Raw genomic sequence first — 121,896 nt, 5'->3', positions numbered from 1 at the left:
GCCTGACAAATCGGTGCCAATGGATGCCCTGATGTTACATATGGAGAAGCCATGGACTGTCACCAGTTCAACTTTGGACTGATTAAACAAACAAAACTGGGATTAATCTGGGTGGCTCATGAGATTATGGATTGTAATTTCCTATGTGCGTTATAACACACCCTTTAACTGCTATTTTGCGATATAAATTGGCATGTTTAATATATTTATCCAGAATTGTAAACTTGGACGTGCATGGAAAATAAACATGACTACTGTAACCAATTTATTTTGGACAATGTCCAGAGTACAATTAGCTTCCTGTAAACATTAACACGTGTAATATTAACAAATAGGTATAAAACCATATGCATGTTCGGTTTCATTTTTTTTTTATATAACACAGCTATGTAATAGTGGAATCAATCTGACAATTGTTAAATAGACATGTGCTCTTTATTATTACAAGTGGAGATGGCACGTTTACTCAATGCAAATGCACACCACCGTGGAAAACACCATATGAATAGAAAAGATGAAAAAATAACTTCAATCATTGAATCTCTGAAACACTGAATAATATGTACACAGCTCAAGATCACCCCTATTTAACAGATTTACAGTCGACACAGTAGACGCCTCCAATTGTCAGAATGGCTGGGATGCAGGATTTTTGTTTTCTTCCATTCAGCCGAGTGTGTTGGCCCTGTTGTAGAAAAATAAAAATAAACACAATTAAATAAGATATGAGTATAAAGTGAAATAAAAAAAGTTGCAGTTAAGAGCATCAGCAAAAAAAACTTGCTCCTAAATGAATTTACTTAAAATATGTCCAGCTTTAACTCAGGTATCAGTCCATTTTAAATCATCCGACTAGAAAAAAACACCAAGCATGTACCAATTAACTGATTATAACCAACTCTCATGTTTGCAAGACAATTGTATTAGACAATGCAATACATACTTATGCGTGTATAAAGATCAACATTTTTTTAGTTTATGCAATTGTGTATGTACAGATAATGTGTTTCTAGTTAATGCATACTGTATGCGATTTATTCTTGAAAACCTACAGGTTCAAGGCAATATTTCCAGTGGAATAGACTTAAAGCACACCAAAAATTATTGTTTCTCAATTGGAATTTTAAGCCAGAATTGTCGAAGGAGTAACTTGCGGCATGCCGCTTAGCAAGGAACCTATTTTTGACTTGAAATTTAAACATACATATGTTATGCATTACATACTTAATCGACTGATTTCAGTGGGTACCTCTACCCACTGAATAGAAAGAAAGACCCTTTGCAGTGGCAAGAGCACCATGTGAAAAGCTCACAAACGTTCTCACAGTTGCCACTGACTAATCTGTTTTTAGGGTTTGATGTTCCTTGACTCAAACAGCTCATATCTTAAGGATACACACACAGGTTGTGTGTGCTGGGTTATCTAAAACAAGTCTGAAAGTCCACCAATGAATAAAATCACTCAAAGTGACACGACAGTAATACTACACTCCAGTATTGCACTGATATATGAAAATGTACAAGACCATATCAGTCTCATAAATGGCGTTAATAATTATACATTACATATTCGTTTTTCATACATTAATTTGTTACCAGGATGAGACCATCAACTCACGAGACTTGACAATGCAATTTAATCATAGTTGGCTGAAACGTTGACTCCGGGACCTTAGCGGTGCTAATTTAGCGTTCTGAACTAGAGCCGGCACAATTGGTTGATTAAGCAACTAAAAATTGCGATCAACTACCTTATTGTGGAAATTACTCAGGCCAAATGACACCCGTGCACTGGCAGGAAAACCCCTTGAAGCCCTGCCCACCACATCATATCTAACAGTGCACGTGGGAACAGACTTTTGTCCCAAATTATTTTATGTCATATAATAAGTCAAGTAATTGAACCGACAATCGAGTAATTGATTACCTTATTAATTGGACATCCCAGCTCTATGCTGAACCCCGAGCCCTCTGGGTGAACTCCCTTCCTCGTACTCCACAATTTAAAAACCAGTATAAGCTTGTTTTTACCAGGTAAGGCCCACTGAGCTCTCTAGCTTTTTTTCAGAAGTGACATGGCCACAAATGATAGCTGACTGAAGTAGCTTATCATGTAGCAATTGATAATAGCCAAATACTCTAAATGGAGAAAAAAATCTACGCAGGGAGAAATATACAGGTGTCAGGGTGGGGATGGAACCCACATCCTCCTGTATACCAAGCGAGGTAGCTAACGTCTCCCGGCTAGCGAGTATCGACTCCGCACGGGACCCAACCTTGCAAATGTGCCGATGGCGACGATGCTCAGGATGAGCTCTGCACCGTGCAGCGCGAGGAGGATTCCGTTGATGATGACCTCGACGCGCAGAACGTACGTCTGCAACAGCAGCAGGTAGACGGAGAGCACCACGGCCGGCACTGTGAGCCCCACGCCCACGCTCAGAGGAACCTTCCGCTCCGTCAAGTTCCCCTTGCTGCCTACCAGGTACGACATACAAGACAAACGCGTTTCGTTCGCCAATACGATGTTGTTGCTGCGCTCGCACGCCCCCATGTCTACGAGGCAGCCCACCTTAACCAACTCGTACTGACCAGCATTAAGTACGGTCAGATAATCCCAATGACACGCACAGCCTGGGGAGGCCCTCATCTAGCAATGGAATTGAAAGGGCTGTACGTGCACATTATGTGCAAGAACTATATAATGTTTATACCAACATTTTATATGTATATGTAACACAAATATGCCACTTAAGGTATATTATTATGTTGTAACATTAGCCTGCTGAGCTCAAAGGGAGGGTTTAAAGGGAAGGATTTGCTCACAGAAGAAGATGCGGAAAATCTCGATAAGTGTGAGCACAAAGAGCAGGATGATGTCGAGCGCCAGGTTGGAAGAGGGGTAGGGCAGCACTTGACCTGCAGATGACAGCACATGACTAGACTCCGGTTCTTGCAACTCGAAACAGACCTCAGGTTGCCAGTTTCACAGCATAGTACACTAAATGTTACTACTCTCCATACCTACATACATACTCATATAGAGTACATACACCGATGAGAATGTAGGCATCAAAACGGAAAATGTCAATTAATGGGATTCAAGCAACATGCCCAGCAAACACCTGATTAGTGACCTCACCACCACACTGCCTGGCTTTCATCTTCCATGGAAACAATAGGCAATGCTTAACCAGATTCTCCAAAACCAGACAATGCAGATACCTAATGCACAAGTGGAAACATAAGAGTCTCCTGTTTGTAAGTGCAAATAAAAAAACCATGGATCATAGAACTTCACACTGCCCGAAATATAATTTTAAAGGCGGTGTAGGTGCAATACACCAACTCTCAAATCAAATGAACGGCTCGTTCAATTTGAACTGAATCTTGAATAGTTACTCATTGGCCACGTAAAATCAAAGTACAGTATGGTGTACTCATAAACACATCTTATACACAGCTCCAAGGAAAAACTACATTGACGATTTGATGCAATATATATTATTCTATGTTATAAATTATATGAAGAAAAGTGACAAGCCTTACCTTTGTAAATAAAAATCAATGCCTCTGCGATGAAAAAAAAGCCAAGATACCAGCCATTCAAAAAGAGTAAAAATTGCAAGGGTACTGAAGAAAGCTGGAGTGTTTCAATTAAGGAAATATACAATTCATATTAAAAGAAAACAAAGTCACAGGCCCAATCGGAAGTTAGAACTAACGTTACAAATTCTGAAAAAAAATCACCACGTTAATCATTAACACTGCCATATAACAGTAAAATACTCAATGATGCCTTGAGAAAATAACTGCCCTCTTGTCATTACTTTACATGCAATCGCTTGTATTTCTTTAAAAAAAGGAACCAACGTATTAATAGAAAATATATCGCAACAAATTACGAGTACTAAATAGGATCTTATTAGACACAACATTCATATATAATTAATTTGCAACATTTTATATTTTACTGTAGAATATTCTTAAAATTTCTAATCACTGTCACGTGTATATTGTGTTTAGCGTGCTCATCATCTGACATCAAAGGATACGATCATATTCACTCTCCCTGAAAGAAAAAGACGAAATTGTATTGGTTACTCATTCACCATATCCATAGCTATTAAAGCAAAGAAATCAGATATTTGCGAGCAGTCTTCATACCAATTTATGTTATTGGTTAGACATTCACCATATCCATAGTTATTAAAGCAAAGGAATGAGATATTTGCAAACAGTCTTTGACTTTAACATAGCTATTTGTGACCAGTCACAAGCTAATCCCTCTGCTATTTCAATGATAAATTCTCCTGTTTGATATGTAAACCCCTTTGTCAAGGTGCCTCACTTCTCTCAACCAGCTTAAAAGACGCTACGAATCTTAGCAGCATTCATTAAAGCTCTGTCGTCCCGACAGTTGTGTTCCTTCACCTGAAGGCTACTTGTGTTGTGGCCGAAACGTCGTGAGAATTTTATTGTTTTATTTTATTATTTTATTCTCATTCTACGTGACTTTACCGAAAGAACCAAAGAAGATGAATCCTTGCAGTCACGAAAGCTTTAAATCGATATTGGACAGTTAATAGAGCAAATACAGATAAGTCTGCGAGACATTGGGCTCATGATCACAACATTAGGGACAAAACATCCTGCTTACTGTAAACTGAGCACACCATCACCGCCACAATTTTAATCACCAGCGGACAGACTGCGCCACGCAGTGGACAGACGAGTTTAAATGTTTTAGCGTTTCGTCACTGACAACCAAACAAGGACTATCAACCATTGTTGGTTCAAGTGAACGGTTATTAGTATGGGTATACCCGCCCCTGCCATAATACCGTGGAATTCCCATCACCGACGAATGATTTTATCGAGATGAGTATCGCCTAGCCCCCATTAGAGGAGCATTATCAGCCATGATCAATCCACTGCTGAGTGTACTGACCGCACAGATGCATCGTCTTAAGTTTCAATCTTTCTTTTAACAGTTCATACTTTTGAACACGTTCATTACATTTAGTAACAGTTTCATCATCGGCAGCCGTGGTAAATCCACTGCTGGATGAAGGCCCTCCCTAAGCCGCCGCTACCTCTCACAATCCTGAAATGTTATTAAGCCACCTAGCACCCCAACATTAACCCATTTCAAACCTTTTAAAACAGTCTGCCTCAGCAGCATGACGGACGCTTGTGTTGCGCCCGAAACGTCGTGATTTATTTTATTTGAACCCTACGTGACTTTACCGAAAGAACCAAAGAGTATGGATTCCTGCAGTCACGAAAGCTTCAAATGAAGGTTCCAGATTCAGTCGTAAATCCCAGATTCAGCTATAAATCCCAGTTTCAGTTATAAATCCCAGATTCAGTTATAAATCCCAGATTCAGTAATAAATCCCAAATTCAGTTATAAATCCCAGATTCAGTTATAAATCCCAAATTACGCTATACATCCCAGAACCACAAGTCTTAATCGAGAGGCCATACACAGTAACACAAGGCACACAAAAACTGCTTTAGAGGCAACCATGCATTGAATTCAGACAGCTTAACTACGCCATCAAGTTCTTACTCGTTTGGCTAACTCGATTGATTCATAACAAAACGTTTAATATTTTCTAACATTCTCTTTGGGTCTTTCGGTAAAGTCACGTAGATAGAAAAAATAAAAAAAATTATTTAAAAATAATAAGAATTCACAACGTTTGGATCGCAACACAAGCAATCGTCTTCGGGTGGAAAAAAACAGCAGGCGGACTGCTGCGGCAGGAATAAATATGAAATGTTCTAACATTGTCGCGTTATTAATTATAATCGAGACAGCGCCGCGTTGCCATGGCGACGGAGAAGCTGCTCACCCCTCGCGGCCATGTTGCTCTTCCCAGAGTTCCTCGTGGCAGCAACCGCATCACGTGACCGCGACTAACTTCCGCCCCTGGGCAATTTTGGGGGGGGGGAAATCGTATAATCGATTACTGACAACACGATTCCCTTGCGCCGTGGATCGATTGCAGTACAGTAACTTAAGTTTTAAGTTCATTTTATTTAGCCCAAAAGTGAGAACTCAAGAGGTCAGATTAGTTACCTGGGGCACCAAATTTAGAAGAATAAAACAATTAGCGCAATCGCGTTTCAGAAATAAATTCGAAAAGAGGATAAGCTAAATTATTTATTAAAATATATTCCAGTAAATAAAAGTTGCTTCAGACAAATTACTCAATTCATAATAAAGGTTTTTGGGTTAGATCGCGTTTATTTATAAATGTGTCGTAACCCTCCACCACCCGACACGGCCAATCAGCAAAAAAAGTGTCACGTTGACAAAAGACAAATAATTCACCACTTCAGCCCACCGGTGTGCTGAAGAGCTAATCCACATTTACAGTTTGAGTACGACGTTTCGCTGGTAAATACTTCCAGCATCATCAGGCGAAAGCCTACGTGTTAAAATTACTCAATGTTAGACCACAGCAATTTCTCATCAATATAAGTCCAATAGTCCCCCCTCGCTCAATTACGGTAGTCTCCATAATAAAAGACGAACCCCGAAATTTTGCGGCGGTGACAAGAACGTAAACTCGTTGGACATCTCTGACAAAGCGCTTTACGGCTCATCGGATTTTGATTATACACATCCGATTTGATAATTGATACTCGCTTATCGGATTATGAGACGCACCACTTGACGTTTGTTTTAGTGTGGGGGAAAAAAAAGTAACGTAAACCCCATCATCACGGTCGACTCGTTGATTAAATTCGGGTTACATTGTACAAGAAATCGACGATCAGAACCGTTGAATCCAGATCGGTTCGATTCCCCTTCCAAAGGGAAAATGGAGGAATCGATTCGTCTTTCTCTTGTCTTACACGTGGAATCGATCAAATTTTAATCGATTTGCTTCCAAGCCGAATCGATTCTTCTGCCCCGTCCGTCAGTCTCGGGTCATATTGGCGTTAACGTCGCCCGAGCATTTGTTCTCTTATAGTTGTCATCTTTTAAGTTGTAAGGACGTTAGCGGTGCCAAAATCTCTCTCGCCATGGCCCTGAGACAGACTCCCTTGACCTGCAGCGGCCACACGAGGCCGGTCGTGGACCTGGCGTTCAGTACCATCACCCCTTACGGCTACTTCATGATCAGCGCCTGCAAAGGTGCGAGGCCGTCCGCGGGACGCGCTAGGACAGACCGTAGGCTCTTGTCGTGGAGCTAGGCCGCGGCGTGGCCATGTGTCGAAGTGGGGGAAATGAATGGTGGTGGATACTCGTGTAATAAGGTTAGAATGGTGTGGTTGTATAGATGACAGTGGTGTTACTTTGTTAAATCTACAGTGGTTTGAATGTAGACGGTTTTATGGTAAGATAGTATAGAATACATATTGGTGTTAAACTATAAAATGTACAGTATACAGCCTATTAATGGTAAGATTGTATGACATTTACAGTGGTGCAAATTTAGAATATACATTGGTGTGATATCGTCTGTAGTGTTCATTTATAGGGGATGTATTGATGTTATTGTATAGAATCTATTAGTATGAATATAACATCTTAAGTGGGGTGGCTGTGTGACTTTAGAAATTGTTTAGTGAGAATATCAACAATTTACAGTGATGTGAATGTATTAAATTAGTGATGTGTGTAGAATCTATGGAACAGTGGTGTGAATTATAGACTAGTGGTGTGAATCTTTATCGTGGTGTGAATCTGTAGAGTACAATGGGATGCGACTGGAGTAGTGTTCATTTATAGTACTGATGTTAATGTGTAGAAGTAGGGATCTGTTGACTATTTGGTGTGACACCACTTATATGCTATGTTAAGCCACGTACTATAACGCCAACATTTAAAATCCATTATAACGACTGTGCCGAATTCAGATCTATGAATATCACATTACAGATCATTATTTGTAAATGAAGCAAGTATTTTCAAGTCTATTTTGCAGTACAGACAAAACCTCTGGTGCTTTTCGTGAATGTGTGTTCTTGACTCTTCCAGCAAGGAACCGAGCCAGGAAGATGAATATGTCGCTGAACCTGTAACATTAACTACCTTCGTGATTTTACTGACTTTGGACGTAGACGGGAAACCAATGCTGAGGCAAGGAGACACGGGAGACTGGGTCGGCACCTTCCTGGGCCACAAAGGAGCGGTGTGGGGTGCCACGCTCAACCGCGATGCCACCAAGGCCGCCACCGCCGCTGCAGATTTCACCGCGTAAGGGTCTTGTAACGTCATTGTTGTCGCCCCAGTGGCTGACATGTGTTGCAGTAGCTAGCACGCGACCGATGGATTTAGTTTGTTGAACTCGGCAAACGTTTGGCTCCCTTGAGCGAATCAGTGTTCGTAGGACGTGTGACAAAAAGAGCTCGCCTTGCCTTGCCTCTCGGCCGTCATGAAAAGTAAAGTGGCGTGTTCTTTGGCTTTGAACACCTCCGTTGGCACCGTCTAATTGTATTTTAAAGTGCAATATGCATCTTAATGCCTCTATCAATTATTCCTTACAGTGATGAGTTACAAGGCCAGAATGCAGTTCATGTTTAAGAACACATAGTTTGGCCAAATTACAAAAAAATGTGATTTAAATACCTTCTTTAAAAGTTTTGACAATTGGAATACGGTATTAGAAGTTAGGCTATTTTATACATAACTTCCCGTGGGAAAACTGAACGTAATAATGAAAAGCCACATACCATTTGCCTGAAGAAGCAAATATTTAATCGTTTCATATTACCCACTGGATATGTACAAAGCCCATATTAATACTGCATGGATGGTGTCAGATACAAATGGTAAATACCACGTTGATAAACACTTTTAACAGACACATTGAGACTCCAGTGTGAAATCTCAACTTCTCCACCTTTTTTTCTTGTGCACAGTAAAGTGTGGGACGCCGTATCCGGTGACGAGGTTGTCAGCTTCACACACAAGCACATCGTTAAAACTGTCGACTTCACCGAGGTAATGGAGTAATTTTCACTGCAGCATATTTAACGTCTCTACAGCTTGTTGTTCGATTAATTATTAAATTAATGTTTTCTATTCTTAGCTCTTTCGGTAAAGTCACGTTGAATGGAAAGAGCTAAGAATATGAATTACTGCAGTCACGAAAGCTTTAAATCAAAATTTTATGTTTTCTACTTTGGTGTGTTGCAGTGCCTGTAGTTGCTACAGCGGTCACGCAAACTAATGACAGCATGCAGGAATATAAAAATGTGTTACGCACACAATTCTATGCATTAATCGTGTGCATTTTATTCAATGCATCATTATACTTTTATTGAGGAACAGATCGTAAGCATGTGCTTTAGTAAATCATATAAAAAGTAACGCAGCAAATTTTAAACAATGCGAATGTGATGGTAAAATCAAGCAGTGGAGTGACAGGACTAGTAATAGTGGAGTAAAGTCCAGAGGCTGTGGTTTGATTGAAGGTGCAGGCACGCACACTGGTGCTGAACCTGATGGGGTGTTTCTTTGCAGGACAGTGTCCACTTGCTCACAGGAGGACAGGACAAGGTGCTGAGGATCTATGATTTGGAGAAAACAGACGCAGGTGGGATTACACACTCAGTTGTGTTGGAAAGCATTGATTTTACATGCAATGAGGTTACGATGTATTAAACACATTTAATTCTTAAACCAATATGCCTTCTCACCACCTGACATGGTCTGCACATTTTTCAGCTGGGGGTTTAAGATAAAAATATAAAACGTTCCAAAATCCCTGGTGTAGACACTACACAGCTCATGCACTAGAAGTGGTCAATATACCAAACTACTTTGGAGTGCAGCAAAATAAATTTTCTGTACTTCTAAGCTCCCACGTCTATGCCCCCTTCACTTTCAAATAACATCTAGGACCCACCACGCTGCATGGGGATTGACAAAAGAGCTGTACATAGTAACATGTTTTCACGCGAGCTTGAATAAGTAGTCAATTATTATGACCATTACAGCACCATTGTGAGCTTAAGTTCGACTGAGACTGAGATTGCACTTGATTGAAAGTGGCACAATTTACAGGTATCATTGACCATAGGTGTGACGAGAATTTGTCTTGTGTTGGTTCAGAGCCCCAGCTGCTGAGCGGTCACACGTCAGGCGTGAGGCGCACCGCGTGGTGCACGGGGGAGAAGCTCATCATCTCTGTCGCTGACGACAAAACCATCCGGTGAGAACGAAACCTCCGGTGAAGTGCCAATGCATTTCCTACATGACGTGCAGTTCACCACTGCATGCAACTCCAGGTTCCAAGATAACACCTGGCAATGATGTCTTTGGTTCACTAAACCGAGGGGAGGGTTTGAATAGTTGTATGCATAATGTAGATGTCTTTTTTTGGAAAAGAAAGAAACAGGATACTTTACAGTGGCACGCACCATCGATACAACATCCACATCGCACGACTGATGCATATTCACCCAAAACTACATTCGACTAATAATTATACAAATGTTTATAAAATGGGCTTAAAGTCAATAAATCACAGCTCTGTGGACAGTCACTGCTGAATGAAGTCCTCTTCATACCATGTTACTCTATGCTGGTCAGTGTGGGTTGGTGAAGTCTCCCCCAGAAGCAGTTGAGGTATAACTTACCATTCTTGTCTGGGTATCGAACACGGTTTGCAGGGTTCATAGTGCAGTGCATGAACCATTTTGCAGGGTCATATTCATGTTTAAAAGCACTTAAAAACATATCTTTGAAGCCTGACTTAAAACCACACTTAGCTCGACTGAACCAAAGAGTGTGTATAACGTATCCTCGTGGATTTTTCTGTTTACAATGACAGGCTGAAAGGTAATCGGCGTGTGAACCTCTTTCCAGACTGTGGGACCGAGCCACGGGCACGGAGGTGAAGTCTGTGACGTTGCCCATGTCGGCAAGCAGCATGGAGTACCTCCCAAACGATGAGATTGTGGTGATAACGTACTCGCGGACCATCGCCTTCTACAATGCGCTCACGTAAGGGTTCCACATCCCGCCAACGTCTGCGTGTTGTTTCTGGCTTGTTTGCATACACTTTCATGCTTTGACTTTTGCTCAACAGCAAGCAGTTTGTAAAAAAATATATATCGTCATTTGATTTTTCCAGCTTGGAACTGATCAAGCAATTCGAGGCTTCGGCGTCAATAAATTCAGCTTCGCTTCATCCGGAAAAGGAGTGCTTCATCGCCGGAGGAGAAGATTTCAAGTTGTACAAGTTTGATTACACCACTGGAGAGGAACTCGGTAGGTGATTGTCAGTTCAGTTGCATCAGTTGAGTTGATTCAGCATCATATAGCCCTCCTGTATACATCGCAATTGGCCTAATAATATGGATAGGCGTGGTCTTAAGGGGTATGCGGTCAGGGGCAGCTACCCAGGGTACAAAGCTGTTGGGGGCACAGGGAATGACATTTGTAGTTATGGGAAGAGATGCAGAGAAAGAGCATATACAGGAGGAAGCCACGACCCCAACACTTTGCTGACAACCCCTCAAAGCATGATAATTTCTAGTCACTCTAGGTGCCATGCCAAGGCCTGTCCACATTTGTTTTATTTACAAGGGATGTTCAGATTGTCAAGTGACAATGTACTTTGAGTCACAGAGCAAGATGTAAAAAAATAACTGGTTTACCTCCTGTATGAGCTTCACTGTGGTAGTGTAGGTGACTTGATGTTGGTGGTTAAGTACCTCACTATGAACATAAGCAACCCCAGTTTGATTCCCGACCATGGCTAAAATTAATACCAAGTGATATCTGAACCAGTCCAGGGCCTACCCTAGTTCACCTGCAGGCTTAAATTATTACCTGCTGCTGTGTATAAATAACCACTTGGGTCATAAATGCAGCCGGGTGTGCCGCTGGTTAAACCACCCCCTCCTGCATCATTATGGCCTGAACAGATGCTCCCTAACGGCACTTGCCTTCACAGTCCGAATGGCTATACGGGGGATATTCGTGTTTTGTACACACGTATAAGTGAATCTGCGGGGGGAAAAAGTCATTGGGAGGGTCGTAAACCATGACATTTCAGACATTTTATAGTAAGTACCAAAGTAAATACCTTTTAAATGGCAGCAAATCAGCTTTTTTGCAAGTACACCTGCTGCACAGAATAAGGTCATTCTGACAGTTGTGTTGCTGTTTATATCGGTGTTTCTCAACTTGTCTTTTTGTGGCCGTCTCGCCTTGTGAATGTGCGCGCAGAGTCGTACAAGGGCCACTTTGGACCAGTGCACTGCGTGCGGTTTAGCCCCGACGGCGAACTGTATGCCAGCGGCTCGGAGGACGGGACGCTGCGACTGTGGCAAACGGCCGTGGGGAAGACGTACGGCCTGTGGAAGTGTTTGCTGCCCGGTGAGCAGACAGGTGTTATATACACTCACGTCAACACGAACTCTACGAAACGACCACTAAACATGTTGCGAAAATTTGCCTTTTTATCCACTGTTTGTTGAAAATGTGCCGATGTTTCCTACATCAATGGTGAGGCACAGCAGGCAGACACTGAACACTTGCCCATGTTATATCAGTTGTAATAGATTGATGAGCTAATATAATATTTCTGGGCTTTACCTGGTAAAATAACAGTTAATTTGGTTCAACTCACTGCACTTGATCGAGGACACGTTATAATCACGGGTGGCTAAAACACAGATTCAAACCCAGCATCTCAACAATGCCAGCTCAGCGCCCTGCCCTGTGAGCCACCAGATCACCTCCACCTCACACTCATTACACACAAAGCGCTTGCCACAAATGAACCACAATACTTGATTTCGTCAAGGAGCATAAACCATAATGCAAACTCAGGTCACCCTCGCAGCGGATTTTGGCTAGCCATCGAACAAAGACGGTCACTGCATAGCGCCCTTTTAGATGTGCTTTTGCAGCCGTCTGGAACCCTCTTCCATGGGCAATGACGTTTAATTCAATTCGTAAAGATGCAACTCTGTGTTCACCAGATGCCTATTGGCCTCTGGTGGAAACACATGTAGTACAATACAATTTACCATAATGTGTATTCATAACATCTCATGCTGCATTTCACCTACAAGAATGGTCCCATAGCAGCTGCTGTCTGCAGTTAATAATCACTTGTAAAAGGAGGGATATTAAAACACTAAGCTAATTTTTGTTGGTCTAGTTAAAGGAAAATTGTACATCACAACCATTTTATTTGCCAATGCTTTTATAGGCGTAACTGTATATGCACCTTTTGAACATTAAAGTGCAATGTTAGCGCCTGTATAATTATTTTTTAGAACTTATACACCAACTTGATGACATTGCATATGCTTTTCCGTCTACACTGTGTGTGTTATCCATCGCCCAGCAAAGCCGGTTTTCTGCTCCTCTGCACTCTTACCGCCCCATGTTCCCACAGAGGAGCTCACTGCAGATAACGGTGAGACGGTGATTGGTGGCACCGATGGCACTCCAGAAATGAAAGCCTGAGCGACACAAGCTGGTGTAAACCTGCATCTCAGTACACAGCTGCTCACTACTGGAGCAACAGCAGCGGCGGAGGCGGCAGCAAAGAACAAGGGTGCAAGAAGATAAAAAAATAACATCTTGCAAAATCAGGGGCACTAAACATTCGCCTGTTTGCTATCGGTTGTAAACGAGTGCGATGAGAGACTGTGCAATACTGGAGCAGTCTACAAAAAGGAAAAAATAAAGAAACCGCAGGCGCTCGCTGTGCAAAATATTGGTCCGGAAGGCCGACTGGTGTGCATTGGTAGAGCAGCATTTAAGAACGTTAATTTGATTTCAATATTTCTTATGTAAGTGTTGGACATCGATTTGAAGTCCAGTGGTGTAAAGCAAGAATAGGTCACATTTGTTTCCTGTATTGATAAGTATTGTCAATATGCAGTGACCTTTTATAAATGAGAGCAACATGTTGCCCACGCACATATTTTGCTAAGTGCAACTGTCACTGGACAGAAAAAAATGGCACTTTTCTGTTCACAATATCATGGTGTACACCGTGCACAAGTCTGCCTTTGTAAGCCATCTGGAATTTATGTACAACAACATCAATAAATCACTTACGGCATCTCTGAAACCGTTTGCATCAAATGAATACAATGTGCAGCCGTTTTATCAATCCACTACTGGGTGCAGGCCTCACCACAGCAGACAGCATGAAGTCATCAAATAACCTTCACGATCTGATCAATAGAATAATACAAATCACATTTATTCAGCAATATGCAAAATACAAAAATTAAGGATATTTGGCAAATATGTAAAAAAATTAACTAGCACTTCTAACATTAAATTATTGACACTATACACTATGTAACTTTCAAAAATGTTAAAGAAAATACATTTAGTGGTTGAAATGGAAAATTAGTGTTTAAATACAGAATCGTATTACCAACAGTTCAGATGTCAATTACACTTAAAATCCATGACCAATAACCCTGGAACATAAATCAACGTGATTTTTTTAAAAAGCCTACATTTGAGAATATAATTACACTTTATAAAAATGTCTCCACATACCTTCTGAAAAGTTATTCAAAATCTGTCGGCTCGCAACTGTTAATGAAAAAACGCCATGCGAGCTTTTGTTCTTTTTCATGGTGGGAAGAATGTGTTCAGTGACGGTGGGGTGGCTTTAGTTGGTCCTTGAGAAGGCCTTGCGGAGCCAGAGGGAATCCTCGTAGAGCCGGGGATCGCCCAGTCTGAGTGCTGTCCGCTTGTAAAAGTAGTAATAAAATACCGCTGCTGCACGTGCAAAGGGATACAGATGGTTGTTTTACCCAGTGTTTTAATGGTCATTAACGAGGCCGCAGCAGACCGGCAAGGGATAAAATATAAAAGTGTTCATCTTGAACTATACGGAATCTCATTTTGCGCTTACTGAAAGTTATCTAGCTCGACTCACCAAGTCTTTGAAAGACGAAGAGTGCTAGCAGTCCATCAGTCCACTGGAAAACACTTGATGTAGGCCAACGCACATGCTTGAGGTGAGAACAAAATGCCATTCAAGTTTGATTCACATGGCATACAAATACAATTGCATCTCAAGATGCTGCACAGAAACAGCATATGCAGTCATTTTTGTTATTTAAGGTTCCGTGACTTAATTCTAAAACTTAAAAAAATACTTTTTACAAGCTAAATAAAATGGAAGGGTATTCCGGGGTTAAGTATAATCCTCTCAGGTGATGTGGAAAGGGCAATAACATGAGGTTTAGGAGTCAAAAAGGCATGGGAGAGGTGATGGCACCAATGGCATTCGTGTCCAAATCCTGAACAAGTAACTTATGCCCACTAAATAAAAATGCATGGTAGTCCTCCCCCCTAAAATCGGAAGTAGGCAACAGTCCATTATATTATCAGCAGAGCAGTGCTTCAATTTGTATGCGTGTGTCTCCATGTGTATCGGTATATTTGGCTTCTTGTATCCTTGTCTGTCTTCTATCCACGTCTGTATCTGCAACTGTCTCCTTGTTTTACGACAACTCCCAGCCTCCTTCACTTGCCCCGCATACTTCTTCCTCAACCACTTTCATTGGTCTACCCCATAAACTATTTTCTTCTACAAGTCACAGGGAAATATTGCATGGCATCTCATCAGAGAGATTGTTTTACCATTGTATAATACATCAATAAGCAATTGAAAGTACACACCACGAGAATGGCTAAATGTCTTTAAAGGCATATAACGATCTATAGACTCGTAACATCAATTCTTACGGCCATGATACATGCATCCAAATATAAATGCAAAAATCTTCATTTTAATGCACATAATTGTTTCAAATAAATCATCCGCATGAGGCTCTTTAAAGACCGTCTTGTATTCACATGCATTGTGGGTCTTAAAATAGTTGTTTTTAACGAATTCGAAGAACATGGCTCTTGTTACATTAGTTGCCTAACCCTGTGCTACACTCACCACAATGGCAAAAGAGAATCGGTTCATGAATTGTGACCCCTGAATCGTAAATTCGTTAAATCGTGAGGTGGGAGAATCATTACAAGACTAATGACCACAGCTGCCGCATGCATCATCAAGTGTCTAGGCAAGAATAATTTGCAATGTTTTTTTTCCCAACCGGAGAACTGTGGTACGGGCTACTCACGTGGATATTACTCCACATGTGGATATTACTCCACATGTGGATTAATATCTCAATACAATATAATTTACACCATTACAAAAATCTGATAAAGCCCAGTGGAGGTTTGACGATTCACTCTCGGTGATTTGATGAACTTTTGTTATTCGGTTGAATATTTCTTTTGACAATGTCATTCACAATTTAGAGGTGGCTAGTGGCTATGTGAACCCTTTAAAACACACAAGTAAAAGGCTAGTGGCTATGTGAACCCTTTAAAACACACAAGTAAAAAACACATTGATTCTTAAGCAAATTAAAACACATTTATCGATGCATTGTCACTACTCAGCACGTGGGGTGTTTGTGGGGCTCAGTCCCGAATGGTCCCCAGCCACCCCGAGGATGCCCTGGAATGTGATGATGCCCTTGCTGTCCAAATGTTAGTGCTGGGCCCCAGTTGCTTTGTTCCACGCTGTGACTCAGTGTTGTTCTCTCCTCTCTCCTCTCTCCATGGTCCTGGCCCTGACCGCATCCCTCCGCACTTTCCGTTTACCATCATATGTTTTGTCTGGTGATACGAGTGCATTTATAAATTACAGCATAGCCATTGCATTTGTTGTTGTTGCTTGTAAAATCAATCACGAGCTTCAACGCACCATCACCCAGACGTGGAAGGCAATGCTGAGGGTTAAGTACAGGGCCGACGCGAGGATGGTGGCCTTGAACTTGTGTATGAGCACGCTCACGAGCCCGGCTTGAAACACGAACGTGTTGAAGAACATCAGGAAGATGATGATGACGTTAAAGAGGATTCCAACATCCTGAATACTGCAATGTAGAACACAAACATAACGATGTTACATTAACATTGACAGCACAATTTTCATACATTACAAAACAGAAAACATTTAAAACAGCTAATATTACATTAATTATTAGTTTAAAGGAAACTTAGTATACTTTTTTTGTTCATTTATGCTTGTTTTTTTGCACTGAAATATGTTGCACAATTATGTTTAAGTTTTTATCCCAGGTCCCTATTCCATAACATTTTTTGTCTTTATGACCACTCAATATATGTGTACAGTCATTTTGTAAATCCACCGATGGATAAGGACCTGCCCACTCCGTGCAGGTCTTTGGAGGATTTTTTAAATCTTCACCATGTTGGTCAGCGTGGATGGTGAAGACGGGGACAACATATAGGAACATACAAAGTACTCTACAGTACAGCTATGTATTTTGCTACACTGTCCTCTCCAGACAAGGTAGCTCCCTAGCAGCAGACACCTATTTCATGCATGGTCTCCCATACAATCACAATCCAGACTCAAATCTGCTTATGTTGTGGGTGACTTGGTCATAAGCCCTTCATACTTAGTGAGAACACAGATGAAATATACTATGTTCACAGCATGAGATACTTTCATCATATTTGCATCGATTAAACACAGTGTCGTCTTTTAAGTCAACGTTTAACAAACACTTTTAAATCGTTTTGCACATCACCATTTGGCATCAAACAACGAAATTGTAGCAAACAATAAAACGCGGCCGAACTATTGCACCGTGCGGCACTCACATGAAGAGCACGAGCTGAATGACTTTCTCTTTGTAGAGCAACTCCGAGAAGGAATTCACCACCAGGTCGTAAATGATCAGAAGGAACTGCACGGTCAGCACCAGGCTATAGTTCGTAACCTGCAGCATTGTCCCTGCCGCTCTACGCGGGCGGACGGTTGTCTTACGTTAAGACCCCACCGCTCGATCTAATCGTTCTTCGCGCGAGTCCTGTGCTCCGCAGCACGGCTCGATCGGCCACAGTTCATCCCTCTTGATATCGAAAATCTGCAACGACAGTGGGCAGGTGGCACTCTCTTGACTTTCTTCAAATAACACCATTAATAACGCCACCTCCAAGCAGCGCGCCACGAGCGCTCAAAACGAGTGCGAGCTTGTAGAACTTTCCGATCACAACCCGCCTACCCGCGCGCATCCATTCATTCGTGTACTCATATGGCGAGATAACATTAGTGGCTAAGGCTAAGCTGGCGCACACCGCATTAACTAAACACTTAACTAAGTGAAGCCAGGTTCGTGCATGCAACAGTAACGCGCTCCGCTGACACGGGCTAAATATAGGCTAAGTCCCCTTAATTCTCTTGCACAATCCTAAGTCCCATACCAGTGGCGAGGCACACTCAGCTTAATGACAGCGCCGGCTCGTGGTCATTTGACAAGATCACCTATTGTTGCACACGCAAGTGACACGGCAATTGACCATTCAGTGAATGCTATTACTGCGACGGTAATTATTTTGGTCGCCGTATGATTTGGCTTTTTTTGCGGAATACATTTATCTCTGTTGGCAACCCTGCGTAAGTAGTGTAAAAAACAAAACTCCTCTGACAGGATGTTATATTTAAATATACATAATATTTCAACATTACAAAACAATATTTCGTGATATAGTACTGCGTTGCCAGTGGTGTACAAGCAACGATAACAAAAAAAACTCAACACATTCGCCAATAACACTGCCTTAAAAAGAACATACAGTAATAATAGGCGACGTTTTGTTCATAATACATAGAGAGACCAGTAAAAGATAGTATTTTTGTAACTTGCTGACCCGCTCCTCCAGGACATCTGTGAAAAAGAGCTTCATAGCTCATCGGATTCCTCCTGTCGTCTAAATAAAGATTATGATAGTGAATGACAAAAATGAAACCGTTACACTAAGACTGCATGCGGAAACTAACCAAATAAACATTAGAAGTGGAGTCGGATAAGGTCACACGCTTACGAAAAAGTTATAGTCACAGCGGCAAAATAATGTTTTCCGAAAAATTGGATTTGGAGGAATGAAGGCATTACGATATAAAGTGTATCAAAGCTATAGAGTACTGGATATCTATATACTACTACCTGGAACTAAACGTAGTATATATAAAAAATGCACGTTAATTAATGTTCATTAGTTTTATTGAAGTCCGCTACGCAGAAGCAAAACTAAAACACCTATTCATTAAACAGTTTCGCAGAATACCGACACTCGTAGGCCGAAGCCTCCCGCTTTTCCTAAGCGCCTTGCCGGGGAACTCGCCTCGGAGCTCGCGGAGCGGCGGTACCTCAAGGATCTTGTTCTCTAGAGGCTCATAAAGCTATCAAAGCTTACAATTACGTTAACGCAAGCACACAACACTGCATCATTACACCCGCAGCGTTATCCGTATTCATACCCAATATCATAAATATAAAACCTCAAAGCATCACCAAATACCTCAGCGTAAATCCCACGTTGGATACTTTACACTTTGTAGTCAACACAAATCACGCTTAAAAAATATAACCAATGGGATCCCCGACTGGCACCGTCACGTGAAGAGCTTGGACCAATCAAACGGCGCCGTACACGAGGTTTGCGCCTATACGCTTTACGAAATCTCGCGTCGCCCGGCTAAGCAGTTTACGTGACGTCACCGCCGTTGCCGTGGTTGCCGTGGCTGCCGCGCATGCGCAGAGACGTGGACTCAGATCCACGCCCCCCCTCCCACCCCCTTCATACCGCAACGCGATTGGTTGTCACTTTCTCTGCCGTCTGTTTTTTTTCCCTGTGGCTACCGGTTCTGGAAGCAGGGGAAGCGATCGCCATCGCTTCTTGTGCATGGAAGGTATCTTCTGGAAGACACCGGGTAGAAGTCTTCCTTTACCGGTAGACCTCTTCCAGATTGCTCAATCTTGATTTTAAGCTTTCGTGACTGCAGGGATCAATACTATTTGGTTCTTTCGGTAAAGTCACGTAGGTGTAAAATAAAATAAATCACGACGTTTCGATTGCAAAAATATGATCCAGCAGTGGAACTGCTGAACCAGCGAGAGAGCAGCTACAACAATGTTGTATATGTGGCGATGGGCTGGAAAGGAACTGCATCCACGTACGCAAGCACGTCAGTTGTGTTAATGGGGGAGATTAGGGAGAGGGGGATTAGGGAGGGAGATTAGCATGAATGAGCTTCCGTCGCCGCATAAGAGCATCATGCCCGCATATGCGCACAACAGCAGTGTTAATGAGAGATTAGTACCATGATAGTGAAATTCAAAGGACGTGAACATGAGAGTGCAATCCAAAGGACATGTGAGCATGAGAGTGCAGTCCAAAGGACGTGAACATGAGAGTGTAATCCAAAGGTCATGTGAGCATGGGAGTGCAATCCAAAGGACGTGAGCATGAGAGTGCAATCCAAAGGTCATGTGAGCATGAGAGTGCAATCCAAAGGACACGTGAGCATGAGAGTGCAATCCAAAGGACATGTGAGCATGAGAGTGCAATCCAAAGGACACGTGAGCATGAGAGTGCAATCCAAAGGTCATGTGAGCATGAGAGTGCAATCCAAAGGACATGTGAGCATGAGAGTGCAATCCAAAGGACATGTGATAGATCTAAGAGAGAGGCATAGAGAGAGAGAGAGAGAGACACACAGAGAGTCGGAAATAACAGTTGACAGGCAGGTAGGATGGAAACGTCACAGTCAGTTAAGACTCTATATGGTCAATAACGTCCTTCCAATGATTGCTCAGTTTGTATGCATCTCTGTTGAAGTTGTGTCTGTTTATATATCTGGATGGCTTCATGAACAAATCTCTGAAGGTAGCCGGTAGGTTTGCAGAGTACCTCCGTCTTGGAAAAATCAATTTCGTGTGAGCCCACAGTGTTAAAACAATTATCAGCAACGGCAGAAGTATTGGTCCTACCATGTTTCAGATCTGCCTTGTGTTCACAAACGCGGTCTGTGACATGTGATTTCGTTTCCCCAATGTAACTGCTGCCACAACCACAACGCAGTTTGTAGACACCAGGGTATTGGATGTCAGGAATCACATCCTTTACAGATGGGATTAAATCACGGATATTGTGTGCTGTGTTGAAACGAACCTGGATCTTTTGTTTGTTTAAGATTTTGGAAATCTTTGGTAACCCCTGCTATGTATGGTAAAGTGATGGTTTTGGTTGGATCCTTAGGTTTTCTCCCCATGGTTGGGGAGGCAGATTTGCAGATTGTACGGTCCGCGTATCCGTTCATCCTGAGGGCTTGGTGTATGTGCTCCAACTCACTAGCTAGGTGGTGCTGGTCGGAGATGCAACGGGCCCTATGGTGTAGTGTTTTGATGAGGGAGTTCTTCTGGGCTGGATGGTGGTGGGAGTCAGGCTTTAGATAGGCATCCGTGTGGGTGGCTTTCCTGTAGACAGAGTGTCCCAACGAGCCATCAGGTCTCTTCTCGATCAAAACATCCAGGAACGGTAGCTTGCCATCCTTTCCACTCCATGGTGAATTTGATAGACGGGTGTATGGAATTGATGTGGTTGTTAAATTGGTTCAGTGCTGGCAGGCCATGTGACCAGATGATGAACGTGTCATCTACGTATCTCTTCCACAAGGAAGGACATAAGGTGGATGGCTGGATGGCATCTGTCTCAAATTTCTCCATGAAAACATTCGCTACCACTGGCGATAAGGGAGAACCAATTGGGGTACCCTCATTTTGTTTGTAGACTGCAGCATTCCAGGTGAAGTATGTGTTGGTAAGACAGTGCCTTACCAAAGTTGGTACATCTGGATTCAGTCCTTGTTGGACCAAGTCTTGAATGATTGAAATGGTGTCAAGCACAGGTACATTGGTGAACAGAGAGACTACATCGAAACTGACATGCAAATCATCTGAAGACAGTGAGATATCCTTGATTAGTGAAACCAAGTGAGCTGAGTTAAGTACAGCTGAGATGGGCTTGCCCGTGAAAGGAAGCAGGGTCTCAGACAGAAATCGGGCCAGTTTGTAGGTGGGTGAGTTAATGGTGGAGACAATAGGACGGAGAGGGGTATCTACTTTGTGGATTTTTGGAAGGCCATACAATCTGGGTGGTCTAGCAGCAGAAGGTTTTGTGGCGAGGCGGTTGGTGGGATCTCTGTTGATTTTGGTAAAGCTGCCATCCCTAATCCCTCTCTCCCTAATCTCTAATCTCGCCCATTAACACAACTGACGTGCTTGGGTCCGTGGATGGAGTTCCTTTCCAGCTCAGACCCCGCTTGCTTGCCCATCGCCACATATATAACCTTTTTGGAACTGCTCTCTCACTCGTTCAGCAGTTCCACTGCTGGATTATATATTTTTTTCCACCTGAGGACGGATTCTATTTTTGTGATTGAAACGTCGTGATTTGATTTATTTTATACCTACACCATAAAGGTGTCAGTTTTGGTGCCAGATCAAAGGGTAAAACCTATTACTATTCTAGATTTGAAGCTTTCGTGACTGCATGGATCCATACTCTTTGGTTCTATTCGGTAAAGTCACGTAGGTAAAAAATAAAACAACAAAAAATCACAACGTCTCGGCCACAACACAAGTGGCCTTCATCAGGTGAAGGGACCGGACTGTCCAGAGGACAGCGTTGGAGTGAAAACAGCCCAGCCCGGGTGGCGTCCTATTACTCTATCAAGATCTCTCTCTACCTGTTCCGGTAGATATCTTCCGGTAAAGTCCATCCCTGCCGGTAGATGTATTCTGGAGGAGCCCTACCTCTACCGGTAGCTGGCTTCTGAATACACTACCTCTAGCGGTAGATATCTTCTGGAAGACCCTGTTCTCTACCGCTAGATGACTTCTGGTATGTTACTGGCCCCACGGTAGACGTCTGCCGCTTCTGGAAGAGGCGCCGGAGTAAGGCGGCAGTGTCGAGTCGCGAGCGGTCGAGGCAATGGCAACGCGCAACGTGGGACTGGAACTCGGTAGGAACTTCGCTTTCTCCTCGCTATAAATCGGTACAATCAATCGTCTGCCTTTGTCTCGGCGCGCATTGACGCTCCACCAACAGCTGCTGCTGCTGCACATCTGAGCGTTATTCGCTCCCGAGACGGTTTTTGTTCGTTCTGATTCTTGCCAGACTTACAACTTTCATGGTGCTGTTTCGTTGCTGGCCGCCTGGCGTTTTTGGCAATTTCGGCCTTTGCTTGACAACTGCGATTTAAGCAACGAACAGTAGTTCGTAATAATAATGATCATGCAATAGCCTTTGATCCACTGCTGGATAAAGGCCTCCCCACATCGTGTCGGTCGTGGGGCTTGTTTTACCACGATGGTCAGCGCCGGTTAGTGAATAATATTTGGAGGGTGGGACGAGTTCATGTACTTAGAAAAAAATCCGCAGTCTACCTGCTGGATCTCCTCTCTGTTTCGAAGAACAAATGTGACCTAAGGTCTTCGCTCAGTTACCAGCTTCACATTCCTTATTGTCGTACAAATACTGGAGGAAGGGCCTTTGCTATTGATGCCCCAGGTTCTGGAATGCTATTGCCAATAAACTGCAACTTGAATCACTACCTATGAGATCTTCACTCAAAACTGATCTAGAGGAGTTGTACACCCCTAGCTGCCACTGCTATTCAGTGGCCTAAAATAAAAAAATTCGCTCCGGATGACCGCTGCAAAGTATGATCTTGTGTTTTGATTTCGTGTGCTGATCTTTAAAGGTGCATTGAAAAATGTTGATACTCCTACTGATGCTCCTGTTGTTGTGGAGTGACTCATGCAGCCAGCTATGGCTACAGGGTTTGGTGGTACATGTTATTTATGTCGTTTATTGTGAAATTTCGGTCACAGTTCCTATGATCACCGTTACATTGCTTTTATGGCTTAATTTTGGTGATTTCGAAAAGTTTTTTGGTTTGGTCATGTTTGTTGTAGTACGGAGTTAGACTGATGGCTTTAATCTAAGTTGTCTTGTGGTTGTTGTTGTTTGACTTGCATCGCACTGGGATTTTTGCACACAGCTTTGGTGTACGGTGCTTTTTCTGGAAGATTTGCTGTTTTTCCTGGATAGTTCTGTTTTCGCATAGTCACTTTAATATGTTTTCTTGTTCATGTTTTTGTTTTTTGTTGCGGTTGCACCCGATTCAAGAGCCGAATGGCTCACAGGGCTATACCAAATAAATGAAACTGAAAGTTCAGATTGTCATGCGGCCACCGATATTAGCCGTGGCCCGGAATCAAACTGGGGCCGCCGGTTGTCGTAGCATAATGCGCTAACTGCTGCGCCACCGCTCCACCACTGTTGGGTTGCATGTGGTTACGATATCTGGCAGAAGGAAGGGAGCGATGGCGAGGTGGGCGCAGTGGCCATGCGCGGCATTGTGGCGGGTTTAACGACGGATTCATATTTGCGCGAACTAATGCAAACAGACCTCTATTATGGATAATATTAGTCGCGAAAGCCTGCTACGTGTTCAACTGGGTCATAGGCGTTTTGAGGTAGGAGACTTTTGAACCAGGTGAGAGTCCGTTGAGATTAAACATATCTCTTTCAAGAGAGACCTCGGTGATTCGTCAATGGCAATCAATTATAACATGCATGACATGTGCAGAGGAGTTGTTCTTTCAAGAACTGTATTGTTAACTGTGCATGCGTGCGTTTAAAAAAAAATCTGAAGCAGTGGCAGAGTGCTAAGCGCATTTTGCAACGAGCCCAGCAACCTGGGTTTGATTCCCGGCCATAGATAACATCTTCACTGAGTGATAACCCCCTTTCAACGACCTTCCGAGCATCTGTCTCATTTCACAACAACCAATGTACCAAATGGGAAATTTGTATATAATTAATCAACCATTGAGATGTTGCATCATTCGCTAGTTTTGGCTTGGTGGGTAGATCCCTCTCTGTTCTGTAGAAGGGCCATTGCTTGAAACGTCAGCCTGTTATATATTCACCCTGTTGTAATGCATTGTTCATGATGAATGTGGTGAGCTACGGTGTGCTTGTTCATCTTTGAAAAAGGCGGTCCCTCTGATCAACAAACATTTATTCAGCACTTGAATGCCAGGGCATGTCAAAGTGGCTTACAAAATAAATGAAGAAAACGTAGCATCGCTAAGGGGAAAGAGGTGGGAAATAAGAACAAGAGGTAAATGGCATCACTGTAATACCCCTGGTTTACGTCTCCCCCGCTTTACGTCGTTTCGCAAATACGTCGTCACTTTATTAACACCGCTACCTGATTTGCGTCCACTAAACCTACACTTGCATCGCTTACAGCATCGTCCGTCCTTTCTCGTATCCGTCGCCTCTCAGCCTTCGCCTCCACCTACCCCTTACACAAACTACTTTGCGTCGCGTATAAAGAAATGTACTGTTCTGCAGAAGACAATATATAATTTACGTGCAGTATTTTGGTGATTGGGAAAAATTGCTTTGATTTACGTCGTTTCGATATCCGTCGCAGTTTTCAGGAACGCATCCCGGACGTAAACTAGGTTTTTACTGTACAAGCACAGAGATAAACTCCAACCGGTCGATGCACAGTACGGTTAACAGATGGCCACTGAGAAGCATCGGCAGAGTCCACAAGTGAAAGTCCAGCAACATGATCGCAACAAAAACACGGCCCCAATTCCAGAACACCCCCTTCACCACCACCAATCCCCAGCAAACCCACACCGCACGTAGCCAACCGTAATAATCGGAGGTGCGGCGGGAAGGACAACAAACAACCACCAACCCACACTACACACGATCACCACCACCAATCCCCACCAAACTGCACTGCCACACTTAAGGCAGTGACAAGGTACCATGAGCGATAATTGTCATTGCATGGCCGTTGCTTTATTGCGCTTATTTTACTCCACATCTCTATAAACTTTTGCTGTTGAGCACGTTGAGATATTTTTGCATTTCAATGTTAGATAAATATAGTGTAACCTGAGCATAAAGAGATTTCAGAAGTAGTTCTGTGATGTTCGCCTCCACTCGAGATCTGAATGGATTCTTCATCTCATCACATGACACCGACAGCTCAGTTGGAATACAATTCGTGGAAACACACATTCATGAAAAGAGCATAAAGTATAATTTGCAAACATCACTGGCTAAACGAACGAAACTGATGTAATGGGAAGGATTTGTGTGTGCTCACTGCCTGCAGACCTGGACTGGGTGTCCCGCGTGCAGGTCAACCTGCCGGCCGTGAAGCTGCGCGCCGAGCAGCTACAAGCCCGACGTACCGTCAAGAAGCAGTGGCAGGTGAGGTGTGCAGCGGTGAGGTGTGCAAGGGGGTTCAGGATGGCCATATCAGTGCCCCTGAGCCAGCGCCACTGAGAACTTGGGTTTAGCTAACCTTCGCCAAGACGTGTTCTACTTAAGGTGCTTAAGTGGCTCAGTTCAGTGGAGTGCTGATCTGGCACAACTGAGAGCCTGAGTTTGAATCCAGGCAGCTGCCTGTGATTAAATCAGGTTCTCAAGTGTAAGTAAGTTGATGGTCTCAGCCCGGTCACCAATGACTGCATATAAAATTAGTTTCTGCGCTCAATTTGGCTAAATTCCAGGTTGAGAAGCACTTTGATTCTCGAGTTAACCCCCCCCGCCCCCTTCACGGTGAATAACCCCTCGTCATGTGAAGTTGGTTGGCGAAGTTGCTGACCCGAGCATTTGGTGACCTCCCAGGCAGCGTGGCTGCTGAAGGCCGTCACCTGCATCGACCTGACGACCCTCTCTGGCGACGACACGGCGGCCAACGTGCACAGGCTGTGCTTCAAGGCCAAGTGGCCGATCCGCGAGGACCTCCTTAAGGCCGTTGGCATGCAGGATAAAGGTGGGCCTGTGGTGGGTTGTGTGTGTGGCTCTGGATTTCAAGGCGAATATTTTAGCTTAAACGTGTGCGTGCTTTTTTGTACATGTTTACTACTGGGCAGTTCATGAGTCACTGCCCCCACGATTACATTTTTATAATTTGTGGTTTTGATTCGATCAAAAAGCGTATTTTTCATTTTGTTTTCTTAACTTATTATAACATCCGCATACCATTTGCATACATACTAAAATACTCCATTCACATATGCATGAATCTATGCATATCAATTTTAGCCAATGGATCAATGAATGCATCATTATGTCTAACATGTTTAATCAATCTAATCACTTTTGAATGATGTCATTATCATCATCAATGATGTAAGTGATATCCATCATAATGATGCAATCTGAGTCATATAATAAGCGTTATGTATATAAATCATGATGGTGAGTTAAACGATGATGATGATTATCATCTAAGAATATAGTGGGGTGAATAAGATCAAATAAGGGGATTTTTTTTCCATCTTTGGCGACCTTTTTCTATTACTGCAAGCTGAGTGAGAACTATGGAGTCATTATTCACAAATGTGTTGGTCCATTTGTTGTAAGAATTGGATTCTTTAATCAGCCCGACGTCGCAATAAGATCAATAAAATGAGTACCGTTGTGCCATAATTTAAGTAGTGGCTTCCTAAGGAAAAACTGGTCCCTGTAATATTAATGTGGAGTTTTCACTAATTAGCGCTGCCAGTGGACATAACCACTGCCCACATTTTCACATTAACGTTGGGACATTGACCCCATTGAAGAAATGTGTCAGGGAATACTTGTCTTTAAAGGTGGGCGGCAGTATGGGTCACATGACCTCGGTGAGCTGTGTAAACCGTAGTTTCCATGTGCCCAAGTTGTACGTGTTTGTCTTGGATTTCAGAATAGGTTTTCCCCTTTTTTCTGGCAACAAACAGGTTGTGTTAAGGTGTTAAAACACCAAACTGAAACCTTTTACAAGGAATCACGTCTGCATTAACCACAATACTTGTGGTCAGAATGCAAACAAAAAAACGTACTCCCCGCGTCTGTGCTCCCCACCTTCAACCTGTACTGGCCAGCGTGGCGGAGTTTGGTCAAGCAACCCTCATGACCCACACGGCGTGTGGATTCACAAAGAGGGCTGTACGTGTGCATGTGATGATGTCGTGCGTGCGTGGGGTTTGCATCTGCCCACTTTGTATTCCCGCAGGGATCACGGTGGGGGCCGTGTGTGTTTATCCGTCTCGCGTGACCGACGCTGTCAAAGCTCTCAAGTCCGCCGGGTGCGACATCCCAGTGGCATCCGGTATTTATATTACTCGCCAGCCATCGCGCTCATCGCACACTCACCATGCACTCACCAGTCTGCCACAAACCACACCCACCACGCTCGCACCACGCACACGCACTCTCGCTGTGCTCACCACACTCACTACGCGCTCGCTGTTCTGTCACAAACTCAGCCACGCTCACCACACTCGCCATGTTCGCCACACTCTCACAGCACGCTCGCCGTTGTCACAAACTCAGCCACGCTCACCACACTTGCCACGCTGACCACACTCTCACCGCGCTGTCTCACTCTCGCCATGCACGATCGCCTCACTTGTACTCGCCAGCTTCCCACTCCACTCACTGTACAGTCCCTAGCCCTGTCTGACCTTCATATGCGTGCTGTTCGGCCTTCCAGGAAGAAATCTGCCGCGGGGATAATTGGCCTTCTGCCGGCGTTCACACTTTTATGCGATTCAAACGCGTTGTTGGTTTCGGCACATTTTCCCTTATTATTCCCGCAGACAGCTTTCACGTTACACGACACTCAACAAGCACTGCGCACAAAGCGAATTGCCGCACCGTGATGAACTCCCCTCCAGCGGTTATGTTCATGCTTAGTGAGAATGTATACATTCTGTTGCAATCGAACACGCGTGCGGGTGCGACCTTGTGTTGCTGCGCGCAAGTGTTCATTTCGGTTCTTACCGGTGTGAAACGGCTCGCAAACGATATTTCTTCGTCATTGCGAACATCTTATCTTAGCAGCACTAATTGGGTAATGGAGGGGAACATTTCCAACATGGTAAAACTCTCTTACTCATTTTAACACGCCCAGTAATTGGTTGGGAGCTCCTAATTATTTTTCCCATTATAATTGGTTAATGCTGATGTGTGTTCTAACGTGCGGTTGTCTGCCAAAGGTTATTGAAAGTCCTATTTAGTCCTTTAATCTCTTGCAGTGGCTACGGGGTTTCCTGCCGGGCAGACTCTGCTCAAGACCCGGCTCGAAGAAATCCGATTGGCCGTCGCCGACGGAGCCAGGGAGATTGACATCGTCATCAGCCGGGCGCTCGCCCTGACCGGCCAATGGAAAGGTAGTTACCGTGTCAGGCTGGCCAATAAGAAAATGGGATGTGGCGTTTTGACTGGACGGCCAATGTCGGCAAAATGTAAAATTCCGAAAGTAGGCATGTAAATACGCACCACCCACGCTCCAATAATCTGATGAATTGTCATAAACAAAAATACTCGGAGTAGCAAGGTTAGTTAGAAGGGGTTTAAAGATGGGAAGAACAATAATATAAATAATTGGGGAATGCACACTGCTATGGTATGGACATGTCAGAATAATGCCACCAAACGGCAATGGCAACGCTGGTGAAATTAAACGAAGACGGGGTGGGACCAAGAAAAGGATGGACTGATGGAGTGGAGGCGGCACTAGAACGCAGAGACTTGACATGGAACCATCAGCAACAGATGGGATATGATGGTGATTACTAACAGTGGAGAACTGCTGCCTGCTGCTCGAATTGCGGAACCCAGCAGCCACTGTAAAAGGGGCTGGACGGTCGAAGAAGAGCACAGCGTTGTTAAGACGCAAATGATCGTGCGTGCGTGCGTTCATGTGTGTTTGTGTGCGAGCAGCGCTGTATGAGGAGATCCGAGCGTGCCGCAAGGCGTGCGGAGAGGCGCACATGAAGACCATCCTCGCCGTCGGAGACCTGGGCAGTCTCACAAACGTCTACAAGGCCAGCCTCGTCGCCATGATGGCCGGTATGTACGTGGTCAAGTACAAGCCTCGCACCTCCATCCTCTGCTGGATGAGAGCCTCCCCGTGCCGTGCGGGCCGTGGGGGTTATTTGACCACACGTCACGCACGCTGGTCATTGCAGGTTCGCGAAGGCGAGGAGTGTCGACGTCAGAGCATGGTGCAGTCCACCAATGGGTTTTTCTGCACTGCTGTCTGCTGACAACGTAGCCCTGCAGCAGCCTACAACACCTGTTTCATATATTGTCACCCATACAAACACCTATCCACGCTCATCCCTGCTGAGCTTCTGAATTCTGACACAAGGCAATGGCTGGGTAAGTTATTTGGAGAGAGCATGCGGGAGGGGACGAAGAGATAGAGCTCATGAACCCTCCCCCATCCCCCTCATTTTGCCAAAGGTTCCGATTTCATCAAGACGTCCACGGGGAAGGAGGGGGTTAACGCGACGTTCCCCGTGGCGCTGGTGATGGTGCGAGCCATCCGCGACTACCACCACCGCACTGGGAACAAGGCACACGACGCACCTCGCTCCCACAGACCATACGCGCATGTAGCCCTCGACCAAGTGGCTTGGAAAAAGGGGCGGGGGGGGAGTGCTCCAGGAGCGGTTCAGATATATTCCTCGCCACGGATTTTATTTTCATCAGCAAGGCTATTGTCCGTAGATTTGCTCTTTATTTGTCTAACCCAGCGGTCGGCGGCCTGAGGCTCCGGAGCCGCACGCGGCTTTTTATGGACTGCTTCATGACGTTATTCATCAAGGATCAACGTCTTGTATTCACGTGCATTGTGGCACTTGAAATATAGAATTTTGTTTGCAGAATTCGACAGAGTGGCTCTCATCGTTATTTTGGTGGCTGAGCTCTGGTCTAACCTGTTAATACCATTAGACAATCCTAAAAATCTGCGACACCCATCTGATTATCCATTAATAGTCCCCACGTGTCACGTACAATTTGGATCAAAAGCATTTAATGTAGCTGCCCCAAAATGTTTTAACCACATAGTTTCGTCTCTTAGCATCTCCGTTCTGCTATCTCTGTCATTTAAACTGACTATTAAAATCACGAAAGTTTAAGTGTGAATGTAATTTTACAGCATGATTGCTATTGTTACATCCGTAATTGTGGCATGCTTTGATCTTGTCAGCCGGCCAAGTCGCCCTTGAAAAAGAGCTTCTTTGCTCGGTGATTCTACTCCGTGGGAAATAGACTTGTAATTCTGAATTCGCCACGGATGTTACCTGTGGATGGGAATTGAACTCGGCTCTCTGGGTTAATAATGCAGTGCACTGTGCCGGCAAATTAAAAATTATATCCTGGATGTTATCTGTGGATGGGAATTGAACTCGACTCTCCGGGTTAATAATGCAGTGCACTGCGCCATCGAATAAAAATGATGTCCTTTATATACCCTGGAATGCTTCACTGCGGCTGAATTTATATTTCACCGAGGTCCTTCATTGGGAATATGTTTAGATGAGAAGATTTCTTGTTGGGTGCAGTCCAGCAAGGTGGTTTTAGATGCTGTGTGTGATGCTTTTGAGTGTTTTCCCCGTGTAATTGTGGGTGTTCTGATATCAAATTGAAAAGAAACAAAACCACTGAGAGTGGCCATTGTGCAAATAATGGGGCCTGTTGCAGGGACTTGTTCTGTGGCATCTTACAGCGCCGATATCTGACACAATGGGGTGTCCTGCTCACTGCGAGCGTTCCCGAGGAACATTTCTTCATCTGAATAAATTACACCTTTGCCACAATGGGAATATAATTGGCATAGGGGAAAAAAACATTTCAGTTGAATACACAGGAATACTCTTAATTGGCCAAATATCTCATCGCAATATATATTAAAAGAAATGATACAGTGTACAGATTGAATAAGACTCAAAGAAATTGTCATTAAAAATATTTGTAGTTCACATCTTGTTGGCCTTTACACTGCTGTCCGATTGTTTCTTTACATTCAAACGTTCCCTTTCAGGTTGGCTTTAAGCCGGCGGGTGGCATCCGGAGCGCAAAAGATGCTCTCGCCTGGCTCGTGCTGATCAAGGAGGAGCTGGGCAACGAATGGCTGAGTCCGGAGCTGTTCCGCCTGGGTGCCAGCTCGCTGCTGAGCGACATCGAGAGACAGGTGGGCATGCCGATAGTGTCAGAGTCCACATTCCTCGTCACTGTTTTTGTTCCCGTGTGTCTGAAATCTGTCTCTTTCCAACGTCATCGACATCGAACGAAGGCGGTCACTGCATCGCGCACTTTCAAATGGCTTCTGCGACCGTCTGGAACGATTTTTCTTCCGATATTAAGAAGCCACGGGAGCTATGCACTTTTAAATCTCGATTTAAACATTTCTTTTGAACTGCTTTTTATGTTTAGTTTGTTGTCCTTCCCCCACACCTCCGATTAGCACGGTTGGCTACGTGCAGTGTGAAAGAAGTTCAACATATATGCATCATCTGAAGCATCCTTGTCATTGTCAAGTGAAACAAAAAAACCCAAGCTGTACATAATAGGTGACATTTCGGGCAATGCCCCTTTTCTCACTTGGCACCCAGAGATGCCAGAGTGATTGAGTGAATAACAGTTGGATAAAGTCAATAGCGTCTCATTATAATGTACTGCCCTCCATACACTATCTGCTGCAGCAACTGCAGCTCAAACAACAAACGCTGCTGGGAAACACTTGTCTCGAAGCTACCTACGGTGACAACCAAAAAGTACAATTGTTGTACGTGGAGTAATGGATATTAATTGTATATTCGAAGTTGACTTCGTGTCCATTCATTATGTATTTGTCAGACCTGAGGTCAATTATAATTACAATTACAGCAACATATTGTAAACTGAAGACCATAATTACATAGGAATTCGAATTATTTTATGAATTATGAATGACAAATGTACTGTTGTGATCGATCTCAGGTCTGATATGTTAAATAGAATTGGCCGTTTCATTTTGCAAGCAGGGAATGCAAGCGAAGACCCTGACAGTGTGAAGCAACCATCAAGATGGCACAAAGCCACCACAGTGCCATAACCTTGCGGTCAATTCCCTACCTCATTATCTCATTGTCGCACAAAGCATAATTAATGAGATTATAGACACAGCTCGCAGAGCCAATTAAGCCACCTGCATTCCTCTACCAGCCACTGCAAATAATCTTGATTATACAAAGGCTACGTAGGATCCCTGGGTCAGGGTATGGTGTATTGTCTGGGGCTAAGCAAAGTACGTGTGCATGTTGAACTTCTTTCGCACCGTACGTAGCCAACCGTGCTAATCGGAGGTGCGGGGGGAGGACGACAAACTAAATGCAACAAAAAAGTTAATGAGTATTCTGCACGTTCCCTAACCCATGTACACCAGTACCTCATGGTGCGGTGTGATGGGCGCGTGATCACTGAAGAGCCAGTGCGAGATGCGATGGGTCGGTGTCAGATTTTTTTTCTTTCTTTTTTTACAAAGTGCTGGCAGTGGTTGTCATTTTTAATTACCTGTGCCAAATGTGACGAGAGCGACATGGCCAGCCCCGCTGACCGTGGGGTTGGCCGTGGCTGTAATGGTTTCCATTGGTGTCAGTTTAATCAGCGTATGAAAAATAAGAGTAGGTTTTACCCTTTCTGGCAATAAAACAGGTGTTAAGATGTTCAAATACCAAATAGAAAACCTTTTCATCGGCGTGTTAGTCCCAGTATAGCCAACGACAACATGTGGAATTTTAGTTAAGTCTCAGTTTGTGGATTTAATGTATTAATTAATTCAATTAAACGTTCACTAAATTAACACTGGCTCGCAGAGATAGCCGTGGCATCATCTCAACATGAAGCACCAAAAGCATCCAAAGATAAGAACATTCTGTCTTCATGCCACCACCGTGTATTTATTCTTATCCGTACAGTCGACATTTCCTGGGTGAAAGGGTTATTGGCAGCTGTGGCCCTGAAGCTGATTAGTGAGGACTAGATAGAGCTCACCCTTGGCACATGGAAGGCCATCTGCATTTAAGACTGTGGTGCCGAAGGGTTCATGCCGGAGCGTGCGAGACCGGCGGCCGTGACCGGTGTTGCACGCTCGTTGCGAGCAGCGAACCCGAAGAAAGACTGCCGATTTTCAAAACTCGCTAATGCGGCAGCGTTAAGGCGAAGAGGTCATCTCGGCAGAGCGCTGCTGATGCCGTCACGCCTCGTCGTCGCATCTTTCCTTGTGCTAGATCCTGTAGTTATGAGGTTGACACCTGACCATCAAGGTGTCATCATCACCACCATATGGCTGAAGGTCTTCTCCTTGGTTGCGTAGCCCTCTGGGTGCCACTCCATTGCCTGTCTCAGTGACCTGTCCCCTCGTCCATCCTGCATGTGTCCCCCACCAAACTCAACCGCCTTTAATCTAGCTGTGTTCTACTACAAACTTCAAAGTTGCTTACTGTGCAATTAATGTGTGTATGTTGAACTTCTTTTGCACCGTATGTAGCCAACCGTGCTCATCGGAGGTGCGAGGGAATTAGGATCCTCCATAAACACAAGTTTATTTCTAGATGCTCTCTAACTCATGCAGTAACATGGACATTACTACTGCCTCAAACGCCTCTCTTCATACTACAGATGACATCCTTACTTTTACAAAGTGGTCTATTTAGTATGTCTAAATGCACACTACTAACACAATACGCCTCCTGATTTTCTTCTCATAACCCCCTGCATTATACACATCATCATTGGCCATGATCAATCCACTGTTGGATGAAGGCCTCCCAAAGCCATCTCCATCTCTCACAACCTCGCGATGCAATAATTCATGCAGGTCTTGCACACGAGCTCAGATTAGCATGGTTGGCTACCTACGGTGCAAAAGAAGTTCATACATACGAGCTGATTGCATTGCTCTATCTCTGCTGTAGACGTCCTCTCAGGCACGTTCCTTACCTTGGCTGCTACTCCATCATGAGCCCCGGACATCGGCCATCATTCCCTGACACATCCTTTCCAATCCCACTCTCCTTTCCTCTACGTCAATATGATTGCTCTTAACTCGCACGTGACTACCTAAATACATAATGTCATCTACGATCTCGACACTCATTTCAGTTGATAAGTGTGCATGGGACCAACCAATTCCTAACCACTGCCGTCAACTTCATTTTAGAGTCACTCGCATCGAGAGCCCAATGTTTGGCCTCTGCAACTACAACTGCCAAAATAATCTGAGGACAGCACTAAAAGTTTCACTTTCACGCATTCGCCCCACAATAACACCACTTCCCCCAGCGGTGCTTGACAGCACATGGGTAAAAGATGATCTGGCTCTTTTCCTGCCACGGCTACAGACAGCTTCATTGACACACATGGGTTTTATTTTCCAGAACTGTTTGTACTCAGCCACACGGGTCTGTGGAGTTCTACAACGCTGCCCTCTCTCAACAAGCAACATCTTTAATGTCGTGTCGTGTCATGGGACGTTACTCGGGCCATGCATCAAACTCGCACTGCAGTCGCGCTCCCCCGCTGCAAATTTTAAATGAATGGGGTTATCATTGTGTTTGAGTTATATTTTTCGAGTGCTCTTCACGAAGGGTGCGGAGCGGTGGCACACTGGATAGAACACTGCGCTATGAACCCGGCGACCTAAGTTCCGGCTGCAGCTGACATCAGTGGTGAGAGATATCCGAAACAGAATCATCAGAATCAGAATATTTATGGAGAAATCCGATGAGCTATAAAGCTCTTGTTCACAGATGTCCAGTCTCAGGTCCCCAGCAGGGGCATAAGCAAGCAATTGCAGTGTTGCACCTCAACCTCTTTTGTTCACTAAGCTCCCCCCACTTCCCCACAGCCGCACAATGAGATAGCGTCACGTGGCGCATAACATGCAATGTCATCTTACTGCGGGGAAAGTAGCAATACTATCTCGTATTACATTATTTCTTATCAAGCGATTCCAAGAACAAATCCATGTTGGAATGCATTGCAGAATCCAAGCATATGCATCCTTTTTCTTGTAATATTAATATTTACCTGCTTTTTAACTAAAATTTAACTTTGATTTAACATGTATTTGTGTTTCTGCGATATATTCGACTTGTCACACGAGTCGGTTCTTTTTGTTCCCGATTTCTGTTCGCTTCATCGCTGTGCATTGTTTCCTTCAGCATTTGTAACAAAAAATTGTCAAAAGCGGCTCACTCTTGCAAAGGAGGCCATCCTGGTCTCTGGAGTCTCTTGACCCGGTTCTTTTGGTGTGAGCTTGACACGGCCCCGTTCTGTGTCTTTGCAGATCTACCACCACGTCACCGGCCACTACGCCGCAGCCCACGAACTGCCCATGGCTTGACCCATGACCCCTTGACTTTGGACTCCAACCCAATCCTCGCCTGCCAACTTCACCAGCATTCCAATCGCACTCATCATTGTCCCCAGTCATACCACCCTCGCCAATTATTAATTTCTGCCCTGATCAACCTTTTAATTTGACATTTGTTTAGTTTTCAGCGTGTGACACTGGGTTTTTTTTCCATTTTAAATGCAGGTGCAAACAAAAAGATTACCAATGAAGACAACAAACGTAAACTTGTTAATTGTCACTGCTGGTTGTTTGCGGTCTTGCTGCTGTACAGCTCTCCAATGCATTTTCTGGTAAGACACCCCATATACGAAGGTGCTGTTGTAGAAGGGCACACTCAGTTTCCTGAAGATGTCCCCCAAAGAGGAAGCAAGGAAAATAAGCAAATACAGTACATTGCTATGGGGCGTGTAATTACGTATTCAACGACATTGATTATTGCATTCCACGTGTTAAAGAAGGGATGTTATTATTTGTATGTGTTGTAATGGTCTACTGTGATGTGACTCCTGCAGGGTTGACCCTGGATATTGATAGATGAGTGACCACCGGGCTTAAAACAGGTGCTGTGGGCTGCTGTGGGGCTATCCTGTCAGCAGAGGGCAGTGCGGCAAAATCCATTGGTCTGTTGTATGTGCTCCCAAATGGGACATTTAAAAGTGTTTTCGGGAAAAATGGAAGGAACCAGAAAGAGAGGAAGACCTAACGGAGAATGGATTTCCGACGATGACATAAGAGATTGGTGCCAGAAAGATGTAGCACAACTTGACCGTATTGGTACAAGACAGGAAAGTGGAAACAAATAAAATATGCGTTGGACACCTCTGATCAATCTGCCCATGGATAGTCATGATGATGATATGGTCCAACGTCTATGAGCTTTTTGCCAACCCACACTGACCAGCGTTGTGAAGTATATTACCCTCACGGAATGGCCTTCAGCATTGGATTGACAAAAGGGCTGTATCGATGTGCACGTACAGAAAGGATAAGCGGCATACCAAGGGTACACAAGGTAGCAGGAGGTTTGTGGCTGAGGATTCGTGCGTCTTCACACTCAGGACCCCCCCCCCCACGCCCTTCCTGTTGACGATTTGTTTAAATCAGTGGTGCAGTACTTTACGAGTTCGCAATCGCCATTCTAGCCGCTGCAGGAGAACCTTTGCTCCCGGAGTTGTGGCTTTATTCATGCCATGAGTGCGTGAATTCATCATCCGCTGTGCGCGATTGGCACACTTTGCATTGCACGATAATCAGCTTTTTTCAATGACGACGAAAACCCGCCCCATCATAACAGATTAATACCCCACGCTGGAAAACCAGAAGTGTCGGACAAGACACGAACAGTGTGGAAAAGGGCACACGGGCGTTCCCACCTCCGAGTAGCACGGTTGGCTACGAACGGTGTAAAAGAAGTTCAACATACACCGACGTTTGGATTTTTTTGCATACGCACGAATGGTTGCGTGCGTTTCACACATTGTTGCGTCTTGTTGCTTGCAAGCCCTTTGTCAATCCACTGCTATGCGGAAGGCCTCCCCGCGCGTTGCCGATGATTGAAGGTGGTTCGACCACATACTTCACCACGCCGGGCAGAGTGAGTTTGGTGCGGAAAAGGAGCCACCGATGTTTAGCCGTGGCCGGGATTCGTGCTCGGATAACCGCGTTCGCAGCACAGTGCGTGAACCGCCGAGCCAACACAACTGCACCACGTGTGGCCGAAGACGGACCATTAGCATATTTCAAGTGGTACATGAAAGCGTGCAATATTCGAGTCGCATCGCTATCTCATTAAACAATCGTGTTTTAATTGATCAGAAGCTTGGCATGGCAAACTTTTGAATGTTGCATGAGGGTATAAGGTAATCTGTTGAATTTGTTCCCTTTTACCTCGAATCAAAGGCTCGCGTGAATTAATAAAACTGAATAAAATTATGATCTATAAGGGAACAACGTTTTATGCGGTCCCCCGATCATTTCGACGAGGATGTTCATTACGTGCAGCAGCAGCAGCCATCTATCCACTGCTGAATGAAGGCCTCCTCAATCCCGCTTAGAACCTGCTACACAAGGCGAGTTTATCGCTCCATCTTTCAGCAGCCCATTGACGAACTGGAGTCGATGTATCATGCAAAGATGGAACTGTCCTGTGCCTAAGGTCAACAGCCCCCACCTCAACAAGGTGGTGTCTGAGGTAGTGCAGCAGGTAGGTTCCCGACCTGTTATCTGTGCGGAGTTTTGAGTAGTGCCCTCCCATATGCATGCTTGTGTAGTGACAACTCAGAGACGATACGACTTGGAGGGACTTTTATTTCACGAGCACCATCGGTATAATACACACCCTACGTAGGTACACACTTTTACTGTTGCTAGCCTATACACAACACCACGTGGGTACACACTATTCCTGTTGCTAGCCTATACACAACACCACGTGGGTACACACTATCACTGTTGCTAGCCTATACACAACACTAACCGTCTAACACTGACGGTGCTGAACCGAGACAGAACTCTGGCAATATCGAGTGGCGACGACCGCGACGATGGCGACCATCTTGAACAGCACGAGGGGGATCCCACTCCCAAAATCCCCGAGGTCCCCCACAGGGGCCCTCTTATACGGTCAGCGTGGCCTCACTCCGCCCCGGCCACGCCCCCTTTCTGGAACCTACCAGCGGGTTCCTGGTGGGCCCCTTCTGTGACCTTTCCCCGAGATCCCCCCTCGTGTATATCCTGGCCTGCTGGCGTCAGAACTGCCGTACACCGCAGATCCCCTTTTCTGCCAGCAGCCAGCACTATGCCACTACACGTGTGTAGTGATTGTAGCATCACTACTGTGTACACACGCACACGTGTGACGTCACTATGCGGGGGAGCGTCACTACCACGCAGGTCTACACACACATGACGTCATCCCGGCTGGAGGCGGGAATGACGTCAGGGCGGGTTCTGGACTCGGGAGGCCACATGGGTGGTGTGAGGTCGTGGCACTCTCTGTGACCCCGGCTGGACACGTGACTGGACTCCAGTGGGGGCCTAGGGGACACCTCGGGGGGCTTCGAGAGGGTTATCGAAGGGAGGCGTGGCCGGGGCGGGGCCCGGGCACGCCGAGGCCCATATAAGCAGCCTCCTCACGAGGTTCGAGGCTGCCCGCATCAAGAATGAAGATGCATCGTGAAGACGTCAAGTAGAGTCAAGCCTCCAGTCAGCGGACCTGCCAGTAGCCCACCTGGCTGGGTCACGCTAGAGTATCTGAGAAGTGTGTGTTAGCTAGAGTAAGTCGGTGGTCACCACCCTATGCGTAATGTAAGAGTTAACTGTTGTGTTTATTAATGAATAAGTGTTGCCTCCCAAGAAGTTGTGTGTGCACCTAATTAGAACCCACTACACATGTGTAGTGGGTTCTACGGAGGCATATACTTGAACTTGGAGGCAACACGTTTATTCTCACACCCCAACAGGGTAACTACATAAACGTACACTGGTTAACTAGACCACAACGGGGTAACTACTTAACCGGGTCAGTCAGTAACACACTGCCTGACCCACGATGCCGAGCGTAAAGACCGAGGATCAAAGAAGCGTAGCACCGACGGGTTCCATTCCAACAAACAGCCTCGATTGCTCTCGGGACCTGTCCTTTATGCTGCCGAGCGCGGCCTCGCTCTGCCCTAGGCCATGCCCCCTTCTGGAACTCACCAGAAGGTTCTCGTCCGAGCATGACGTGTACCTCGAGCCCCCTTTAACCGCCCTCGCGCCGGTCACGTGCCCTCTCGGGGTCACCCAGACTGTCATGTCCTCACATGCCCTCTCTTTTGACCGTTGTCTGAACCATGCCCTCTAGGGCCTGCTTCCATGCCATAGCTGCTCCGGTGCCAGAGAGAGGCTCAGGACTTACAATTCCACTCTTATGACAGCAGCTGGCGCTAACCATTACAGTGACTTCATTTACGTCACTACACATCCATGGGTTTTCTGACGACCAAATTACACGGAATCGGCCCAATCCTGTCCGATGTTAGAAGCCAAAAAAAACCGGGTTGAGGCCTTTTTTAACTTGGAGGTTGTCCAGGGCTCGTGTAAATATTGGCGTCATTGTTGCTAAGCCTCCCGTGTCACCGTCAAATGTCACGGACTTCGTGACTGATAAGCGCACGCAGGGAACTTTGCCCCCTTGTTATCCTGTGACCGTAAAGTTGAGGTTGAACTCCCGATATATATACACCATCCCTTTGCCCTCAACCACAGCACATCCCAACATCCCAAATCACACACACACGCATGAGACATACGCATATACCTGCTACCTTGAACCTGTACTGCTACGTGTTGTGCAATTGATGTTAGCAAGCACTGATTAAGGCCGGCACAGCACGCGAAGGTGGCACTTAGGATAGCTGCATCACGCCCGGCCGCCTTTGTCTCCCCCAACATGCTCACCCACAGCACCATGGTCATTTGAGGCCGAGTCAACCTACAAAATTGCCATTGCAGTGTTGGGGAGGGGGGGGGGAAGGTAGGGAGTCGTGGATTGGGAAACAAACCCAAAATAGGAGACGGGTCAACATTGCAGAGAAAACGCGTTGGCTTGAGTGGGACCCATCATAGCTCGAAGGGACGATGATGAACAGGAAGTTTCTTTTATTTACGAGGTGAGAACTCATGGGACCAAGGTTGGTCTCATTTGCAACAGTGACGTGGGTCACCAAAGTCACAATAACAAACAAATCGAGTGCATCATTGAAGCAACTGCTGTGTAATTGAGCACATAAAACAACCGTGTCGCGTGAAGAAAGGAAAATACCGCACGCATGTAAATCAACGTTAAAATATCGCCTTCCCTCCAGCGTTTTTTTTTCAAGACCGATCACCGTACAATTTAGTTTCCGAAAGCATTGCGCAGACAGATCTAGAGTGACTTGCACTAAAATGACAACTTGACAAGGGACACACGGTGCCGTACACATCAAATACGCGAGGTTGCGACGCAGCCACCAAAGCGACAGCCTAATGCCACGAGTTCCATTGGCGTCCACGACAAAGATCACTCCGGAGTGAGTGGAGCCTCCGACAAACGGTCAGGACAAGTGCTGTTAGCGAGCGCCTATTTAAGCACGGGATTGGTGACAAGCACCACGCCCGGCCGCCTTTGTCTCGCGAGTGGCGATGTCCACATTTCACACCATGCACTTAAGTATTTGAGGCTGAGTCGACCTAGGGGAGGCCCAGGACCCGCTCGTATAACCACTTTCACAAAGAAAAGAAAACATAGACACGGGCGGATTGCTGTGGGTTTACGATTGCTTAACCTTGGCTTGCGAGCCACAAACATGCTTCTCTATCGCCTCCCAATCCCGCCCTGCAACTTTTTTTCTGTTGCACCGCGAAATTTCGCAATGACTCCACCACTCTCCAGCCCCTCTCACATGTCACAGCCACTCCCCATCCCACCCACCCACCCCTCCCATCTCTCTAAACCCACGACCACACGCTCATTCTTTCAGGTGGAGCTGAGTGCGCAGTGCCCATTGTCACTTGTTCAGTTGTCTCGCTCGCTCGCCCTCTCTATCTCGACAGGTCACAATGGTCTTCTACGACGACCCCGTGTTCGCGTCCTTCGCGACTCACGCCACCGTGGTCCTCTTGAAGATGATGCTGATGGGACCGATCACGGGGTTCTATCGCTTCTCTCGCAAGGTATAAATGACGCCGCATGTGTGTGTGTCGACTCAGCCTCGAATGAGTACCTGTTGCGGTGTGTTAACATCGCCACTGGGGAGACAAAGGCGGCCGGGCGTGGTGCTGGCCACCCACCCCCTCGTGTACCGTGCCGGCCTTCATAGGTGCTCACCAACAACAATTGCCCCAACATTTTGATTTAAAGCTTTCGTGACTGCAGTGATTCATATTCTTGGTTCTTTCGGTAAAGTCACGTTGAAGGGAAACACACCTGATGATGACTGTTTGTGTTGCAGTCGAAACGTCGTGAGAATTTTATTGTTTTATATATATATTTGATTGTTTTATTGTTTCCCTTCAACGTGACTTTACCGAAAGTACCAATAATATACTTGCCCCAACAATCTGTTAATGCTATACGGGGAGTCTTTGTATGTGCGTTCGTGTAGGTGCAGAGAGTATCAGTTTTTGTGTTAATTTCCGCGTGTTATGTATGTGTGTGCCTGCACGTTCACCTGTGCACGCAACAATGCATTCCTGTCCGTATGTGTGCAGAGGAATGTGTGAACGTGCGCATACGTTCATGGGTGCTACTCGAAAAAACGGCACTTGCTCCAAAAGTCTGCTAAGGCCATAATGCAGAGTGGTTCTTAACCTGTACTGCATGCACCCCCAGCAGGTGCGAGATGCCCTTTCTGGGGGTGCGAGACATGACAGATTTTTTTTTAGAAGATAAAAAAAAGTTTCGATGATAATCGAAACAAGTTAAGCACGGGCGCGTCACTACAACTACAGTACTTTGTTTCATCAAACCCTATGTATTTATTAACAAAAATTGTTTTACGACTGAGAACCAAAGAGATGCAAGGCTGCGGTGAAGATTAAGAACCACTGCTAGAAGGGATCAGATCTCTGTCTGTGTACTTATATGTTCATGTGTTTATGGGAGCAGATCGGCGCACTGCATTACGATATCAGCTACCGGCGGCTTGGGCTCAATTCCTGGCCACGGCTAACATCAGTGGCGAGTGATACCTGAACCTATCTTTCCCAGCCCCCATGGGTAGATGTATACACAAGGAACTCTGCAATAGATAAAGATCCGAGGTTTGAGTGTTTCTTGTCTTTAACAATTTCAGTTCTCTGTCTTGAATAACTCCAGTGTCAGGTGATAAACAAGTAACGCGTTACATTCCCCGCGCCAAAGTCTCACGAAAAGAAAGCCTTTGTTACGAGGCAGTCAGTGAATCCTTTTCCTGGTCCATGTGTTGGAACATTTCTCACACGTTCCGCACGCACAAGTAGCTTAGTAGGCATGCTGGTGTGGTGTAGTGGCATTAGTAGTTAGCACACTGGACTTAAAATCTATCAAGAGGTCGCCAATTCGATTCGTGTTGGTAGTTTGGAGAGAAAAATTGGCTAAATCCTCACCCACAGTATCCCACACAGCCACCTCTTGTCTACCCAGCAATATCAATTGGCGCGACAGAGTTAATCAGTGGGCAGGTCGCACACGGCGGGGTAAAGTGTGGATACTCTGGACTTTCCACTTGCAGAGGGGGGGCCCATTTGCCAGCGGTAGGCCTGAGCAAGCAATTGCACGGGCTGCGACCTTTACATTTGCACGTGCATCAGCTGCTGCGAACACGTTTTAGCAAGAACACGTTTGAGATATGGTGGACTGTGGACTGGAATGAACGGGTGAGGGTGGTGTGATTTTTGGGAGCGTGTGGAGTCCACTTACACTCTGCGTGTGTTTTCAATTAGACTGAATGTGGCGTGTGTGTGTGTATATATATCGCAGTTGTGAAAAAAAAGCACCTACCATTCAGCCCTGCATGAACTTGTGGGGCAAAGGTTATTAGCGAGCACCGATTATTATTAAAGGATCGTAGGAGGCGCCTCACACGCGCATGAGTGAGTGATGCGCTTCAGAATCAGGTCCCTACCCACTATGTCTCCACAATGCTGACGAGCACCACACTGGTGCCGCTTGTGCTGCACTCACGTCATGTCGAGCTCACCGAGGAGACGGCTCACCTAAGGCCTGCACGTGATTGACGACCGCCAGCGATGCGAACAATTCGGGTTTGCGATTCAATTCCAAGGATCCGATCTTGGTTGTTTTTTTTTATCCTTCCACTGTGTGGTGGATGTAACGCCTCTAGTGGCTGCAGCGGTGGCCAGAAAAAAATCACAACATGGGCTTTTTAAACCATTTAAAACAAAATTATTATTTGTATTTTACCAGGTGTGAGGTCCACTGAGCTCTCTTTCGCAAAGCAACCTGGACACAAATGATCGCGCAACAAAGTGGCTTATCTTCTTTGGTTCTTTCGGTAAAGTCACGTAGAATGAGAATAAAATAATAAAATAATAAAATAAAATAACACAATAAAATTCTCACGACGTTTCGGCCACAACACAAGTGGCCTTCTTCAGGTGAAAGGAACAAACCTGTCGGGACGACAGAGCTTCAATGAACGTTGTTAAGATTCGTAGCGTCTTTTAAGCTGGTTTAGAGAAGTGAAGCACTTTGACAAAGGGGTTTATTTTTCGATTTAAAGCTTTCGTGACTGCAAGGATTCATCTTCTTTGGTTCTTTCGGTAAAGTCACGTAGAATGAGAATAAAATAATAAATTGATAAAATAAAATAACACAATAATATTCTCACGACGTTTCGGCCACAACACAAGCGGCCTTCATCAGTTGAAGGGACGAGACTGTCTGGAGGACAGCGCTGGAGTGAAAAAGCCACGCTCAGATCGCGACCTTTAAGCTGTGTGAGAAGAAACAAAGCGCCTTGACAAAGGAATTAGCATAGAATTTAGCATTGAAATGGCTAAGTGATTAGCTTGTGACTGGTCACAGAAATGGCTATGTTAAAGTTAAAGCATACACATCCGCAGAGGCACCCCTTGACAAAGGAATTAGCATAGAATTTAGCATTGAAATAGCTAAGTAAAAGCCTACACATCCGCAGAGGCACCCCTTGACAAAGGAATTAGCATAGAATTTAGCATTAAAATAGCTGAATGATTAGCTTGTAACTGGTCACAGAAATAGCTATGTTAAAGTCAGAGCATACACATTCACAGAGGCATCTAGTACAAATCAAACAGGAGAATTTAGCATTGAAATAACTAGGCGAATTTAGCATTGAAATAACTGAGTGATTAGCTTGTGACTGGTCACAGAAATGGCTATGTTGAAGTCAAGGCCTACACATTTGAGCTATTCACAGTAACTGGGTATACACTACAATATATAATGAATACTATATAGTGAACCCATACAAAACTAAAATATAAATTACTTCAATGTTATCAATACACTCTATATAGTCTCCAATCAGCTAAGCTACCAACAATAAGTCGTTATATATCACAATGCTATATGGCAAAAAAATGGGTGGATTTTTACCCTCAACTTTAGCAACACGGATAGCTACGGGCCCCGTTCAGACGGACGAGTTCATCCATGGTCAGAACAGAGGAGGGGGAGAGAGACAGCTGCGAGGCGCTGTTATACTCCATGTTGTAAACCATACCATTAACCGTGGTGTGAGAGGTATTAAGAGTCAATGCCAACGAAAGAGCTGCGGTCTGAAGGTCATCGTAAAATACAATTAATTAAGAACGGAAATGGTTTAAAACATCTTTCCAATGGTTACTAAGCCAGAATCCATCTTCTCGGTTGAAATTGTCTCTGTGCTTGTATATGTGAATGGCCTCATGAACGAATCTCTCATGTTAGCCGGTTGGTTTGCAAAGAACCTCCGTCTTGGAGAAGTCAATGTCATGTGAGCCCACTGAATTATAACAGTGATTTGTCAAGGCGCTTTGTTTCTTCTCACACAGCTTAAAGGTCGCGATCTGAGCATGGCTTTTTCACTCCAGCACTGTCCTCCAGACAGTCTCGTTCCTTCACCTGATGAAGGCCGCTTGTGTTGTGGCCGAAACGTCGTGAGAATATTATTGTGTTATTTTATCAATTTATTATTTTATTCTCATTCTACGTGACTTTACCGAAAGAACCAAAGAAGAGGAAAAAGGGGTTTACATATCAAACAGGAGAATTTAGCATTGAAATAGCTGAGGGATTAGCTTGTGACTGGTCACAGAAATGGCTATGTTAAAGTCAAAGCCTGCACATCCACAGAGGCACCTAGTACAAATCAAACAGGAGAATTTAGCATTGAAATAGCTGAGTGATTAGCTTGTGACTGGTCACAGAAATGGCTATGTTAAAGTCAAAGCCTACACATCCACAGAGGCACCTAGTATAAATCAAACAGGAGACTTTAGCATTGAAATAACTGAGGGATTAGCTTGTGACTGGTCATAGAAATAGCTATGTTAAAGTCAAAGCCTACACATCCACAGAGGCACCTAGTACATGGACGCCAAAGGGGCTGCCACAACTCAACTATCATACAACTATCAACTATCATACAGTAAACCAATGTGTCACAAGCTAATCACTCAGCTATTTCAATGCTAAATTATCCTGTTTGATTTGTACTCGGTGCCTCTGTGGATGTGTAGGCTTTGACTTTAACACAGCTATTTCTGTGACCAGTCACAAGCTAATCCCTCAGCTATTTCAATGCTAAATTCTCCTGTTTGATATGTAAACCCCTTTGTCAAGGTGCCTCACTTCTCTAAACCAGCTTAAAAGACGCTACGAATCTTAACAACGTTCAATGAAGCTCTGTCGTCCCGACAGGTTTGTTCCTTTCACCTGAAGAAGGCCACTTGTGTTGTGGCCGAAACGTCGTGAGAATTTTATTGTGTGCTTTTATTTTATTATTTTATTCTCATTCTACGTGACTTTACCGAAAGAACCAAAGAAGATGAATCCTTGCAGTCATGAAAGCTTTAAATCGAAAAGTGGCTTATCACGTGGAAATTTATCACAGCCAAATACTCTAAACGCATGTTGCGAAATGTTGAGGGAAAAACCGGAGGACCCAGACAAAAATACACGCGACCACGGGGAGACCATGCAAACTCCAAATATACAGCCGTTCGTGAGGGTCGGGATCGAACCCATGATGACCTCCTGCATACCAGGCGAGGGAGTTAACATCTCGCCTGCTGGATGAGGGCCTTTCCACACCGCGTAGGTCGTTGGAACACACTTCATGTTGGTCAGTGTGGGTTGGTGATTCAAATTATTGGATTGTGCTGCAACATACTCGAATCTTTTATGGACGATTCGATACCTGCGTCGCGATGGTCAGAATTGGCCTTATTCGACTGATCAATGCATCGTCTCGCGTGCCTAATTTGGCCTCGGGGTGAGGTCCGCACGTTTGTGAAGCGGGAAAAACACCATGGCTGGCGTGTGGAGATGTTGGCACAACATCGGTACAATTCGAAGAATAAATAAACCACTTATTTTACTTGTACGCGTAATATCCGAATTGTGATCCCAATTGTTAATTAGCCCATTGGTTCGACGTTAAAAAAAGCCACTTCCCGATTACACCGGCGGTTACGCACGTCGTCAAAAAGTGAAATGTGCGCCCAATAATCGTGGACCAGCCGCCCCTCGGCCGACGCAGCAACAGCGAGCATCAACGACGCCTGTCGCTTTGCTCCTTCCGCCCCTTGTGACGACGCAGGCGTTTTCCAACCCCGAAGACTGCATGGGCAATAAGGAGGAGGCAAAGAAGAGCCTGCGTACCGACGCGAGCGTGGAGCGCGTCAGGAGGTGAGCTGTCTAAACAACAACACAACAACCACAACAACAAACACCCGCCATTCGCCACTAAGTGGTGACGACGTCACCCAAGGCGCCTGTGCCAGGCCAGGTGCACTTTGAGGCTATCACGTGAAGTGTCGAAGGCTCGCTGGCAGGAGGTGACGGGACAAACCCAGGTGCCATGGGTTGACTTACTTGAGATGAAATGCATACAAAGACAGAGATCCCCCGTGTAGGCTTAACAGACTGTTGGGGCAAGTGCTGTCGGCGAGCAACTATGAAGGCCGGCATGGCACACGAGGGGGTGGGTGGCCAGAAACCGCGCCCGGCCGCCTTTGTTTCCCCTGTGCCAATGTTTATACACTGCACCAGGTACTCATTTGAGGCTGAGTCGACCTAGGGGAGGCTCGGGACCGGTTCAAATATTCTCCACCGTTCTCAGTCGTAACCGGTGAAGCCCAAGAGCGAGAATCAAACTCAGGTCACCGGGTTCGTAGCGCAGCACGCTAACCGCTGCAATACGGCTCCCCACGCACCACACACACACACACATCTGCACCCTCCATAGATCTCCCATTACCCCTTAACAGAGCCCATTAGAGATCTGACAGGAATGAGCCTGCTTCAGCTTGTATTGAAGAAAGCAATAGGCTATGGTTAACCCCGTTCGAACGACACACGGCAGGTGCAAATGAGGTGATGTTGCAATCTGTTCATCACCCAACCGAGCACTGCCCATGATGCGCTTACAAAGGAGGTACCAACGCCACACATCGATCAACCTCTGATGCTGCAGGATGGATCGCCGAACCTACGCCATTAAAATATCTTGTCAGTCGCTCTTCAAATGTCATGCAAAAGAGAGACGTCTTTACGCAGGCGTGGGGTGAGCCGCTAAAACCGAATCGGTCGTGGGCCTCCCCTAGCTCGGCTCGAATGGTGTGTAAATATCTCCACCGAAGAGACAAAGGCGGCTGGGCGTGGTGCTGGCGACATCACCCCCTCGGGCGCCGTGGGGGCCTTCATAGTTGCCATCGCTAACGGCATTCACCCCCAACAGTCTGTTAGGACTATACGGAGGATCTTTGTCTTTGCCTTATATACAGGGTGCTTAACATTTCTTTTAACACTTATATGGGAGTATCCTTTTTAATGGAAAAAGAACGGATTATACACTATAACATGATAACAAATGTATGTAAATAACTTCAAAAAGCCAAATAATCTTCACTTGTTCGCCATCAATGTCGACACGTACCCGGAATCTTCTCCAGGTGGTCTTCAGAGCCCGGAGGAGGCACATTACTTGTGGTATTGTTGCAAATTCTCAGGAGTATGAACATTGTTTCGAAGCACCCCGCATTTGTCGGTACGGCGTAGAGCATCGAAGGCGTAGAATGCTGGCAGGCAGATTTAAGTGGTCGCTCAGCCAGTTTGGAATGGTTTTCGCAGACGCATTCTGTTAAGGCTACACGGCGGGGTTGGGGGTCTTTGTCTCTGGTCTACCAGGTGCCACCAGAACGACATCGAGAACATCCTGCCCTTCCTCGGCGTGGGGCTGCTGTACGCGCTGTCGGGGCCCGACCCGTGGATCGCGCTGCTCCACTTCCGCGTGTTCCTGGCGTCTCGCATCGTGCACACCATCGCGTACCTGGCGCCGCTGCCCCAGCCGACGCGAGCCATCGCCTACCTGCTGGGCGTCCTCTCCACCTTCTCCATGGCCGTGGCGGTGATGAGGCTCCGAATCTTCGTCTGAGCCGGGCGGTTGGGGTGGTCCCCCGATTCGGCTTGGGGGGCGCCGGACGCAACCGAGTGGCCGAAGGTCGAAGGTTGCGATGGTGGAGGAGGCGCAGAGTGGTTTTAGGTTAGCCAATTAGATGATCAAACATTAACAACAAACTAGCCGAATCATAAACTAGTCCTAACCCTCTCACAATGCTCCTGACTAGCCCACCGGCCACGAGTAGTATCTCTATCCCTAACCAACGAGCAACAGCCGTCTTGCTGACCATAACCCTTCCTTTTAATCCAAACAAAATTGCCAACCAGGCACTAGTGCTAGCCCTCTCAATGATGCTACCTCCACCCATAACTCCACCTCATGTGCTTTACCAGGGACCCTCTTAAATGTTTCGTTCACTTTTCAAGCGTTGCCCTCACAGCTTTGAGAGGCCGAGGGATCTAGAGGTGCCAAACCTCCGCAAAATACCCACACAAAAGACCCAAGCAAAAGACCCACGTGCAAATCGCTCCGGCGTTCCCGGTGGCAGGGTTTATACACAAGCTCTCCCTGGGGCAACACTATCTTGAGCCTTTACTGTTCCGATGACGTACGTGTACGTAATCAGTTTTTCTTCCGATTCCATTCCGATGATGTACGTGTACATCATTAAAACAAAAACGGTAGAAAAAAGCTAAAATAACATAACTTTATCAGTACCGAGGCTCTCACAAGGCACAGTTTGGTGCCAGCTATCGTAGAGTGTGGTCGTGTTACATACAGTTCTCTGCGGTGAGTACAATGTCTTTAAAAACAACGGCGCTATCTAAATAATATTAATGCTGAACCGCTTGCGCGTTCCGAGATTCAGAGATAAACGGGACCCACCCTGCAACTTGCAGATGTCTCGGAACGTGAAAGGGTTAAGAGGCACAACCCAAACCACAAAGAGCTAAATTTTGACTTAAAACTTTCGTGACTGCAGGAATTCATATTCTTTGGTTCTTTCGGTAAAGTCACGTAGATAAAACAAAAATGATACAAAATATAAATTTTAAATATTTTTTTATTTATTTTTTCTTTAAATTTTTTATCATTTTTTTTTTATCTACGTGACTTTACCGAAAGAACCAAATAATACAAAGAGCTATTGCAGACATATATATACCCATACCCGGGACGTGTGTTCCTGTGGGGCTGCATGGGTGGCAGCAGAGAGCAGTGCAGTAAAAATGCATTGTTGCACAGTTCTTCTATGCTCCCAACCCGCACTGGCCAGCCAGCATGGTGCCGTATGGTCAAATAACCCCAATGATCCACGTGGCGTGGGGAGGCCCTTATCGAGCAGTGGGTTGGCAAAAGGAAGGCGAATGCGCGTGTCCACGAGTGTCGTTAACGGACCATCCTCACGCGGTTTACTGCGCGTTTGTGCAAATTCTACCGACGGCAACCCCGCTCTGACAGTAAATAATCGGACAACCTCAATCATTTTATGTTTTAATTGTCCACGGCACGCAATGTTGGAACCTGCCGGATATCGCTCGCGTCACCTCGTACGTGGTCTACGCCTGTGCACAGAGCTGTTTTGGTTTTACAAGCGTCGGCGCACCCCCCACCCCCCAAGTCCCTTCTCTGAGGCTTCATCTCGTCGTGTTACGAATAAATTCGTTGATTGATCGCGCGCGTGCTCCCAGTGTCTCGGATAAATCGCGTTAAAACGGAGTTTCTGCCTCCCGTTCCCCCCCCCCCCCCCCACCTTCACTTCACACCACGATTATCACCGCCAGTATGCAATTACCGGCGTAGCAGTGACGCGCCATTAAAGATCCCCGTGACGTCGTTCGCGAGAGGAGGCCGTCGTGCCCCAGCGTCACGGCCCAAACATTTGCAAGATTCGGTAAACGATTCCGCAGATGACTCAATCGTCACAGCGTCATTCGAGGTGGGGGGGGGCGCATTCCCCGTCTCGGCACGACACCACCCACGTCTCGTGCACCGAAATCTGTCAAGACGGACCCCTTGAGAGCAATCGTCCAATTCACGCTGGCATATGAAGCGTAGCGCTCGATCGCCGCCCTATATCGACGTGGGGGATCAAATACAAATTACGACCGTGGGGAGCACAGGGTATTGCAATTTGATGACCCAATTTGAAAAACCGCTACCATTCCATTAGAGCGTAAATGTAAAGATTATTCAAATTACAATTTGGGTCACTTATTGTCCTCATGCCGGCATCGTGTGTTCAAAGTTGACCCTCTGCTCCGCAATCTTTTTGCGGACTAATTGTGAATCTCATTATTAAAGCGAGGTTTTTGTTTTCTTCTTCATAATACCAAACTGAACCGGTGTTTCCCGGCGGTGGTGGCTGTACGCACGTGGCCTTGGGAGACAGCAAGGGTTGGTGGATCACACACGCGCGCTGCGTGCGACGATCCCTTCGCCGTGGGCGTCGAGGACGTGCCGCCACCCTGGCTCGCCGCAGGGAGGGGATCGGAGCGCTCCGCTTTCCTCCCACTTGTCAAATGAGCACGACTTGGTGTGAACGCATCTCAACAGGACTGTCAATAGCGGTGGGGTGCGAGGCCCCGGGGTGTGTGGCCATACACTCCCCCACCCCTCCCCAAAGCACGGGGCAGTCGCCTCAAGATTTGCCGTCCGCCCTAGGGTCAGCTCTCCATCTCAATGAAATATGCGCGCCTCCGTGTTTTCGGATTGTGCATCTTTTTTCTGATGCGGTTGCATCGATGAAGCTGGATGTAGAAAATCTAACGATTTATAACGACAATCATGAGTTTATGATTATTTTATGCAGTCGTAACACGTGGGATTCACCCGATTATTGTTTAAAAAACGATCGCTGTGTATGTCACGTGCGACGGACACGTAAATACACACGCACATGGGGCTTCTGAATTTGAATCAGAATGTATCAACGGCACGTGTGACGCACCTGCACATAGTGCTGTTCGCGAGCACCTATTAAGGCAGGCAGGGCACACGGAGGAGGAGGTGGGGGGTATGGCCAGCACCACGCCCGGCTTCCTTTGTCTCCCCAGTGGCGGTGCCTACACGCCACACCAGGTGTTAATGTAAGGCTGAGTAGACCTAGGGGAGGCCCAGGAGTGGTTCAGATATTCCCCACGAATGTTGGCCGTGGTCGAGAATCCAACTCTTTAAGTTTATTTTTGAGTCCTCTCTCTGGTTGCCTTTCTCAGAAGCTTTATCATTGTAATAATACGCGATCACAATACTCTGTGACAACACTGTTAACTTTTTACAGTTAATTGTTGACTTGTCATTGTTGTCAGAGGCGAAGTAAGGACAGCTCAAGGGCTGTGGCAATCGGTCAGGTGGGGCCCCAACATTTGATTTCTCTCTCGCACGATCGCACCGAGGCATTTTCATTAAAAAATAAAACCGCGTTTTAAATAAGTGTTTTGTTATTCTTAGCTCTTTCGGCAAAGTCACGTTGAAGGGAAACAATAAAGTAAAAAGTATATAATTATTTATAATATATATTTATTATTTTATTGTTTCCCTTCAACGTGACTTTACCGAAAGAGCTAAGAATATGAATTACTGCAGTCACGAAAGCTTTAAATCTAAATTTAAGTTTTTTGTTCTTTTACACACTTGTTCAAAGCAAATTTCATGGTGCTTTTCAAGGGGGCCCCGACTCGTAGCTTTGGCCACCGGGGGGGGCAAGGTCCCCCTCCCCTGTGCAACGCTCGCAACGCCAATGCGGATATCTCCTTGGGTGTCCAATCCCGTTGCTGTGTTGAACGACCACACTGCCGGTTCGATACTTCGCTTATCTCTCTGCGTCTTCACCTCGCACTGCTCGATTCTTTGAATTCCATCTCCCATGATCGACTATTCTCTCCCCCCCTTCCTCCTGCTGGTCAAATTCTTAGACTGTGCAATTTCTTTGTTGTTTGTTGTTGTTGTTGCTCTGGAGACCGGGAGATCGATGATCGATGTCCAGTCGCCGCGTTAATAGTCCATCATAAAGGAGGTTTTTTTTTTGGGGGGGGGGCTGGGTGACATCGCGCATTATAATAAACGTGCCGTTAACACCTCCACCACCCGACACAGCCAATTTGTTATGTTTGTCACGTAAACAAAACGTGTCAATTCGTTATTAGTACATTACACCGGTTGTGTGTTGGAGAGTCAACCCACGGCGTTTACAATGTGAGTTCTGTGACGTTTCGCCGGAGATTACAATAACAACAACAACCAACGTCATCAGGCGAGTTTCTGATTGTTGCTGGCCGCTTGGCCTTTTGGACCTTCTTGTTTGTGCTCAACAACCGCAATATATACACGTCTGGATATGCTATATTGTGTAGATATATATACACACGTAGAATTGGAATATTTTTTTTATTATGTTGGTGCAGGTGTATCCGCAATTAGATTGTACATTTATTAAATTTGCATAATGGTCGTTCTTGCGCTGCTGGGACTGATGAAAAGGCGCTTCATAGAATTGTTCCTGCATCCTCACGCAGACTCAAAACGCTGACAAAGATCCCCCGTATAGCCTTCAACTGATTGTTGGGGCAAGTGCTGTTAGCGAGTAGCACCTGTGAAGGCCACTGCCACAAGGGCCTGGTGTGTGGCCAGAAACCACGCCAGACCGCCTTTGTATCCCCAGCAGCATGTGTTATATTCTGGGTTCTTTCGATAAAGTCCCGTAGAAGGGAAACAATAAAATAAAAATATATATATATAAAACAATACAATTCTCACGACGTTTCGACTGCAACACAAGCAATCATCAGGTGTAAAAACCACATCAAGAAAATTTGAAAAAAGTGGCGTTTTTTAACGTTAGCACCTCGGAGAGCGATTTGGCAGTTATTCAGATGGACGAGTCCATCTATGTTCGAAAAAGAGGAGGAGGGAGACGAAAATAATGGATGCGGTCTGAAAGCCACCGTAAGGGTGAACAATCAATTAAGACCCGAAATGGTTTATCAAATCCTTCCAATGATTGCTAAGCCAGAATCCATCTTCTCAGTTGAAATTGTCTCTGTGTTTGTATATGTGGATAGCCTCATGAACGAATTTCTCATGGTAGCCAGATGGCTTGCAGAGAACCTCTGGCTTGGAGAAGTCAATGTCATATGAGCCTACTGAATTATAACAATGATCTGCCACGGCCGAGGTGTTGGTCCTACCGTGTTTTAGGTCTGCTTTGTGTTCACGGATGCGGTCCGAGACATGTCGTTTGGTTTCTCCAATGTAACTACTACCACAGAAGCAACTTAGTTTGTAGTCGCCAGGGTATTGTATGTCCGGAATCACATCTTTTACAGACGGAACCAGATCACGGATTTTATGTAATGTGTTGAATCGGACCTGGATCTTGTGTTTATTAAAGATTTTGGAGATATTTTTTTGTGGTCCCCGCAATGTAGGACCAACACCTCGGCCGTGGCAGATCACTGTTATAATTCAGTAGGCTCACATGACATTGACTTCTCCAAGACAGAGGTTATCTGCAAGCCATCTGGCTACCATGAGAGATTCGTTCATGAGGCTATCCACATATACAAACAGAAACAATTTAAACCGAGAAGATGGATTCTGGCTTAGCAATCATTGGAAGGATTTGATAAACCATTTCGGGTCTTGATTGTTCACGCTTACGGTGGCTTTCAGACCGCATCCATTATTTTCGTCTCCCCCCTCCTCTTTTCCGAACATAGATGGACTCGTCCATCTGAATAATTGCCAAATCGCTGTCCGTGGTGCTAACGTTAAAAAACGCCACTTTTTTCAAATTTTCTTGCTGTGGTTTTCACACCTGATGATGATTGCTTGTGTTGCAGTCGAAACGTCGTGAGAATTTTATTGTTTTATGTTTTTATTATTTTATTGTTTCCCTTCTACGTGACTTTACAGAAAGAACCAAGAATATGAATCCCTGCTGTCACAAAAGCTTTAAATCAAAATTCATGTGTTTGTTGTTTACACATCACGCCGGGTTCCCTGATTATGGCTGAGTCAACCTACGGGAGACCCATAACCCCATCACCGGTTCAGATATTCGCTACCGATGATGGCCGTGAATGGGAATCGAACTCGGGTCGCCGAGTACGTAGCGCCGGGCAGTAGTAACCACTGCGCCCCCCCCCCCCCCCCCCACACACACATCTATATAACTGTCAGATTTCAATTGCGTCTAGGCACGGCTGCGTGGAATCAATAGCAATGTCCATTTGTGTGAGCCTGTTATGTAAGGCACGTTCTATCAAGCAACGCGTGTATCGTCAATTCTTGGATTCATCATTGTTGTCCTTCGGTTGTATTTTCTGTCAACAAAAAAACAAACCCAGCAGCGTCTGCAAGGATATCGCATCGTCCTGATACACCGAACCCTTACGTCCGGTGGCTGAACACGTGTGACAATTAAATATCGCGTGATAATTTTCACCGGTGCAATCGTCAACCTCTTAATGGAGCCATTAAATCATTATGAACTCGTGCGTACGAGTGAGGTAGTTGCATCGCGATAATGTGACGGCTTGGGAAAGTCTCCATGCAACCCTGGATAGATCGTCGCGTCTGCTGCTGCTTATGATGATGACGTTTCGTAATTCATGTGACAGGGTGTTTAATGCCTTGAGTTCAGCAGACCGCGAGCTTCGGTAATAATTTTAACAGAAACGTGTTATAGCTGACTGTGATAGGTTTCGAACCGGTACTTTTCTACGAAGTGGCTCAAACACCACCAATAATTATAATCACCACCGCCACCTCCGCCACTTCCAAACAAAGACAACACACACCTCGTATTGCCCTAACATCCCGTTGGTGCAAGTGCTGTTCGCGAGCACCTCTTATAATTATTCAGGGGCTGGCGTGGTCGACCCACAGCGCACGGCCGCATTATTTTGACGCCCCAAGGCTGGGTCCACTTAGGAGGACCACGTGGGCCATCGCGATGTCGCTGATGGATTCGGCGGTTGAGAAACTTCAATTCACATGCAAATGTATTCGTCTCGTCAATTCTAATCCATTCCATAGTTACGGAGGGGGCAAGAGAGAAACACAGAGAGAAAGAGAGTGTATTGCTAGACACTTTAATTTACGATGCTGCTGCTGCACTCAAATTGTCGGTTTCCGACCACGACGCGTCTTTCATGCGGCACCTTTTGAAATGCAAATATGTCCTGCCGTCGTCTCGACGCTGGGTAGGAAGGGATGGGAGGGGGGCAGAGGTGATACTGACGAGGGAGGAAGCACAGGTTGTAGACTGACTCTACTCGGTTGTGGAAATTGTGTTTGTTGTTGTGATAATGTGGTGGTAGTGGTGCACGAGCACAAGTAACAACATCTCAGCACATCCGTCAATGATGCTGCCCCAAAAGTAATAAATATATAAAGGCAACACTTAGGGCATTGGTTCTTTTTGCACATCACAATGTATTACCTTTGTTGCAATGGAGATGGATCATCTAAGAGCTCTGTAAAATGACCATTCCCTAAATGCCGTCAATCATGTTGTTATTTTTCCTTTTAGGGCAGTGTTGTTGTCGAATGTGAGTCTTGTTGTTCTACTCGGAGCCGAAGTGTGGTTGGTATTGGCCTCGGTGCAAGGAATGAAATTACCCCGCGACGCTGTCCAATGTCCCCCCCCCCCCCCCCCCGTGGCCGGCTCTTCTCCTTCGACTCTTCGTAGCCCGGAATCCGGGTCCCTCCCGCACGTGTACCTCGGTGCATTTGCACCGTCTGCGCCTGGACACTCACACTCACTCGGTGGCTACATCACTGCCCCGTGAACTCGCAAAGGGACGCGGGGACAGTGGCCAGGCGCGGGTTGGTATGGAACTCTGTTGCAAGGAATTGAACTATGTTAAAACTAATAACTTTTTTTTTTTACCAGGTAAGGCCCACTGAGCGATGTAGCGCTTTGTCAGAAGCGTCCTGGCCACAAATGACAGCTGAACGAAGTGGCTTATCACGTGGTAATATCCAGCATCCAAATACTCTGAACGCGTGTTGCATAAATGTGGAGGGGAAAACCGGAGGACCCGAAGAAAAATCCACGCGACCACGGGGAGAGAGAGGGAGACACGCAGACTCCAAATATGCAGCAGGCGTCAGGGTCTGGATCGAACCCACGACCACCTGCAAACCAGGCGAGGTAGTTAACATCTGGCTATCGCTCCTTCCCCGATGTCAAATGAACATGTGCCTTACTCAAACGAGCATTGGGCGGCGCCCTTCTGCGCCGTTGTTGGTCAGCGATGAGCATTCCACATTCCTACGGCGGGGACGACAACGCAGAATATTAAAGTAGGCTGCTATATGATCACAAACGTGGACTTTTAACGAAGCAAATGGAACATATACCTCAAAGTGTGGTATCGAGAGAAGCGTGTTTTTGGGATTACACTGAGAGACAGAAGGAGGAACGTGTGTATGTTGAACTCCTTTCGCACCGTACGTAGCCAACCATGCTAATGGGAGGTGCGTAAATTCCAGCGGCGTTCATACGAACGCAGGGCAAAGCAAAACTGTGGACCGGTTTCGACAGACAGCGTCTCATCGGCAGAGTATTCGCGAGACGGTGTCTCCCTCATCCTCATCTTTCAACGAGATTAACTGCTGTCTGGCTCGTCCATTGTCACGACATGTGACAAGCACCGTCGCCTCCAACGCCCCCACGCGCGCCGCACGTCTTCACCCATCATTCAGATTTAATTGGGAGCCAGGATCCGCTCCGCCCTATACAACGCGAGACCCGATCGCCGCCTTAATTGCTCTGTCAACATGAACAGGCCCTATTTGTGTGTGTGTCTATCCACTGCTGGATGAGGACGAGGGCTACCCCACACCGCGCGGATTGTTTTGCGTGGCGGAGTTACTCAACGGGAATTTATTTTCTATTTTCTATCTCCGTGAATTTACCGAAGGAACCAATAATATGGGAATTCACCACGCTGGAGAGTGGCGGGGTCAGTGCAGTGTGGGGAGCGTTACAGGCGTGGGGACATATATGTACAGCACAACCGTGTGTTTTGCTACACCGCTCTCAACGTAGCTCCGCTTGCACGACCCACACCGTCTGCGTTCTAGCAACGGCAGAGTCAGGATTTTCAGGTAGGGGGGGGGGGCAACCCCTCCAGCAATGACAAATTGTAGAGGAGTTGTTAGTAAGTAAGGACTTGTCCCTTGCTTTTTATTCGACGCGTGTGCGGCGATGGCGCAGCCATCGATCGAGGTGTCGAATTCGAACCGCGTTGTTTGATCGGCATCACGCTCGCTGAAGGTGTTGATGCCTTCAGGGAAGTCGTGGACTGTAGACGCAACTGCGCACAATTCTGAGTCACTTATAACTGCTTTGCCGCTACTTATTGCGAATTATGGACTCAGACTATTGTCATATCATCTCGTAGAGTCCCTGGCACGTAATAATATGCTACACAGTGGCAGTGGGGGTCGCAAAATGCCGATTCATTACTAATAAACCCCAATGATCCGATCGAAATTAGGGATTTCGATCGGATCATTGGGGGGAGGGGGGGGGCACGTGTAACCCCCCCCCCCCCGGCTCCGCCAGTGGTTGTACGCATGGCGGTCACCCCCGTGGAATCACACCATCCAGGCTCAAGCCCCGTTTAGCTTGCCTGGAAATAATTACAATAAAATAATCTTGCCTGGAATGTCATCCCCTGGTGCGAGGAGTCGATATTGAGCACCGCATCATTGCTCACTTGAGCAGGACACCACGTTGACACCATGTGACCCCCCCTCCCACGCACACCCCCCACACCCCCTGATCCTCGTGTCGATGATGCTCAGACACGCGATCAGAATTTTCATTTCGTGTTGCTGAGACACAGCGAGCACGTGTGGGTTAAAGGGCCTCCACCTGGTTACATGACATGCTTTGAACGTCACCTAATTATCTATTTCCTTCCACCACCCTCAGCTCCCCACTCCCAATTATATTGAACAGCATTTTATTGTTACGGCGCTGTGGTTAGCAGCGGTCTCCGCGATGAACCGAGCTCCTTGAATTAAGTTCCCCGGACACGGATAACCTCAGTGGCGAAGTGATATCTGAACCGGGGCTAGAGGCTCACCGCAGCTTCACCAACCCATGCGCTAACAACCAGCGGAGTGAAGTATGGTTAAACACCGCCTCCTCCACCCCCCCCCCCCCGCCCCACCATGACCAACAGTCGCCGACCTAGGTGTGAATCCCAATCACGACTAACATCAGTGGCGAGTGGTGTCTGAACCGGTCCTGTGCATCCCCACGGTCAACCGCGCCTTAAAATGAGTTCCCGGTGCGATGTCTCGGTTATATATCGCCAATGGGGGAGACAAAGGCGGTTGGGCAATGGTACTAGCCACCCATAACTCCTCGTGTGCCGTTCCATCTACAAGTTGCTCGCGAACAGCACTTGCCCCAACAGTCTTTTTTTAAGAGTACACGGGGGGGGGCGTTCTTTGTTTTTTGTGTGCGAGGCTGTGCGTGAGCGTCATCCCTGATTGCATGAGCTGAGCGCAGTACCCCCCCCCCCACCCCCACTCGGAGCTGCGAGCTCGCAGCTTCGAGCATTGCAGCTCGCATCGCACGCAGCAGCAGTAGCAGCCTCTGTCTCGTCTACACAGGTGGCACAACAACAGCCTCTGTCTCGTCTACACAGGTAGCACAACAGCAGCCTCTGTCTCTTCTACACAGGTGACACAACAACAGCAGCCTCTGTCTCGTCTACACAGGTGGCACAACAACAGCCTCTGTCTCGTCTACACAGGTAGCACAACAACAGCCTCTGTCTCGTCTACACAGGTAGCACAACAGCAGCCTCTGTCTCTTCTACACAGGTGACACAACAACAACAGCCTCTGTCTCTTCTACACAGGTGACACAACAATAGCAGCCTCTGTCTCTTCTACACAGGTGACACAACAACAGCAGCCTCTGTCTCGTCTACACAGGTGGCACAACAACAGCCTCTGTCTCGTCTACACAGGTGACACAACAACAGCAGCCTCTGTCTCTTCTACACAGGTGACACAACAACAGCAGCCTCTGTCTCTTCTACACAGGTGGCACAACAACAACCTCTGTCTCTTCTACACAGGTGACACAACAACAACAGCCTCTGTCTCTTCTACACAGGTGACACAACAACAACAGCCTCTGTCTCGTCTACACAGGTGACACAACAACAGCAGCCTCTGTCTCGTCTACACAGGTGGCACAACAACAGCCTCTGTCTCGTCTACACAGGTAGCACAACAGCAGCCTCTGTCTCTTCTACACAGGTGACACAACAACAACAGCCTCTGTCTCTTCTACACAGGTGACACAACAATAGCAGCCTCTGTCTCTTCTACACAGGTGACACAACAACAGCAGCCTCTGTCTCGTCTACACAGGTGGCACAACAACAGCCTCTGTCTCGTCTACACAGGTGACACAACAACAGCAGCCTCTGTCTCGTCTACACAGGTGGCACAACAACAGCCTCTGTCTCTTCTACACAGGTGACACAACAACAGCAGCCTCTGTCTCGTCTACACAGGTGGCACAACAACAGCCTCTGTCTCTTCTACACAGGTGACACGACAACAGCCTCTGTCTCTTCTACACAGGTGACACAACAACAGCAGCCTCTGTCTCATCTACACAGGTGGCACAACAACAGCCTCTGTCTCTTCTACACAGGTGACACAACAACAGCAGCCTCTGTCTCTTCTACACAGGTGGCACAACAACAGCAGCCTCTGTCTCTTCTACACAGGTGACACAACAACAGTAGCCTCTGTCTCTTCTACACAGGTGGCACAACAACAGCAGCCTCTGTCTCATCTACACAGGTGACACGACAACAGCAGCCTCTGTCTCGTCTACACAGGTGGCACAACAACAGCCTCTGTCTCTTCTACACAGGTGGCACAACAACAGCAGCCTCTGTCTCGTCTACACAGGTGGCACAACAACAGCCTCTGTCTCGTCTACACAGGTAGCACAACAATAGCAGCCTCTGTCTCTTCTACACAGGTGACACAACAACAGCAGCCTCTGTCTCTTCTACACAGGTGACACAACAACAGCAGCCTCTGTCTCGTCTACACAGGTGGCACAACAACAGCCTCTGTCTCGTCTACACAGGTGACACAACAATAGCAGCCTCTGTCTCTTCTACACAGGTGACACAACAACAGCAGCCTCTGTCTCTTCTACACAGGTGACACAACAACAGCAGCCTCTGTCTCGTCTACACAGGTGGCACAACAACAGCCTCTGTCTCGTCTACACAGGTGACACAACAACAGCAGCCTCTGTCTCGTCTACACAGGTGGCACAACAACAGCCTCTGTCTCTTCTACACAGGTGACACAACAACAGCAGCCTCTGTCTCTTCTACACAGGTGGCACAACAACAGCAGCCTCTGTCTCTTCTACACAGGTGACACAACAACAACAGCCTCTGTCTCTTCTACACAGGTGACACAACAATAGCAGCCTCTGTCTCTTCTACACAGGTGACACAACAACAGCAGCCTCTGTCTCTTCTACACAGGTGACACAACAACAGCAGCCTCTGTCTCGTCTACACAGGTGGCACAACAACAGCCTCTGTCTCGTCTACACAGGTGACACAACAACAGCAGCCTCTGTCTCGTCTACACAGGTGGCACAACAACAGCCTCTGTCTCTTCTACACAGGTGACACAACAACAGCAGCCTCTGTCTCGTCTACACAGGTGGCACAACAACAGCCTCTGTCTCTTCTACACAGGTGGCACAACAACAGCCTCTGTCTCTTCTACACAGGTGACACAACAACAGCAGCCTCTGTCTCTTCTACACAGGTGGCACAACAACAGCAGCCTCTGTCTCTTCTACACAGGTGACACAACAACAGTAGCCTCTGTCTCTTCTACACAGGTGGCACAACAACAGCAGCCTCTATCTCGTCTACACAGGTGACACAACAACAGCAGCCTCTGTCTCATCTACACAGGTGACACGACAACAGCAGCCTCTGTCTCGTCTACACAGGTGGCACAACAACAGCCTCTGTCTCTTCTACACAGGTGACACAACAACAGCAGCCTCTGTCTCTTCTACACAGGTGACACAACAGCAGCCTCTGTCTCTTCTACACAGGTGACACAACAACAGCAGCCTCTGTCTCGTCTACACAGGTGGCACAACAACAGCCTCTGTCTCGTCTACACAGGTGACACAACAACAGCAGCCTCTGTCTCGTCTACACAGGTGGCACAACAACAGCCTCTGTCTCTTCTACACAGGTGACACAACAACAGCAGCCTCTGTCTCGTCTACACAGGTGGCACAACAACAGCCTCTGTCTCTTCTACACAGGTGACACGACAACAGCCTCTGTCTCTTCTACACAGGTGACACAACAACAGCAGCCTCTGTCTCATCTACACAGGTGGCACAACAACAGCCTCTGTCTCTTCTACACAGGTGACACAACAACAGCAGCCTCTGTCTCTTCTACACAGGTGGCACAACAACAGCAGCCTCTGTCTCTTCTACACAGGTGACACAACAACAGTAGCCTCTGTCTCTTCTACACAGGTGGCACAACAACAGCAGCCTCTGTCTCGTCTACACAGGTGACACGACAACAGCAGCCTCTGTCTCGTCTACACAGGTGGCACAACAACAGCCTCTGTCTCTTCTACACAGGTGGCACAACAACAGCAGCCTCTGTCTCGTCTACACAGGTGACACAACAACAGCAGCCTCTGTCTCATCTACACAGGTGACACGACAACAGCAGCCTCTGTCTCGTCTACACAGGTGGCACAACAACAGCCTCTGTCTCTTCTACACAGGTGACACAACAACAGCAGCCTCTGTCTCTTCTACACAGGTGACACAACAACAGCAGCCTCTGTCTCTTCTACACAGGTGGCACAACAACAGCAGCCTCTGTCTCTTCTACACAGGTGGCACAACAACAGCAGCCTCTGTCTCTTCTACACAGGTGACACGACAACAGCAGCCTCTGTCTCGTCTACACAGGTGACACAACAACAGCAGCCTCTGTCTCTTCTACACAGGTGACACAACAACAGCAGCCTCTGCCTCGTCTACACAGGTGACACAACAACAGCAGCCTCTGTCTCTTCTACACAGGTGACACAACAACAGCAGCCTCTGTCTCTTCTACACAGGTGGCACAACAACAGCAGCCTCTGTCTCTTCTACACAGGTGACACGACAACAGCAGCCTCTGTCTTGTCTACACAGGTGACACAACAACAGCAGCCTCTGTCTCTTCTACACAGGTGACACAACAACAGCAGCCTCTGTCTCTTCTACACAGGTGACACAACAACAGCAGCCTCTGTCTCGTCTACACAGGTGACACAACAAAAGCAGCCTCTGTCTCGTCTACACAGGTGACACAACAACAGCAGCCTCTGTCTCGTCTACACAGGTGACACAACAACAACAGCCTCTGTCTCATCTACACAGGTGACACAACAACAGCAGCCTCTGTCTCTTCTACACAGGTGACACAACAACAGCAGCCTCTGTCTCTTCTACACAGGTGGCACAACAACAACAGCCTCGTCTCGTCTACACAGGTGACACAACAACAGCAGCCTCTGTCTCTTTTACACAGGTGGCACAACAACAGTAGCCTCTGTCTCTTCTACACAGGTGACACGACAACAGCAGCCTCTGCCTCGTCTACACAGGTGACACAACAACAGCAGCCTCTGTCTCTTCTACACAGGTGACACAACAACAGCAGCCTCTGTCTCTTCTACACAGGTGACACAACAACAGCAGCCTCTGTCTCGTCTACACAGGTGACACAACAACAGCAGCCTCTGTCTCGTCTACACAGGTGACACAACAACAGCAGCTTCTGTCTCGTCTACGCAGGTGGCACAACAGGAGCAGCAATTTCATAATGAAAAGGTAATACATGCACATATTATAAGTTATAAGATAGCTTAACTAATGAGCATTCTGCGACTCCAATGTGCCACGTACATCTACGTACAGTATAGATTGCATATATACACCACAAGTCTCGTAGTGTTTCCGGGCAAGTTTAATATTTTCCAACAGAATTTGACACACACACACTTATAATATAAAAGATAAATACGAAGATCCCCCGTATAGCCTAAACAGACTGTCGGGGCAAGTGCTGTTAGCGAGCACCTATGAAAGCCTGTACGGCACACGAGTGGTTGGATGGCCAGCACCACGCCCGGCCGCCTTTGTCTCCCCCGTGCTGATATTGTACACACCGCACCGGGTCGTCAATTAAGACTGAGCCGACTCACTCTCACGCACAGACAGACCCACACACACACGCGCAATAACCCCCTGCCTCGACACACACACACACGCACACGCGCGCGCAAACAGCACACGCCGCTCACCTAAACCCAATCAATCAGCCCCAATCTATCAGTCAATCATGCACAACCTGAGCTCCGGCGAGCCGTACGGGAGAGAGGAGGAACCGGAGCGACTCAGCTACCCGGCACTGGCGCTCGGCGTGGGTCTGGTCGCGGCCACTCTGCTCGGCAACTCCCTCGTGTGCCTCTGCGTGACCACCGAACGCTCCCTGCGCACGGCCACCAACTGGTTCATCGTGAGCCTGGCAGTGGCCGACCTTCTGGTGGGAATCTTGGTGCTGCCTCTGTTCGTCTACTCGGAGGTGGGTGGCTGAGCTGGCTGGTTGGGTCCCCAAATCGCGCGTCCGTGTGTCTCTGTGTGCGTGGTTGCTGGAAAACCAACCCCCCTCGCGTGCTATTCCGGTTCGGGCTTCATAGGTGTTCGCTAACAGCACTTGCCCCGACAATCTGTTCAGGCTATACGGGGGATCTTTGTCTTGTGCAAATAGTGGCGCGCGGTAGCGCACTGCGCTATGAACCCGGCCACCCGAGTACGATTCCCGCTTAGGGCCAACACCAGTGACGATTATCAGAACCGGTTCTGGGCCTCCTCTAGGTCGACTCAGCATCAAATAAGTACCTAGTACGATGTGTAAAAAACATGGCCACCAGTGAGACAAAGGCAGCCAGGCGTGGTGCTGGACACCCATCCCCTCGTGTGCGGTGCCGGTCTTCACAGGTGCTGGCGAACAGCACTTGCCCCTTAAGTCTGTCAAGGGGTGTTCGTGTAGTGGATGATGCCCGAATTTGTAGCGGTGGGTGGCGGTGTTCTTGGTTGCTGAATGTGGTGGTGGTGTGTTTTTAGTCTTAGCTTATTTTATAGTTTAGTTAGTTCGTGCTGCTGCTGCTGATGCGGATGATGGTGGCGATGTTGTGGTCTCGCAAATTCCGACCTTGCCCCCTCCGCCCCGCTCCCGGCGCGTACGTGCCGTGTTGTGTGCGGTGAACTTTTTTCGCACCGTACGCAACGTCCAACCGTGCGAGCACGGAGGGCGCGTTATCTGCACTTGATCGCCCGAGCGAGCAGTTCCTGAGCGGCGTGTGGACACTGGGGAGCGGGCTGTGCGACGCTCTGATGACCCTGGACGTGATGCTGTGCACCGCCTCCATCTACAACCTGTGCGCCATCAGCCTTGACAGGTGTCAGACACCACCCACAGCCTGGCTTAAGGTGTCACTTTGGTTCGTCTACAACGGTGATCTTCGCTAACTTTTTTGTATTTTGTTCTTCATCATCAGTGTGAGGGCCGTCACACAATTTGAAACCACTGTGGGGGGGGGGGGGGGGGGGAGGGGGGTGACAGCAGCACGATGATGATGGGCGGTGTTTTCAGTCTCTGTGTATTGTCGTGGGCCACAACGTCAGGGACTGCACTAAAGACGACCAGGAGACGCCAGTGGCACGCGGGCCTTGCGATGAAGAACCCTGCTTTTCAGTGTCTACGTGGCGTTTTCAATATGATGTAAACATTTAGAGGGGAAAAACATGTCAAATATTAGCCCGATTACGATATCGGCCTCATGCAATGAGATGATGAATCCATTTGGATCTCTTGCTCAACAGTGCAACCCTTCGTATTAGAGGATGGTCAACGGAAGTGGATATCACAGAGCTACCGCTGAGATCTCTTCGAGTGACGTAGGGGACAGCACTTTTATACCTGCTCTGACATGCAGAGTAATCCTCATCACATTCGAGTCAAAGCAATAGATATTCAGTTTAATACATAGGCTGAGTTCAATTATGACGTCACCCTGCTGCTATATTTAAGACCGGGAGCAATTGAGGGCTTTACCATTCTGGCGAATTGCCCGATGATGATGCTGGATGTAATTACCAGCGAAACATCAAAGTACTCAAACTGTAAATGTTGTGGATTCACTCTTCAACACACCGGTGGGCTAAAGTAGTGAACTATTTGTCTTTTGACAACGTGACACTTTTTTGCTAAATGGGCGTGTCGGGTGGTGGAGGGTTACGACACATTTATTAGTAACGCGATCTAACCCAAAAACCTTTACTATGAGCAATAAATATTCTTTGGGTCTTTCGGTAAAGCCACGTAGATATAAAAATATTTTTTTTAAAATAAAAAGCATATCACGACATTTCGATCGCAACACAAGCAAATATTTGTTTTCCTGCCTCAGCAGTTCTCCCAATATTGTTTTCACCTGATGACGATTGCTTGTGTCGCGATCGAAACGTCGGGATATTGTTATTTTTTATATCTACGTGGCTTTACCGAAAGACCCAAAGAATATGAACTCCTGCAGTCACGACAGCTTTAAGTCAAGATTCAAAGCAATATATTATAATTTTCAGAATTGAAAAATGCGTATTTAAATCCAAAACCAAATTTTATGTGATGGGGAGTTGTCTGTGTGTGAAGTCATTGTGGGGAGCGATAGTGTATGAACCTTGTGACACGAGTTCGATTCCCGCTCACGACCAACACCAGTGACGATTATCCGAACCGATCTCGGGCTTCCCCTGGGTCGACTCAGCCTCAAATGAGTACCTGGTGCGATGTGTAAAAAAAAAACATCCCCATGAGAGAGACAAAGGCAGCCAAGGCATGACGGCCTTCATAGGTGCTTGCTAACAGCACTTGTCCCAACAGCCTGTCAAGGCTATATGGGGATCTTTGTCCATTGTGTGCATGCGCGTCTCCCTACGCGTGCACGAATGGTCCGCCTCTATGCGTGCGTGTGCGTGTACGTGTGTATGTATGTTTACCTTATTTTGCGCTTTACGTGCTAGTCGTAGATGCGTGCTAATCGGAGGCGCGTCTCCGTGCGCGCGCGCGCGCGCGAGCGAGCAGGTTCATCGCGGTGCGCGCGCCCCTGCACTACGAGCACAAGCGCGTGAACGTGCGCCAGGCCGCCCTCATCACCGCCACGTGGCTCCTCTCTCTGGCGCTCGCCTCGCCCCTGGCTCTGGGTGCGAACTCGAACCCGGAGCGCGACCCGGCCGTGTGCCGCCTGGAGCGGCCTGCCTTCGTCATCTTCTCGTCCGTGTGCTCCTTCTTCGTGCCCTGCCCAGCCATGCTCGCGCTCTACTGCTGCGTCTGCCGGGGGCTCCGGAGGTGGAGTGCGCGGCATAAGTAAGAGAGATTATTCGGTGGCGTTGCTGCTGCTGCTGCTGCTGCGGCTGCGTTGGCCTTAAAATAACAAATGTGTAACGTATATACGTTAAACTTGTAAATGCACACAATATTCTCAGAAGGCGCAAAGAAACACGGACGACCAGGAAGGCAACCAGGCGGCGAGCCGGCGACCGACAATTGCCCAAGCTCTGGCGTCCTATCTATATATGTTTTCATCCTATTAATGAGTGTTTGCCCGTGGTAGGAAACCGAAGCACCCAGGGAAAACCCAGTCTATCACAGGGGTTGGAAAAACAACTCAATGTTTCAAGAGCCGCAATGCACGTGAATACGAGACAGTGGTCCTTAATAAATTATGTCACGAAGCAGTCGCTTATGAGCCGCCTGCGGCTCTGTAGCCACAAGTTGCCGACCCCTGGTCTATCGCACACAGGAGGGACAGACGATATTAGTCCATATTTTCGATCTCGTGCCTTCTCCTGACGAGCCAGGGTACGGCTCCTCCTCGACGCCCACGGGAATGGAGTTTCACAACATTCGTGCGGTGATTCACCAACCCTCGCTGCTGTCTCCACAGTGCTGGATTTTAGGCCACGTGCATAGCCACCGCCGGCCTGTGCCGTTTAGGCAGGGTGCTATGAAGAAGAGCCATTATAGCCAATATTTACGCGATATAAAGTCCAATACCCGCACGATGAACCCAGTATTGTGCGGGTATTGGACAGTATTCCACGTTAGATTCCAGGCCACGGCTAACATCAGTGGCGAGTTATAACTGAACCGATCCTTGACCACCCCTTTTTATACAACCCGCACTGACCAGCGTTCTAAAGTATGGCCAAACAATTCCCTTAGCCGACACGGCGTGGGAAGGGCCTCTATCCAAAAGTAGAATAATAAAGTGCTGAAAATTGTTTTCACAATAATAGTTATTGCTATGAATATGCACGCCGGCTATTGCAGATGCAGCAGCAGCAGCGTACGGCGTAGCCAGGAGAAGGAGAGTGTGCGGACGAGAGAGCTCAGCGGCGCAGGAGCTGTGAGGCCGAGTGGGTCTCCAACCTGCCAGGGTGAGAGTTCAATCCCTGGCGAGAAGGAGCAGCAGCAGCATCAGCAGCAGCATCATCATCAGGATGAGAAGAAGAAGGAGGAGCATACAAGCGCATTCACCAACCCCACCAGCAGCACCATGAAGAGCGCTCACCGCTACCTGCAGGTGAAGGGGTCAGGTGGGAGTGGCGACCTGAATTTGATTCCAGGCCACGGCTAATATGAGTGGCGAGCGACATCATGGGAGGCCTTCATCCATCAGTGAATTTATAAACGAGTAAAACATAGAATTTACTAATTGCGTTCTTGGCAACATGGTGCCATGATATGGAGACATTTTCACAATAAGAATGTGGAATTTCCACCACTCACCAAATGCACATAACATAATTGCTATGAAGGGCCATTTCCCGACATGTCGCCTATTACATAGATTTGATTTCCTTTTAAGGCCACAGTGTTGTTACTGATGAACGTGTTGAGTTTTTTGGTTCACACAAATGAGACAGACTGAGTCTCAGCAATGAGGTGCTCGCCAAAATCAACGTTTTGGGCGTTGTGCTGCGCGTGGGAGGAGAGAGCGGTGTGTGGAGAAAACACCACGTGGGGAGAGAGAGAGAGAGGGAACACGCGCAAAGCGGTGCACGTATGTCGGCAATCTACTTGCTGCGCTGCTATCTAACTACAACTAAACTTTTTTATTATTATTATTATTATTTTTACCAGATAGGGCCCACTGAGCCCTTTTTCAGAAGCGACCTGGCTACAAATGGCAGCTCCACGAAGTGGCTTATCACGTGGACATGAAGAGCAGCCAAATACTTTAAACCAGTGGTGCTTAACTTTTCATGCAGCCTTGCACCCATTTGGTTTTCAATTGTAACAAAACGTACAATGTTAATACATAGATAGAGGGTTTGCTGAAACAAAGTAGTTGTATCTTCTTTGGTTCTTTCGGTAAAGTCACGTAGAATGAGAATAAAATAATAAATTGATAAAATAAAATAACACAATAACACAATTTTATTTTATCAATTTATTATTTTATTCTCATTCTACGTGACTTTACCGAAAGAACCAAAGAAGATGAATCATTGCAGTCACGAAAGCTTTAAATCGAAAAAAAGTAGTTGTACTTAAGTGCCCGTGCTTAATCTGTGTTTCCATTATTTACCTTAAAAAAAAATCTGCCCATGTCTCGCACCCCCAGAAAGGGCATCTTGCACCCCAAGGGGGTGCGTGCACTGCTCTAAACGCACACGTTGATTCTAAATGTGGAGGGGAAAACTCAGACGACCCGGAGAAAAATTCACGCGACCACGGGGAGAGAGACATGCAAACTCCAAATATACAGGAGGCGTCAGTCAGGGTCAGGATGGAACCCGGGTCGAGGTAGTTATAACATCTCGCTCCACCTCTCGGCACCGGGCTGGCCAATTCTCGCGCGCGATTAATTGCGCGATCGCTCCAGTCGGGTCGGCGTTGTGCCCAACAGGAGAGGGCGCTCCAGCACGCTGTACAAATCAAGGGTGTCCGCGCCGCGTGCCGTGCGTCCCCACCACGACGACGACGACGCGTTACTCACACGGAGCCGGGGTGGGGGGGGCGCGTGCGGTCCGTAGGGCTCGTGCGGCAGGAGAGGCACCACCGAGGAGGTGAGTGGGATGAGACCGAGCTGGTTCATCGGCCGAAGAGATCGCAAAGCCATGAAGGTGCTTCCCATCGTCATCGGTAAGATGCAGTGAGTTCAGATGTTCCATACACAGTGGTTGGGGGGGGGAGGGGGGTTTTTCAACTTGATTCACTGGTGGGGCCCTGTTTTTAGCGGTTTGTTGGTAGGGCACGCCTGTGCAGTACTGCACCAGTGGTGTAACGAGCAGGGGGACAGGGGGTGCCTTGACCCCCCCCTCCACCCCCTGGTGGCCAAAGCTACGAGTTGGGGCCCCCCTGAGAACCCGCATGGGATGTGTTTTCTCAACAACATTGCGGCTCCACCTGGCCAATTGCAGTTACTCTGCCACCGGTGACCGCTCGTGTGGATCTCTTGTCTGCAGCTCTTTAATCTCGATCATGCTCATTCATATCACGAATCTGTGTCTCTTATCCACATCATTCTCATCTCTATGTCTTGTTCATCACTGTCGTTTCAATAATCTTAAACCATGGTATGCAAGTGTCTCATCTCTGTCGCTTGTTTATCTTTTATGAAAAAACAATCGTAATCTCATATTCTTGGTTCTTTTGGTAAAGTCACGTAGAAGGGAAACAATAAAATAATAAAAATATTAAACACTAAAACAGTGATAATTTTATTCTTTTATATTTTTATTATTTTATTGTTTCCCTTTTACGTGACTTTACCGAAAGAACCAAGAATATGAATCCCTGCAGTCACGAAAGCTTTAAATCAAAATTTAATCGTAATCTTTCTTTACGTCTCAGCGATCGGACCATATCTCTGCGGGACACTGAGATTACCCATTTGCTTTGTACTACGCTTCCACTTTGTTTTGCATTTTAAGGGTTGGTTCAGTGGCTTGGCTATCGAGTGTGCCAGATGGTGCAACTGCACGTGTGCTCACGTGCCAGGCGGGGCCAAGGCAACAGGCTACAAAGTGGGGTAAAATTGGACAGGGCCCCATGCCAACTACACTTCACCACTGGCCTGGGTGCACGTGCATACGAGCTGCATGCTTTGCGCATAGGGAATGCCGTGGCTCAGTTTGTGTGTAGGCAGCCTATAGCACTGGATCAAAAAAGTATAGATTAGTGGTGATCATGCCATATGGTATACGTGTAAGCTATGATCTTGAGCTGTAGCAGCAGCAGAATAATAATTATCAGCGATAGCGGCAAGCGCATCATCAGCAGGAGCAGCAGCGGCATCATTGTCATCAGTAGCTGCTGGTAGAGCAACCTCCAGACTGCCATGGCACGTTTTGTTTACGAGACAAACCTTACTAAGTCGCTGTGTCGGCTGGTGGCGGGTTTAACGACACATTTGTATTTACACGATCTAACCCCCCCCACCCCTTTATTATGAATACACGGGTGGAGTTTGCCGATGTACAATTAACATTGCGGCATCGGTCGTCCGCACCCCTTTTGCCAGGCGCATTCCTCGTGTGCTGGACCCCGTTCTTCGTAGTGCACGTGTCCCACGCTGTGTGTCCCGGCTGTCGGATCCCTGCGCTGGCCAGCGGGCCCTGCACGTGGCTGGGCTACGTGAACAGCGCCCTCAACCCCCTAATCTACGCCGCCTTCAACCCGGACTTCAGGCGCGCCCTCCGCAGACGCTGCCCTTGCCAGAGCGCACCACCGCGTCGCCGCCGTTGTTGACATGCGTGTGGAGGTGTCGGTGGGGGGGGAGAGGCGCAGAGAGAGAGAGAGAGGTGGGGATTATGGGTGCTCTGGATACGAGAAAATCTGTCAATTGCCAACAGAGAAGTCACTCCCGAGCTGCAACCTCTCCTACCGGTACGTGCTTCCAAAAAGGTGTCATTCACAATCTTATCCAAGGCACCTCCGATTAGCAAGGTTGGATACGTATGGTGCGAAAGAAGTTCAATATTCAGTACATATAGTAGTATAATGGGCGCACTACAGTTAGTCAATCGTTTGGTCGCGCATGGTGAACTCAATTGATGGAGCATCTTTACAAGCGCCCCAGCTAATTGGAACGGTTTGTCACAAGGCACGCGAGAAATGCGGAATCACTCTAAAAATATATTTTTATATATATGTATAGTGATCTTATGTACATGTAACAGACCAGTTTTTGTCAGTCCGTTGCTGGATATACATCCGTTGAACTTCCTTCGCACCGTACGTAGCCAACCGTGTAATCGGAGGCGGGCGAGGTGCCTCCCCACGCCGTCAGGGTCCTGGGGGTTATTTTGGCCATACTTCACCACGCTGGGTAGTGCGAGTTGGCGAAGGTGGTTGAGCACATACAGTACAGTACGTGGAACTTTATAAGTATAAAGTATAGTCACATGGTATTTTGCAGCGTTGCCCGCAGAGGAACGGCACAGCAGCCTGCAGCACGTGTTGTGCGTATTCGTCGCCCAGCTAAGCACCATCCAGGCCAAAATCCTGCTTGGATTTCAAGCTTTTGGGATGACTGCATACATGCCGGATGATGTGGCCATCCAATGTGTTGATGATGTGTAAGGGCAGCTTTTTGGAACACGAGTGTCAATTTGTTGCAACATTTCTAGAATCTAGCAGGAGGGAAGTAATGGTCGCATCAGTGACGTTTGCATCACGAAGATCTCTTGGACCGTCACGATGATGATTTGATGAATTAGCAGACCTTGAGCTATGGTTGTTGACCTTTCAGTAGCTATGGGGTCTAACATAAGGAAGGAAGAAATGGCGATGTGTGATGATGACGATTCGACATTTCCACAGGTCTCTGCGAGGGTGGTGGATTCTCACCTCTAAAGCTCCAAGGAAATTCGTCCAAGATTCAGCACCTGTCCAACCGGGGGTTGGAGGTTCAGCAGAGATGACGATTTCCATCAGAGAGAACTCAGTCGCCTCTAGATGACAGTACAGCAAGTGGGTTGCAGATCATTTGTAGTTGCATGCTTTCATGCAGGCACTGTACTTCCATGAAGCACCACCAACAACAACACAATTAAAATGGAAGTGGTCAAACATTTGAAGACCCTTCTGAAAAAGATGTATCGCGGTTGTCTATGTACGGTACAAAATAAGTTCAAAACATAAATTATTGCTGTGACCGTCACTCAACTAACTCTGATGTTCTGTTAATGACTGCGCCCTCTATAAATATCGGTTATAAACATTCCAATTTTTTTTTTAAATGGAGCCTATTAGAAAAATTGTGACAAATTTTTATTCTGAAATTAACATAGTTTAATATGTCTTTATCAGTTTTGATTACCCTAATGATGATGGTTTCCAAAAGTTCGGTTAAAACATGCGTTTAATAAGAAACAGATATTGCAAAAGTGTATTCATGTCCCATTGCAACTTGTACACTTTAATCTTGATGTGTGCACTTTGCTACAGGCGTGTGCGTGTATGTACGTACAGTGATGGAAAAAAGTATTTGATCCCCTGCTGATTTTGTACGTTTGCCCACTGACAAAGAAATGATCAGTCTATAATTTTAATGTAGGTTAATTTGAACAGTGAGAGACAGAATAACAACAACAAAATCCAGAAAAACGCATGTCAAAAATGTTATAAATTTATTTTTATTTTAATGAGGGAACTTAGTATTTGACCCCCTCTCAATCAGAAAGATTTCTGGCTCCCAGGTGTCTTTTATACAGGTAACAAGCTGAGATTAGGAGCACACTCTTAAAGGGAGTGCTCCTAATCTCAGCTTGTTACCTGTATAAAAGACACCTGTCCACAGAAGCAATCAATCAGATTCTAAACTCTCCACCATGGCCAAGACCAAAGAGCTCTCCAAGGATGTCAGGGACAAGATTGTAGACCTACACAAGGCTGGAATGGGCTACAAGACCATGTCAAGCAGCTTGGTGAGAAGGTGACAACAGTTGGTGCGATTATTCGCAAATGAAAGAAACACAAAAGAACTGTCAATCTCCTTCGGCCTGGGGCTCCATGCAAGATCTCACCTCGTGGAGTTGCAATGATCATGAGAACGGTGAGGAATCAGCCCAGAACTTCACGGGAGGATCTTGTCAATGATCTCAAGGCAGCTGGGACCATAGTCACCAAGAAAACAATTGGTAACACACTATGCCGTGAAGGACTGAAATTCTGCAGCGCCCGCAATGTCCCCCTGCTCAAGAAAGCACATTTACATGCCCGTCTGAAGTTTGCCAATGAACATCTGAATGATTCAGAGGACAACTGGGTGAAAGTGTTGTGGTCAGATGAGATCAAAATGGAACTCTTTGGCATCAACTCAACTCGCGTTGTTTTGGAGAAGGAGGAATGCTGCCTATGACCCCAAGAACACCATCCCCACCGTCAAATATGGAGGTGGAAAAATTATGCTTTGGGGGTGTTTTTCTGCTAAGGGGACAGGGCAACTTCACCGCATCAAAGGGACGATGGACGGGGCCATGTACCGTTAAATCTTGGGTGAGAACCTCCTTCCCTCAGCCAGGGCATTGAAAATGGGTCGTGGATGGGTATTCCAGCATGACAATGACCCAAAACACACGGCCAAGGCAACAAAGGAATGGCTCATGAAGAAGCACATTAAGGTCCTGGAGTGGCCTAGCCAGTCTTCAGACCTTAATCCCATAGAAAATCTGTGGAGGTAGCTGAAGGTTCGAGTTGCCAAACGTCAGCCTCGAAACCTTAATGACTTGGAGAAGATCTGCAAAGAGGAGTGGGACAAAATCCCTCCTGAGATGTGTGCAAACCTGGTGGCCAACTACAAAAGAAACGTCTGACCTCTGTGATTGCCAACAAGGGTTTTGCCACCAAGTACTAAGTCATGTTTTGCAGAGGGGTCAAATACTTATTTCCCTCATTAAAATGCAAAACAATTTCTAACATTTTTGACATGCGTTTTTCTGGATTTTGTTGTTGTTATTCTGTCTCTCACTGTTCAAATAAGCCTACCATTAAAATTATAGACTCATCATTTCTTTGTCAGTGGGCAAACGTACAAAATCAGCAGTGGATCAATATTCTTTTTTCCCTCACTATATGCCTGCCATTCATCTCAAGTCGGCTAACCCAGCAGACAGCCTTTGACAATGCACGTGATAACCTCAAAGTGCACCTAACCTAGCACAAAATGCGGTGTCAGCGAGGGAATGACTGCTGCTATTGTTGTTTTTCTTGTACATGTACAGGTATTGTGTCAAACGCATGCAATCACGTGCATGTTTAAAACACATTGTTCTTTGCAATATAGACCACAATGCTTGTATATATTGTGCACTTAAAAAAACACTATAGGTGTCGATATCTGTTGTAATGGATACCTTTGACATCTGTCAGTGGAGCGCTTCTTTAATTGATGTACATTTAAATTGTTATCAATCATGACAATTTAATAAAAGCCTATTTGTCAACAAACGCTACAAACGAATAATAATAATGTCACAATGACCGAACGAGAGATCTGCGTGTAAATGCCTCGTCTTTCGTGAAGTATTAATATTGCACAACTGACAAAAAAACAAAGCTTGTAATGACTTAAGAGATTTCCCCAGGTTGCCACGAGTCTGGGATCAGGACAGGTCCCCATCTGACTCACCACTGTTAGCAAAGGCCGGGTTCATTCCGCAGTGCGCGAACCACTGTGCCACCGATCCATCTGAATGAAAGTACGTTTACAGTATTCTTGGTTCTTTCGGTAAAGTCACGTAGAAGGGAAACAATAAAATAAAAAATATATATAACAATAAAATTATCACGACGTTTCGACTGCAGCACAAGCAATCATCACACCTTCGACTGCCACACAAGCAATCATCATCAGGTGTCATCAGGTGTGATGATTGCTTGTGTTGCAGTCAAAACGTCGTGAGAATTTTATTGTTTTATATTTTTTTGTTTCTCTTCTACGTGACTTTACCGAAATAACCAAGAATATGAATCCCTGCAGTCACGAAAGCTTTAAATCTAAATTTTACATTTACAGTGTTGCTGTACTGTTTGTATGCTATGGTATGTATGAAATGAAAAATTATAGATCATCGGATTCTGCTCTCAATGCCCGATCAACAAATACGAAGGAGACATTACATGATTACAGCGATACACTCCGGTTATCTGGCTTGAACATCCGAATGTGAAATTGTAGTCGTTTCTCTGCGTCTACATCGGCCATCCGAAAGAACAGAATACATATTCTGATTCTGATCTCATTACAACTGCACTCGTACGCATCGGCCATATTTGTCAAGGGGCCATCGGCCATCTTTGTCAGGGGTACATCAGCCATCTTTGTCAGGGGGTTATCGGCCATCTTTGTCAGGGGTACATCGGCCATTTTTGTCAGGGAATCATCGGTCATCTTTGGTCTGTGCGTGACCCCCCCCACCAACTCTGAACCCCTACCAAAGATGGCCGGCACTGCTTACGTCACCGGAAACTCGCCTACGACGTCACCGCCATAGTGGGCCAGCGGGGAAGGTCGCGTCCCCGACCACAGCAGGGAGGATGCTGTCACCGCTAATCAGGGCGGCCGTGTCGGCTCGCCGGGCCATGGTGACCCCTCTCAGGGTCCCCGTCCGCAGGTGAGGGGGTTGTTGGTGGTGGTGGTGGTTTCAACGTTTGCGGAAACAAAATTTTAAAAAGCCAAGTTAGAAGCGAAAACGTTGAGCTGTTAACTCGCGCGGCCTAGGTGTGTCAGGGTGAAGCCTGTGCTAGGGTTCTTGGGTTTCAACGTCACGTTTATCGCTTTAAAAAATTCACTATTATTTGTTGATGTTGGTTTATTTGTATGGTCACTCGTACATTGATTGTCCCCGTTTATTTTTAAATATCCTTTGCTGGTTGAGGGTTTCCTCACGTCGTGCGGGTCTTCGGCGGGGGTGTGAGGGTCATACTGCACAATATTTGTCAATGTGGAGTTTCGAAGGCGGGGACCGTCGACGCGGGGACGTAGAAGTACAGTCAACATAGTTCATAGTTCCATTTATTTGGTATAGCCCTGTGAGACATTCGGCTCTTGAATCGGGTGCAACCGCAACAAACAAAAAACAAAAACATGAACAAGAAAACATCTTAAAGTGACTTTGTGTGACTGTGTAAACAGAAAATCCAGGAAAAAAAACATCAAAATATTCCTGAAATAGCACCGTGTACACCAACGCTGTGTGCATACAATCCCAGTGGGATGCAAGTCATCAATGCAAATCGGTGCACTGCTGCCCGCAGCCTACCCCCGCTGCCAATAAGCACCTGTTTATACACGGTGAGCACCTATAACAAGCAATCTCCAGACATTGCCTTATTCGTTCATATGTATATTCGCTCAAATCATTACGGAGTCTTAACTCGGGTGTTTACCGATAGCTTTTAAAAAAAAACTACACTACCTAAAACACCGAATATCTACATCGTTGGTGGTACTTTTGACCAAATCACCTAAAATGTGCCCAATCTCGTCAAGCAGAGTTAAAGCCTAATTGGTGTGTGGATAGGCGACAAGCCATTCGTAAACGTGTGTTGTAGCCTTCGAGGTGGTATTGTCAGCAGAGGGCAGCGCAGCATAACTCATTCCTCTACTTCTACATCTCCACCCCGTCTCTTCAGTTCACTTCAGTTTATTTTGGTATAGCCCTGTGAGCCATCCGGCTCTTGAATCGGGTGCAACCACAACAAACAAAAAAAACTAAAACACGAACAAGAAAAACATCTTTTGACCGCACTCTGCAGTGCGAAATAGTCGCCGAATCACCCCCAACGAGCCCAGCGGCGTGGGGAGGCCCTCATCCAGCAGTGGATTGACAAAAGGCACGTACGGTACTATATTGTCCTATGAGTAGTACGTTTTAGGAAGTAATTTGATTTCTTAGACACACTTGCCCTCGCCCATACGTGTGTGTAATTTCCATTTCTCGAAGTGAAAGCAGATGCACGCCGTATCACGCTTGATTGCTTATGGGAAAGTGGAATTTCCGTCACTTTTGTCAGTACAGGCAACAACACTGCGCACTGCTCCACTGATTTAAGCTTGGGGACAGACTCAACTTGGTTATCATCAATCACTCCTGGCGTCAATATGAGCACAGTCGTAAATTATCCACCATGCAATAGTAATCATTGCGATCCCTCGAGCGTCAGTGAAATTGAACCGCTATAATTCCTTCATCCAGGAAAGTCACTTCATCTCAAGCCTCGTTTTTAGGAGTTTGCAAAAAATATGGCAATTCTGCCAAAAGAATTGTCAAATTTCCACCACCGGCTAAAGAAATGGCAAATTTCCTCCACCATCAGCTGAAGAAATGTCAAATTTCCACCACCGGCTAAAGAAATGTCAAATTTCCACCATCGGCTAAAGAACTGTCAAATTTCCACCATCGGCTAAAGAAATGTCAAATTTCCACAATCGGCTAAAGAAATGTCAAATTTCCACAATCGGCTAAAGAAATGTCAAATTTCCACCACCGGCTAAAGAAATGTCAAATTTCGACCACCAGCTCTAGAGTCTATAATTGTGATGTTCAATGTCACAAGATCGCTTGACCAATAGAGATATCCTACTCAAAAATATTGAAAACGTATTTGGACAATGCTGTATTTCATTTAAAAGGCCCTACATGTCTCCCACCATCATCAATAGACCTATAAAGAATTTGATACTCCTGTAAGATATGGAGCCATCGATTTCACAATATTTTCACAGTTGAGACGATTGTAGGAGGGTTATTAGAAATTTGGTATCTGTATCACTCTGTATACCATATAAACTTGAGATATGTTACAAACAAAGACTGTGTTATTGTTACAAATGTGTACACTGTTCACTGAGTTTATAAAAATAATGATCCTTTGCAACGATTGCTTATTTATATTTTCGATATACAGATCTGTGCCAGGAGCATAAATACAGCTGGATGTGTTTTGTCACAGGCAGCTTAGCGCTGTCAGAGGTGTTATGCCACAGCAAGGTCTGTCAAGGTGCGATTAGCAAGTGGCCACAAAAGCAATGAAGAATGTTCCATTATAGAGCTGATAGTTTCATTGATGAAAGTGAATGGGTCAGAAACCATAACCCATAGTGAATGTAATCCTTGCTAGCAAACTAAAAACTAAGCACTGCTTGCTGTAAGTGGCTGCAAATTGAATAGTAAATTGTTCAAAGTATATTTTTCAGGTGGTTCCTGCTGCATTTAGATGTTTGTGAAATTGCATTAAAATAAGTGTTTTGCATGTGGGAGGAAACTGGAGTACCTGGGTTAAATCTGCTAATACGAGAGGATATTCAAAAGGGCTGCACAGATGGATTCAGGAAACTACCTGCTGTCCAGCTACCTGCTGGAAATCTTGTCTCACATTTGTGCGATGCACTAACTCTTAAAAAGCATCGCTTGTCACCTTAAGCTTAAGGCCTTTCATATAAATCGGGTAATTGTCTCATAAAATTTTGTAAAAATGCTATTTACATCATGTACATATTTATTTATTCTCAAGTTTCTAGTCCAGTTACATAACCACGCACTATGTAACACGATTTTTGTTCCTTGGTAGTAAGTGTGTTTTTTTCTAATTGCTTATGCCTCAAAAGTATAGAAAATGGCTATTATTCCCCACAAACTTTGCTTTTGTGACCACCAGGACTTTACGTGAAGGAATGACATAAATGCACACGTTTCTCATTGAAATAGGTAAATTTGAAAATATATCTGTCCGGGTCACAAAAGCAAAGTTTGTGGGGAATAATAGCAATTTTCTGTACTTTTGAGGCATAAGAAATTGGAAAAAACGCTTACTACCCAGGAACAATTTTTTTGTTGTTGTTGCACAGTGTTATTTTAGTTGCCTCGCTTACACTTCAATATTTACTTAAAAAACAACTGCGTAGCCCACAAGAACATCTATCTGCAGAGAAGGAGAGATGAAATCGGCTCGTGTGCAGGAGCTAGATGGATTGTTTTCAGGACCATGAGAGATGGTCATGACTTGGGGGGGGGGGGGGAGGCCTTCATCCAGCAGTGGATAGATCATGGCTGCTGATGATAATGATGAGACATTTAAGAATTTCTAAGGCATGCTTTACTCATAGGTATGTTGTCTTCAAGTGGATTTACAGACACCTGAACTGTGGGTGTTACATAAGGTGACATTGATGTTCTCCAACTTTGGAAATGTATGCACAATCCAAGAATATTACCAAGGTCATCCAGCTGTGGATTGATCACGGCTAATACCGTGTTTTACAGATCTGGCGGCGGACATCACGCAGTGCGCTATCGCCAAGCCACAGACCCGGACCCCTACTACGTGCGCTACAGCATGTTCCTGAGCAGCTTCATGTGGTTCTGGATCTTCTGGCACATGTGGCACAGCCCTGAGGAAGTCTTCGTGAGTATCGCACATAGCCTGTGCCAGAGATCGCTCACCATCCACAAAGTCACGCATGTCCTTGTAATAATACTCGTTTAATTGTAAGTTATGGAAATAATAAGCACAATCTGTCGTACTGAACTTTCTGTGCTATCACATCTACTTTCTCTGGCTTCACCAACCCACATTGACCAGTGTGGTGAGGTATGGCTAAACAACCCTCATGACCCATATGGTGTGGGAAAGCCCTGAACGAGCAGTGGATGGTAAAGGGCTGTACATGTACACTTAAGCCAATAGTAAAGACAGAACTGCTGATGAGACAGAAACATTTAAAACCAATGAGACTATTCTCTTTTATATTCTTTGGGTCTTTCGGTAAAGCCACGTAGATAGAAAAATAATACAATTAATGAAAAATAATAACAATATCACGACGTTTCGATCGCAACACACGCAATCGCCATCAGGTGAAAAATATAGCGGGAGAGTTGCTGAGGCAGGAAATAGATATGGCGGAGGCGCTGCCAAGGCAGGGTGTTATGAAGGTTTGAGATGGGTGTAGCCCAAGGGTCAGTGGGCGGGGCTAGAGATTAAATTTGCATGTCAATGTAAGATCGGATAAATCTTGACAAACGACGCTGTGGGGGTGCCCATTGTATTGTGAGAGATTAGCATGTCAATGTAAGAAATTTGCTTGTAAATGTAAGATCGGAGAGAGCTCGGAAAGAGCCCCACCGCCACATCGAGGGAAGCGAACAACGGTGGCTGTGTGAGTGAATGTAACTCAGAGAGTCGAAAATAACTGCGAACATAGGCAGACTATAAAAATGACACACGCACTGCAGAGATGGATCAATACAACATAGATTACTGCATCCCAATAATGTGAGAAATGGTGACAGCTTTAGGTGGCCATCATCCAGCGATCATGGCTGATGATAATGATGATATGAGTCAGCTATTTGCAAACCAACTTCTTTTTTTACTTTTAATTGTACCCTCAAGAATGTATGTGTGTGTGCGGCCCTGCATGTGTGTGTAACATTGTATTGTTGAGACAATACATGGCCACCTCAGTTTGGTTTTCATTATGCAGTCCATGTCTGTTGTTGATGTGCGATCGGAGTTGCTTGGTTTGAAGGCATTATTTATCTGTAAACAATTAGGGTGCGGGCATGGGTGTGGGATTTGTAATGTATACAGTGAAATACGTAATTGTAATGGTGAAAATGTTAGTTTCGCACAGGGACGCGCAGCTTTTGAATTTGAAGCTGCATAAATTGAGTCATGTCTGTTTTTAATCCAATAGAGCCTTGCCTTAAACACAGTATGGTATGCCACAGTACGGTACGGGTGGCTGGATGAAGGGGAGTCAGACCGAGGGTAGCAGAGGCGAATCAATGACTTTACACTCGACAAAGGTTGACTGGGGCTTCGACTGAAAGCCCTGATTGCTCGATCAAAGAGTACGTGGAGGGGAGCGGAGTGATATTATGATATTAGGAGTGAGATAAGAGAGTGTGTGGAGGGGAGTAGATTTGACATGAGGAGAGAGCCCATTTCCATAGCACTGCCTCTGTCTGAAATCGTCCAGTAAAAATGTGCAATAGTGTATGAGAACAGAGATTATAGTTCTAAACTTACAATTGAGAAGAGGCATGTCATCAAACGAGATTGGAAGCTTTCGTGACTGCAGGAATTACTCTTTGATTCTTTCGGTAAGTCACGTAGAAAATAAAATCAAACAATAATAGAATACTATGTTTCGATTGCAACACAAGCAACCGTTATCAGGTAAGAATGAATGAGAAAAAAAAAACAACACGGTAAACTTAGAAACACAACGCAACACAACACATAGAGCAGGACAACACAACAGCCAACACCCCACCTGGCTGACCACGCTTCTCCAAAGAATGACAAAAAGAAAGACAGCGCCACTGTAGCCTTATTCTATTGTTTGATTTTCTTTTCTACGTGACTTTACCAAAAGAACCAAAGAGGCATGTCATCACTAAGCCGTTTTATTCTATTTTGATACACGGACGCGTGCATGTAGAAACACCGATCCCAACTCGGCAGTAGCACTTTACCGACGAGGCACACAGCAAGCCAGGCAAATTCTTTGGGTCTTTCGGGAAAGGGCAAGTTTTAGAGAAAAACCTCTGACCACCCCCCCACCCATTGGGCTTGATATGATCAGCAGCACCTGCCTTTACTTGCCAGCCTTGATGTTTACAATGGAACATTTTATTTGGGACAAAATATGGCCAAGTTGTCTGTGCTGTGACATGCCGGGGCAGGATTAAGACCCCCTCTCCTGTTGATTTTAGGATCACTTACACGATTTTGCCGTGTCTGGTGGGCGCCGGGATCTTAGAATACGCGAGCTCATTTTTTTTTTGGCAAGGCGTGGCCCGTGCAGAAAGTGCGGTTTTCAATTTAGAAAGTCTTTGTCTGCGACACATGGGACTCTGTGTGTAAATTGGCGTGACAGCCTGAAATATTGGCGTGCAGTTTTTTGCTTTTTTTACAAAAGCGCCAAGGAAAGTGTGCGGTTGCCTCGTTTGCTGGTGAGCGGTCTGTGTACGTGTACGGCTCTTCGGTCAGTCCACTGCTGGATGTGAGCATTCTTTACATTTTAGGGGTCACTGTTTTTTTTACTGTACTTTACGTTCTGTTCATGCGAGCTGGTAAAGGTGTTGAGCATACATGTGAGATCATAGAATCACAGTACGACCTTGGATTTTGTGACACCACCCTCTGCTGACCATTGTGTAGCCCAGTGTAAGACTTAAGACAACCTGCTTGTGCATGGTGGTCACCCATCCGAGCACTATCCAGGCTAAACCCTGTTTAGTGTCGGTAGATCTTTAGGCAAGTTGTGACTGAATACAGTGGAACTCATCTGTCCCTAATTTATGTGGAGGTGCTGGGAGGTCAAAGTTATTGTCCTACCCCGGCACCTCCGGTTAGCACAGTTGACTACGTACAGTGCGAAAGAAGTTCAACACACATACTATTTGCACAAGTTACTTTTTTTTTCCTCGAAAAATTTGGATAATTTGCCACTACTTCCGGTTTACCTCCATTATCTATGCTTCATCATTAACTATGATCATTCCACTGTTGAATGAAAGTCTCCTCAAGCCGCCATCATCTCTAAGTATCATCTGAATTATTACTTTTATTTAATAATAAAGGCGATTTACATGAGCCAACTCAGATCTCTGGGTTTAATGCAATTAGCACAAGATTATCTAATCTCCCCTACCAACAAGCTACTGCAAGCTTACGGTTAATGTTTGCAGTGCACAAGGGTGCACTTGACGTTTGAACCAAACCCAGGACTATCGCCTCAACTGCAAAATATTAATTACAAAGGGCTTATGCAAACTGCAAGAATAATACTCGGTGCACATGCGAGTGTCGAGCTGAGACTTGCTTTCGTTTAAAAATGCTGTCATGATAAAGGTGACATAATAACTTCTTGCGTTCTCTTTAAGCCCACCACGGTTAGAGATTAAAGTAAATGGCCACCAATTACAGTGAAACATCTCTTATAACGGATTACCCAGCACTCCTATAATCAGCGTCCACAAAATTAATCCATGCCAAATCCTAATGCCTGTTTCTCACTTCATCCTGTTATACAAGCATTCATGTCGAGGCTGACGATGGGGTGGCAAGCCAAAGGAGGGAACGTGCCGGATCGAGCAATGAACCCGGCTCTTGTGCAGGTGCTTGCTGGATTGATACATCGCAGGTGCTTCAGAGATTGTGGTGGCTTGGAGAGGCCTTCATCGACTCGTGTGGTTTGTTGTTGAGTGTTGCGGTCATGGTAGGCCATTCTTAGAATATTAAACAGTTATTGAAACTTCGTATCTGCCGCTGGAAATATCTAAATCTCCGCACTATGCTGTGTGTTCTTTCTCCTCCTCTCCACGGTCAGGGCCACTTCCCGTACCCGGACCCCTCCAAGTGGACGAACGAGGAGCTGGGCATCCCACCAGACGACGAGGAGTGATGTGCACGTGACACCTGGATTGCCAGCCGAGCTCTCGCGCGCGTCCCCTCTGCCCGGCTCCCCCCCCCCCCCCCGCAACTCTCCTGCTGATGGTGCCCCCCATGTGGCCACGGGTGCCGACCTACGGGGCCTTGGGCAACGGGAGGGGACCTGTACATACTCCAGCAAATTCTATCAACGTTGAAATTAATTAGAAGAATGAATAAAGGCTGTCAGAATGAAAGTGGTCTGGTTGTGTGTTTGTGTATAGGTGGCATCGGTGAAGTTGTTTGAATAGGGGGAGCAAGTTTGGTGTGATGGCAGTAGTGGGCATCTGTTGTTTTGTTATCTCCATGGTTTTGTATTTTCAATTTTATCCAGATGGTGCAGTTGGCATAATTTGATAACATGAATAACATATGTTCAGATCTCTCTCAGATCAGTGCAAATCTGCAAGTGGGAGAACGGCCCATGGAAGTGGATTCAAGTGTCCTCTGGTTCACATACAAGAGAGGCAGCATTTTCGCACCCACTGTGGCACTGAGAGTAATGTTCATTGCATGACAGTCAAACAACAGCTTATTTCTTATTACTGGATTTTTTCCAAATTAATTGCAGAGTCAAATTTAACGTGATGGGTGTTTTTGAGTGTGCTTTGGTGACTGAATCAAGACCATCAACTATATACACCTGAGATTCCAGGATATCGGTGGTGCTGGCACTGAACTCTGACCTCTGAGCCATCCAGCCAACTCTATTAGTGCATCTATATGTGATCCGCACACTTGTTTTGCACTGCAGGCTCATGTTATTTAGATTCAGCTCAAGACAATGGAATCGAGGCCCCTTGAGCTGGATCCCAAAACATTGAGCTACGTTCAGCAGATATTCAATCCTGAGGCTGCCAATGAGGCTCCACTACCCTTGGGGAACCGTTGAACAAATCGTCGTAGATGACCTTAATTTAAAACCATGTGAGAGACCATTCAGGGACAAAGTGCCTCGAGAGAGGCCTTGGACACAAAAATACCACAGCATGCCAACCAAACAAGATGGACCTATCTTCTTTGGTTCTTTCGGTAAAGTCACGTAGAATGAGAATAAAATAATAAAATAAAACAATGAAATTCTCACGACGTTTCAGCCACAACACAAGTAGCCGTCCTCAGGTGAAGAAACAGGATTGTTTAGAAGACAGTACTTGAGCGCTGTCGTGAGAATTTCATAGTTTTATTTTATTATTTTATTCTCATTCTACGTGACTTTACCGAAAGAACCAAAGAAGATGAATCCTTGCAGTCACGAAAGCTTTAAATCGAAATTTAAGATGGACCTAAACAAAGTACAGCGCTACTGTGATTATCTGTGCGGTCGTGGAGAATTCCTGCAACCTTAAATGGAATCCGTTCTAACTCATAATGTGCCGAACTTCCTTAATGTAGCGCATCTGGAGATTCGGTCACCATAATTCGCATTGAAAGTGTGCCGCACGCTCGCAGTGATAATGTTTTATATGTTCACCCTTTGCTACTCCATTATCTTTCCCCAGTGATAATATTTTTTTAGGATGAGTGTGTAAAGTGCCTGGAGATACTGTATGTATCCCAGCGCTATAAAGAATAGATCCCCAGGCTAAACTAATTTAAATATAATGTTTGTTGAACTTATTTTCGCACCGTATGTAGCCAACCATGCGGATCACGTATATATGTAATATCAGAGTTGGCTCCGCTGCCTGTGTGTGTACGAGTTGTCTTGTTCTGCAGTTTGCTTTCTCGTGAAATTGCATTGGCTGTATTTTTCACGTATGCAGGTGTGCAGTACGAATGTGAAATTAGTAGCAATGCTTTCCCAGTGTCCAACTCGTGTGCCCTTACCCAGAGCTCCGTCATCAGCACCGAAGGTTTAATGATAACCAGGGTTATTTTGGTCAGCGACCCAGAATATTCTGCACCCGTCCCCTCCACATCCATAATACCTCTCGGTGGCTGGGGCTACTAGTCACATGCCCACCTACTGTCGACCGGTGGTCTGGGTACGTTGGAAAATGAAGCTTCGTCAGCACTCGTCGCACTCGTGGACACGACAGCGCACGTACCCGCATATGGCAATATACGTTACAAAATATAGCAAGGATAATGCGCAGGAAAAGTGCGCAACGAAGTACGGTGAGGTGCATGCTTGGAATTTCACCGAGGAGGAAGAAGAATGCATGGATTAGACAACTTATGAAAGTTAAGACATTTTGTATTGAATGTTAACAAAAGGGGGGGCTCTTGGGCCGGTCAGATCAATATAAATATTACAAGTTTTTATTTTACCAGTTAAGGCCCACTGAGCTATACAGCTATTCTTTAAGAAGCGGCCTGGCCACAAATGATAGCTCAACGAAGTGATTTATCACGTGAAAATGTATAGCAGCCAAATAATCTAAACGCATGTTTCTAAATGGGGAGTGAAAAACCAGAGGACCCGGAGGACAATCCACGTGGCCACGGAGAGAGAAAACATGCAAACTCCAAATATAGAGGCATCAGGGTCGGGATCGAACCCACGACATCCTGCATACCAGGCGAGGCAGTTAACATCTCGCCACACCGAGGTGCGGTATTGATCGAAACTAAAGAGAGAGTGGGAGCCAAAGTAGGGAACGCCCAAAAGGGGAGCGATGAACGTGGTTGGCGGGTAGGAAGTTGAAATGATATTGTCTCTTGAGGTCATGACTCATGAGAGATGGCGATGAGTTAGGGAGGCATCCAGCAGTGGATTGATCATGGCCGATGATGTTGACTCATCACAAAGTTGAACTTTTTCACCGAACTGACTAGCCACTGAAAGTGTGACTGTTTTTTTTTCCATAATAGAGTCGACCTCAATAATGCCATAGCTCGCGCTCTGCAATCGCACGATTGAATTGAATGATTGACGACTTCCTGTAGGTGGCGTGCGGCGTTAGCTCTGTGGGCCGCAGCGCTTTCTTGTGGCGTGTGTGCTGCGTATGAGACCCATAAGAAGGGGGTTCAGAAAGTTAATCGGACGAGAAAATACAATTTGGATTTATCATGAGCCCACTTCTATCAACTTCAATGCTTGATGAAGGCCTCCACAAGCTGTCATTTCTCACCTGTCGCGCGATGCAACTCCCTAGCGTCTGAACACGAGCTGCGGTGGCGAGATGTTAACTCCTTCTCCTGATATGCAGTAATCATGAGTTCGATCCCGACCCTGACGCCTGTTGTATATTTGAAGTTTGCATGGTCTCACCGTGCTCGAGTGGATATTTCTCCGGGTTCTCTGGTTTTCCCCTCCACATTTAATACCACGCGTTTGGAGTATTTGGCTGCGATAATGTCCACGTGATGATAAGCCACTTCGTTGAGCTATCATCATTTGTGGCCAGGTCGCTTCTGTAAAGGAGCTACAAAGCTCAGTGGGCCTTACGTGGTAAAATAAAATAAAAAGTTAAGTTTAGTCTTGATTTGAAGCTTTCGTGACTGCAGGAATCCATACTATTTGGTTATTTCGGTAAAGTCACGTAGATAGAAAAATAATAATAGATCACGACGTTTCGATCGCAACACAAGCAACCGTCATCAGGTGAGACCAACACGACATTTCCCCTGCTGTGTTGGTCTCACCTGATGACGGTTGCTTGTGTTGCGATCGAACCGTAGTGATCTATTATTATTTTTCTACCTACGTGACTTTACCGAAAGAACCAAAGTGTTTAGTTTAGATGAGAGACGCCTATTGCTGGCCGCCCGTGATTAAGCCGTGTTCTCAAGTGTAGCGAGTTGATGGTGTAACTTGGCCGGTCACGATTGGAATGCGCATCCAAACAACCTAATCGTATATTCTATTTTGCTCAAGTCGGTAACATTCCAAAGTTAAATGTAACCATTCGGCTTGAATGTTAGGCGCGTGAGAAAGGGCAGTATAGTGCCGAGTGGATACAAAAAAAAGTCCACTTTAAAGTGGCTTCAGAGGCAGTTCTCTGATACCCGCTTCCGCGCAGCGTTCTGTAACGCGGCGTGCTGTTGCGCTGATCTGCGAGAGTTACCGCCGAACGCGTTCCTTCGTCTCACGACAACGACGACGATGATGACGAACACCGTCATTGAAATAAAAAAACAACCCGGGACAAGACAGCCTCAGCGAGAAACGCGTGAGGGGCGGGGGGGAACAAAGCATGCACACGCGTGGATTTTTGTTGCCGCTTTCACGACACGCATTGAGAATCTTTGTGTTTTTTTCAACGAGCAGCGTGAAGGTCGGCGTACAGCTATGAAGAAGAGCCATTGCCCCCAAAACGTCGCCGATTAAATATATGTAGATGTTTTCTTTTTTTTAAATGCGGTGCTGTTGACGATCCGTCTGGGTTTCATCATGGGCGGAGTTAGACTGGGAGATATGCAGGGCCGGATCACGGTCCCGTGAGGTCCCTGGTCACGTGTCTTTTGGAGGCCCCCCCCGCTTTCCTATATTGGTGTCTTTCTTGCCTTCCTCCTCGCAAAATCATTCACTAGATCGACAAAATCTCGCTGTCTGACAAGGCTCTGACTCTATTGACGTAAGTGACAATGAGCTGAGACGCGTTTGGCAACGCGCTACTCTGCAGCTCACTTTTTATTCTGCCTGCAAGCGAAAATGTCCGCTCACCCTGGCAGTTTGTCACTGGGAGAGATAGAAAAATCCGAAGTGCCACGAAAACATTGGGGAACACTGACTGCAGATTAAGCGCCTGAAACGTCTCAAGCAATTTAGTTGGGTGCTTCTCACCCTCAGAGTCAGACATGAAAGACTTGAATTGAATGAGTTCGTTGGCAAAGTTCATGTCCAGGTCTGATGGATATGCAGCGGAGAGTGTATTTACCTTTTCCACTTTGACTTTACCGAAAGAACCAAGAATATGACATCACTGTTAGACACCTGATCTGACATAAACAGAACTCCAAAGAGACTGGTCAAACGCTTGTAAGCGTCCAAACGATGTTCAAGGCATGCCACTAGCTTATCAATGACCACATAAAATGTTTCTATTTTGAACTCCCCCCCCCCTTAAAGTGTCACACCTGGCTCTGAGCTCTCATCTGCAAATGGTTTGCGTTTCCTCTTTCGCTGAGGATCGTGCTTATATGACTGAGAGTCACCTGTCACATTTAAGGCTGCCCTTTCAAAAGCCTCAAACTGGTCTCGCTGTCCCGCCACAAAATCCCTCAACGAAGAAAAAAGCTGTGCTGCTACAGAGATGTCAATGTCACTTTTCTGTAGGTGCATGCTTGTAGCGTGGAACCGGTCAAGTATGACGTCCCGGAAATATGCCATGAACACCATCTCTAAGGTGTCCAATTTAGCACATAGTCCAGCGGCCTCAATTCGAATCTCTTTTCTCATTATCATCATTGCACATACCACCGAAGGCCTCTCGAATGTGGGTGTAATTTCTCCACAGTGCCTTGGTTAACTCTGCCCGAGCAGTCCACCGAGAACTGGACAGCGATGTTAATGTCAGTCTGACATCTGTCTTCCGAAAGACGTTCCCCCATCTGTGTGTGGATGAAGAGCAAAATGTGTACAGCGACTGCAACATGTAAAAAAAAAATCGTCAGCCTCTGGGCTACTGCCGTCTAAGGCGTTAACACCAACTAAGTTAAGTGAATGCGCTGCGCAGGGCACATACTCTATCAGAGGTTTTTGTTTTGTTTCAGGTGGGCCTGTAGCCCATTGTATTTTCCTGACGTTGCTTGTATTGTCATATGACTGCCTCTACAGTTTGAGAGGTCCAACCCAAGTCCCTCCACCATCAAAGTCACACGGTCTGCTAAACTTTTACCGGCGTGGCTCTCAATTGGCTCAAAGCCCAGGAATCGCTCCACCACATTCCCGCTGCCGTTAACAAATCGGAATGTGAACGTCAATTTGTCCACATGTGACACACTGTAAGCGCGGAGGGCCCCGGGATCCCTCACACTGTAGGTGCCGAGGGGCCTCGGGGCCCTAGTGGTCAGATCGCGCTTTAAGTCCCAGAGACCTAGGCGTCCTAGTGGTCAGATCACACTTTAAACGCCAAGGGGCCTGGGGGGGCCCTCACATTGTAAGCGCTGAGGGGTCTGGGGGGCCCTAGTGGTGAGGTCACGCTATAAGCACAAAGGGGGCCTCGTGGTCAGCTTGCTCTGTGCGCACTGAGGGCTCTGGCGTTCAACTTCCTTCGGAAGTCTTGGGCCACGCACCGTGCGCGGCCTGAGGCTTGGAGGCCACCTGGCAGTCTGAGGCCCGGAGCACGGGCCCCACTGGCCCGATCCATAATCCAGCCTTGGGGAGATGCCCCTCCCAAACTGGACACCTTTATTAGTTTATTTTCAGTAGTTTACAATTAGGATTAAAAACAAATCTAAATTAATGCATTTTTATACAGCCGCGATTCCTAATGCGTGGGACAAGCGAACGTCACCCCCCCCCCCATCTGCCCCAAATATCGCAGTCAAACTCCGCCTCTGGTTTTCAATGGGGTAAGTCGCTAACCGAGACGCGACTTTATACCACAGTTTGGCTCATGCTGCATGGATTATCAATACCAGAGTTAATCATGCCACCTTGCCTCTCTAACCCCCCACCCCCCTGTTTTACAAACTCGCTTCTCTATCCCCAGCAATAGTTGCGTGCGACACAAATTCGTCGGCTACGCGGTTGTCCTCCGATGAGCAACCGAGACGCTAATATCGGGGGACGCAGGCCGACGCGAATTGTAATCCGACGTCTGCATTCGCACGCAATCATGCATGATTCAGACCAACGCGAGAGGACTGTGATTATGTACACAAAGGAGCGAAGAGAAACATCTAAGTGGTGCGATTAATTATTCACGTGTCGTTAATTTATATGAATTATTTATTAAGCGCCAGGCGCCACGATTGTCTGCGTGCCGCCTTTGCTCGGTGGCAACGTGATATTAATTACGGCGGTGGGGGGGGTCAGTCGGGATCACCGGACGAACATATAGACAGACAAATAGATAAGCAGATATACGGATGTACTGTTGAATGGACATATATGCAGACGGACAAACAAGCAGATAGATCGATGATTGATGGACAAGACATACGGACCGGGAGACATACAGACAAACAGACTGATGGACAGATAGATGGACAGACGACGGACAAACAGGTAGATAGACGGATGATCAGACGTACAGACGAGCAGACAGACAGATGGAGAGACACGCACACTGGGAGCCCTCTCCTAGGTCGACTGAGTCTGAAATGATTACCTGCTGCGACCCGTAAAACATTAGCACTGGCGAGACAAAGGCGGCCACACCACCCGTTTAGTGCGCTGCGCTTGCCACGCGCCTTAATAGGTGCTCGCTAACAGCGGGTCTGTGTATAGGCTGCACCAAGGTCGGAGGGAATTGGTTTTGTGTGTAAACTCACGTTGTGTATAATTATAACTCACGTTGTGTCTTAACTCACGTTGTGTATAAACTCACGTTGTCAAGATAAGGGCATGGAGTCTTATCGAACATGCACGGGTATCGCTGACAAAAAAACAAGTCGTGTTTTTTTATTTTGAATCGAATCTACATCTACACATTCCCACCCATAACAAAACACAAAGAGAGTGATTGACAAATCAGCTTCAGAGTGGATATCTCCATATATAAAAGACAAAGTTGTGGATATGTGTGTCTGTTCAAAATGTTTAGCGTACTTCCCGACGTGCAACAAACTTTAAATTTGCCATGGGGGTACTTTCCAGACTATACACCATGCAAACATCATAAAAATACACTTTTGTTTTATTTTGGTTGGGGGGGGGGAGCTCAATAATGCATTTATGTTTTGCAGGGCAAGTGAGCTGTGACGTCAAATCTGTCACGTGACCCGCGCATGTGGAAGCGTAACGCATTGTAGTGTAGTGGTTAGCGCGCTGCGCTACGAACCCGGCGACCCGAGTTCGATTCCCGCTCACGGCCAACACCGGTGACGATTATTTCAACCGCTCCTGGGCCTCCCCTAGGTCGACTCAGCATCAAACGAGTAACTGCTGTGGTGTGTGAACATCGCCACAGGGGAGACAAAGGCGGCCCCGCGTGGTAGATCCAAGTCCCGGGCGAAGTCGGGTAGTACAGCTGGTTGATTTAATATAAGACAAAGACCCCCCCCCCGTGTAGCCTTAACAGACTGTTCGGTCAAGTAGTTGCTTCTACAGTCTGTATGTATGCATTCATTTGACGATTAACGTCTGTATATGTATACTGTACGAGTTAAACACGACCGTTCTAATTACAGGCTACACGGTGTGTTTGTGCGTGCGCGCTGTGCCCCGTTTAAGCGTTGTTTGTACAAGCTGCACAATGCCAAATTTGTACGTTTGCATCAACAGCTATATATATACACACACGGGTCCTTATCATCCTCTCCATCCAATGGACAATCCACTGCTGGATGGAAGCTTCCCTAAGGCAGACGACCGTAACGATACAAAATAGGCAAAGCGCGCTCAGCTATGCGGCGCTTTGTTAAGAAACGATTTGATAGCTCAGCGAATATGTATATCAGACAAATACTCATCACGTGGACATGTGTATCAGACAAATACTCATCACGTGGACATGTGTATCAGACAAATACTCATCACGTGGACATGTGTATCAGACAAATACTCATCACGTGGACATGTGTATCAGACAAATACTCATCACGTGGACATGTGTATCAGACAAATACTCATCACGTGGACATGTGTATCAGACAAATACTCATCACGTGGACATGTGTATCAGACAAATACTCATCACGTGGACATGTGTATCAGACAAATACTCATCACGTGGACATGTGTATCAGACATACTCATCACGTGGACATGTGTATCAGACAAATACTCATCACGTGGACATGTATATCAGACAAATACTCATCACGTGGACATGTGTATCAGACAAATACTCATCACGTGGACATGTGTATCAGACAAATACTCATCACGTGGACATGTATATCAGACAAATACTCATCACGTGGACATGTATATCAGACAAATACTCATCACGTGGACATGTGTATCAGACATACTCATCACGTGGACATGTGTATCAGACAAATACTCATCACGTGGACATGTATATCAGACAAATACTCATCACGTGGACATGTGTATCAGACAAATACTCATCACGTGGACATGTGTATCAGACAAATACTCATCACGTGGACATGTGTATCAGACAAATACTCATCACGTGGACATGTATATCAGACAAATACTCATCACGTGGACATGTATATCAGACAAATACTCATCACGTGGACATGTGTATCAGACAAATACTCATCACGTGGACATGTGTATCAGACAAATACTCATCACGTGGACATGTGTATCAGACAAATACTCATCACGTGGACATGTGTATCAGACAAATACTCATCACGTGGACATGTATATCAGACAAATACTCATCACGTGGACATGTATATCAGACAAATACTCATCACGTGGACATGTGTATCAGACAAATACTCTAAACACGTGACGTTGATTCTCAATGTGGGAGGGGGGAAACCGGAGAACCCGGAGAAAACTCCACGCGACCACGGGTAGAGAGACACGCAAACTAAAAATATACAGCAGCAGCAGGCGTCAGGGTCAGGATCTAACCCACGACCTCCTGTACACCAGGCGAGGTAGTTAACATCTCGCAACAGTAGCGACCCCAATCCATCCAGTACCTACCTCCATCTCCTCGATGGACGATATAACGAAATGGCTCCGTATGTATGTACAAGTAAGTATATATTATTGGGTCTTTCGGTAAAGTCACGTAGATAGGTTAAAAGAAAATAACAAAAAATTTCCTGAAGACGACCGCTGGTGTTGCGATCGAAACGTCGTAGTTTTTTGTAATTTCTTTGTTATTTTTTTTGAACCGATCTACGTGACTTTACCGAAAGACCCAAGAATATGAATTCTTGCAGTCACGAAAGCTTTAAGTCATGATTTAAGTATATATATACACACATACGAAAACAAACACATTCCTATCGCGAAACGGAATCGCCGCTGTGCCAACATCCACTTGTCCAGCCGCCATGCTTCATCAATTGCTGGACTAAGGCCCTCTCCAAGCCGTGAACGATCGAGTAGATGAAATAAAAATGGGTTGAGATGTCTCTCTGTTGCCCGACTTGTTTTTTGTTTGCCGACACGCGGAGGTGATGTTCCCGTCAATACCAATCTGACCAAGCGCCAAGGCGAGTACGCATCACGGCAATTAAATCCACGTGTGTGGATGCGTGAGCGCACATTATTTCTGGTGTTAACATGCGCACAACACATGCACATTTAAACAACTATTTAAAGCTATTTACATGTTTTAGATGAAGCCCACCGAGCTACGAGCTCTCTAACGGAGCGTTCCTGGCCATACGTGATGATAGCTCATTGAAGTGGCTTATCATGTGGACAGTTATAGTATCAGCCAGATCATCTCAACGCGGGTTTATTCTAAATGTGAGGCGATAACAAGCGGATGACCCGGAGAACAATCCACGCCACCACCACCACCACGGGGAGAGAAAGAACACGCGAACTCCGACTATACAACTGGTATCGTCAGGGTCCGGGATCGAACCCATGCTCTCCAGCGTACCAGCGAAGGAGATAACATCTCCTTGCCACCGAGATTCTTCTTTAAGGATTTGTTTATTATCACAAAGCTTTGTTTGTTTAGCTAACTGTTCTGAATTGAAAACGAATTTCTGTTTGTTCTCCTTCCCCCGCACCTCCGATTAGCACGGTTGGCAACGTACGATGCCAAAGAAGTTCAACATACATGCATACAACTGTTAACATGCCAATTTAGAGCAAGCTCATCAGCAAGCATTTAAAAAAAAAAAATTCTCATCAGGCCCCTGCATTATGTTCAGCGCAGTCTCAAATATATTAATATTTAAACAGGTAATTAACTCTATCCCTCTGGCTTCTTTGACTATGTTCTACGCAGAAGGTTTATCGCCCGAAACGTCACCTGCTATATATGTATTTGTTCTAACCCCACGGCGATATTGACACGGAACGTGTTGAGTTTGGCTGTCTTCATTGTTGCCGTAATGCCAACGCAGCAGTAGCAGCATCATCACCAACATAATTATTTCATATTCGTACTGCATATTTCATTATAATTACACTCTCAAGTTCTTGCAACCTTGTTCAATTTAAGGAACGTATAGACTGTGATCTGTTACAACGTTTAGTGGCGCTGTTTGTTGTTGCTCGCCGTGCGTTTTTGGACCATTTGGGCCTGCCCGCAGCAGTCGCGATGATAGACGTAGGCGTGTGTGAGCACACAGCCATATCGCCTCGATATGTGAACACGCATTCAAATGTGTGTTTGTGTGTGTAAGCACACATCGATGTTTATGTGACTGCAGATTAAATGTCTTTTGCGTGTGTTAGCACATGCATTCGTAGGTGCTCGCTAACAGCACTTGCCACAACAGTATGTTGTGGCTATATGGGGGATGTTTGTCTTCGTATATATGTGGGGAGCGGTGGTGTAGCGGTTAGCGCACAGCATGACGAACCCGGCCACCCGAGTTCGATTCCCGCTCACGGCCAACACCCAGTGGGCTTCCCCTAGGTCTACTCAGCCTCAAATTAGTACCTGGTGCGGTGTGTAAACATCGCCACTGGGGAGACAAAGGCAGCCGGGCGTGGTGCTGGCCACCCAGCCCATAGTATTCCGTGCCGGCCTTCGTAGGTGCTCGCTAACAGTACTTGCCCCAACAGTCTGTTAAGGCTATGCGGGGGATCTTTGTCTTTAGATATGTATTTTGTGAGCACACTGTTTCAGTAATGTGTATTTATATATACGCACGCATGTATGTATTTACATGTATCTGAGCACAGATTAAAATTCACGTGTGTGTGTGTGTAAAAATACACGTGAATCAAAATTTATTTTTGGAGGCAGATCGCGTAAAATGTGTCGTACACCCTTCTCCACCCGAGTTGTCACGTGAACACTCGTACCAATGTATTACTGCTTCAGCACACCGGTGTGTTGGAGAGAAATCCGCAACAATCGGTCAAGAAAGCCCAACGTGTTAAATGTTCACGTATGTATGTATGTCTAAATGAGCACGTGTGTATGTATGTATACATGAGCACGTGTGTATGTATGTATACATGAGCACGTGTGTATGTATGTCTAAATGAGCACGTGTGTATGTATGTCTAAATGAGCACGTGTGTATGTATGTCTAAATGAGCACGTGTGTATGTATGTATACATGAGCACGTGTGTATGTATGTCTAAATGAGCACGTGTGTATGTATGTCTAAATGAGCACGTGTGTATGTATGTCTAAATGAGCACGTGTGTACGTATGTCTAAATGAGCACGTGTGTATGTATGTCTAAATGAGCACGTGTGTATGTATGTCTAAATGAGCACGTGTGTATGTATGTCTAAATGAGCACGTGTGTATATATGTCTAAATGAGCACGTGTGTATGTATGTCTAAATGAGCACGTGTGTATGTATGTCTAAATGAGCACGTGTGTATGTATGTCTAAATGAGCACGTGTGTATGTATGTCTAAATGAGCACGTGTGTATATATGTCTAAATGAGCACGTGTGTAAACCCGCAAATTGTAGTGCAGCGAGCTGCGCTACGAACCCAGCAACCCGAATTTAATTCCCGCTCATGGCCAACACCAGTGACGATTATTGGAACCGGTCCTGGACCTCCCCTAAGTTGATTCAGCCTCAAATGAGTACCTGGTGTGATGTGTAAACATCGCCACTGGGGAGACAAAAGCGGCCGGGCGTGGTGTCGGCCACCCAATCCCTCGTGTCTTGTCGGACTTCATAGGTGCTACTCACTAACAGCACTTGCCCCAACAATCTGTTAAGGCCATACGGGGGATCTTTATCTTTGTAAGCACGCATGTGTTTACAGTGCTGTGTGCAGCAAACACTGCAAAACATCTATGTGACTAGTACATGACGATGCCTACGAGTGAAAATGCACATTTTGGTTTAATTACCATGTTATTTTAGCAGCACACGAGCGTTACAACATAAACTCAGTCTAGCAAGCTACCTCTCGGTCAATTACCCTTCTTGAGAAGCTGTTCGAATAACAATATTATAATATCTGTGTTATAACGCAGTGTTCGTGACTGATATTGTCATTTGTTTTTAATGTATTTGTAATTGAATACAGCACAACTGGACCTACAGTGCCTTGTAATTATTGAAAAGTCATTGTTTTCATTTGTACGAATGCGTGTGAGTGCCCGTGTAATGCACGTGTACCAGCACATTTTATATACAGTACATATTAATCATTAACTGCATATGGTTAATGTACTCATTTATGTACAGGGCAATGTGCGTCATGTATAATGCATCCAGCAGTGGATGCGTGCACAGGGCCGCGGGTGATAACACTGCCGCTGACGATGCTGCTGCTGCTGATGATGGTGGTGGTGGTTGTTGTTGTATGAGCGCAATGGATTTGCATTCCCGGATGCTGCCAATGAAGTGGCCACTTCTCGTCTCTCCCGAGCGGCTCTTGTTGTGTGCCGTCCAACGGGCACTTATCTCCATCGACCTCATCCCGGATCGAACCATTGGTCTCCCTTCCTCCATCCCTCCCCTCCCTGCCGCCTCCCCATCGTGAGCGGATCAGGAGCCATCGAAACGGCCGAGTAAACACGGATCTGTGCGGGTTTCTCTCCGCGATCTCGCCCTCGGCTCGGAAATTCCCCTCCAATAATTGTTCAGTGCCCCCCCCCCCCCCACCTAATGTTTATATTTGTTATCGTTACGAAATTGTCCAATTCAACAAACGTAAATCAGCCTTTATCTTTACAAAAAAAAATACTCAACACATTCGTCAATAGTAGCACTAAATAACAAAAATAATAGGCGACGTTTCGGGCAACAATCCTTATTCAGAGCGCACAGCAAGGCCAGAGAGCGATAGCGTTGTATTTGCGTGTGCGTATGACGTAGACAATCACTATCGTGCTCTGATTAATTGTCATCATAGCCCATATGCAGAGCTGCCGTCAGGACATTCACACGTATAGCGGTTCAGCCCTTTATCAATCCACTGCTGGATTAATGTCTCCCCACGCTGCGTTTGTCATGTAGTGGGGGTGGGGGGTTGGAAGAGGGTTGATTAACCATACTTCATCACGCTGATTAGAACGCGAGTGTGAAGGACCCGTGGGTTGCGGAGTTTGGGGTCCGTGGTTCAGATATCACTCGCCACTGATGTTAGCCGTGTCCGGGAATCGAGCGCTGATTGCCCCGGTGCACAGCGCGCTCATCCCGCCATCGCTTCCTTCCCTCTGCGAGATCCCGCAACAGTTACACGACCGACAGCCGACCTACAATGTCTTCTCTGACAATCTCATCATCATCACCATCGTCATCACCATCATCGTCGTCGCCATCGTCATCACCACCATCATCGTCGTCACCATCGTCATCACCACCATCATCATTGTCATCATCACCATCGTCATCACCATCATCGTCGTCGCCATCGTCATCACCACCATCATTGTCATCATCACCATCGTCATCACCATCATCGTCGTCGCCATCGTCATCACCACCATCATTGTCATCATCACCAGCGTCATCACCATCATCGTCGTCACCATCGTCATCACCACCATCATTGTCATCATCACCAGCGTCATCACCATCATCGTCGTCGCCATCGTCATCATCACCATCATTGTCATCATCACCAGCGTCATCACCATCATCGTCGTCACCATCGTCATCACCACCATCATTGTCATCATCACCAGCGTCATCACCATCATCGTCGTCACCATTGGCATCCTCTTATTTCACGGTCAGCAACTCCTTCAAGGGCCGCTCTTGCAGCCTCATCGTCCACCACCAGCTGGCAATAGAAACTCCCCTCGTTGCACTGAACATCTTCAATCAAGGACCGCTCTTGCAGCCCCAGAATCACCGCCATCTGGTAATAGTCATTACCCTTTATTTGAAGCTTTCGTGACTACAGGAATCCATACTCTTTGGTTCTTTCGGTAAAGTCAGGTAGGTAGAAAAAATGATACGCAACACAAGCAATCGTCATCAGGTGAGACAACTACAGCAAGAAATACACTGCTGTCTCACCTGATGACGATTGCGTGTGTTGCGATCGAAACGTCGTGATCTATTATTTGTTATACCTACGTGCCTTTACCGAAAGAACCAAAGAGTTTGGTCATTCCCCTTGTCGTAGTCAACATGTACCTTGAGGACCATTCTTGCAGCCTCACCCTACCATCGGGCCTTAGCTTTTCCCTTTGCTCACTGATTCCTGGATGGATGTCACTTCAATGCAGCACACGTATCCCACCAATAATGAAGACAAAGATCCCCCCGTATAGCCTTAACAGACTGTTGGGGCAAGTGCTGTTAGCGAGCACCTATGAAGGCCGGCACGACACACGAAGAGATGGGTGGCCAGCACCACGACCGGCCGCCTTTGTCTCCCCAGTGGCGATGTTTTTACGCACCGCACCAGATACTCATTTGAGGCTGAGTCGACCTAGGGGAGGCCCAGGACCGATGTCACATAATCGTCACCGGTGTTGGCCGTGAGCGGGAATTGAATTCGGGTTGTTGGGTTTGTAGCGCAGCGCGCTAACCGCTACACCACCGCTCGCCACAGAAGCACACGAAGTTGTAAATCGCTCCATCTCCGCTGCTCGATGTCCTCTCGGGCTTGTTTTTTCTACCACCTTTTGTTGCCACTCCGTCCTTAGTCTCGACCACCACCGAGCGTGCGGCAGCCTCTCCGTGCTCTCTGCGCACAGTCTTTTTCGCTGTTTAGATTATTTATATTATTTGTCTGCTGTAGATTTCTTCATGATAAGCCACTTCGTTGAGCTCCCATTTGTGGCCAGGTCGCTTCTGAAAAGAGCTACACAGCTCAGTGGGCCTTACCTGGTCAAATAAAAACAGTTTAGTTGTAAGTTAGATAGCAGCGCAGCAAGTAGATTGCCGACATACGTGCACCGCTTTGCGCGTGTTCCCTCTCTCTCTCTCTCCCCACGTGGTGTTTTCTCCACACACCGCTGTCTCTTCCCACGCGCAGCACAACGTCCAAAACGTTGATTTTGGCGAGCACCTCATTGCTGAGATTCAGTCTGTCTCATTTGCGTGAACCAAAAAACTCAACACGTTCGTCAGTAACAACACTGTGGCCTTGAAATAGAAGAAACAACTATATAATAGGCGGCATGTCGGGAAATGGCCCTTCAAGGCAATACTGTTTGGTGCATTTGGTGTAGTTTCGTTTAATGTTTGCTCTTATATTTTTTAGTGATTCGTTTACCTTACCTATACGTTGCACTCCTATCGTCTGCTTGTATTGTTTGTTGTTGTAACTTTCTTACCCACCCCTACTAGACATCTATGAAAATGAGCTTTAGAGCTCATCGGATTCCTCCAGTACAAATACATATTCTGATTCTGACCGTAACGAGAGTGATCTCCCATTGCACAACGCACGAAAGCCTCCATATGAACCGAGTCAAACACGAGTGTGAAATTAAATAATGCTCTTTAATGAATCCACGTTATAGAATTATTTAAATACGGGTGAGATTTCCAACACGCGCGAGATTCGGCAAGACCACGGGATAGAGTCACATCTTGCCAAAAGGACATCACGCCACACACAATCACGCCACGCCACACAAATGTTCGGCAATTTCTTTCAATTCCTTCATTAACCCGCTCTGACCAGCGTGGTAATTGTATGGTTGCCATGATTTATTATTATTGTTACATATATACTTTTTTTTTAGATAATCGCACGAAAATGTCATTTCGCCATGCAACACGCAAATCTGGCCGAGGTGTGAGACAGGGTATAGGCGCAGCCCTGCAATTACTTGGTCACGTCACTGCTGTTGGAAGGGACCTCTAGAAGGGCGGGGGGGGTCTAAAGAGGGGGCTCTAGAGGGGGGGCGGGTTCTAGAGAGGGGGCTCCAGAGTGGTGTTTGGCCTACTCTTCCATGCTGGTCAGTAAGTCTTGGAAGAGGTGTGAGCGCCCACACTTTACCCCATCCACAGGCGACCTGTAGGTCGACTGAGCGTGGTGTGAACCCAGCAATGTTGCTGGGTGGGCAGTGGGGGAGGAAGGTGGTGGGGGGGGGGGGTCATTTAAGTTACTCGCCCAATGTTTACACCTGCCGCGCCTGGAGATCGAACCGGCGACCTCTGGATTTGCAGGTACAATGTTGCTGCTGCTCACCGTTTAACACCGCGGCAGCAGCATCGCTATGAACATGCATACAGGGTTCCCTCGCTTTATGCGGTAGATGCGTTTAAAAAAAAGTAAGGGCAACAAGAAAAACCGCCGCCTCAGAAGTAGTGCCTTTACGGTACACACACAGTACACACACAGTACACACACAGCACACACAGTACACACAATACACACACACAGTACACGCACAATACACACACACAGTACACACACACTACACACACAGCACACACACAGTACACACACAGTACACACACACAGTACACACACACTACACACACACAGCACACACACAGTACACACACAGTACACACACACAGTACACACACACTACACACACACAGTACACACAATACACACACACAGTACACACACAGTACACACACGCAGTACACACACACTACACACACAGTACACACACACACTACACACACTACACACACACAGTACACACACAGTACACACACAGTACACACACAATGTTGTCCCACGTCTCGACCGTGTAGCCGCATGTAGAGTGAATTCAAACCGCATGAAGCGAATTCTTGGGTAGAAATATTTTAGCCGCATTTTATGCAAAATCGCACAAACCTAACCAGCATAAAGCGAAGGAAATCTGTACTTTATATATATAATAAAACATATACACAGCTACCCTGTTTAGCCACATAGAGACTGTTGGGGCAAGTGCTGTTCGCGAGCGCAAACGCACTCGGCATGTACACACTCACGTAGTTACACAGTCACGTATTTATAACACGCCTACAATTAATATGGTATAAGCACAAACACATATATATATACATACACATGTATGTGGGCAGTTGACGGGCTCAGAGATGGTTATTCCGGTGACAGCATAACACACCTGAAGGTGATCTTAGTTTTCTCTAAAGTTAAAACTTATCACGGACATCATTTAGAACAACATTGACAACAAATGTACCCGTGGGTCTGTCGTGCTCGTAAATACTAAATTAGACATTTCGTATCGCTCGGAGCACGTGGGCACCCACCGCATAGACACACACAAACAGAACGCCCGGCTCGGTCAGCACGATTTCTCACCTGGGGTTCCGATGAGAGGCATTGTCAGTCTCGACTTAAAACTTTCGTGACTGCAGGAATTAATATTCTATAGTTCTTTCGGTAAAGTCACGTAGATAGAAAAAATAAAAATCAGCTGTTCCTGATAACGACCGCTTGTGTTGCAATCGAAACGTCGTGATATTTTAATCACTTTATTTTTATATTTTTATTTTTTCTATCTACGTGACTTTACAGAAAGAACCAGAGAACATTGTCAGTCTCGTGCAGGGGGCCGGCAACCTGCGGCTCCGAATGCACACGCGGCTCTTTAACGGGCTGCTTCGTCACTCGTTATTCACGCTGCATTGCGGCTCTGGAAATATCGAGATTATTTTTTTATCGCGAATTTGAAAAGTTTGGCTCTCTCTTGTTATTTTGGTTGGCCATCCCCCTGGTCTAGGAATACAAAAAAAAACATATTCTGGTTGTATATAGATATGTAAATTCATATATATGTCTTGCGCTATGAACCCTGCGACCTGATATTCATGACCCCCAAGTTCCTTTCGACAACCCGCACTGACCAGCGGAGTGAAGTATAGTGGGCTACGCAGCTGTATTTATTCAACAAGCCTGACGTATGTTTGTTGAACTTCTCTCGCACCGTACGTAACCAACCCTGCTAATCGGAGGCACGGCCGAATAACAACAAGCTAAACACACAAAGCAGTTGCAAAGAAATTAGTTTGTCAATTCTAGATGATTTAAAAGTGCATAGCTCCAGTGGCTTCCTCGCATCGGAAGGAAGATCGTTCCAGACGGGCCGCAGAAGCGCATCTGAAAGCGCACGATGCAGTCAACGTCTTTGTTCGATGGCTGAGCCAAAAGTTGCTGCTGCTGCGAGGATGAGCGGAGTTTGGTTTATTCTCCTCGACAGTGGGTGAATAATATCACTGCTGATGAGGCCCCAAAATGGAAAAACCGGTCCAGAATTTGCTTACTTGAACGAATATTGCGGGTATAACCTAGACCATCAGCAGTGGGCTGATGGACTAAAATTAACGAGATTTTTGGTGTGAAGAAATGAGTGTATTTATGTTGGTCCACTGCACCATTCACCAAGCAATGCCTCCGATTTTCTCCGCAGTACTTTAATTAAATGTAACAGTTTAACTCGTACTATACTGTATACGTGTGCATTAGAGTCTAGATGTGTCATGATAATTGAGATCCTGCCTCTGGAACAGTTTGTGGACTATGGACGAGATTTCAAATAAATAAACGTTATTTAATTCTCCTTTTTAAACGTATGTATCGTTTGTATCTTACTTGTGATTCTTTAATATGTTCTTGTTAGTTTTAAAAGTTAGCTTAGCAACACTCAGTCTCTGCCCTCCAGTTAGCGCCTTGGGTAAAAAGATGGGGCCTCGGTTTTGCCCAATCCTGGCGCAGCTTGGCTCCACAGACTCAATAAATAAAACGAAATCAGTGAAATCAGGACTTGAGCCGAGGAACAACCGTGGGGCAGGTCGTTCTCCCGAGGGAGTCACACACGCGCAGGCCGTGTTTCAAAAGAGCCGAGCAGGTGGTTTGAGATGTGAAAAGGTGCCTTGCGTGGTCAATGCTACTGCTGTCGTCAGCTCGCGTGTGGTCTGACGTTGTTGTGTTACGAGACTGGCTTTTGCCATCTGATAAATGACGTTTCACGACATTCACAACATTCTCGAGAATTAATATCTACACTCTTGTTTTTCTTATCAGTTCAAAAATATTGGAGGTATTGCTTCCGGACTGTTCCTTGTGTATGTGTGTGGGGATCGGTAGTGTAGCGGTTAGCGTGCTGCGATACGAACCTGGCGACCCGACAGTGATGATTATCTGAACCGGTCCTGGGCCTCCACTAGATCGACTCAGACTCAAATGAGTACCTGGTCACGATGTGTAAGACATCGCCACTAGGGAGACAAAGGCGGCCGGGCGTGGTGCTGATCACTCAGTCCCTCGTGTGCCGCTCTGGCCTTCATAGGTGCTCGCTAACAGCACTTGCCCCAACAGTCTGTTACGGCTTGACGGGGGATCTTTGTCTTTGTGCGCGATTATCTGAACCGATCATGCGCCTCCCCTAGGTCCACTCAGCCTTAAAATGACTATCTGGTGCGGTGTATAAAAAAAAAACATCGCTGGGAAGACAAAGGCGGTCTGTCGTGGTGCTGTCCACCCGCTACCTCGTGTGCCGTGCCGGCCTTCGTAGGTGCTACTCGCTGACAATGCTTGCCCCAACAGTGTGTTAAATGGTACACGGGGGATCGTTATATTTGTCTATTGCTACTCACACGTGTGAGATATAAATGTGTCAAATACAACACAATTTACTTTCCTCAAGCATCACTCTACAAAACCACCTGCAAACCTATATAGACTGCAACACACAGCAACCACCACCATCGTAAGCCGACATAGACATATTAACTTGTTGTAGAGCCATGAACAGAAAATTAATAAAGGAGGCCAATAAAGCAATGGAGCACGAGCCGGATTTAAGAAAGGGTTCTCTACCATCGTCAACATAGTCGCACACACACACGCGCGATCAATACACGATTGTGGGAAAAGACACAACGAATGTACAATGCCAATACGCCCAGCCTTGGCAGACGGGGAATTCGACTCAGTGCAAATGTATATGCAGTTATCCAAACTTGGCCAAAGAGCAAAATGCGATATCCAAACATAAATACACACGCGCACGCATTATACATGTCATGAGAAACTTGTATGTTACACAAGTCAGTTGCTTCGGTACTGTTCTGGTCATTATACCAACAGTTTATCCAGGAATCTTTATATTTCCTGAGAAGGACCAGACGTCAACAAAGGAACTTTTAATTTGAATTCATAGATTACAACAACGACAAACCCAATTCGCTTTATATCTGTATCGAATCGGATTGTCTCTTATATGCAACATAGAGCAGAAATATCTATGTATTATACATAGCCACAGGTAGCTGAGTTGGCATACCATATATATAACGCTCGCGGCGTGCGAATGCGCACGTGTGTGTGTGTGGACACGTGTGTGTGTACACGTGTGTGTAGGTGCACGTGTGTGTGCACGTGTGTGTACACGTGTGTATGTGTACACGTGTGTGTGGGTACACGTGTGTATATGTACACGTGTGTACAGTAGGTCGCTTTGTATAGGTAGAACATTGAACATTCTTTACATTCTTGAGTGGAGCGACGTTTTAATAGGCGGAGTCTAACGTCAAATCGTGCTCGCGCGCATCATCATCAACATCTCTATCATCGAATAAGTACGTCTGATATGTAAGCCAATATGATCATTATTCATGCGCGTACGTTTAACTCTTATATACGCAATTATCAAATGTATATGTAATCATCGCCGTCATAATCATCATCTAATCGTCATATAATCGCCACATTTTTTTCTCCGCTCAATCAATCAAGAAGCCTCACTCATCTCTATGGGCTGCTCCTAGTCAGCGGTGGAAATTCCACATTCCCATGACGGCGGCCGGTTTCTTCCACAGGTCCACCACTGTTGATTGTCACGTAGCAAATGGTCTAATCACCATCATCATCAGCAGCAGCAGTATCAGCAGCAGTAGTCTCAGCAGGAGTAAGTGCTTTGTCTCGGAACTCTAGTGCGAGTGTAGCCCCTCGTCCGTCTCGCTGTAGTGCAGGGGAGAGGAGCTTTGAGATTCCCCGTCGCTGTTGCACACACAAGGAGCCATCCCTCGTTGCCCCCTTCTCCTCCTCCTCTGCCTCTCTCCATCCTCATCCACCTCATCTGCTCCTCCGCCCCCTCCTCCTCCTCCATCTCCCTGCACGAGCGTCATCCCACCAGACGCGACGTCTTCCGCGCCGTGCGCCGCCTTCATCACCTTCACCACCTCGTCCTCCTCGTCGTCCTCATCCAGATCGTCGTCGACGTCATCCTCATCCTCGTTGTCGTGGCCGCGCATCTCAGCGTTGCCTCCGTGCCCCAGCATGGCCTGCAGGTGCTTGATGTACCGAATGGCCGCGCGCAGCGTCTCGACTTTGCTCAGTCGCTTGTCGCTGAACTCGTCAGGAAGGTGGTCGCGGAGGCGCGCGTAGCCCTCGTTCACGCACTTGACCCGCTGCCTCTCGCGCTCGTTGCGCTTGCGGATGAAGGCCGGCTCGAAGCCCGCGTACTCGTGGTAGAGCGCGAACGCGGCCGCCGCCGCCGCGGGCCCCGACGTGGCCGAGTAGCCCGCGTGGAGGTGGTACGGCAGGCGGCCCGACGCGGCCGCCGCCGCCGCTGCCGCCGCCGCCGCCGCGGCTGCCGTGTAGGCGTCGTGGTACGCGGGGTCCAGGTAAGCGGGGTCCACGGGGAACGGCAGGTGGTGGTGGTGGTGGTGATGGTGCGGATGGTGGTGGTGATGCGGGTGAGGGTTGTGGAGCTGATGGTGATGATGATGCCCGCTGTCTGTTAGCGCTGGGTGGTGCGGGTGGTGGTGGTGGTGCGGGTGATGGTGGTAGCGCGTTACGGGGTCAGGGTATGAGCCGCCGACTCCGCCGCCGCTCCCGATGCCGCCGCTCCCGATGCCGCCGCTGCCGTAGCCCATGGGCTCCGAGGAGACGGGGATTCCGAGCTGAAGGCACGTGGGTGCCGCGGGGAATTGAGCCATGCGCTCCATCACGCACGCGTGGCTCTCTCCGTCCATCGCTGTGATGATTCAACGGGCGCTTTGAGGCCACCACACACACGCACGCCCGCTCCCCCCCTCCTCCCTCTCACTGCCCGTGTCTCGTTATCACTGCGTCTCTGGGCGTCCGTCTCTCTCGGGTCCCTGTCAGGGGCGCCTTTTGGAGTGCCGATCGACAAGACGCGACAGGTGACGACTTCGACTCACCGACTGCAGGAACGACCACTCACGACTCGTGACCAAGCGACAATCGAGGTTAGCTCGAAGCCCCTCTGCCGGGCTGACGTCGGTCCCCAGCCGCAGGCAGTCGAAGCAGATCCATGCTGAGCCGCAACTATTCAGTTGTCAATTCCCCTCCGCGCTCGTGCTGCGGCGTCGTGTCCTCGACGATTATCACCGTCCCAGAGCAACGCTCACCGCCTTTTCACGGGACGCCGACACACTCACACACTCACAAAAAAAAAACAAGGTGGGCTTGACTCCGGGCTTCGTGGGAGCCGCGACAATTGGACGGCACGGCGAGTGACGTCGGGGACACCTTGAACTCGCCCCCGAGTGGCCCTCCCCGCGAGATGCGCCGTGGACTCGGTGTCCCCGTGCGCGTCACGAGGCACGTCCCGTTGCCGGCGAAATCGAGTGCAGTTCAAACGTTCGTTTGCCGTCGGTTCGGATCTTGCGGCCAGCGCACAATTTACGCGCACGCGACGCACGAGTGCGCGCGCGCTCGTGCGTTTTGTGCGCGTGTTTATTGCGTGGTGGGGGAGCGGTGGTGCAGCGGTTAGCGCTACGCTGCGCTGTGAATTGCGACGTCCCGAGTGCGATTCCCGCTCACGGCCAACACCGGTGACGATTGTCTGAACCGGTCATGGGCATCTCCCCTAGGTCAACTCAGCCTCAAATGAGTACCCGATGCGGCGTGTAAACATCGCTACTAGGGAGACAAAGGCGGACGGGCGTGGTGCTGGCCACTCACTCCCTCGTGTGCCGTTGCGGCCTTCATCGGGTGCTACAGCACTTGCTCCTACGGTCTGTTAAGGCTATACGGGGGGGGGTCTTTGTCTTATTGCGCAATGATCTATGAACGGAGTAATGCATTGCAGCGAGATGCTTGCAGCGTCGCTGCGCCGGGAGGGATGGCGAATCATCCATCCATCCAGCAGTAGACAGATCATGGCTGACGATCAAGATCAAGATGTCATCGTGGCCAAAACCGTCGCAAGCGCTTTCTGTTCCCTCTGCCGGATTCTACAACTATTCCAAGATGTGGCGTAGCAGCATCCTGCCACCTGACCTTAGGTCTTCCCCTTGGCATGGCTCTCATGATGATGACCATGATGCTCACGGTGATGATACTACTGCTGCTGCGTGCGCTCCACGTGGAGCGAAACGTCGGACATCGTGCCGAACAACACGCATGGGCACAATCTGGAAACACGACAGTGAATGATGTGGTTGCGTCGTCGGACAATTGGAATGGTGCGGTTTTGTTCAACAATTGTTTGGTAAAGAAGTACGTGGTGTGTGTAAATATATATCTAACATATAATAAACATACACGTACAAAGATCCCCCGCATAGCCTTAAGCGACTCTTGGGGCAAGTGCTGCTAGCGAGCACCCACGTCGTGCATCAATTTTAATATACGCTTGAATAAATGTCAACGTATTCGTCGTCCATGTGTGCTGTGAAGGAGGGCCGTTGCCCGAAACGACGCCTATTATATATTTATTTTAATGACCACACTGTTGTTGACTAACGTGTTGAGTTTGTTGTTTGTTTGTGTTGTTTAACCGTGTCTGTGCACCGCTAGCAACGCAGCGGTAACAGACTCACCAAATACTTTGTCTTTAATAAGTACGGTATTTTAGACTGTTGCGATTTTGTTGTTATTTACCTCAATTGTATCACGATATTCATTCGGAACCCCCTCGCCCCCTCGCCGATCCGGTATTAGCATCACTCCGCGTCAGAGTACCGGCCGCAGACAGAGGGAGTCAACATCTCGCCACGGTGGCTAAGAGATGTTGACTCCCTCTCCAGGTACACAGGAGGTCGTGGGTTCCGATCCCGACCCTGACGCCTGCTGCTGCTGTATATTTGTAGGCTGGATGTTCTCCCCGCGGTGGCGTAGATTTTTCTCCGGGTCCTCTGTTTTTTTTCCCCTGAACATTTCAGAATCAGCGTGCGCTTAGACTATTCGGCTGCTATAGATTTCCACGCGATAAGCCCACTTCCTTGGAGCTATTATTTGTAACAATAGCTATTATTTCTAATAGCTAGGTCGCTTCCGAAAAAGAGCTACATAGCTCAGTGGGCCTTACCTTGATAAAAAGAAAAGAGTTTAGTTTTACGGAGATGCCAGATAACTGCTGCTGAAATCTCTATACATGAGGTCGTGAATCCACAGTTGGGGAGAAAGGAGATGGGTGCTGTATTGTCCCACCCGCACTGCCACAGAGAGAATTGCTCCATCGCAAGAGAGCAAATATCTCAGCAAAGTGAAGTGTGTGTGTACATGGACTCCTCTACTTACGAACACTCGACTTAATAACTTGCAGAGATACGAACAAACCTGTCCGTATTTTCAGTTGCCTTTTCGGGCCGAGAGTCGTAAGTTCAACCGCCACGCAATAGATGGTGGTGGCGGCATCTACATCTGCAGAACATAAAAACCCAGTGGCTTCTACATCTAGAGGAGATTATACAACTTGTAAAGCCACTCTCCTTGTTTAGTGTACATACCGTACACAATAGTTTGGAATTAACAGGAGTAAAGTTGGACTTACGAAAAAAATCGACGTACGAACAGACCTCTAGAACTTAACGCGTTCGTAAGTAGAGGAGTCCCTGTTTGTTTAACTTCTTTCGCACCGTTTGTAGTCAAGAGTTCCAAATCGGAGGTGCAAATACAAAACTTAGCACGACGATCTCATGCAGTTGTAGGTGACCCGGCTGAGACCATTATCCCCCGCATCTCTGATTAGCACGTTCGGCTAACGTACGGTGCGAAATAAGTTTAACATGCGTACGTACATACCATTGACTCAATTTCCACACTCGAGAACCCGGCTTAGTCACGGTCCTGGATTAGAATCCACAGAGCTCTCGCCTCTCTGCGAGTCACCCTTTCACCTGAGCTGTTCCCGCCGTTGTTTACACTTTTAATCTCAAATCTTATTTAAAAAATGAGATGAAAAAAACCTGTTTCCGATATGCATCCTTGTTTTTTGGTCGATGATGTTTGGCCGTGTCGGGTGGTGGAGGGTTACGACACATTTATAAATAACGCGATCTAGCCCAAAAACCTTTATTATGAATAATTTTGATCGCGAAAGCCGACGTGTTAAACTCGATGATGTTTATCGATGTGATATTGATGTCGCATTGACTGATAACGGGCGAGTGAGCGACCTTTTCATTCGGTTCAAATCACCCCACGGCTTCGATCCAGGGATGGAATTGACACAATGTCATTATGATTATGTTTAGTTTATTTATTATATTGATTTGACATGTTATTATAATTGAACACAAGTAGCCTCGACGTATATTATATGTGATCGTGAATGTATACGTATATTTATAACCCAGTGAGAGCTTAATTGAAACTACAAATTTTTGTTTTTTAACGAGGACATGGGATATCATGATGTATAGATATACATCATTCACAGCCCTTGGTTTTTCAATTGCTAAATGGATGCAGGCCTTTCCACAACTTTCGGTCATACGGGTTGCTTGACCATACTTCACCACCCCGGCGAGTGAGGGTTGATGAAGAAGGAGCGACTGGGTGTTAGCCGTAGCTGATGTTAGGACGCAGAGCGTGCTTACACGCCAACGCACGCATATAGATACACAGACAAAGATCCCCCGTATAGCTTTTACCCGGATTCTCGTGCAAGTGCTGTTCGCGAGTACCTATGAAGGCCCGAACTCTCACGCGAGGGAGGGAGGGTGTTCGGAACCACTCCCGGCCGCCTTTGTTTCCCCACAGCACTGATGTTTGCACACCGCACCAAGGTGATCACTTCAGAGTCGAGCGAGCGAGCGGAGGCGCAGCGCTGCTGAAGATTTACGTCACTGACGTTGTCCGTGAGTGGGACTCGAACTCGGGACGCCGGGGTTCGACGAGCAGCGCGCTAACCGCTACACTACAGCTAAAAAACAAAGACAAAGATCCCCCATTTAGCCTTAACAGACTGTTGGGGCAAGTGCTGTTAGCGAGCGCCTATGAAGGCTTGCACGGTACACGAGGGGAATGGGTGGCCAGCACCACGCCCGGCCGCCTTTGTCCCCTTAGTGGTGATGTTTACACACTGTACCAGATACTCGTTTGAGGCTGAGTCGACCTAGAGGAAGCACAGTACCCATTCAAATAATCGTCACTGGTGTTGGCCTTGCGGGGAAATCGAACTCGGCTCGCCGGGTTTCGCAGCGCACTAACCGCTACGCTACCGCCCCCCACCCCCAACTACCACTAATTTGAGGCTGAGTCGACCTAGGGGAGGCTCACACTTTCTGTGTCGCACACACACACACCTAGACGCGCACGCACACACGGCGGTGTGCTCGTATAAAGGAAGCCGGCTTCTCGCGAGGACCAAGTCCCCGATCAAAGAGGCTGGAGTTGAAGTGCCCCCTCGAGTGATGTCCTCCACTCGCTTGGAGAGCCCCGACACCTCTCTGGCTAGAATATCGAGCCGCGTTTAGAGACGGGGGTCCAAGCGTTAAGGGAGAGGGGAGGCGGAGAGAGAGAGAGAGGCGAGAGAAGGCGGGGGAGAGATGAGAGAGTAGGAGGTGAAGTGATGGGTAAGACGGAGGCTTGACCCCACAGACAGTTGCTATGAATTCCACGTTGTGAAACGGTTTTTTTTCTTAATCCAGCCATTCCCGATCCGCTGCTGGATGAAGGCTTTCCCCACACTGTGTCAGTCGTGGGGGTTATTTTGCCATAATGATAATGTGAATAATAATAATCACACTCTCAACATCAACAACACAATATCACTATCATAATCATGATAGCAATCGATATCATCACAATACAATAATTATTCATCATGTAAATGTACATGCGTGCATAGTCCATTCTCGATCCACTGCTTAATGAAAGTCTCTCCCACACCATACTTCACCATACTTGTGATTGCGTGTTACATCAATGATGTTTGCCACGTCCGGGAATCGAACTCAGGTAGCTGGGTGAAACGTATGCTGAAAAGAAATCTTAACGGTAGCGGAGTGGTTGGCGCACTGCGCCATGAACCAGGTTAGCTAAGTTCGATTCCTGGCCAAGACATCAAGTGGACAGTCCTCCCCTCCCCCGCCACTACTGCCTCTCCAGTTCAGTAACTCGCGATGACCAGGGTGGGGAAGTATGTTACAGCACAACATTGACATCCATTTAACATTACCACAACATCAATAACCCACGCCAAGCGGGGGGAGGCCTTCATTCGGCAGTGGATTATAATGCCGCTAGTGAAATAATAATAAACAATAACATTCTACATTGGTGACAAACGTCATCCCTCTAGCCCTTCCCGAACGCCACTTTTAAGTTTGGTAACTCACGCGACTCCCCTTCCCCCCTCCTCCAGTCGCCCGCTGTGCCGCACAGATGGAATTGTCGAAGAGGCGGGCGAACCTCCTTCGACTCGACTATCCACCCCGTCGCGCGCCTTGCGCCGCACAGGGACAGCTGCCGCTGGAGAGGCCCCCTCCGATAGCACGCGGCCCGGGCAATGGAGCGAGCGGCTCAGGATGAGATGCGATGCACTCGGAAGCGCCGATGCAAGGGAGGCAGGCGGCCCCTGTACCCCACGCCGATCCTTAATGTCATGCCGTTGTTTGTGCAAACAGAGAGACACGGTTCTAACCAAATGTCAGCCGAATTTGAATTTTGGCCAACACGTGACCTCAGCCGTCAGCGTTTGACACTCGCGTATGAAGTGACCGCGCGTGTGCTGTATACAACCCCGTGGTGTGATACGGGAGTAGGGTTTTTTTGTTGTTGCAGTCTGTGAATATTTCCTTCTTTTTGAGACGTGGATTGGCAAACGCCGACACTGGCGATGCCAGTAGAGCACGAAGACTGAGACGTGGACCTGCGAACAAACGCGACTCCCATGTACGGTACATGTGTATATATGTATGTATGTTGAACTTCGTTTGCACCGTACGTAGCCAACCGCACTAATCGGAGGTGCGTGGAAGGACAACAAACTACATTTAAAAAAATCAGCTTTTTGTGTGAATTCGATACCCGCTCACGGCCAACGCCAGTGTCGATTAGCTGAACCGGTCCTGGGCCTCTCCTAGGTCGACTCAGCCTCAAATGAGTACCCGGTGCTATGTGTAAACATTGCCACTGGGGAGACAAAGGCGGCCGGGCGTGGTGCTGGCCACCCACCCCCTCGTGGGTGCTCGCTAAACAGCACTAGCCGCACACGCAGAAATGCGTGCGCAGCTATGCGATGCGTTTCCTTGCTCGCACCGCGTGTGTTGTTTGCCACGCGATGTCCGACGTTTCGCTGCTCCACGTGCTGGAATGTTTTTGTTTGTTCTACTTCCAGGAACTGGAGAAACTTAAACAACAAAGCGAGCTCGCATATTCAGTTCCTACAGAACCCCCCCTCCCCCTCCCACCCCCCGTGGACGTGTAGCGAAACGTCGAACAAAACACGCTGTACACAATCCGACAAAGCATCAGAGACCTGCGTGGACGTCTCCAAGCAATATATTCCGTGCGACACACACCAAACAAAAACCTCCCACGCCGTTATAAATGTTTTATTTTCGCCACCGTGCGTTCGACTCGTTATACATTGATATATTTAAAAAAAAATAAGAACATGTTTCTTGTTACCCTTTCCGGTAATGAAACAGGGGGTGTTAAGATGTTCAAACACCAAGTAGAAACATTTTGCCAAGGAATCCAAGGCCTGCATTAACCACACGCATTGCTTGCGGCGAACACGCAAACAAGCATGCCCTGACGATTCACACATCGTCTGTGCACATTTTGTTCACCGCTGGAGCGAGTTCGACTCCACATCTCCCGTCACCTTCCCCGGACTCGTAGTGGTCGCGCTTTTATTGTCGTAAAGCCATTCCCGAATCGATGCGGCAAATCAAAGCGGGGGGCTCTGGGCTCGCCCCTCGTGAGGGCAGTCAGCCCGAACCCAGAGCCCTCAAACAGCCGGGGGCTGCACAATGAGTTTGCTTTAGCCCCTGAGGGGCCTTTGAACCCCCCTCCCCAGCCCCCCTCCACCCAGCTAGCTCGTCGATCCAAGCGCTATTCTCCCCCCCTCTTGTTGACGCTCTTCCTTCAGCAATGCGCTTTGCCCGCTCGCTGTTTGCCCATTGTTTGTTTGCGTTCGTCCGCGAGTGTTGAATGTAAAGCCGACAATTTAGATTTGAAGCTTTCGTGGCTGCAAGGATTCATACTCTTTGGTTTTTTCGGTAAAGTCACGTAGGTAAAATAAATAAATCAAATAGAATAAATGAAAAACTAAATTTTCATTTTGCCGGTGGAAATAACGTTTCACGGTTTTAGGCCCTCATCTATCCCTCCCCCTGTCTTGAACTCTCTCTCTCTCTCTCGGCTTCGCTACCAATAATAGCAAGGGTGGTCGATACGCGGGGTGTAAAAAGAGAGTCCAGTTAATCACAAAAGCAAAGACCTACGATGAGAAATGAAGTAGCGTGGGTTGTCGGTCGGCCCGCGGATGGGAGATTCCCCATCCCGCGCCTTCAAGCGACGGAGGGATCGCGCAAGAGAAGCACAGAGAAAGAAGACAGAGAGAGAGGAAGAGAGAGAGAGACAGATGAAGGAGAGGGGGAGCCGTTTAACGTAACGTGGCATTGCAAACACAGGCCGACAGGTGCATGCACAACAGCAGGTGTCAGACCACCACTAGAAGCCGCAACGACTAACGGTGTCAGCTTGGCTGACGATGTCTCGTACGTTGGTGGGTGGGTAGGTGAGCGGGGGACTGGGTGAGGGGGTAACTGGCTGTGGGTGAGTGAGTGGGTAACTGGGAGTGTGTGGGTGGATAGGGGAGTGGGTAACAGAGTGTGGGTGGGTGAGTGGGTAACAGGGTGTGTTTTTTGGGTGGGTGAATGGGTAACTGGGTGTGAGTGGGCAAGTGGGTAACTTCGTGTGTGGGTTGATAGGTGAGTGGGTGACTGGGTGTGTGTGGGTGGGTGGGTGAGTGGGTGACTGGGTGTGTGTGGGTGAGTGGGTGACTGGGTGTGTGTGGGTGGGTGAGTCGGTAACTGGATGTGTGGGTGGGTGAGTGGGTAACTGGATGTGTGTGGGTGGGTGGGTGAGTAGGTGACTGTGTGTGTGTGGGTGTGTTGGTGGGCAGGTGAGTGGATAACTGGGTATGTGTGTGTGGAGTGAGGTGTAAATGTGTGGGCGAGTGAGTGAGTGGGTGAGCATTGTGTGTGTGTGAGGAGCGGTGGCGCAGTGGTTAGCAAACTGTGCGAGTTTGATTCCTGCCCACGACCAATAACAGTGACGAATATTCCATCCGGTTATGTGCCTCACCTATGTCGATTCAGCCCCAAGAATGAGTACCTAGAATGGGATGTAAAACATCAGCGTTGGAGAGACATGAAAAAATAATTTATTTGAAAACGAGAAAATTATGTCGGCTGGTGGAGGGAGGGCTAATGGCAAGAACTTTGGCAAAAAAACCCTATCATATGGCCAAACCTAAACACAAATATCCTGTGAGGAAGGTCCATTGCCCTATTGAATGTTTCCCTTATAAAGCCGCAGGTAGAGTTATTGACGAACGTGTTGGTCAAAAACAAAACCTGGATAATTATATTGGCTCCAAAAACTTAAATTAGTTTTTGTTATAACTCTCTCTCTCTCCACCTTGCCGTCATTAACCCGTACTTACCAGCGTGGTGAAGTATGGTCAATCGACTCACCCCCCCCCCCACCCACCCTCGCAGCTGTTCGCGATGTGGGGTCCCCTTCGTTCATCAGTGGCTCCATTGACAAAGGGATGTGGAGTCGTGACACCATTCTTAATATTTTACCTTTATAACTGTGACTGTTGCATGACGCCGCCAGTTCCACAGTCGGTTGTTTTTTTTGTTGTTGTTTGCGAGCGAATCCTGTCAACCCGGGTCTTTAACGTCCCGCCTTCACGTTAGCCAGAGCCGCTTTGGCAATTCCTGAGCAGGCGGGCTGCTTTGAAACACTGAGACGATTTATACTTCAAAGCGGGGACGCACAAACGGCACTCGCGTCTCGAAACATCGCCCTCGATCAGGAGGTATTGTTTTTTTATTTTCTATAATTGTGTAACGTTGCAAACAACTATGCAATAGTCGCCGTAAAAAAAAAGCAAAAAAAATCACGCTTGCAATAATGCAGAAATAAATATATATGTGAGTGTTAATGGCACGTTGGGGTTTTTTTCCTATTGTTGAATGTCGGCTAAGATGGGATAATGTGAGGTAGGCTGTAATTTTACCTTGTCACACTGAGACCTCTTCGAGCAGTGTTTTTGTCTGGAGGTTTCTGTCTGGGGGCGTCGGAATGGGTGTGTGTTAGTGTGTGTGTAACTGTGTGTATGTGTGTAACTGTGTGTGTGTGTAACTGTGTGTGTGTAACTGTGTATGTGTGTAACTGTGTGTAACTGTGTGTGTGTGGAACCGTGTGCGCGTATGAGTGTGTATGTATGTAACTGTGTGTGTATGTATGTTGTGGGTAGTCATACACCAGTGACGATTATCTGAACCGGTCCTGGGCCTCCCCTAGGTCGACTCACCCTTAGTACCTAGTGTCATGTGTAAAAACATTGCTAATAGGAAGACAAAGGCGGCCGGTCGTGGTGCTGGCCACCCACCCCCTCGTGTGCCGTTCCGGCCCTCATAGGTGCTCGCTAACAGCACTTGCCCCAACAGTCTGTTAAGGCATTACGGGAGATCTTTGTCCTCTGTGTGTGTGTGTCTGTGTGTAAGTGTGTTACACAGATATGGAACAGTATTCGCACTTGTGAACAGATGAGTGGGAACGTGTTTGAGTGTTCACTGGAAGCAGTGGAAAATAGTTCACAACAAATTAATTCGAGTGAATCAACGAGTCGATGAGCGAGTGCGTCACTGTGCAGGTGATTGAGTGAGCAGGTAAATTAACGAACAGGTGAGTGATTAAGTAACTGGGTGAATGCGTGAGCAAGTTGAGTTATAGTGATCAACTGTGTGAGTTATTGAGTGAATGAACAGGCAAATTAGTGAGTTAATAGGCGAGTGAGTGAGCAAGCAGATACCTGGTGACTGAATTAGTAAGCAGGTGACTGGAAGAGTGGGTCTGTTGGTGGCTGAGTGAGTTAGTGAGTGAATATGCATGTGACTGATTGCATTGTGCATGAGTGATCAGGTGAGCGAGTGGGTTGGTGACAATTGAGGGCGTTTCTTTGGTCGGTGAGTGAGCAGGTGAGTGGGTGGCCGAGGTGAGTGAGCATGCGGGTAAGGAGTGAGTGGGTGGCTGAGTGTAGTGCATCGATCTTGGGTCATGATAGGTTCCCTAGGGCTGATATTTGGTGAGCGGTGGTGTGTAGGTGTGGTTGGCGCGCTGCGCTATGAATCCGGCCACCCGAGTTCAATTCCCGCTCACGGCCAACACCATTGACGATTATACGAACCGTCCTGGGCCTCCCCTAGGTCGACTCAGCCTCAAATTAGTACCTGGTGTGGTGTGTAAACATCGCTGGCCACCCACCCACCCCCTCGTGTGCAGTTCCGACCTTGATAGGTGCTCGCCTACAGCACTTACCCCAAAAGTCTGTTGAGGCTATACGGGGGGCCTTTGCCTTTGTGTGGGTGTGGGAGGGAGACTGCGCCGGGTGCTTTTGTTTTGATCTCTTAAAAGGGCTGCATTAGAGGGAGTGCACATACTTACCTAATATCTATATGTGTGCGTGCGCCTGCGTAACTATGTACGCGTATATTTTGACAACCAGACAGCACCGACCAAAATTCACGCGAACACAAATTCACCGGAACCAACACCAAACGTATAGAATCATCGTCAACAGCAGCCAGGCTCTATCCACCGCTACATGGAAGCTTTGCTCAGCCGTGGCTATCTCTCGCAATCTTGCGATGCAACGCATCCCAATCACGCGACTGCACGCGAGCTGATTCCACTGCTCCGCCTCCACGGGAGAGGTCCACTCAGATGGCGTAGGGGAAGATTTAGCGACGTTCATTATTATTACAACGGGGAGACAAAGGCGGCCGGGCGTGTTGCTGTCCGCACCGCAAACCTCATGCGCCAAGACGCGGATTTTCATGAAGTTTCAAACAACACGCAAAAAAACACGTGGGAAATAAATGCGCTCAGCCTTTGTGCATTTTGCAACGACCCTCAGCATCACCTCCTGACGAACTGCAATTGAGCGTCCTCTTGTCTAAGGTCACCGTCCAAATAAAATAAAACAAATGTGACCCACTGTCAGGTCGGAGAGATTATAGAGATCAGCAACTCCGTGTCGTTCTGATTATAGCTCATCAGCAGAGCTATGTACTACCACCCTATGAATCATGTACTAGCACCATATGAATCATGTACTACCACCATATGAACCATGTACTACCACCATATGAACTATGTACTACCACCATATCAACCATGTACTACCATCCTATGAACCATGTACTACCACCCTATGAATCATGTACTACCACCCTATGAATCATGTACTACCACCATATGAACCATGTACTACCACCCTATGAACCATGTACTACCACCCTATGAACCATGTACTACCACCATATGAACCATGTACTACCACCCTATGAATCATGTACTACCACCATATGAACCATGTACTACCACCCTATGAACCATGTACTACCACCATATGAACCATGTACTACCACCCTATGAACCATGTACTACCACCATATGAACCATGTACTACCACCCTATGAACCATGTACTACCACCCTATGAACCATGTACTACCACCATATGAACCATGTACTACCACCCTATGAATCATGTACTACCACCATATGAACCACGTACTACCACCCTATGAATCATGTACTACCACCATATGAACCATGTACTACCACCCTATGAACCATGTACTACCACCCTATGAATCATGTACTACCACCATATGAACCACGTACTACCACCCTATGAATCATGTACTACCACCATATGAACCATGTACTACCACCCTATGAACCATGTACTACCACCCTATGAATCATGTACTACCACCCTATGAACCATGTACTACCACCATATGAACCATGTACTACCACCCTACGAATCATGTACTACCACCATATGAACCATGTACTACCACCCTATGAACCATGTACTACCACCCTATGAACCATGTACTACCACCATATGAACCATGTACTACCACCCTATGAATCATGTACTACCACCATATGAACCATGTACTACCACCCTATGAACCATGTACTACCACCCTATGAATCATGTACTACCACCATATGAATCATGTACTACCACCCTATGAATCATGTACTACCACTATATGATCAACAGATTTGATGAATGTCGCTCTTCATCTGATTTTGGCGAACACGTGTCCATGTCTGCACCACCAATGGTACGGTAAGAGGCCAAGGCGATTTGTGATTGAATCCGTTCCGTGAAGATGTGAATCGATGTGGAGGGGAGTGGTCGTGTATTGGTTATCGCGCTGTGCTTCAAACCCGGATACCCGAGTTTACTAAACATACAAAAACAGCTTTTAGTGTGAATTCGATTCCCGCTCACGGCACAACACCAGTGACAATTATATACACCTGTGTGCTTGGACTCCCCTAGGTCAACTCTGCCTCAAATGAGTACCTGGTGCGGTGTGTCAGCATCGCCACTGGGGAGACAAAGGCGGTCGGGCGTGGTGCTGGCCACCCACCCCCTCGTGTACCGTGCCGGCCTTCATAGGTGCTCGCTAACAGCACTTGCCCCAGCAGTCTGTTCAGGCTATACGGGAGATCTACGTCTTTATGTCCATGTGTCCGTGTGTCCGTGTGCATGTTTGTGTCGATGTCCGTGTGTATGTGTCTATGTCTACTGGACACGTGTGAAAACTACTGGACATCTGTGAAAAAAGAGCTTAATAGGAGCAGAGGGTTTCCCCTTTTTCTGGCAACAAAACAGGTTGTGTTAAGATCTTAAAACGCCAAACTGAAACCTTTTACAAGGAATCATGTCTGCATTAACCACAATACTTGTGGTCAGGATGCAAACAAAAAACATACTCTGATAATATGATGCATTGTCCTTGAAAGTGATTGGACCACACCAGAGACAGCTTTCTTTGGAGCCTCGTCTCAAACGGTGTTAGAACACAGGACGCCATTGAGCTATAAAGATAGAGCTTTATAGCTCAACGGATTCCTCCAGTATCAATAAATATTCTGATTCTGAACAAGTTCGATACGCATATGTCAACGCGTGTCGTGGAAACGAGTTGATCGGTATACCGATCGAGTCTGTATGATGCAGGGTTCTGGAGATAGTGTCTGTCAGCTGGCGAGATGTTAACTCCCTCGCCTGGTATGCAGAAGGTCGTGGGTTCGATCCTGACCTTGACACCTGCTGTATATTTGGAGTTTGCATGTCCTCTCTCCTCGTAGTTACGTGGCTTTTTCTCCTGCAGATTTTCCCCTCCACATTTAAAATCATCATCACGCGTTTAGAGTAAATGTGGCTGCGGCTATACATTACCTCTTAATGACGATGATGATCAACCACTGCGTTGAGAAGCTGTCATTCGCGATGGCCAGTGTCGCTTCGTGAAAACAAATAAAGAGAGCTACACAGCTCAGTGGGCCTTACCTGGTAAAATAACAAACAATAATCGTGTCGGTATAGTGTTGGGATATGAGGGAGGGCGGCAGAGTTGTGGGTGTTGTTGTTGTTGGTGGTAGTGTTGGGTGGTTAAATCCGTGGTCATGGCCACTGCGCTTTGGACGAGGGAACAAGCGCGC

General features: G+C 46.8%; 8 protein-coding genes across 12 annotated transcripts; 5 read left to right on the top strand and 3 right to left on the bottom strand.

Moving 5' to 3' along the window:
- Window positions 1-413: 413 nt before the first annotated feature.
- Window positions 414-6,765, bottom strand: LOC116945607 (transmembrane protein 216-like). 3 transcript variants are annotated; one of them, XM_032960078.2, is made up of 7 exons: window positions 6,683-6,765; window positions 5,862-5,938; window positions 4,056-4,072; window positions 3,550-3,643; window positions 2,827-2,919; window positions 2,277-2,478; window positions 414-685 (listed from the first exon to the last, which is right to left on the bottom strand). In XM_032960078.2, exons 2-7 carry the CDS (start codon window positions 5,872-5,874, stop codon window positions 667-669), a joined length of 438 nt encoding a protein of 145 aa, XP_032815969.1. In that variant the 5' UTR covers window positions 5,875-5,938; window positions 6,683-6,765; the 3' UTR covers window positions 414-666. The 3 variants fall into 3 exon arrangements, with proteins under 3 accessions (XP_032815969.1, XP_075925556.1, XP_075925557.1); XM_076069441.1 differs by lacking the exons at window positions 5,862-5,938; window positions 6,683-6,765 and adding an exon at window positions 5,158-5,317; XM_076069442.1 differs by lacking the exons at window positions 5,862-5,938; window positions 6,683-6,765 and adding an exon at window positions 4,661-4,724.
- Window positions 6,766-6,893: 128 nt separating this feature from the next.
- Window positions 6,894-13,704, top strand: STRAP (serine/threonine kinase receptor associated protein). 2 transcript variants are annotated; one of them, XM_032960075.2, is made up of 9 exons: window positions 6,894-7,153; window positions 8,083-8,218; window positions 8,884-8,965; window positions 9,488-9,560; window positions 10,079-10,178; window positions 10,835-10,972; window positions 11,103-11,239; window positions 12,203-12,364; window positions 13,383-13,704. In XM_032960075.2, the coding sequence occupies exons 1-9, from the start codon at window positions 7,042-7,044 to the stop codon at window positions 13,451-13,453; spliced, it is 1,011 nt and encodes a 336-aa protein (XP_032815966.1). In that variant the 5' UTR covers window positions 6,894-7,041; the 3' UTR covers window positions 13,454-13,704. The 2 variants fall into 2 exon arrangements, with proteins under 2 accessions (XP_032815966.1, XP_032815967.1); XM_032960076.2 differs by having other exon boundaries at window positions 6,909-7,153; window positions 12,203-12,352.
- Window positions 13,705-14,183: 479 nt separating this feature from the next.
- Window positions 14,184-19,468, bottom strand: TMEM138 (transmembrane protein 138). Its single transcript, XM_032960077.2, has 5 exons — window positions 19,361-19,468; window positions 17,660-17,925; window positions 16,734-16,905; window positions 14,895-14,970; window positions 14,184-14,734 (listed from the first exon to the last, which is right to left on the bottom strand). The coding sequence occupies exons 2-5, from the start codon at window positions 17,785-17,787 to the stop codon at window positions 14,625-14,627; spliced, it is 486 nt and encodes a 161-aa protein (XP_032815968.1). The 5' UTR covers window positions 17,788-17,925; window positions 19,361-19,468; the 3' UTR covers window positions 14,184-14,624.
- A 3,255-nt stretch (window positions 19,469-22,723) lies between these two features.
- On the top strand, window positions 22,724-36,346 carry DERA (deoxyribose-phosphate aldolase). Its single transcript, XM_032960074.2, has 9 exons — window positions 22,724-22,865; window positions 26,055-26,152; window positions 26,573-26,720; window positions 27,945-28,040; window positions 28,969-29,103; window positions 29,657-29,785; window positions 30,182-30,294; window positions 31,767-31,916; window positions 36,054-36,346. Exons 1-9 carry the CDS (start codon window positions 22,835-22,837, stop codon window positions 36,108-36,110), a joined length of 957 nt encoding a protein of 318 aa, XP_032815965.2. The 5' UTR covers window positions 22,724-22,834; the 3' UTR covers window positions 36,111-36,346.
- A 5,247-nt stretch (window positions 36,347-41,593) lies between these two features.
- On the top strand, window positions 41,594-49,523 carry MGST1 (microsomal glutathione S-transferase 1). Its single transcript, XM_032960073.2, has 3 exons — window positions 41,594-41,819; window positions 47,432-47,520; window positions 49,021-49,523. Exons 1-3 carry the CDS (start codon window positions 41,706-41,708, stop codon window positions 49,265-49,267), a joined length of 450 nt encoding a protein of 149 aa, XP_032815964.1. The 5' UTR covers window positions 41,594-41,705; the 3' UTR covers window positions 49,268-49,523.
- Window positions 49,524-59,819: 10,296 nt separating this feature from the next.
- On the top strand, window positions 59,820-75,873 carry LOC116945601 (D(4) dopamine receptor-like). Of its 2 annotated transcripts, XM_032960072.2 has the most exons (8): window positions 59,820-64,181; window positions 64,673-64,935; window positions 65,700-65,812; window positions 67,498-67,779; window positions 68,746-68,998; window positions 70,455-70,563; window positions 71,945-72,309; window positions 73,246-75,873. In XM_032960072.2, the coding sequence occupies exons 2-7, from the start codon at window positions 64,693-64,695 to the stop codon at window positions 72,169-72,171; spliced, it is 1,227 nt and encodes a 408-aa protein (XP_032815963.1). In that variant the 5' UTR covers window positions 59,820-64,181; window positions 64,673-64,692; the 3' UTR covers window positions 72,172-72,309; window positions 73,246-75,873. The 2 variants fall into 2 exon arrangements, with proteins under 2 accessions (XP_032815963.1, XP_032815962.2); XM_032960071.2 differs by having other exon boundaries at window positions 59,987-64,935.
- A 1,014-nt stretch (window positions 75,874-76,887) lies between these two features.
- On the top strand, window positions 76,888-85,067 carry NDUFB2 (NADH:ubiquinone oxidoreductase subunit B2). Its single transcript, XM_032960070.2, has 3 exons — window positions 76,888-77,039; window positions 80,691-80,832; window positions 84,770-85,067. The coding sequence occupies exons 1-3, from the start codon at window positions 76,963-76,965 to the stop codon at window positions 84,842-84,844; spliced, it is 294 nt and encodes a 97-aa protein (XP_032815961.1). The 5' UTR covers window positions 76,888-76,962; the 3' UTR covers window positions 84,845-85,067.
- Window positions 85,068-99,983: 14,916 nt separating this feature from the next.
- Window positions 99,984-108,313, bottom strand: LOC116945439 (uncharacterized). Its single transcript, XM_076069439.1, has one exon. It carries the CDS (start codon window positions 107,890-107,892, stop codon window positions 106,846-106,848), a length of 1,047 nt encoding a protein of 348 aa, XP_075925554.1. The 5' UTR covers window positions 107,893-108,313; the 3' UTR covers window positions 99,984-106,845.
- Window positions 108,314-121,896: the final 13,583 nt, after the last annotated feature.

The sequence above is a fragment of the Petromyzon marinus genome, chromosome 24 (assembly GCF_048934315.1).
Source record: "Petromyzon marinus isolate PM22_M1 ecotype Great Lakes invasive population chromosome 24, UKy_Petmar_22M1.pri1.0, whole genome shotgun sequence".
NCBI classification, from domain to species: Eukaryota; Metazoa; Chordata; class Hyperoartia; order Petromyzontiformes; family Petromyzontidae; genus Petromyzon; species Petromyzon marinus.
This window is presented reverse-complemented; position numbering and strand designations above follow the sequence as displayed.

Excerpts from the sequence above, each read along its gene's own strand:
- LOC116945607 (XM_076069441.1), bottom strand. The coding sequence starts at position 5,185 with ATGCTGCTGAGGCAGACTGTTTTAAAAG. Across the intron at positions 2,920-3,549 it reads ATTGATTTTTATTTACAAAG|GTCAAGTGCTGCCCTACCCC; the intron begins GTAAGGCTTGTC and ends TGTCATCTGCAG. Across the intron at positions 2,479-2,826 it reads GATTTTCCGCATCTTCTTCT|GCAGCAAGGGGAACTTGACG; the intron begins GTGAGCAAATCC and ends CGTACCTGGTAG.
- MGST1 (XM_032960073.2), top strand. The coding sequence starts at position 41,706 with ATGGTCTTCTACGACGACCCCGTGTTCGCGTCCTTCGCGACTCACGCC. Across the intron at positions 41,820-47,431 it reads TCTATCGCTTCTCTCGCAAG|GCGTTTTCCAACCCCGAAGA; the intron begins GTATAAATGACG and ends GTGACGACGCAG. Across the intron at positions 47,521-49,020 it reads AGCGTGGAGCGCGTCAGGAG|GTGCCACCAGAACGACATCG; the intron begins GTGAGCTGTCTA and ends CTGGTCTACCAG.
- STRAP (XM_032960075.2), top strand. The coding sequence starts at position 7,042 with ATGGCCCTGAGACAGACTCCCTTGACCTGCAGCGGCCACACGAGGCCG. Across the intron at positions 8,966-9,487 it reads AAACTGTCGACTTCACCGAG|GACAGTGTCCACTTGCTCAC; the intron begins GTAATGGAGTAA and ends GTTTCTTTGCAG. Across the intron at positions 11,240-12,202 it reads CACCACTGGAGAGGAACTCG|AGTCGTACAAGGGCCACTTT; the intron begins GTAGGTGATTGT and ends ATGTGCGCGCAG.
- LOC116945601 (XM_032960072.2), top strand. The coding sequence starts at position 64,693 with ATGCACAACCTGAGCTCCGGCGAGCCGTACGGGAGAGAGGAGGAACCG. Across the intron at positions 68,999-70,454 it reads GCGCTCACCGCTACCTGCAG|GGCTCGTGCGGCAGGAGAGG; the intron begins GTGAAGGGGTCA and ends TGCGGTCCGTAG. Across the intron at positions 70,564-71,944 it reads GGTGCTTCCCATCGTCATCG|GCGCATTCCTCGTGTGCTGG; the intron begins GTAAGATGCAGT and ends CCCTTTTGCCAG.
- LOC116945439 (XM_076069439.1), bottom strand. The coding sequence starts at position 107,892 with ATGGACGGAGAGAGCCACGCGTGCGTGATGGAGCGCATGGCTCAATTC.
- TMEM138 (XM_032960077.2), bottom strand. The coding sequence starts at position 17,787 with ATGCTGCAGGTTACGAACTATAGCCTGGTGCTGACCGTGCAGTTCCTT. Across the intron at positions 16,906-17,659 it reads ATTCAGCTCGTGCTCTTCAT|TATTCAGGATGTTGGAATCC; the intron begins GTGAGTGCCGCA and ends TCTACATTGCAG. Across the intron at positions 14,735-14,894 it reads CTTCGTCTTTCAAAGACTTG|CAGCGGTATTTTATTACTAC; the intron begins GTGAGTCGAGCT and ends TTGCACGTGCAG.
- DERA (XM_032960074.2), top strand. The coding sequence starts at position 22,835 with ATGGCAACGCGCAACGTGGGACTGGAACTCG. Across the intron at positions 28,041-28,968 it reads CGACATCCCAGTGGCATCCG|TGGCTACGGGGTTTCCTGCC; the intron begins GTATTTATATTA and ends AATCTCTTGCAG. Across the intron at positions 29,786-30,181 it reads CCTCGTCGCCATGATGGCCG|GTTCCGATTTCATCAAGACG; the intron begins GTATGTACGTGG and ends ATTTTGCCAAAG.
- NDUFB2 (XM_032960070.2), top strand. The coding sequence starts at position 76,963 with ATGCTGTCACCGCTAATCAGGGCGGCCGTGTCGGCTCGCCGGGCCATG. Across the intron at positions 77,040-80,690 it reads CTCAGGGTCCCCGTCCGCAG|ATCTGGCGGCGGACATCACG; the intron begins GTGAGGGGGTTG and ends CGTGTTTTACAG. Across the intron at positions 80,833-84,769 it reads ACAGCCCTGAGGAAGTCTTC|GGCCACTTCCCGTACCCGGA; the intron begins GTGAGTATCGCA and ends CTCCACGGTCAG.